Below are 113,558 nucleotides of genomic sequence, written 5' to 3'. Positions count from 1 at the left end.
GTCACATGCCTGCACCTGTCTTTCCAAAACAAAAGCAAGTGCTTCGGTTTCGCACAACGTTGCCCTTCAGAAGTACAGCTGTTCTGAGGATGTCCTGTTGGCACTTCTAATGTCACTCTGCTATTCTTCCTATGTCGATCCAGTTAAGCTTGACTCAGTGCCATGGCTTGTTGCATCGCTGTGGCGGTCTGTCCTAAACAAAGCGAGTGCTATGTTCTCACAGAAAGCTGCTTTCCTCTAGAGGCACAAATTCGCTTCATAGAATGTTCCTTTAGGTGTACGACTCCCTCCGTTGAACTGTGAGGAACAGAAGTTCTCAGGGGTGCAAGTTTTGTGAGAAATCTCTGTTTCTCCTCAGCTCAGGTGTGCAGAGTCTGATTACAGTCACTATTGCAAGGTGAAGTTTCACTGCATAACCAATTCTTTACCACGTATACTTTTCATGTCAATAGCATATCGCGCTTCGGCAGTTGTAAGGTATGAGATTGTGACAACTGGTTGAGTCACACATGCAGCAGTGCTGAAATTGTTGTTAAAGATGATTCGTGCATGCGTACCATGTCACTGCAGTTTAGACAAGCCTGACTGTTTTCAGTCTGGGAGAGTGGTCTGTGCCTTTTAGATTGCTTACTTCTGGGCAATTCTAACTGCAGTTAAGTTGGTGGCTTCTCTTATGAGAAGGAAGGAAAAAGACCATTGCAGACATATGCAATCTAAGCAACTCATACATCAAGGTCAGCAAAGATGTATAAGGTAGCTCTCACACTCTCTGAATGTAAAATAGTGCTCCTTGAGGGTGCAGAGGTCATGATGCCATACTCGTGGCCCTCTGAGAGGGCCTGCAATGATGGGCTGAAGCCCCCTAGATTTGGCAGGCCCAGGGATGCCGAAGTCGACGTTGATGACACACCGATGAGACGGTTGTCACACTTGAACATAAATGCTGAGGTGCTTGGTATGCTGCCCAAACTAAAATTGATCTTAGCCAAACTGCCGAGACGTAATACCCGCAAAATGTTTGTCACTCAGGCATTCTCCTTGCTGACCTGCAAACTAAAGCCAGTTAAATGTGACGCAAGAAAACAAAAAGTAGGTATTGCCGGCTAAGACGAATGTACAAAGAAGTTATTTTCGATTAGAGTGAGGTATACATAAGGTAACTTGTATTTTGTAATTCTTGATAATTATGTTTTAACGCACATTCTCAAGACTATGACACAGGTTGCATCACTGGCTGTTTTGATACCAAGCATGCTGCCGCACGCTGGCTTTCACCACACAAAAACGACCGCGAACTTCCCCTTAATAGCTTCACTGTAGAACTTGGCAAGCCTGGCAATTAGTAGTGCGTGTAAGTGTGCTAATACTTTACAAATACTGTGCAGGATATTGTTGTACACGAGATCATCCTCCAAATTTGTGTACAAATCTATCTGCATCCTTTAGCAAACAACGCGAATAACGGGACACAGAAAAGAGGCACTCGACAGAGGCACTGACTTCCAACAAGTATGTTTATCATGCAAGCACACAATATATTGGCGGAGAAGTAATAGCAAGAACATCCAGTAAAATAGTAAAACACTGTCTGGTAAAAACACTAGATGGTGTTTCACTAGTGTTTAAGCGTGGCTGTTTAAACACGGCTGGGTACAGGAACTTGTTCAGCGCACTGCTGAGTAACGTTGTCTGGACAATAGGCAGGCAGCTACTGCATTGCCTCGCTGAAAGTTGATCACGTTTGAAGAAGTTTGGGTATGCACATTTTTCCAAGGACACTTAATTCACAGAGGCAATTTTCTCATTTTATAGATAGCTGGAGGTTAAAGGACCGCCAAGTAGAAACACTTAATCATTTTAGACTCATTAGGTACTCCTTCATAACTCTTGTGTTTGTTAATCTCTTGGTAAGAGGTTGATCGCTAGAACAGACAATGAAGGCCAAAGTTCCTTTTACCGAATTTCTCACGAAAGCCCCAGGTTGGCATGTCACTGTGGCATTATAAATTTCAACATATCTCCTCGTACTTGAGCAAGTGCGACATAGTAAAACTTATCGAAATTTGCCAGGTTCTCTGTTTGGCTTCCATAGAATACATTGTACTAGTCCACAATTACCAATAAGGAACTAACAAGGCCAGTACAGATGCAGTCAAAATTCGTGATGTGACCCTACCACATGAGTTTAACCATGTGACCCGCAGAGTCCTGAATTTTTAAACATCCTCACAGAATGCATTATTGCAGTCACTGTCACTTGAATGTGACCTAATGTTTTACTTATTTCATGCCATTTGTCTTGAAATGGTTACTCTGTTTTGGTGTTAGTTGAGCTTTAAGATCTGTGAAATAGTGCACTGTAGTATGGGTATCATGCTTTATGCTGGCGGAACTCCACTGCTTTACTTTGGAAAAAAGGGCCTTTCTTCGAAGTTTAATGTTCATTTCAACTTATGGTGTATATATCATACGCATAAACATGTTTTGGGATGCTGTAATATTGTTTAAGGGTCCCAAACAAGAATAACAAGTTAAGTATACAATAAATGGTAGTAACACTAGGAGCAGTTCGCAACGTTACCAGTTCTAGTACAATATGGGGTTAATAAGTGGCTTCTCTAGATTTTTTTAACAAGTCTAAAGAAGGAAGATATGTAGTATTAGAACTTGGGTTATTCAAGCTTATGGTTTCATAAATCCCATGGTAAGTCGACCATAATTAGTGTGCATTTCTAGCAATAAAAAATGTTGCGTCCTATTTATTTCCATTCTGCTCTTCAAAGGTGCACCTGTCTCTTCTTTTATTAGGATCCCTTAAAAACTTCATCTCCTCTGACACTATTTGTGACAAATTGTCATTAAAGCACCTTACTGATGTTTATTTTTCATTTTTTTAACCACAGTGAATCTCATCGAGCTACTAGGTTGTAACAGACTACTGGTTCAACATCAGTTCTGAATACATGGTAATTACATGAGATAAGGCTTAATATTTTTATATTGTTGATCACCAGTATTGATCAATATATTTAGTCCCCCAGTAAAAGACACGTGAGCTGTGCTTATAAGTGCACTATATGTGCCCTGAAAGCACAAAACATTCATCGAAGCTGAGCGTATAAGTATGTGTACGTCTGTTGTACAAAGGGGTTACGAACATAAGCGCACAATTTTCCGTTTTCATGTACAATTTCAACTGTGTGAGAGGACCCTAATGCGCAAGGCGTGAGCTATGAACACACCTACCACTCAACAGTCTGTAAACCACAGTTCTGGTGGGAAAAAAAAAAACGCCATTTCCTTTGCTGTTTTTCCACACAACCTTCACTGTTAAGTGCAACTTGAATGAGAGTATGCAAATGCCTATGTGCTTGACTAGATATTAGCCTATGTACTTAGGTAGCATGAAAAATTGTTTTGTTGTTGGTAGTTTCTGTAAAATGGTGACACAATCCTATGGTGGAAATAATGCATCCCATAGCTTTGTTACGCCCATATAGCAGGTTAAGAATGCTTCCCACTGTCCATGAAAGGGTTCGCTTCTTCAAAAGGTCCTAACCTATATTAATCTGAACTACTTGTTTGCAAGTAGCTGTTCAAGGGCACTATACAAGCAACATCCCTCTAACTACTTTTGTTTTCTTTCACCATATTGAAAATTTGCAATAATAACTAAGCTGGAGGCATTTGAAGTGATGAGACATTGCTTTATGTGTTCTGCCGCATGCTTATTCTCATCTTTGCATGTGCCTATAGCTCATGCAGGCCTTTGGGAAGAAGCAAAATATGTGTCAAAGCTTGAGGGGTTAGCAGTGCTGTCTGGTCATTCTTTGTTGACAAAGGAACGCGGGCTTACACACCTTATTTCTTGCGATTATTTCGCATGCTCTTTGCCCACTTGTATCACAAGCTGTACTCGGGTCTCTTGCAACTGCCAAATCTCTTGTGACTACCAGGCCTCTTGTGACCAGCAGCGAATTAAGGTTCAGCTGTAACGTTGTCAAGCAGCCCTTGCGGAGGTTAGCACCAGACGCAGACTGAAGTACATGCAATTTTCGTACAGTTTTGGCTCTTAAAGATACTGTATTTGCTCGCACAATGATCGCACTCGCATAATGATTGCACCCTTGGATTTTGTCGTCAAAATTCGATTTTTTAACATTTCCCATGTAATGATCGCACCCCGAACTTGCCACAGCGATATGTCGAATGCTATGCAAACGACTCTTCAAGACAAACCAAGCAGTCTGCACGCACCAAACATTCTTAAGCAGATGCCCCATTTCATTCCTTTCATCACTTTCCGCACTTCCATGAGAAAAAGAGGTACAACCAAACTTGCCTTTATTATGTGTAGGATTTATAATGGTTCTGGTCAACAACTACAAAAAAGGCGCCTTTCGATTCTTCTCATCTGCACTCGTGGGCATGCAACAAATCGCGAGCGTCAATGATAGTAGCCACATTTGCACTGATACGTTAGAAGTGTACCCCATTCATACGCCGATGCTTGAAACACAGCTAAGATATTAGCTCACCCTTAGCGGAAACATGCCGTATTAGGATAGTAGTCAAGACAGATGACACAGTTTCTGCAGCATGCCGGCCATGTGTTTCTATGTCACTGGCAGCTAAGTGCGGCCATCTGTTTCTGTCCCCTCAAAGTGGACAAGGCTACGTTAATGCTGCAAGCTTGCCGATATTAACGATATTATTCATTACTGATACGGAAAAAACTGTTTCAGAGCACATAATGTACTCACAAGAAGAAAAAAAATCGCGTTCGGCACGTTTAGCTTGCTCCGCTGGCAGCCATTTTTGTTTTGGTGTACCGCACTACATACAGTGGCAGCCGCCTATTTGTTGATCTGTTGTCATCCCGCAGCAAACGCAGCATGAAAATGTTTTTTTTTTTTTCTTTTCACGAGAAATTTAATCCACGTAATGATCGCACCCTTGGATATGCGTCAATTCTTTTGACAAAAAAGTATGATCATTATACAAGTAAATACGGTATACTTATTCTAGATAATCACAACCAGGCACTCCTGTTACACTCAAGGCGTACCAAACGGTTTTAAAGGTCCTTTAGTCCCTTCCATGCCTTGGACAAGCTTGGATGAAATTCGTACACACGTTTCTGGTAAAAATGGCCAAGCACGAGTTCAGCTCGTCAGTGGTACCTTGCATTTTCTAGCAATGCCATGGACAGGCCAAGATTTGTCCCATTGCTGAGTCATGCTTTTGGTAGATGGCAGCACACAAGCCATAGGACAGTGCAAACAAAAGTGAGTTTATTTTTTCTGAGAAGGTACAACATGTTGAAAACTATCCTTTAAAATAATTTGGGCATTTGTGGGCAGAATTCAGGATAATAGCAGGACAAAGAAAGGGGTAAAGAAGTGCTGAGTGACATTATTAAGTTGTCATTTTCTGTTTTTGCAGAAGTTGAAGCTTAAGCCCTCTAAATCCAAGAAAAATACTAGGAAGCAGTAGAACACATTAAGAAGATTATTATAATACTTGCTTCTATAAACCAGTATTGGTATCAGTGCCCAGGAGATGCAGGTGCCCCGACATCAAATTTTGTTCTGTGTCATCTTAATACAATAATGTCAGTGATGCCAGGTTGGCATTTTTAGCCTGACTGTAGTATCAAATTAAAATGCTTCCAGTGTTCAAAGCCTTCACTTATGATAAGTGTCATCCTTTTACATGCGAGAAGTATATGGTATACTTTATAGCACATTGAAAACATTAATCAGTACTGCTTTAAGATGTGTCCACAACACCGGAAATGGTGAAATTCTGCTAACGACATCAGTATTGCTGTTCCCCTGTGTGTGGAAGCTTTGGTGGCTCCATCTGCCTGAAACGCACTTGTTGCCATTCTTTTGAGCCTTCACAGTCAAGCACAGGTAGACACAAGAATCACTGATACATGAAGGTTCATGTTGACAGCCATCTTGCACATTTGCAGAATGGCTAGTTCTTACAAATCTTGCTAGTTCCTTCTGATATGCTCAGAATGAGATATTTTATCGCTGTATTTGTCAGCAGTAGTCATTCTGATCTACAGCTTAATCCTGGATGGCAGGAGTTCGGCTGTTTTTTCTTCTTCCTAGTCATTTTTCTTTAGCCCTAATGTGTTCATTTTTGACAGATGAGTTTTATGGCAGATGTCTGAAGACCACTACAACATTTCCATTTGCGTGTTGTATTGATTGTATACGTGGTTCTTTAAGACATTCTTTTGCCTGTTACGATACTTTATATGTTGACTGGCATGTATTTATCACACTTATTGCTGTGCCGTGTATCAGTCTCAGAATCCCTTTTTCTTATACTGTGTGTGTTCGTCTTGTGCATTTTGCTGGAGGCTTTAAAGAGCCTATCAGTATGTCACTTTAAATATTTTGCACAGTGTTTTATCATGCACATTACCACTTTCATCATTTTGGTGCTTATTGTAGACATGCGCCTGTCATTAATTGCAGTGGCACAAAAGACTTTGTTATCTCCAAGCCATCTGTGGGCTTTACTTTACAGTTATACATTACCCTTGCATGTGTAAAACTTTGTACTTTACATGGTGGGAAAACAACCTGTAGAGATGCCTCAAGAATCCCAGGTGTATTGCGGAAAGTGTGATAAATGTAAATGCCACTTTAGGATTCATTTCAAAGGCACATAGAAATTGCATCATTGTTATCAAGGAAGCCATTGGCTAGAGTGGTGTTTGCCATTGCGATCTTGGTTACCAACAAATGTTTGTTGATGTACAGATGTTGGCAGGCAAGTGTCATGGTCAACTGACAACAGCACACGCTTACAGTGAACACAAACAAAAGACGTTCTTTACACATAGCGCTGGCGTGCAACTCATGCACATGCAAGTGCCTTTTGTTCATGCAGCGCCTTTCTCCGCATTGTTATTATTCGATCATGAATCACCAACTTGCACAAGCTTACATCTTCAAAGAAGCTTCGAATTCCTTACGCCATACTTGCTACCCTTTTTGGATCTTGGTCGAGAATCATAGAAAACGTATGTGTGGTGGCAACAAACTGGAGGCAGAGAAGCTTACCAATAAGCAGTTTGGGATGCCACTTTTAACTCAGATGAGATTAACACAGTGAACAGAAGTTAGAACAGCATGGATACTGCACTCACAACTGATTTATAAGGCACTAAATAAAAATTTCGAAAATCAACCGTGTGTGCAAACGGGCTAGTGGGTACAATTCCATGATTCTTGCTTTATTTAAGTGTACAATAACAGTGACATTAACACATTTGCTTGTTCAGCCTTGTTTTTTATAGTTCATGTCCCTGCCCTGAATTGTGTACTTATACTAACACATGAATCTTGAAATAAATAATGTATCCATAAAATAGTACGCTTGCATGCAAGTTCACGGCAGAGCACATGAACAAAGAAAGCAAATCTTGCTTTCAAATAAAGATACAGAAGTATCACTAATGCGCTCGCTGCCTTCTTTTTTACTCAATATGCAAGACCTCAAAAATATTTCACACTGATTGCATTCTCTACATCTGTCTTAGTTTCATTGCAATGGCTTCCCAAGGTATCAACTGTTTTGCCCAACAACAAATTCTTTTGAGTTTCCAAAAAAGCATAGACGCATCTGTGTGGCATTACAAAAAGAGAAGTTTGGGCCTCTCCTCAGCTTTTATGCTTCCTCCGTTATACTATTATGTGGCCGTGTCAGCATAGCGGACAAGCATAAAATTGTTATATATATTCGTGTAGCACTCATTTTTCAGCATACAGGAGCATTCCTTGATGTTGCACATAGTCAAGACACGGTTTATATCTTGTAATGCAAATATTTATCCTGGAATATTCTCACACCCAAACTTTCGATACACTGGTGTTCAGAAAAAAAAAGGCTGTATGCATACTTGTGACCAAGTGGGTGAATCATGAGCTGACAAAGTGAACCATGTTTCATAGAAGAAGAACTTGCTTTCCACCTGGCTGCAGCAAAATGTTGGAAAGCAAACAAGCTTTGTCCTTTAAAATGCAGGGCCTGCCTGTACTAGGAGAAGTATCCTGTTGTCTAAGAAGCTTACTTTTTTTAAAAAAGCATGGCAGTTTGTTGCAAAAGCAGTTTTACTGTATGCAGGCATACAGCGATGCACTCACATTGCAGTACTAATGGGAACTGCATTGTTGAATATGATATCTCGGATTGACATAGTGCGGTGAGTCGCCTGTGGCCATTGTTGTGGCCTCTAGATGCAAGTTTGCCTCGGCAACGAATGTAATTGCAACAATAATAATAATAACAGACTAGAGAGTGGAGGAAAGAGGCATTCTGCACTGTGTTTGCTTTGTTTTCAGCCATGTTAACTCACTCATTTTCTTCATTGTTCCCATATGACTGCACACATCGAGCATTGCGCATTCACACATTTTACCTTATGCAAGATTTACGTAATATATTTGAGCATTCAGGCTACTCTTAACAAATGCTCCAGTGATGGTACATTTCAGTACCATTGGTCGTACGGCAGAGGCGCTGCCTGTTGACTTTTCAGCTGTATTGTGTGTCTGTGGTGTTGCAATGTGTTTGCACGTGTGAAAAGGCTCAGCTGTGAAAGTTTGAGCTACGCTGGGCCTGTCATTCAGTTTAGCATGTGGAATGTTGTCAAAATGGTGTTTCAGGACTTCAGTTGGCCATTTCAGGTCACTTGTCAGCATCGGCTTTACCACACACTCACTGTAGCTCGAATTTGTTAGTTTGTTGGCTGTAAGTTTGTCTTAGAGCTGGCTTTTAGCTTATATTGTACAATATCTTTCTGCCCACTTATGCTGTGATTTCATGATCATAACAGCATGAAATGCAAAGAGCAGTGTAAAAGGCGCTCATGAAATAGTTAATTCAAGTACACTCTTTTAATAACCACTTACGAGTACTCAAGTAAACACAAACGCACAGCATAAATGGCAGACATAAAACATGCGTAGCTCAATAAATGATGATGAAAAACTTGGCAAACCTCTTGGCACCAGAAAGTTGGCTGGCATGACTTGTACTATTGGAGATAAGAACAGTATCTTGCATCTGGGATAAAAATGTGCTAGAATCAAACGTTCGTTTGGCTGTTCATGCCATAAATCTTGTCATGTAAGACACATACATGTCACTCTATGTTAATGTGCAGTCACAAACAAAGTGTTTGTTACAAGACTTTATGATGTTACTGGAAAGGGAATATATTTAGTTCTTTTGAAGGATCCAAAGCATGCAGATTGAATCGTGTCTTTTCTTTTGTTTACAATATTTTAGAAGGTGATGCGCGCTAACAAGCATTCGTGTATGCTCCGAATCACCAAACCGTACGCCGGTTCTGAGAATGCTGATGTGTTTAGAACTTGGGATGTTTGCCAACAAGCATTTGTGTATGCTTTGAGTGACCAAAGCATATGCTGGTTTTGAGAATGGTGGTATGTTTAGAACTTGGGATGTTCGGAACTTTTTGTTGTCCACAAGTTGACTCCTGTCTAATTTTGATGTCAGAGAGGCAATGTTATTTCACCGTCATGACTGGAGACTGTAACTCTGTAAGTGTAATCAGCTGATTTACTAGTAATTTAGGTACTGGTGATGGTGTTTTTTTTTTTTTTTTCAAAAAGTAAGTTTTAATGGCCTGTGTTTGTAGAGATGATGCACTCTTGAGCTTGTTTCACCAGCCTTCAATTGTCACTTACGTCATCAAAGGTTAATTGTGGTCTTAGCCACAAACCACCTTGTATCCAGTAAACCTTTTATGGAGAAGAGCTGGCAGGCACATTAAGTATGTGAATAAATACCATTCTGTATACCTTGTTTGCAGCAGTTCCTCAGTAGACACACATCACTATTGTCATTTTTGCTTCTCAAGCATGCATGATGTATCTTTTTGTACCTGTGTGAGATGCAACTTTCAATAAATAAAGAAAAAGCATTGTGCCAAGTGTCCTTATGAAGAATCTGTTATGGTACACACTCAGCTGCCATGGCATTCTGCTGCTGAACATGACGTTGGTTTGATTCCCAGCTTGGTAAGTGAATTTTGACGGCTAACTGCAAGAAAATTTTACTTTGGCGCTATAATATTATTATTATTAATATTGAATTAATGTTGACAAAGATGAAGGGCCAGTAAATTGTCTAATTTTCTTATTAACAGCCTTTAAATAACAGCTTGGCAAACAATGCATGCACCTAGTGGTTAGCAGATGCAACGCCGATCCCAGCACATTGCCTCCGAGATTTCCGACAAAGAGTGAGTAGAGTTACTGTATGTGCTTCCTACGAGAGTTTAAAATGTCTTTACAGTGTTTCACGCTCTGTTACACCAATAGTAGCTCTGTGTTTGGTTGGTCAATCTCTGTGCCAACAGGTGGCTTCATCGTGCAGGACGTAGCGTTTACGCTAAAGCCTCTTCACCGCAATGGTAGTAGTATCTGTAGGGGCTTTAGTTTATGCTTCCGCCCATCAGTCGAAATGCCCAGCTCGCGTGCGGTTACCGGAATACCTGACATGCTCGGCACTACAACAGATTGCTCGCAACGCATGGTGCAATGTAAATGTGCCTCGTAGCAAACCTTCCATAGAAACCTATACATTCAAAACATGGCGGCTCATGGACGATTCACGGGGCTTAGTTCCATCTGTGTGACAAGAGAACACTTCCTGTGTAAGAAAAAAAAAAATGCTGCCCGAGCACTCCGTACAGATGGTTAAAGGGCAACTCCGGCGATTTTGCGATGTCCACTGATCTTAATAAAATTTTGAATATCTATTAATTTTTGCGCTCCGATTATCTGTGCCAAATAATATATAGCTGTAAGTTATTTTGTTTTCCTGAAAATTAATTTTAAAGATTGGTTCCGTTTCCGACTCATGACTTTTTACTGGCCATCCTGTGTTTGTGACGTCAGTACACCGCCACTGTCACTGAAATCGCCGCTGTCTAGTTCGAAAGATCTGTAAAAGCCCATTGTATCGGCAGGAGACATCAGCTTTAGAGTTAGCACCACGTGTACTGCGTGTTTAGCATGCGTCCTCACGCGTTCTGCATGGTTAGATTATGGTGGTAGTGTAGGGTCTGACGTCATCAACTCATCTAGGCTAGGCTGCCGGATCCTCGGTGCGCAGTTGCTGCTTGTGCTAAGCTGTGACGGAGAGCAACGACGTCACTACTGGCGCAGCCAATCGCGTGCCTCTTTCTCTCTTTTATTTTTTCACGCATGCCCATGAGGTTGCCCCGGAGGAGTTTTAGGTGTACAGGCGACAGACGGATTGAAGAATCGGCTAGCCATGCACTGCTTCGGTGTAAAAATAATGTGACGCCATTTCTGTAAAAACAGCTGAAGCGGCACCATTTTGCTTGTCGAAGGCGCAAAAGTTGTTTTCCTGCCTGCCATTGGAGCTGTACATTCAAAATTCTCACAATGCACCTCGATGGGCGTTTCGAGCTTTTAGCGCAGAAACCGACGCTGTAAAACGTCAGCCGCACGGGTGTCAAAATCGCATCCATCCACAGAACATCATTTCATTGCAGGCCGAAGAAAGCTTTGGATGGCAAGTGCTGGTTGCATCGACGGAGGACAGGCTCGTGGGCTATGATACAGCTGCACGAAGGCAGCTAACAATTATCTTGCAGTCATAACTCACTAGTTTTGACTCAACATGTTGACCAATGATGAAACACACCTAATCAACACCGCGCCACTAGTTGTCAACCAGCGCAACGAGTGAGTGGGGCGAGTGATGTTCACGTGCGCTTCTTCGAGAGGTCTGTTGCACATTTGATAGCGGTGTGAACGGTCCCTTTTATAGCGGGTGCTGAAAAGGAAGCATTCATTGTAAATTACAATCTTACAACACCACACGTGTATAACATTGATCAGGCATTTTATTTTTATTGAATGAAATCAAACTGGCTCTTTTGAATTAAACAACGGTTTTTCTTTCTCAGTGTTTTGTGCTCTCATATTGGGGGGCGAGGACTTACGGAGTCGCCATCGGTCGGAAGCGCCTCCCTTGCCTAGTATGAGGGATCACGCGGCGCGCTCTTCATAGGTTTCGCTTACGGTGCTCAATACAAACACCACGCGGCAGCCCTCCCGGACATTTATGTAAGTACTCTTAGAACGAGGGAAGCTTTTGACTGTAGATATAATAGTCTTGGGCAAACTCAAAGCACAGAATCGTTTACAGACGCTATCTCTTCACCGAATACGTACTGTGCACGCCACTGCGCGCGGTTGCCGCGATGGAGTCTCCCGAACCGGCTTCTAGCGTGAGAGGTAGGCAAACGCTGAGAGCAAACTATGTGAAATATGTTCTTATAGTGGGCCGTCTGTATAACCAAATGGTGCATAACAGAATGAAGCCTCAGTGCAGCGACCGACTACGCGTGTGCATGCATGTCCGCGCACAATGTTTTGTTTTCGCACCGTGCCGTGAGCTTTAGGCCGCAGCATATGAGCATTTGACAGTACACTAGCAACCGTTGTTGCGTGGGCGTTATCAGAACTGTTCAAAAATAATTTCGCTACAGAGACTTCGACGCCTGTATACGGCGACTGTGATGTTCCGTCGCGACGATTCAATATTTTTTTGTCTTCTAAATTCTTAGAAATTTCAATACTATTTCTCAAGTTGCGTCGCACTGTATGTTTATCGGCCTTCTCAGCCTGCGATTTCCCTCTGCTTCTTTTTCATAATCTAGTGCATTAATTTACAACACAAACACGACCATATGCCATATGCCTTCTTACAATGTGCGTCTTAGCGCTCCATTTCCGTTCCAGTGAACTTGCCAGTGTCTAGCATCAAGAAATTCATCGACCAAACCGTCATGACATTAGCCGGGCAGCGTGCGAGCATCTCGGTGCGCGTTTTCAGCTACTCACCGAACATCGCAGTCCCGACGCCGTAGAAGAAATCTTCCTCGCGACTGTGCTTTCTGCATACCCGAGTTGTGGCCGATGGCTGCCTGCCGGTTCTAAGTTTCGCGAGCCAAGCTTCACGGAGCTCCTTGTACTGCGGCTATGTGTGAGTAAGGCTGACGCAGGCCGAGCAGTAGCTTACCATGCTGCACGCCTCCAAAGGTAGCCGCTATACCTATTACAGTGCTTTCAAATGTTGTCAAGCAGACACCCAAGGCGGAAAGCCTCGCCACTTAATCAGAAGCGTAGCGCAGCTGGCACTTTAAACTTTCGTTTTCTGCTCGCTTCGGCGTTTCCGACGCAGCCGACGCGGCCGCTGTTTCCACGTGATCCCTCATGCCACGTCACGCCGACGGTGGCGCCACCTTTTCCAGTGGTGGAGCTCGCCCCCAATAGTCACGCTTCGATCGCTGCTCCCATAACCGCCCTTGCTGATATTGGCCACAATTGGTTCTGGACCACTCTTCACCAGAAGCTTCACGACCCATTTTATCGACCTTGCATGCTGATTGGATAGCTCTCGCGGGGAATCCACGGCCAGGCGGCGAAGGGAGGTTGGAGAGGCTTCGTGCGCTGGCTCCATGACAACCGGTACACGAAGTCACGTCATGACGCAGAGCCAGTGAAGGCGTAGCGTACCCCTGATCACTCGGCGAACGAGATCAGCAGAGAATGCATGGCTGTGGAGGTGGGTAACTATTACCGAGCCCTCGCTCCGCCTATTTCCGTGCGTAATACGAGGCTCGTAGTTTGTTTGTCCGGTACCTTTGGCAAACTATAAATGAGGCCACGCATATAGGAAAAATTAGGAAATTGTACAGGAAAAATATGGGGCACGGTATGGGTAATGTGTAGGCAACGTCTAAATAGGTGGGTTAAATGCGTCTTTTTGCAATAGATTACGTATGCACATGGTGCGGAGCATTATTAGTGTTTTTTACGAGTGGTGTAACACTTAAATCGCTGCCCTGGCACAATTGTGACAACCGAGGTCAAATTTTGCGATCATAGGGGAACGCTGCACAAAGTTTTTGCGCGATGTTAAAGAGTATTAATCAACTACAGCTACAAAAAAAAAATTCGTTAGCAAGCGTTTTAAAAGGTCGCTTTGCCGTTATCAGCTATGTTTCCCGAATTCCTAGAGCGAAGTCTGCGTTTCAGAAACTTTAATCTTGGAAGAAATGTGGGCATCTTAAACGCTTCTTCATCCTAAATCCGAGAGTCCCGTTGTAGTCATTGACTTTTGGACCCTCGTCTACATACTATCTGTTACATAATCATTGTTATCAAAGGGATAATAAACTGAAACTTAATGCGTCGCGAAGAAGGAAAGGTTACAACGCACAATAGCAGGACGCCGCGTCTTGAAACGTCTTGGTTGTTCCGTATGCGGAGGACCAGCGCACTGATAGAAATTCGAACACAAATACAGGAAAATATGTACGTCTCGCCGATTCCCAAGCACAGCACACAAACTTCCACACCGGACGGCGACATGCCCGAGCGCAGGCGCTCGCAAGGAAGTATGAGAACCACCCCAATGTCTTGTACGTGGACGCGGCCAGCACCGCAAAAAGCACCGCATTCGTCACCAGCGTAGTCGACAATCACGGGACCGAAATAAATGCGTCGTCGGCTTCCAGAACGAGCGCAGTGCGGAGGCAGAAGAACTAGCGATAGCGTTAGCCATCACGACGAGACCGCACTGAAAGTGCGTAATAATTCTGACTTACTCTCAGATGGCACGCAGAATGTTTTGCAGGGCCAAGATTTCCAGGGCCGCGCATGGCATTCTGATTGGAGCACACCAGCTCCCACCGCACATGCAAATCGTGTGGACTCCGGGGCATGAGTCCCTGCGCCTAAACCCGAGCGCCTGCACACCGGGAGTTGCGAGGGGATCACGCCGAGCAGTTTTACGCCGAGCAGTTCCACCCCGAGCCCATACCGTTAACGTGCACGCACATACTACAACACTGTCGCCTTTCACGAAGAACACTACCGCAGCATCATAATGCTCTGACGCGAGAGGAAGCCGTAATTTGGCGAAAACTCCAGACGCATATCCACGCTTGATCGAGTCTCTACCACGCCACACACTCTGCGCCGTATTCCTATAAATGTCCACACGGCAATCAATGCGCACCGCTTTACCACATGGTACGGGCTTGCGCGAGCCCACCACAGCACACACGCTCATAACACACCCCAACCACGCGGCAATGAGAGGCAGCGCATGTGCAGCTTCCACTCGACGGACCAGCTCAACCTGGTCAACCGAGCGAGAAGGCCAGCTATAGGGCCGCTGGACTCCTGGGCTGATGGGACCATCCACTGCACCGCGGAAGAGCTATACCTACGCTCGTGGGCTCTTTTCTTTAAAGTTTACTCTCTCTTTTTCTGGCGAAGTTCTAAAGTTTCTGATTTAATTAGCAGAGTTGGGTAATTGGGGCTTTGTCAGCAAATTATGTATGCAAGTCTTTTAGAATGTTATCGGTGTGTCTGACGAGAAGGGCAGAATTTAGGCAGCTGCCCTGGAGGAGGAGGAAAGAAAGAGAGAAGGCAGGGATGTTGGCGTGGTCCTCTATGGGAGACCAATCGATTGTTTGAATTTATTGCTTGAAATTATATAAAATCACAAGATGGATGAAGGAACAAAAGGCGACGAGTGCGGAGGCAGAAGAACTAGCGATAGCGTTACGTCGAGTGGAAGCTGCACATGCGCTGCCTCTCATTGCCGCGTGGTTGGGGTGTGTTATGAGCGTGTGTGCTGTGGTGTGTGCTGAACCAGCGTAGTCGACAATCACGGGACCGAAATAAATGCGTCGTCGGCTTCCAGAACGAGCGCAGTGCGGAGGCAGAAGAACTAGCGATAGCATTAGCCATCACGAAAGCTGCCCATGCGCTGCCTCTCATTGCCGCGTGGTTGGGGTGTGTGTGACTGCGGTTCGCTATGAACACGAAGTAAGGTGTATGTTAATGTATCACTGATTTTTTAGAAAATTCTTAACAATGGCTCGAAAGCGTTACATGCGGGCTAGGTTTCAAACACAGCAGTTATATAGGAGCGATATTTAAGAGATGCGTTATAATTATTGGGAAGTGAAACTCATATTACAACGGCCCGAAAGAAACAGCTTCGCTGGAAACTGGGTTGTGATTCTGCAAGGTCGCGCGCATCTGCGGTCAATTCTTCTTTAGAATATTAGAAATGCTGATTGCACTTTGTTGTGTATAACCGCAACAGTACTTATGCCCTAATTAGCGATAAATTTGTGCTATAGACTTAAGTACTAAATACCGTTATTTGTTTAATTATTACAACTGTTTCAAATGTGCATGTTTATATGCGTTGTATTGCTGCTACTGTGCGGGTTCAGAGACCTCTGTTAGGCACTCGTCGCCTTTTGTTCCTTCATCCATCTTGTGATTTTATATAATTTCAAGCAATAAATTCAAACAATCGTTTGGTCTCCCATAGAGGACCACGTGTGATTGATAATCAGGTCTAAGTTTCTTAATTATAAAAATAACTGACACTATACATGTTCCTATTTCCGGAAAGTATACAAACAAATATATAACAGAACGAGAGAGAAATGGGAGGAAGGCACACGGTTTGCTATTTGCTCCCCCCCCCCCCCCCACACACACTCCATGAATGGTTGGTACGCCTCTGATTTTATGCTGCTCTTTACAGGAAAACACACCAAATTAAATGAATAAAGCACGCGTGTACGCCACTTCCGGCGCATATTTGCTGCTATCATACCAGAAACACTGGGGAGTCGTCGCTCGCGTTCCATGGGTTCAACTTGTAGGCGACGAGCGAACGCGAGCGCCATCTCCATTGCGTCGCTTGTCGCCGTCGCGCGCGAAATCACTTGCAAAGGGTTTATACTTTAGCGTGCACTCAATGCTCGGTACATGAGCGTTATTGCATTCAGCCTGCACAGGAATGCGGGCGATCAGGGCAATAAATAAACGCAGGCGAAAGCATGGCGAAAATTAATACACCAGGTGACTGGTGAATACAGGTGACCAGGGAATAATACAGCGAATGAATACAGGTGACTAGGCAATGTAAATCCGGTGTCACAAAATCAGTCTGTGTAATTCAGCCTTTCAACTAATGTCTTCTGGCTTTTTGGCACCATCAAAACTTTAACGTTTGATGGTGCCAAAAGCCGGTTTACGACGCATGAGCGCCCCGTGCGTCTTTCTGTACTGATAGAGCAATAAAAATGTTTATTTGTGAAAATGTGTTTAACTTACCTTGCTGACTCTTTAAGCAAAAGCTGCGGACAAGAATCGTTATGGAAAAAAAAAGAAGTTTTACCTTCCAAGTATTACTTAGCCTCATCGTTACTTCAGTTGTCTCATAAGTTTCGGCTCAATGCGTTGCTAGCAAATCACCCTGGACGATAGTACTTGCCGATTGCATGCCCAGATACCTAGGAAAGAAGAAAGGCATCGACTTTAACCAGAACCAAAAATAGCATTTGCTACCGTGCACTGGCTAATGGGGAAAAACAGCTTACTGTTGACCCTTCGTATCCGTGGTCCGTATTAAAAAATAACTTAATGTTATGGCATTTTATTGTGAGGAACAATTGTTCATTGTGTGCGCTCTATTTTTCGTGCGGTCAACCCTACCACGAAATGTCAGCTTTCCGCAAAAATTATTCACTTGTACATGACATTCCAGAAACCCTAACAGGTCAGGCAGGATCAGCAGGCCCTCATGTACGCACTTTTTATGTGTGGAGTGATCTGGAATATCGAGAGTGCGCGACGCCATACGACTATATATTAGAATAAAATTACGCTTCATTACAATGCCGGGAAATTGTAGCGATGAGGGGCTGCTCGAAATATATCACTGCATTACGCTGCCTTGTGATAGGCACTGTAGGGGCGAGGGTGGGAAGTTATAGCTTATAAATCAACGAACAGCATTGATGGAGCGCAACACTTTTGTGGTAGTGGGCTGGTATCGTTTTACACTTGGCGCAGTCGGGTATGTTTGAGGCACGCTTATCATGACGTCAAAGGGTAGGAGATGCTTTGTGTACTTCTGCGAATACCTGTACTTTTGAAGTTACATGCACAATACGTTTATTTTTTTAGTCTAGAGTTCAGTAACAATATTTTGTCATCTATTCATAGTAAAAGAAACAGTGATCACTAAAGCAAGCTCGCTGCGTGTCTAGTTTTGCAGTAAAGGAGTTGCATGGCACAAACACAATAGATAGATTCACTTGTTTACGGCGAGCATTTCTGATATATGCCTGCCGTAGCTTACGTAGCATAAAACTACGCCAAGTACAAATAATTTAAATGCTCATAGGCAAATGTTAGAAAAGCATACACTGCAATATCTTTGCAATCATATGAAACCAACGGACTACTTAAATAAACGAAGTACGAACCCATCAAATATGTTTTTCTGAGGTTACAGAAAGAAAGACATGACAGACAGCTGAAACCTGATAACGGCTTGCCAATAATCAAGTTTTTGACCTACATTTTATTGCCACGTTTGACAAAGTGGACACTTTTGAAGCAATTGTGAATTTTACCTAGATATCGCCGGGCCGGATCTAAGCTTTAGCTCGGGGCCTACTCAGACGCGGCCTATTCAAATACATGTAAAACACAAAAACAATTTTCTGAGATAACCCCTGCACCGATTTTAATGGAATTTGTTGCGTTTGAAAGAGAAAGTTAAATTCTAGCGAATGTTCGAAGCGGAATTTCGATATAGAGCTTGAATTTTGTTAAAAAGATTTTCAAATATTCGACAGCTTGAAAAAAAAAGAGAAGCACGAGGTTTACGAACTTATAACTCTGCATCAAGAAAAGGTATCGCGGTTCTGTAAACAGCATCCATTAGATCATTCAAAGCGGACAAATTCGATACGTCATTCTACATCTTACGTGAATTTGGTACGGTTTTTACAAGGGTTCTGCAAAACCTGTATTTCCGTACTACTAAATTATTTGATATTCATATGTAACATATCAATTTTGTCCGCTTTAGATGTACTATTAGATGCAATTCACAGAATTGTATTAAGCTTTTTCGTTGTTGAGTCACAGAGTTGTAAACTTGATAGTTTCGTTTTTCGAAAATTTTTGATGTTTGCCAATATTTAATAAAAAATTGACAATCTAACTCGAAAAGTAGAAACAAACAGTCACTAGATTTTAAGTTTTTCTTTTAAATGCAACAAACCTCGTCAAATTTGGTGCATTGGTTGCCGAGAAAAACTAATTCTTCTTTTGGATGTATTTAGATAGGAGCACCCGAGCTAAAGCTTCCTCTTATATGCTTCGCGGAAAGAAAAGGAATTGGCTTTTAATTCTTTACAGTCTAGCAACATTGCGCCGCTCGTGTACTGCGAAGCGCGAGCTTTGCGCGCGGAAAGTCAGCTTTTCCGAACAAAATCGAACGTTGCTGCAGCTGCTGTGTAACGAAATTGTTCGGATCGAGCGATACCACCAGATGCAGTCCACTCCGACCGAGACGCGGCCAGCGTGTGCCAGCGGTGGCCCGCCGTACTTCTTTTCGATCTGGCCCTACGAAGACCGCGCGTTCCTGCGCGGCCTGTACAAAAAGTTCGCCTGCACAAAGGTTCACCTCATGGTGCAGATCATGAAGGCGGTCCCTGGTCCCCCCTGGAACTGCAGCCACTGGCGCATGTGGCACAACATGGCCCGTCAGGTACGTTCCTCGCTGAAATGGCAAGTGACTCCCAAGAAAATGGAGGAGTTTTTCTGGGACGTGATCGCCGAGGGCACCGACCACTGCGACGTGACAGAAAGGCTGGACGCCCTGATATTTGGGGACGGCGTTTCGCCGGCCAGCGCGAACGAAGAGAGCAGCGCGCTTGCCATATCGATGGTGACTGAAGACGACAGTGCGTCGGCGGAAGAGAATTACGAAGGAGAGACCGACGATTCTTGTGAGGACGATGAGCAGGTTGTCGACGATGACGACGACGCAGACTACACGGTGAGACCTGTGAAGGTGGCTCGCGTTGTGTCGGGACGCGTTAAACGGGCCCGGAAGTGTGCTAAGCTGCACGCCGTTCCCGAAGACCAGCAACGACCAGCGCACCGGGCCCCGGACTCGGCTGGCGGTGAGAAGACGGTAGTAGGCAAAGTAGTGGCTGGCTCTGGTTCCGGCGTCGGTTTTATACGTCAGTCCGTACCGTCCGAAGTCTGCATTCTGAACCACGCAGGTGGTTATAACTGCGAGGGCAGCGCGTTTGTGCGGCGGCAATCGTACGCGTCCAACCAAGTTGCTGGCAGCGGAGGTTGCGGCCGTGAAGAGGGCGACGACACAGAGGTGTATGGGGAACAATTCCCTCACTGCTTGGCTCATCCGTGCGGCGCCGGCGATGGAACGAGCCCGGCGCTCGACTGCGATCGTCCGCCGCCCGTTGAGTCTGGGCGTCCGTCGTCGGTATGCGACAGCGCGAACGGCACCGCAGATGTGGCCACGTCCGGTTCACACCTGCATTGCATCTTTGGGAGGGTGAGGCAGGACGATGACGATCTTCCGCTGTGCTTTTATGCCAGTGGTCCAGGATTTTCTGTCTCGACGGCGCCCTGCGTCGGCGACGATGAGCCGAAGCCGATGCCCGACGATGATCTACCTAGGAGCGACGTCACCGCCGGAAGTGTTTCGCCCGGCTTATCAGTCCAGCTGCCGGACCCCGAAGTGAACTTTGCGACAGCAAAGTTTGTCGACAAGGAGGTGCTGTGTAAGCCGACGTGCGTTGACGCGGCGGTGCAGTGCGAAATGGATTCGAGGCGCGTAGCCGATATGATGCACAGGGAGCATCTGCTGCGCATGGAAGTCTTGCGGCAGCATAGGGATGTGCTCATGAAGAAGCTCGGTAACATGTAATCACATGACATGTAATCTGTGACCCTCATGTGTGCCTTGTTTGCGGAAAGCTGTCATCCTTGTAACGCCTCTGTTTAAAACGCGTGGTAGTGAAACTTTTTTTTTTTTTTTGTCAAGCTCGTTTGTGCGAGGTGGCCGCCTCCACACTGAAAGATATTGGACGCAGTCTAGTCTCACTCAATTAATACTGAAACATATTAGAGACGGTGGAGTCACTACCATAAGAGAGTTTCGTTTCGTCAGCCAATACTACGGTGCTGCGTGTTTGTTTTTGTGGAACAAAAGAAGTTGTGTTTGTCTAGTCTCGTTATGACGCTCATGTCAATTGTGTTAGATTTCGGTCAGGAACAGTTACGACTACACCAGGGAGCAAGATAATAAATATAATATATATGTATAAAAAAGCATTGTTATTAGACATGCTGCCGGAACTGCAGCTTAACCCCACTAGAACACCGCAGTGCATTTTCTGCACCTAGATCGCCATAGAAATAAGGATTTTCGCGACAGTCGATCGTAGTCGTCAAGCTTTCGTTCATGTTTGTACAATCACGAACGAATGAAACGCGAACAGGGGAACACGTGGCTTTCACTGGGCTTTAGGTACCCGCTGCGCAGCTAGGTTAAATTAGGAGTTTCGCGGCTTCGAGTCATGCTCACAGTTCTCGACGTCGCTCACCTTATCAGATATTCGTTATGCTGGCAGAGCGCTACAAGGCTCTGCTCGTTGCTGCCCGCCGGCAACAGTGTATGCGCTAAAAGGGGATTTTTTTTAAAATTTTCTTTTCGCGTAGAACAATGCTCTGAGCGACTGCCGAACAATGCAGGCAGGCAGACGCTTCCAGCGCTTGACGGCCTGATTTCTGAATGCTGATAAGATGAGTGACGGTCGATAACATGTGCGCAGGACGCGAACCCTGCCGCGTGCCGTAGCATGTGACACAGGGGAGGGGTGAGAGGAATAAGTGGAAGGGAGCCCTCCCGAGTCGAGGGGCAAGGCCGACCGTCCGAAATATGCTGCGGGACTGTTAGATGGTGATATGTACCGAAAGCCAGGCGTTCCGTTGTTCGCTTCTCATTGCGTTGTGACAGTGTATTGTTTCGGTCTGTAGTTTCCTCGCATCTGCTTTCCTTAAAAGAGTACACTTCATTGATTTTTTTTTGCACTTGTGTTGAAGTGCCCTTCCGCTGATGAAAACTGCACTGTCTAGTGGTATAGCTAACATAGTGTTTCACGTTTCGTTTTGTTTGGCTGAAAACGTTTAGTAGGAACCGTTCACGCAAAATCTCGCCTCCAAATCAATTGTACCAGGATGGTACCAATCAATCATCTATCGCTGCAGTTTTCCGTGCAATAAGTTATTCCACGATGTTTTGTTTTGGCTTGTTTCATGTGTGAGTGAAATAAAGTTTGTTGTCTGGGTTTCACGTATTGTTTTGTTTGGCTGAAAACGTTTCGTAGCAACCGTTCACGCAAAGGCTCGCCTCCAAATGAATTGTACCAGGATGGTACCAATCAATCATCTGTCGCTGCAGTTTTCCGTGCAATAAGTTATTCCACGCTGTTTTGTTTTTGCTTGTTTCATGTGTGAGTGAAATAAAGTTTGTTGTCTGGAATTTAAAGATAGCTATTTTGGCAGCAGTTGAGTATGCAGTCAATTTGTTTGCCTGATTTTAAGATGACGCTTCGTAGGTGGATGCAACGCTGACGTTACAATTAAACACCATACGTACACGTAAGGAAAATGACGCGGAATAACAATTACGCACCGCAGTATGACGTTGCGTTGGTTTAACGTAGCTTACTATACAGCCCGTGCCATGTGTGGCAGTTGCAGCATGACCCGTGCAAAGCTGGGCACTTGACGAGAGTTTATGAGGTTTAAAGCAGACCTTAATGGTATGACGACGATAATGGGATGACTTTACTGACGTGATGGCGAAGGTGAAATGAGTGTGAGGACGATGACTGTGGTGTGACGACGATGGCTCACGATGACAGCGCGACGAGTAGGATGACGAAGTAACAATGACGTTTGTCCCTAGGCGTACCTGCAGAAGTCGCTGGGCGTGGTAGTGCTGAAATGAGCGTCGCAAGTTGGCGGGTGGACGTAATTATATTTATTCAATCGTGTTTTTATCTAGTTGAAACAACGTGTCATTATTTCGCATTATTGGCGGCGCCTCCAGGACACTAAAGCGGCAACGGGGACACCAAAGCTAGAACCCCGACTGGTCCGTGGGTTGGGGCTCGCCAAGGCCTGGCGCCTGCAAGGGGTGTTGACGTTGACGTGGCGATGACAGCATGACGAGAGTGGGATGACGAAGCTGGTGTGACGACAACGGCATGACTGCAACGGTCTGACAATGGGTTCATAATAGCGACTGTCTGACGATGACCTCATGACAAGTGAGGCATAATTACGTTATGATGACAGTAAGATCATGAAAGAATGACGAAGAAATATTGACTTTGATGGAACGACGAAGTAAGGCAACGTGTTTTAACCAAGGCCATTGCATCGTCATCCGATTCTCATTGTCATCCCATTCTCATCATGCCGTCATTACGCCGTCATCGTCACGATGTCGCTTTATCATTGTTCTCACTTAACGTCATTCCATTGTCGCCATATCGCCAAATCGGCTGTCCGTGATAGCGGACAGCCAATCTCTTTTCGAACACCCCTTGGCACGCTTCGGCCTCCGCTGCCCCAATCCACGGGCCGCCCTGCTTCCTGCTTTGAGCCCTTCGCTACCCCTTGTGTGCCCTGGAGATCCTGCACCGCCTGCTTTATTATAACCTTAGGTGCTCTCCTGAAGCGTCCGTTTGTCGGTTACATGTGCCCTCCTGGAGCAGTGCTTGTAAAAAATCTAATCTATCGTCGCGACAAAAGCGACCCGTGACTTATTCAACACCAGTCAGAACCTTGCCCCTTCAGACACAGCGATCACCAAATGGGGTGTCCGTGCACACTGCCACATCTGGCACCGCGCGGGCAGCCAGTGTCGGAGCGTAAACAAACTCGACCGCACTCCGCAATGCCGGCATGTCTGGGGGACAAACGCATAGACAAACGCATGGACAAACGCACACCTCCTCCTTAGTGCATAGGTAGAGTCACATATTCAAGGAACAAAGGCCCCCAGATTTTCTCTCTCGCACCCGCTCTTACTCATGCCTGCGCAGAAACGTCAAACGCTGCGAGAAACGCCACGCCCCGCTGTACCTACTAGCAATTGTAAAAATACATCCGGCCTAACTTTTCCCACGAGTTTCCGCTTGTTGCAGGCTGTATCAGTGTGTCTGTTCCTTTCTACGTCCTCATTAAGTTGCAATGGATGGATGCAATGACCTACATGGATGCAATGACCACGACGACGTGGCGACCACGAAGCTAGTGCGCTAAGCAATTACACAACTTGCACCACTGGGTCGGAGTACGAGGCGTGACGACGGCAACATGATTAGAGTCAGATCACGAAGCTAGTATGACGATGATAGAACGACCATGAAGCAATAAAACATCCTTTACACTGAGATAACATCGAAGAAGCGAGAGCTTCAAACCCATAAGTGATTGGGCGAGCTCGAGATCGGGGGCGAGAACGCATATAGCGTACCCCACAGATAACGCTTAGATATCTGTGTTACACAGGCGTAACAGTCCTGTGAGTTTTTCGCACCAGGCAATCCAATAAAAACAGGCTTGACAATGATTTGCCAGTTTCGCTGCTGAACAAGCTCTGAACCCTCTGCCTGCTCGCCTGGCGGGACCATCCTTTGGTGGCCCCTGCCTTCACCTGGATTGGCCTGGATCAACTGGACCACGAGTCAAGGAGCCTCCATGGTGGTTGCCCTGGCGCCGTGGCCGTGCCTACCTGCCACCACGCTCCAGTCCAGGGATCCACCTGCAGTTTGGTGAGCCAGCGGTTTCTGCACCTCTCCCCTCCTGGCGGCTGGCTCGGCACCACCTGTTATCGGTAGTTCTGTTCGCTGGCAGCGAAGACCGGAAGCCTTCGCTGGACCGGCCCCCTCACTGGCGTCCTGGAGCGTCGGTGCAGCCCTCTGGCCGCATGACCACTCCTTCGCGATCGCAGCGGTCACTACGATGTACCAGGGCATCGAACAGTTCCCCTGCGTCAGGAGCCTCGGTTCTGTCACCGCTGGCGAGCTCGGAGGAGTCCCCGGTCACACCCAGCGCACCCGGTCCTGCTAGGCAGCATTCTCAGGAGGAACAGGTGCTTTACCTGTACTTCCCGTTCCCGAGCATCGTCAGATGCTACGAGACGGAATGCCTGGCCTCCTACGGTGGTGCATCGTGGACTTCTCGTCGGCAGTCCCTGATTCGCCACCTGGAGCAAGAACACGGGGTACGCATCACCACCAGGCACAACAAGTGCTCCCTCTGCGTGGAGCAGCTCCCGCAGAAACCTTCCGGCCACGCCTGCTTCGCTAACGGCAGCTTGGAGGCCCCTACCACACGGGCCCGCCACCAGTGCCCTCACTGTCCGGCATCGTTTCCTTCTGCTCGGAGCCTCGCGAACCACACCTTGTGGCATGCGTTGCAGCATGCCCTGGTACGCACGGCATCTCGGCGGGACCCTCGTGCTACTGCCCTGCCTACTACGTCCATCAGACACCCAGGCCTCCTCTTCTGCGGAGCAGCCAGAGGACCCCCCCTCCCCCCGGCTCCATGCCGCCCAGTATGTCTGGCGAGCATCTTTCCCCGCCGTCATCAGATACCCAACAGTCCCCACTGCCTGACACCCCGGGCTCTATACCTCGGGAGATCTGCCAGGACCACCTGACAGTGTGGCGACAGATCTCGAATAGCCTGTCCTTGACGCCATCGATCACGGCCCGCCGAGATCTGAAGTTCCTGACACTACCAGCCTGCTTCGAGACCAAGCCTCCACCCTACGGGCCCTCGCTAGGGAGCCTTCCCCTGAGGGTTGGGAGAGGGCTGTGCAGGTTTGGTGTGATGCCTTGTAAATCATGGCCACCACGGTCAAGTTGCCTCGATCCTTTGGTGACGGTTCCCCGCGCCCCATCAACCCTCACAACGCAAGGGACATCCAGAGGCTCTACAGGCGCAATAGAAGGTTCGACTAATTTTTGACGGCCCCTCCCAACTCTGTCCAATACCGCTCGCCACCCTGCAGGACCACTTCGAGACTACTTGGGCCCAGAGGTCTGCCAACACGTCCATCCTTCTCGCGCGGACACCTGCTGCAGATGAGATATACCTCAATTCATTCACAGCAGACGAGGTTGCTTGCCGGCTCAGGGAGGACCGCGCCCAGGGAGGGCCGCCTCACGTACTACCACTGGAAGGCGGCGGACCCCGAAGGGAGGTTCCTCTCGGCATTCAGCAACGTCTGTTTACAACACCACCGCACACCAGACAGCTGGAAGTCCTCCCTAACGATTCTCATCCACAAGAAGGGAGACGAGTCCGACCCCCGAGTCCTATCACACTTGGTAACACAGCCGGCAAGCTTTACGCAAAGTGCCTAGGAGGACGGTTGCAAGATTGGCTGGGAGAGCACAGCATCCTCTCCCCTTGCCAGAAGGGGATTCTCCCTCACGACAGTCTATGAGCATAACTTCGTCCTTCAGGAACGGCTGGACAAAGCCCGCAGCGGTGGTGGGGACGTCAGCGTTGCGTTCGTCGACTCCACCAACGCATACGGGTCCATTACCCATCAGACGTTACTGCATGCACTTCGGGGAGCCGGAGCAGGCACTCGATTCGTCGACCTCATCACCGACGTGTACACCGACAACCGTACGAGGATCGTCACTGACGATGGCAACACCGCGCCCATTCTCATCCTCGGCAGGATCCATCAGAACTGTCCTCTCAGCGGGCTCTTGTTTAACCTCGTAGTTGACGCCATCATCCAGGACATAGAGGATGGCGATAGTCCACATAACATGCTGGCGTGTGCCGACGATTTAACACCCTTGGCGGCCACTCCCGCGGCGTTGCAGGCCCGCATTGACCGCGTTGAAGCTCTTGCATCAGAGATTGGTCCCGCCCTCAATCCCGCCAAATGCCGCTTACTCCACCTGAGCGGAGTCTATCTGGTAGGGACCAGACCCTCGAGCCTGTAATAACGGATAAAACTTAGGAGGATCCGGGAAAAAGTCCAGCGTAGTGCTTAAGTTTCGTATGAACTGCCAGCAAAGCCGCTGACGGCGTCTGAAGCGATCAACCCATCAGCAGAACCAGAACGCTCGGAGACGCCAGTGGCGTTAGAAGAAGCTGTCCCTGCGATAGAATCGGTGACGCCGGAGGCGTGCGATTCCTTGGAGCCAGAACCAGAGGACGCAAACAATATGCCTTTGAAAATGCCTGGACTTCTTCGGACCAGGATCAAGGCGTGTCAGCGAGAATAACATTAGTGAGAAGCACGGTGCCAAAGCAAAATGAAATACTACCATGAAGAAGATATCTTATACCGTCCATTGAGAAACGTCACAAGTGTTCCTTGTGACCTGTGGATATCACGCCTGAAAGGTACGCATGATTGGCCGGAGAAGCGTTTTTTTCCTTTTTCAATATCGCTTACTTAAATATAGCAACATTTACTGCGTGAGCTTGGTCGCAGCAGGAGGAAGTAGTGATTTCTAGACGTGCTCTTCTGCGAAAATGTTGACATTACATTTATTCAGGGGATTAAACTTTTATCAAGCATGTAGTTGAAAGAGATGGATCACTTTTTCGCAACCATGACTCATTTTTCACCTGCTTGTGGATACAATGGACAGAGGGCAGCTTTGGTAAAGCAAAACTCAGTGGTACTAGCCAATCTTGAATATGACAAGGACCGAAAGGCCATATATGTATATAGTGTGGATTTGCTTTACCGGAATGAACTATACAATCTTATTTTGAGTCATGCTCTGAATGACGCACCGCTGCGAAAAGACCTGCGGCAGAATATTCCCTCAACGCACTGTACCACAACTGTGTTTTTACGTGCTTCCGAGTGTTCGAAAAAGCGATCTCCAGATACCAGCCTCGAAGAATTCCGAAAGCTTTTCGAGACTATGACAGGCAGGATGTGAGAACTTGCGCCAGCAGATAATGCCGGTTTTACACATTGGCGACTGTCACTCAAGGCTTGATGGGTTTTACGTGTCTAGCAGTATTTCATCGTAGACCGCGTGTCATAATGGGAAGCCCGCCGCATTCCAAGATTTCGCATTTGTTACAGCCATAGTTGAAGAAAATTAAATAAAAAGAAGGGTGCACGAGGAGTGGCAGTTGTGGAAGCTGAATGACACTCTGCTGGATCACAAGGAGATATGCCACAGCATTGGGAATCTAATCAAAGAAATAATGAACAGCGGAAACATAGCCGCGATATTGTGGGAATAGTTAAAAAAAAAATGTAAGGTGTTTCTGCTTACAAAAGGATTAGCTTCGCTTCGTGTTGTCGACAAATTCGACTTCGCCCTGCCATCTGCTAGCCGCCTGGTTAGCTCAGATGGTAGAGCGGCTGCCCCTGAAATGCGGTGGTCCCGAGTTCGAGTTCTGGACCAGGAGGAATTTTTCTTTAACTATAAAGCGTTTCTTTCGAGGAACCCGTATGGGTTTCATTTGTAGCAATTGCTACGTACGGGTGGATGTCTGATTTTCCCTGTATTCGTCACTTCTCTCCACCATGCCGGTTTCCGCAGAACTACTACGTCAAATACTCTATTCGGCTCGGCTGGAAGCAAGCTTCAGTCTGACGGTCTAAAGCGTTTTTCAAAATAATATGTAAAAACAGCGATTCAAGATTTTTCTGTTAAGTCAGATGTCGAAGTTTTACCCGCCATAACATGGCTAAGTAATAAGGTCTTTCTTTGTGTCGCAGTCGACAGACTGCGTGCTCTGCCCGTACATATATAGAATCGCTGCAGCACGTCTTTTTGTTTTGTACAAGCGCAGCAAGCTTTTGGCGCAACATACGAATCGGGCTTGATGTACAGGAATGCCCATATTTGGAAGACGTTGTGTTTCTCACAGTGGGACACCACAAAAGCAATAGCAGTGTTGAAAGCCTGATATTATTAGGTTTGTATGTAATTTGTAGATCACGAACCATTTCCTAGCTCTAGAAAACGCGAAACCGGAGTGGACCTACTTTTGTGATGCTTCTGCATATACACATTCGCTGCTTGACGGTGAAGATGAATTTAGGAAGAAAAAATTAAATTAAATTATGGGGTTTTGCTCGCCAAAACCACTTTCTGATTATGGGGCACACCGTAGTGGAGGACTCCGGAAATTTTGACCACCTGGGGTTCTTTAACTTGCACCTAAATCTAAGTACACGGGTGTTTTCGCATTTCGCCCCCATCGAAATGCGGCCGCCGTGGCCGGGATTTGATCCCGCGACCGCGTGCTCAGCAGCCCAACACCATAGCCAAATTTAGGAAGAGATATCAGGCGTAGTAGAAGAGCGTGCAGCAGAAAATGATCTTTATGTAGATATGTTTCTCGCTCTCTGAGTGAGGAAACTTGTGAACAACGCTTCAGTGCACGGTAGCTGCCATATTAGAATAAAAAGAATTTGAAGAATAATGATGTGCTCTCACCTGGGTCACTGCCACCTACAAGAGCGCCACTGAAATCTGTGACATATATGTTTGTCCTGGTTATAACAATAAAAAAATAAGACGTGATTAGAGAACATGGCTTTTGTGCACGACGGCAGAGGTTCGACTCCACCACCATCGTTCATATATTATTTACTTTTTATGAAAACCAGGCGAGGCAGGAACCTGCCTACTTGCAGCAGAGTGCCAAGAATGAGGCAGAGAAGGCTTCACATGAAATTACAGCACGCAGCGGACGCTCACCGCTTCCCGCGCGCTAACGGAGAGGGAGCAGCTCTCGGTTTTGCTACAGCAGCGCCACACCACGGCTGCTCACTGGAACCAAATGGAACCACCCCACGCGGAGAGCGTTGCTTTGGTCGCTCTACCAAAACATTACTGTAACACCGTACCCTGGCTTGCTTGCCCGTAGGCCTCCGCGTCCTCTCGTTCGTTAGTCACTTGCAATCTGCGGAACCGAAAGCTTTCGGCGGAGTTCTGCAGGTGCGCTGGTGCTCTGGGCGTAACAACGTGACCCGTCATTATGGAACACTGCGAGGTTGAAGCTCCCTGTGGCGTTATTGAACGGTACTTCTTCTCATCGTGGCCCTACGAGGACCGGCTCTTTCTGCGTGGACTGTACGATCGGTACGTGGCCACTTGGGTCTTTCTAATGCAGCAGAACCAAGCCACTCGTGGCAAGAAGGACGACTGCAGCCAATGGTCGCTGTGGGGCTCGCTAGCTCTCAAGCTGCGATCCTCGCGTAATCGGAGTGTGCCGGCGAAGCAAATTGAGGAATTCTTTAGAGAAGTAATCGGTGGTGGCGTGAGGCCGGACGAGGTGTCCGACAAGCTGGACTCTCTGCTGTTCCCGACGGAACTGCATTCGTCCACGTCGGACGAAACCGACGACACGGCTGAAAGAGGCCAAAACGAGAACTCTCCCAACGTTGGACGGGAAGTGATGGCAGTCGACGTAGACGCGGCTCACCCGCAGGCGTCGGGGACGAATGCGTCTGACTCCCAGGAACGCAAGAAACGGGCTGCAGACGCAAGCAGCGTCCATGGAACGACTGAGTGCCCTCCGCCGGAAGTGCCTCCTTTGTTGAAACGCTGCCGACACGCATTGTATGACCCGCTTGATGCAATGCCTGCGCGGATGCGTACCCTTTCCGACATGCTTGCCTCAGCAGGTCTGGTTGACGCGGTGCCCGTGCTCTCAGAAAATGACGCAGCCGAGATCGCTGAAAAGGTTATCGTGGATGTCCCATTCTCGGGCACTGACAGTACTGGCGACGGTGTCGTGTTAGCGCGGCGTGAAGTGCCGTCCCCCGACGCGCACTGTGAAGGTCGCGAGCGTGAAGTCGACACGGCCATTGCCAACTCGGAAGGTGCCGTTGGCTCGCTGCTTCTTCAGGTTGGCGCTGCGATAGAGCCAGCGCTTGGCGAATCTCCGCATGCCGACGCCGGAGGGATTGACGGGTCGTCCTGTGCGGTTTCAGGCTCAGCGACCGACCGCTGTGACGCGGAAGCCCAGTGCACACCAGACAGCGTCGAAAAGGAAATTCAGTGCAACATCTATTCGGAACTTTTGAGTGACTTGACGGACGTGGAAGACGAGGTCTATGTAAAAGTGATTCGAATGTACGGGCAAGTGCTCGACATGCAGGAGCCCGCTGATTAACGCGCTACATTCAGAATGGCAAGACTAAATCTGTTCTAGACTTTCCTCAAATGACTATGCAATCACTTCAGGGGCTCTGTGCTTTTACACTGTGAATAAAGTTAACCATCCGACTGGCCTGTCCTCAATCTGTTGCACTTTGTTGGACTCATTTTTCGAATGCAAGGCCAAATATTCAAATACAAACACATACGCACAAATGTATATGTACGTATGCATGGTCTCGCATACTTCGCTGCGTCTGTTCGAAAAAAAAAAGGTTTTGCACTCACCGCTGCACCGTTTTTGCTCGAATTTTGCTGAAAGATGGAATTTTGGACCCTACGTCGTTTAGTGTAACACTTACAATAGTTAATCACTCGTTTTAAGAAAATGGTGCGTATTTGTCTTCACTTATGTGGATGCGAGCTGCTGCAGTGACGGCGCTAGCATAAGCTTTTGTAGCCGCCTGCCGGCAGCTGCAGAAAGCAGCAGGTCAGTGAGATTTGTGTCCTAGGAGCGGGCAACACGCGGCACACCTCCCTGACTGGCTGCTTCGAATCCCACAGCTTGCCATCCACTGTTACTTCGGGGTTGAGGACGAAAGACGGATTCTTTCCGCTGACGAAGAAGAAACGAAAAGCTTTATACAATATTTACAGATAGTGGATAATAACGTGCATCTAGCTGCAAGAGCGCATCAGACCGACTGGGCGCCTGGAGGGGACTCTCTCTTTCAAAATGGCCGGTTCTCCCTTAAGTACCCTTTGGCGACTCCTCGTCGGCAGGAACCAGTCCGGCAGGTGATGACGTCACTCGCGTCGATTGTTGATTCGTCGCGGAGATGGCTGGGTGCTTCTCGAAGTCCCTCTCGTCGAATTCATGATTCGTCGCAGAGAAGTGGAAGCTCCCGTCGCCTCGACGATGGGCACGTGGTATGGCACAACCTCACACGGTTTCACTCATGCGGAACCTCAAGGCGACGGCGAGGGCAGTAATGCGCCTGCTGTGTCCATATAATTGCTATCGCAATAAGAAGGCATGGTATATGGTCATGTTTGTGTAGCACCAAACAACGAAATGTACGGGATCTAGAAAAAGAAATAGCAGGTAGATGCTCGCTGTAAAGACTGATAAACGTACAGTGCAAGACAACTTCAGAAATAATGACACTGAAACGTCCAAGACTTTAGGAGAAAAGAAAAAGAAATATTTAATCGTCGTGACTGCACATCATAAGTCGACCGTCATAGGCGTCGAGGTCCCTATACTCCGTTAGAAACATAGCAGTCAACGCTGTGAAAGCTACGCAAGATGTTCGGCCAAGTTATTCCGCGCGTTCCGTCCATGCTTGGCTGAGCGCCAAGAGCGTTCGCTCGCGCGAGCATGCACATGAGGCTCCTCGCGATGGGTTACAATTAAAAAACGAATAATGAACTAAATAGTAATAATAAAAACAAATAATAAACAGAAGTACTCGAGTGTTTTCCCTTCCCGTTCCCATCGAATTCTGCGACCCCGTTTGAATCCGTACGTGAGCTCGAGTTTAGTAGCGCAACGCCATATCCACTATATGTAGCTACTAATTAGGCTACCACGCCTTTTTTTTTTCGTTGTTAGCACAGACTGGACAAAAATTTTTAGCGGCTTATGGGCCACAAACTACATATATAATCGCTACTTACAACTGTTTTCGGCACCCGAGATAGGACTACAATAAAAGAACCCGTACCAATTACTCCGCGTTGTGTTACGCGAAGAAGACGGAAACATGAATGGAATGTTACGCTACAGCTTTTTTTTCTATAAGAATACTTTCCGTAAATCTGAGTACAGGGCGCCATATTGGGGCAGAGAGGGAGAGAGAGTGAACTTTAAGGAGAACGAGCAGTTTAGTCAGCTGGGCCTAGGCCTCCCACGATGGGACGTCGAGGTCTTGTCTCTTCGCCGCTTCGTAGGCCTGCTGGGTCGCCCACAGTTGGTCGTCGAGATGGAAGCTGCGCATGGCGGCGTGCCATCTCGACGAGAGGGTCACGGGATTAAGGTCTGGGTGCTGATGTTTGCACTGCCATAGCATGTGGGGGAGCATTGCTGATTGAGTTTTAAAGATCTTGCACGTCTGGCTCGGGTAGATGTCGGCGTATATGATGTGATAGCGTGTGAGGGAAGGGTATTTATTGGTCTGTAACAGGCGAAGAGTGGCTTCCTGCGCTCTGTCTAACTTGTGGTGAGGGGTGGGGAAGGTTCTTCTTGCGAGGTAAAATGACTTCACAACTTAGTTGAGCAAAACGTGAACCAGGTGAATGCAGGCTCCTGCATTCACCTTGTTCACGTTTTGCTCATCGTTTTGGATTTCCATCTCCCGCATTCCCCGTCTTTTCTCTGGATTCACAAGATAGTTGTATCTTGTAAGGCGGTCGCGTCCTGCGGGTGCACCTGCACCGTCTCCGGCACGGTTGACAAGTGCTCGAGCTACGGAGTGCGTAACCTCATTGAGGTTGGTGAGGTGCGGGTGGACAACGCCGGCGTGTGTTGGGATCCAGACGAGCGTGATTTGATTTTCAGACGAATGCGGGGCTTGTTATAAGATACGGAGTGATTGCTGAGAAATACGACCCTTGATGTAGTTGTTGATTGTTGCGCGAGAATCGCTTAGTATGGTGTGACAGGCTGGGTCAAGAGTGGCCAGGGCGATGGCCACTTCCTCGGTCGTCTCGGCATTTTGGGTAACGATGCTGACAGCATGTCGGAGCAAGCCGCCTGCTGTGGTAACCACCGCAAAGCGACGTCCGTATTGGTATGCAGCCGCGTCAACGAAGGGGACGCCCGCGATGTTGGCGTAAGCTTTGATGAGGGAGGTTGCTCGTGCCTTCCTACGTTCTTTGTTGTGGTCTGGGTGCATGTTTTTGGGAATAGGGTGGGCGTGTATCCATTGCTCAATATCGCGTGGTATTAAGTGTTTGTCTCTATATTAGCGGCGGTAGGTGATATAAAGCTTAGTTCGAATGCTGCGGCCCGTTTCCGTGAGGGTAAGCCGCTCCAGTTGGGATCGATGTTGCGCTTCGATAAACTCGTCTAGCGTGTTGTGGATACCTAATTGCAGTAGAAGTTCCGTGCTGATGTGGTTGGGTAGTCCTAAGGCCTGCTTATAGGCTCCTCTGATGATGATGTCCAGTTTAGTCTTTTCAGCTTTGTACCAGCTGAGAAAGGGCGCAACGTAAGTAATATAACAGATGATAAAAGATTGGACAAGGCGGACGAGGCTTTCTACCTTCATACCCCCTCGTTGGTTGGTCAGTCGTTTCAGCAGTCTGGATGTATCAGCGGTCTGTTGAAGGATCTTGGAGATAGCCCTAGAGTTAGCTCCTTTGCCTTCTATGGTCATACCAAGAACGCGGATGCTAGGGACCACGAGTATAGGTCTGCCATCCCTCAGGTCAAGCTCTATTTCCTCGTATTGGCGTTTATTCATGGAGCCCCGTGGAGGGCGTCCACGGAGTGTGGGGCGGTATAGGAGAAGCTCCGACTGTTCAGGGGAACAGCGGAGTCCCGTGTCTTGAAGATAATTTTCTACGACGTCAATGGCGTCTTGTAGGGCAGTTTCGATTTGGCCTTCACTGCCCTTTGGAGCTCAGATTGTAATGTCCTCGGTGTATATGGTGTGTTCAGTGCCGTCGAGTTCTTGTGGTTCTTGTGCTAATCAGAGCATAACCAGATCAAACAGTATTGGGGAAATGACAGAGCCTTGCGGTACGCCGGTGCTGCCGAGGGAGAGTTCCTCCGATTGAATGTCTCCAACCGACAGGAAGGCCTTCCGATTGGATAAGAAGTCTCTTACTTAGTTGTAAGTGCGTTCTCCAAGGTTGAGCAAGGAGATGCGTTCGAAGATGGTGGAGTGCCTGATGTTATTGAAGGCGCGCTGGAGGTCGAGGCCGATATGTTTTATTTGTTTGAAACGGCAAGCAAGAATTTTACATATGTTTTCCCGTCTGCGTTTTGCAAGACCTACTATAGGAAAACTATATGCGCAAAAATACGCACGAAAGATACGTGGTGCTTGAAGATCAATAAAAATATTCATTATCCAAAGGGAACCGTATAATAGCGTTGTAGAATGAAAGCCGACATTGCGGCCGCAATGCACGCGCAATCACTGAGCGGCATTAAAAAAACAAAACAAAAACAAAACGAAATAAAGAAGAGAAAGAAAGGCATCTATTCCTAAGACATAAATACTTGTCATATATCAATTATAAATACTGTTTGAGCGGCCCGAGCGCATACAGAAGTGGTACGACTGACCCTTCCGAGAAGTATCACCAACAGTTTCCAACGGCGCGACCTTGATACGGTCCAATCCACTTCGATCGCAGCGCCGCCATGGTATTTTTCGTCGTCGCTCGCGTCACTGAAAAGCATGATCCGCACCAGCCATAGAGTTAATATAACTAATTCTAGAGGAAAAGCTGGACCGAAAAGGGGGAACCGCTAGGGCACCACCCTGTTGCTACTTGTCAATGTGGCCAGCGCAATTGCTTTTGAAGGGGCTGAAAACAGTTACAGATCGCCTTACGCTTCATCGTTAAAAAACGCAAGCCTCATCGCTTCATGAAGGTGATGTGGGAATATTAAGTTCACCGAAAGCGCTTGCTAAGTGCGTAATTTATGTAAATCACATGTACGCATTCGTTCAATGGTGTGGTATGGTGCGAATTTGGGTTTCGAATCTGTGTTTTTGGCTGCGTAGTAGTTTCGTACAGTTTAGGTTTGACATGTGATCGCGCGACGACTTCGGACGCTGTGGCACATTCGTACCTTTTGTGCCAAACAAGCCCTGAAGTGCTCCGGCATATACCTTCACATGCAAGTAAACGAATATCTTCTTGTTCAGAACACCAGGCGAGTAGGCAGCTCTTGTGATGCATCACAATCGTTTGTGAAGCGTCACAGTACAGCATTTTTTACATGCGGAGCGGTGTTTTTATTTTCAGGTTTCCCTTCTGTAGGGAATTGCTGGACAGGTGGATCAGCGCACCGGAATTGTACTGGGGAATCTATAGGCAAGTCATACAACCTGTTTAATGGTTGCACTTTGAAAAATCATGTTTAAGGCCACAGCAGAAAAACAGCCTGATTCTGAGTATTCATGTGCCAAGAAGCAATCAACAGGCGAGTGCCTAATACGGACGAAATCGAGTGCATAAATCCGCATATTAATAGCGCAGGCGTTTTATTAACTGTGCAATATTTTCAACACTTCCTTACATGCCATTTCAGTGGCATATCCTTTCTGGTCACACATGTGTGCAGCGAATCTATTTGCATGATCGGCTCCCGACCTGTGGGACCGTTCACTTGTACTTGATGCTGAGTCTTTTACATATATCCATAAACTGCACATGCACATCAGATCCGTGCGAGAATTTTCAAAATTCAATTATTTGAGACGACACGCACATATGGAATACTGGCATAATCTGAAATACCACTAAGCAGCTGGGACACATTTTTGTTGAGTATATTCGTGGGTAAAATAAGTAGTTCATGTGAACAGCTCCAGCTCATTTTCCTTAGATCAGTGTGTACAAGGGTTATGCAAAAATAATTTTTTTCTTCCGCATCGATTATTTTACTGTATAATTATACAGGCTAGAAGGTTTTCCTAGTGTCACGACCGAGCCGGCGCAGCTGAAATAACTTGCTATGCGCAAGGCAGATGGCGCTACCGCCCGCTGGCGCGCGGGCAGGCGCAAGAAGCCCTCATGGGGGTAGTGCTGTCTGGTTCAGTCGGTTGATCGTGTGTGTGCTGCTGTCACTGCTTTGACGAGGCGTTAAAGTGCTAAAGACAGTGCAAACTCTGGCATAGGTTCTCTTGTCATTTAGATTCGACACGGACTAGCTGTAACGCCGAGAGCGTGCCGTGGCAGGAGCAAATGCAAGCGTCACATCGGGCCCGACCTACTGCGCCGTAAAGAAGCGCAAGAACACATCTTGTACATGATACCGAAACGAGAAAATGAAGCGGGACAAATTGCAGGGCGGAATATCTTTATTAAACAAGGTTCCATGGCAACAATATACTAATGCCTTTCCTTGTGGGAAGTGCCCTGTGCGAGGCTACCGGCAGCGCCTCATTTTCAGCAGCTTTTTCTTTTATCGCTGCGCTCTTTGTTTACTGACTTTACAAGAAAATGCATCCTAGTCAAGGCGTAAAACTTCATCACTTCTGTCGTAATTCGACGTCCATGCTCCTCGCAGCTCACACCTTGAAGCTCACGTCCCTGAAGAAAATGCAGAAAGCTGACCATGCTATCTGCGTGTAGCTTATTGCGACTGAAAAACACCGTAAATGCGTCCTCAAGCATTGCTATGAGCTGTTCAATTGGTCTTGATGGATAAACTAAGCCTCCATGGTCAAAATTTCGAGTAAGCGAGGCATTGTTGTTTGACTCGGCTTGCAAAGACAAAGTGCTGAAACAAGTTGCACATTGAGGGCAAGGAAATCTTTTAAGGATTTTTTTTACAACATACCCAGCTACATAAAAAAATTAGTCTGCTGACACTTTTTTTTTTGTCTACACAGCCCTGAGGATCGCTCAGGCTGCTGTGCTCCTCGAGCAGCTCTGTATGCAGCAGAAGCCAAGTTTCCGCCATCCCGTAAATTATCGACAAGTTCAGTTATTCGCGCATTTTTTCCTTTGGGGACATGAGATGGTTGCAAGAGGGCAGCCACTACTTCTGCAGGTACTTTTGCTCCTTTTGGAGGCTTTGCGAGGCTGTAGAAAGCCAGGTTGCTGATAATTATCAAAAACTGCCCCACTATTGGATGATCATTGCAACCGAAGCACTGGCACGCTATACCAAATACATTCTCCATCCTGTCTTGGCTTAGCTTTGCGGTCGACAAGTACTTGTATTGCAGGGACGTGGTTAGGTATTTTACAAGCGGCAGTGTGCTTTGCAGCGTTACACGCAGCCCAAGGGCAGTTCCTGGACTTAAAAAGCCGCCACCATGCTGTGCAGCATATTCTTCCCATTCATTGAGAAAAACAATAAACTCATTCAAAAACTGTGCACTTCTTGAATCAGCACGAAGGCCTTTTGATGGGATTCTAGACGACATTATAAAAATTAGTCTTTCCATTAGTTTTACAAACCGTTCTGTTGTGTCGATGTTTCAGACGTTGTCCCTTTGCAAATGCGGATCAGGAGCTGTGGGCTCCTCATCCGCATGAAGATACATTCCAACACCCACAGCTGATTGAACCGCATGCCTCGGGTTGACTTTCTGGAAGCTGCCTCGAAACATGCCTTCACACCAAGGCGCTGCTTTGGAGGAAGGCCTCCGATTTTCTCCTCCAGCACAATAGTTGGGATGGACTGCGCGAGTGCCCGGAGGTCTTTGACGGTCTTGCTGAAAGTTTTTTTTTTTTGGGGGGGGGGCGGGGCGGAATAAGTCAAGGGATTTTCGCTTCCTTGCATTTATTTGTTTCAAAGTCGTTAGTCGTTTCTTATGCTGCCAGCTGAACTGGTTCAAGATAAGCTTTCTTGAGTATTTGCATCGTAGGCAAGTATTGCATATCGGACGTCGTCACAGTGCAGGGTTTCGAGAAGTACGCGTTTCCATACTGTGTATGTTGGCCTGGTGAGAGAGACTCAATCTAACAGCCGGGACAAAGTAGCAATTTATCTCGTGCTTTGAACGTAGCGTTCGTTGAAATGCCTTGAGCACACGACACAGGTTTCGTCGAGAGCCTTGTCATCTCGCGTTATGTTTCGAGCCCATTCCTGCGACCGATGAGGGTCGGACGGGGCGCGGAACGACACTTTTTTTTTCGAGGACTTGTAGCCACCTTTGCAGAGCGGCACGAAACACGTGCGACCTTTTTTGTCGGCATTATTACACGTGCATCTAGAGGCACAAACAAATCACGCACAAATCCCAGCCCGCGCGCACTTGCCAACTGGCTGGGCGAACGGCGTGCCTAGAACAGCGCGGCCGAAGCTCGCCTGGTAGCTGCAGCGCCACCTACACAGTGCATCCAAAGTGGTTTCACAGGGGCCCCTTGAAATGACGGCCGTTCACAACACTAGGAAAACCTTCTAGCCTCTGTAGTATAAGCAAGAGAACCCACCACATTAGTGTAACATATGTTGTACACCACACTAATACGTGCTTTCATTTACCAAGGCAGATGAGTTACTTATATGGCTCATTCAGTCAAATAACACTACAAGCTGCGTTCATCAAACTTCTATTGGAATTTGCAAATGTTCAATGAAACATGTTTCTCTGTTACACAGATATGCAATGACAAGCGCTTTTCTGTGTTCCATAGGTAAGATTTAAGCTCTAAATTAAAAACAACATTTCTAGTCAGAAACAACAAGCAAAAATGGTGAATGCATAGTATCAGAAGCCCAAGGTATAGAAATTATGAGAAGGGTCGAATGATTTTAAGGAAACAATGGTATTTGAAAATGCGAGACTTTAGTGGAGGTCAAGCAAGTCAATATAGGTAGAATACTCTGCAAAATTCTGCGAGTGATGGGATGGCAAACATTGGGTTAGCAAACAATGGCGCTTCGGCGGTGTGTCTGACGAATGACGCATGCATCTGGCTCGTGATTCGCCGATTCGCCTGTCGCTAGGCGACGGAAGTAAGCTGCAAAGTTTAGTTTAATTTATACGCAGATATTTTTACTTTTGCCGGGAAAGAACAAAAAATAAATAAATTTCTGTTAATTTCATTTCACATTCTTTTTTTTTATGCTAGCGGCAGGAAACGGTCCGCGTTAATAGAAAGTTTTAGAATAGGGGCCCCAATAGTTTGGGGCCTCAGAGAGCTTTGCGGGTGTTAGCGTTGGGGCACGTAGGAGTGAAGAGCTGTAGAATAGGGTTTTACGTTACGGATAGCGTCTTGCGCTGACAGCGCCACTACGGCGTCAAAGAAAAGCTATTAGAAATAATTAAATAAAATATACCATTTTATGATAGGAATAATAATCTTGACTTGCGTGTATTCGCATTTAATTACAATTTAGAGGTTATTCTGTAAGCAGCAACAATCGCGCTTAGTTTTGAGTAAACCATCTTCACTCGCCTTCACCAGCCAAGCTCAGCCGTATTAGGCCTACGAGCCATAGAATCCACAATCGAATTCAAGATCAGCGGCGTCTAATGAGTCAATCTTCATAACACACGCTAGTTGAGAGAAAGCGATAACCGCAGTCACTTCTCCTAGCTTGCGAAGTTCATGCGTTACCGCGAATCGAACCCAGTTTTGTGCTAGGGTAGAGCCGTCGCTTCGATGGGTGCCGCCATGTTTGCCGACGCAAAGCTTTTGGGACCGCTATTTGGGCTCCCGCTAAATCGGTGAAATAGCGTTCCCAACGCAAAACCCAAACGCAGTTTGCGTCTCGCGCGTGCACAGTGTCTTCGACGCTATCTTTTAATAGGGGCCCAAAACGTTTTGGGCCCCTATTCTAAAACTCTCTAATACTATAACGTGACGTATTTCCTGTTGCCACGGTTCGCCGAATGTCCCCTATTGTTATATTGCTTTCTCTATGCTTGTGTAATCTGATTTGATCGCGCGACGCTAATGCTGTAGAACTTTCTGGAAGGCACGCGGGTCCCAGCGATTACTGTGGAACCTTCGATGACTGATCTGTAAAAGCCGACGCGCTAGACCCGCTGATCAGATTTTCGATGATCGTCGACGGCGCTCGCCGCTATCGCTGTTGTTTGAGTGTAGCCTGCTTTTGAGGGCACAAGGTCGCCCAACAAAATGCTAGTTTCGTTAATTACAGTTTTGCTGCTTTCATTACCGTTACTACTACGTGACGATATATAGGAGATGCCAGGCAACGATCCTCCAGACTTCGTCCACCTCTTCTTGCTGCACTTTTTTCTGTTAAAGAATTTCATGCATGACATTCAGCTACGCCCGTTGGTCCGCCGGTCAGGGCGAAGCAACGCCGTTTGCCCTTTGCGCCATATACGGCAACGTCAGCCCTCAGCTTAAATTATGGGGTTTTACGTGCCAAAACCACTTTCTGATTATGAGGTACGCCGTAGTGGAGGGCTCCGGAAATTTCGACCACCTGGGGTTCTTTAACGTGCACCTAAATCTAAGTACACGGGTGTTTTCGCATTTCGCCCCCATCGAAATGCGGCCGCCATGGCCGGGATTCAATCCCGCGACCTTGTGCTCAGCAGCCTAACACCATAGCCACTGAGCAACCACGGCGGGTAAGCCCTGAGCTTCAACGCCTGGAGACCACGTTCGTAACACATGAAGACTTGTGCCGTTTGATACCTGCCTTGATTCCCTGATTTCATGGGGTCGCACGAAACGGGATCGTGATGAGAACTTGCGAGAAGTGCTTAAGCGCGTAAGCGACTCAGGCATGAAGTTCCACGAAAAGATGCATGAGATCCAACAAGTTGGAATCTATATGCCGCGATGCTTTGTGTTAAGGTATAAAAAAGTGGAACATGAGCATATGCACGCCAGCGCGCACACACACACGCGCACACACGCACACACACACACACACACAAACACACACACACACACGCACACACACACACACACACGCACGCACGCACGCACGCAAGCACGCACGCACGCGCACGCACACGCACACACAAATATGTATTGCACATTTATAACGGAAATCAACATTTTGGGGTATATATATGTGCCATCATTACAAGGTTAACACGGAAACTGCCTCATCACCTTCGGCTTAAACGCTGGTTTATGCAAACACTGAACTTCAAGATTGGTGTAGAGAAACTTCATGTTTCAAGGTACCTCGAAAAGATCACGCTACTGACTCGTTAAGCAGATAGGTACTTGGGTGTTGTCTCCCTGAATGATGGGAAAGGAAAAATATGTCAGTTTTCCCCGCCTTATCGAAATTTATTACACTGACCACAAGGTAACTTCGCCACGATAACGTACAAAAGCGGAAATAAGCATGACGCACCAAATTTGTCTAAATTGTATACGAAAAGTAATATTTTGACCCGTCTATAGAACAGAAACATTGCACAAACCTTTGATCCAAGCAATTGCGAACATATTGTTCCATAGTTTTGCTTTAAATAAATCGGGCCTACTTACACATGTGGAGGCTGAGACTGCGCAAGTCTCTCCATATGTATTTCTAATTCCGCAAAAAGAAATTAGTATGCCATACAGAAAGGAAGTCATGTACATCACAAAAGATAATTTAGCACCACTAGACTTGCCATTCACAGCATACCTATCTGCCAGTTTGTAATGAATGTGAGACAATTGAACCGTTTTTTGATGCGATTAACATATTTGGGTAACATCGCGGCAACTTTAGGGTACTATCTTCCTGCCTATCTATTGGTCGGGCATGGCGCTAACCATGCCCGCCAGATCGGATTACAAAGTAATTCATGGTGAAATGTAAAAACCACTGGGCTGCTGTGCTGAGAGAACCCGGTGCGAAACCAACCATCGGGTCCAACGATCGGGTATTTGGGTCACTGGGTACGTGCTGCTCGATGTGTTCCGCTCTTCTGTGAAACATTTTAACGCCAACTGGGGTCTCTGGTGCTGGGCGGAATCCCAGGTGCTGCGAATACCCAAACCGGCGTTACATATATTCAATCTTGTGTGAATCAACATCCACACACGTGCCACACACGAATTTGGCACAGCGTGTCCAGACGCAAGCGCGTGAGCAGCCCGGCTGCATAACCGCCTTATACATGACGCGGCTCTGTGCCGGCATTCGCTATGCCGACACATCGATTTAATGTCCGCATGTACTCACACTAATAGCACCGTCTTCCCTCGCTCTCCCTTCTTTTATGCCCTTAAACTCCTTCCCCTGTGTAGGCTAGTAAACCGGACGTGCGTCTGGTCCGACCTGCCTACCTTTCCTTCCTTCCTTTTCATCCTCCTTCTTGATTCGATGCTAATAGCATTAACGTGGACAATCATCATAAGATGAGTTCTGCCGCAAATTTTATTCTGTCATCGATTCTCGATACGAATGCTTTTCTTAACTTCCCCAATTATTCTTTCTTTTGGGGTCTCGGCTCTTGGCTTCAACCGCAGTGAAGTTTCCCCCGGAACGTGTCATTTTATTTGAAACACTAATAAATGGCCCCAATACTGTTACATTACCTTTTTGTTCTTTTTTGGAAATCTTGGAGCAATTATGCATGATATCGCTTCTGTTTCTCTTCTGCATGGCTTTTATTACCTATTGTGTATTTGTGTTTTTTTTAACGTACCAACAGTTTCTTGAGCAATCCCCTTGTTGTGGACACGTGCCACAATGCGAGAGCCATCTTCATCGTCAAAACCACGCGCCGCGCGGCACGCTTCTGCGTTCCGAGCTCGTGCCAGACGAAAGAGAAGCGCACCAGAACCGAGGGCCTCACGACAATGAAACCCTGGGTCTACAAGGACACCACGATCACCACCACGAGCCAGACAGGAGCCTTCTACAGCACGGGGAGCGGCACTACGTATACGGCAGAGGACATCCCGAGCACCAGCTTCGCCCGAGCCGCCTTCACCTCTGTGCCTGCGCAAGACGTGTCCCTGGCACAGCTCACGTACAGCGTCGAGTCTGGCCAGACGATCGCTGGCCCGGGCAAAACTTATTCGTGCGAGAGTAGCGAGTGGCAGCGTTCACCGTTGACCAATCGTCGTGCTTGCAAGTCCGAGGGACAGCTAAGGGCATCGCCTCCTCTGCTAGCGTCTCGGCGACAGCCTGCTGCCCCGACTGCACTCGAGGCCGAGCAGCATGGACTCCCGTGCAGCCACAGGCCTCGGATGAAGTCGCAGCAGGTCCCCGGACTCGTGAACGTGGCACAAAGAGGACCAACCGTAAGCAGAGGCATAGAACCCTACTCGAGTAGCGAGGCCCAAAGGCCGGTGTTAACATGGTATATTCCCTACAGCTGCTGTGTATTTTAAACCACATTGTTGACCCTCTTTCCGAGTAACCGCAGGTGTTAGCATGAGCATCGTAGTGTTCAAAAATTTATATTTTTATGATACTAGTATATCAACTTCATATCATTATGCTATTTTTTGTCAAAAGTATGACTGCTTGCAGCCTACTTACAATATAATAATTATTAAACAGTAAATGTAATTTGGCAGAATAGCGCTCAAATTGACGCGAATAATTATACTGCAGTATACTTTAAGTCCGCGCACTAAATAATGAGAACATGATTCTTCTCCGCATTTGAGGTTGGTGAAATAACAGGCAAAAAGCCGATAAATTGTTTCCTTGGGCTAATTGATTTTTAGATGAAAAAGCCGCTTTGTTAACCAGTACAACTCGCGAAAAAGAAATTGGCGGATTCAGTCAATAACCACCTGCCAGGTACTCAGCATAATCGCTTTTTCTTTTCTTCATTTGGCGTCTTGCTTCGCGGGCCTCCTTTGTGGCCTGCTGTCCTTTCAGCCTTCGCGGTGCCGGCACTACACGGCTGCAGCGCCGGCAGAGGGCAGCGCCACAGGGGAGCCTGGCTGCAGTAAGCGCCTGATACGTGACGCGGTTTCGCCTATTGGCATAATTGGCTAATCAGTGTAGATTAGTTCTGCCCGAATTTTTGGCTGCGTAGGACGGACGTTGATATTCCACCTAATGTTGTAAAAATTGGGCGCGGCTCGTTCGGAGCATGTTCAGCAGCACAAGCCTACATACTGCTGAAAGGTAATAAGGGGGCCGTGCCACGTCGGGACGTAAATATCGAAAAACTCCCACGTGTTTTGGTAGAAAGACCTCGTGCCCACAAAAATGGGCCGCTGATTCGTGCTCAGAAAACACGCGGCATTTCAAAGAGTGCAAAAAAAAAGATGAAGTGTTTCTGAAAATTTGGCTACCTTGTTCCGATTCCTCAACGCTAAAACTTGTACGTCGCGTAATTCATCACCGGGATGTAGCGCCTCAAACTTCTTTTGCATGGCGACCACGGCACTAGTGCCTAAGGGTTAATTTCCGTAATCCGATTGCCATTATATACCGAAAATTGCCTAAAATCGTCAATTTGCCCCTTATCCAATCGCTCCTTATGTAATACACAAGGAGTCTTTAAGGTAATAAAATGAAGAAAAAAAAGAGAAATTAAATTTGCCTTTAATGAGGTATAGTCGTTTTGAAAATTATATCACCAAGGAAAAATATTGCAAATATATTGCACTGTAGGTGCAACGATTCGTGATGATGCTGCATTTGCTGAGACACTTATTGCTTTCGTGCATTTAGGAATGAAATAATCTTTGGAAATCTAGAGAGATAAAACTTGACAAAAAAGTCGCAGTTTTGCCCGAAAGGCGAAGCATCAATTGGGATAGTAAATTATTAGACTGCTATAAGAAATAAGGATAGTAGATTTATCTGCTGTATAAACTTGTAAAGTTTACTGACTGAGTTAACAAGCATGGTGACACGCGCGCATACGCAACCATGAACACATCTGACTTGATGACCGCGGACACTTGCTGTCAGAATGCTGGCGTGAGGAAGCGTGGCAGCCGCAGCTAGCGAATTGACCTTAACGCTCCGCCTCGCTTCAACGCGAACTAAGCGGCGAGAATATAGCGTACACGAGATTAGATTAGATTATGGGGTTTTACGTGCCAAAACCACTTTCTGATTATGAGGCACGCCGTAGTGGAGGACTCCGGAAATTTCGACCACCTGGGGTTCTTTAACGTGCACCTAAATCTAAGTACACGGGTGTTTTCGCATTTCGCCCCCATCGAAATGCTGCCGCCGTGGCCGGGATTCGATCCCGCGACCTCGTGCTCAGCAGCCTAACACCATAGCCACTCAGCAACCGCGGCGGGTTTAGCGTACACGAAGCTATCAGGCCTTGGCGCACCTAGACTCTGTCCCCATCGCAGACTGTTATCAAGGTAGGGGCCATGTGGTTGGACTAAGTCAACGCCTCCTAGATAGGAGGCCTGTGCCCTCTGGTTTATGACTTCACGCAACTTGGACGGAAATTTTCATCGCGAAGTCGGGCATGATGAAAACGGTGACGTAAAATGACAGCGGCTTACTCGGGGGCGTCCACATTACGTTCTATGGCAGTCGAGCAAGGTAGCATGGCGTCACATATTGAAGTGCACCGGCCTTGTGCTAGCTAGTAGGCGTTGCCTACTAGGTAGCACAAGCCGCGGTGTATGCAGCTGCCTTCAGAGTAGAACCCTTCCCCTCCCTTCCCGGTGCCTCCGCCGCGATGAAAGACATCGCGCTTCCTCCCCACTTTCCCCTGCGCGCGCGAGATCAAGCCACCGTACTTGGCTCACTCTCGCGCGCTTTCACTCGTACACTCAGCATACAGCGCGTGGTAACGATATTATCACACTTGAACTTTATATGGAACATCACGGCGACGCCGACACCGACAACGTTGGCGGAAATGCGCCTGGAATGTCCAGATAGTTGCTAGGGCAATGATCTCACGCGAACGTCTGTAACCACAAGCACGAACATTAGGCAAGGTTATGTGCTGCTCGCAGTTGTCATGTGTACTGAACAATTCTAGTGCCACCCGCTGTGGTGGCGTAGTGCTTCTGACGTTGCACTGCTAAGCCCGAGGGTGCTGGATTGAATTCCAGCCTCGGCGGCTTGATTTCGATGGAGGCAAATGCAAAAACGCCCGCGTAGCGTCGTCCATCGGGTACCCGTTAAAGCGCAACAGGTGGTTAAAATTAATCCGGAGTACCCCCACTATGATATGCTTAATAATCATATCGTTGTTTCGGGACGTGAAAACGCAGAATTCTTTATAAGTGGGTGTTTTAGCGAACAATTTCAAAAGTATTTAAAAGTTGCCTTTGCGGGATAGTACAATTCTAGTCCATAAGTGGGTCTACTCGAAGAGGCGGACATTACTTGCACAAAAACTGAAATGCAGAATCGACCAATCAAAGAAATCAGTGATTAAGCGCTAACTAGTTACCTTATGGCAGATTACCTTATGACAAACTTGTCGTCTTCCTGCAGTTTCTCATCAGAATTCATTAGCCTAACATTAGATTATAATCTGTTCCAGATCATTAAAGAACCTACCCGTGGCTCTAAGGTCCTAGATCTCATACTAACGCATCTGAAACTACAGAACAAGTAACATGCTCGGATGGTTTCAGTGACCACAGATTACTGAATGTATTAATCAGTATCCCATTACCATTTACAGATGTCTCCAGAAAGACACTTCGTGACTACAAGCGAAATTATGAAGTGATCAACATTAAGCTAGAATCAGTTCTTGAACATCAATTTCTACCTTCGTTCCACACCAGATCTGTTCATGTTAACTGGGTCATGCGCAGAGATAAGTTATGTGCATTGATTGAGCAGAACATTCCTTTAATCATCATCATCGTCATCATCACATCATCATCATTATCATCATCCTGGTTACACCCACTGCATTCCACAACCACGGTCCTAATTGTGTCCATGTCGTCCCTACAAACTTCTTAATCTCATCCGCCCACGTAACTTTCTGCCGCCCCCTGCTACGCTTCCCTTCCCTTGGAATCCAGTCCGTAACCCTTAATGACCATCGGTTATCTTCCTTCCTCATTACATGTCCTGCCCATGCCCATTGCTTTTTCTTGATTTCAACTAAGATGTCATTAACTCGCGCTTGTTCCCTCACCCAATCTGCTCTTTTCTTATCCCTTAACGTTGCACCCATCATTCTTCTTTTCATAGCTCATTGCGTCGTCCAGGTTTCTGCCCCGTAGGTGAGTACTGGTAAGACACAGTTATTATACACTTTTCTCTTGAGGGATAATGGCAACCTGCTGTTCATGATCTGAGAATGCCTGCCAAACGCACCCCAGCCCACTCTTATTCTTCTGATTATTTCTGTCTCATGATCCGGATCCGCCGTCACTACCTGCCCTAAGTAGATGTATTCCCTTACCACTTCCAGTGCCTGGCTACCTATTGTAAATTGCTGTTCTCTTCCGAGACTGTTAAACTTTGCTTTAGTTTTCTGCAGATCAATTTTCAGACCCACCCTTTTGCTTTGCCTCTCCAGGTCAGTGAGCATGCATTGCAATTGGTCCCCTGAATTACTAAGTAAGGCAATATCAACAGCGAATTGTAAGTTACTAAGGTATTCTCCATTAACTTTGATCCCCAATTCTTCCCAATCCAGGTGTCTGAATAGCTCCTGTAAACACGCTGTGGATAGCATTGGAGAGATCGCATCTCCCTGCCTGACGCCTTTCTTTATTGGGATTTTGTTGTTTCCTTTATGGAGGGCTACGGTGGCTGTGGAGCCGCTATAGATATATTTCAGCATTTTTACATACGGCTCGTCTACACCCTGATTCCGTAATGCCTCCATGACTGGTCAGGTTTTGACAGAATCAAATGCTTTCTCGTGATAAATGAAAGCTATATGTAAGGGTTGGTTATATTCCGCACATTTCTCTATCACCTGATTGATAGTGTGAATATTGTCTATTGTTGAGTAGCCTTTACGGAATCCTGCCTGGTCCTTTGCTTGACAGAATTCTAAGGTGTTCCTGATTCTATTTACGATTACCTTAGTAAATAGTTTGTAGGCAACTTACAGTAAGCTGATCGGCCTCTAATTTTTCAAGTCTTTCAATTCTATTTCAAGTCTATTCAATCAGAATAACTGAAGGCAAAAATAAACCGTGGTTCACAAAGTCCCTTCACCTACTCAGAAACAAAAAGAAACGTTCATACAGAACTGCAAAACGAACCGGCACCCCGTCAGCGTGGGAAAGGTACCTGAAGTGTTTAAATTGGTACGGCTCCGCTCTCAGTGTAGCCAAAAATAATATTTTCCCCAGGACCTTCCTTCACTACTCAAATCTAATCCCAGAATGTTCTGGCAAATTTTATCTCCTGAACGCAATACTAATGACATCACGTTACACAATAACAAAAGCAACATTCCTATTCCTAACAGTGAGTGCGCTCAAGTTTTTAATAAATTTTTCTCATCCGTATTCACGAAAGAAAGTCTTACTAATTTGCCCATTGTTGCAGACCTAGATTACCGGTACATGGGACCTATTGACATTACTATTGATGGTATTGTTCAACTTATTAATAACTGGAAAGTTTTGTCTTCAGCAGGTATTGACAATATTTATTCTAAATTACTAAAAATACAGTTTCAGTATCTAGCAAGTTTTCATTTCACATTTTTCATCAATATTTAATTGCAGGTCAGATACCCAAGATTGGAAAACAGCCAAAGTCATACCCATCCTCAAAGACGCTGACAAAAACTTGGCTCCACAACCACGGTCCTAATTGTGTCCATGTCGTCCCTACAAACTTCTTAATCTCATCCGCCCACGTAACTTTCTGCCGCCCCCTGCTACGCTTCCCTTCCCTTGGAATCCAGTCCGTAACCCTTAATGACCATCGGTTATCTTCCTTCCTCATTACATGTCCTGCCCATGCCCATTGCTTTTTCTTGATTTCAACTAAGATGTCATTAACTCGCGCTTGTTCCCTCACCCAATCTGCTCTTTTCTTATCCCTTAACGTTGCACCCATCATTCTTCTTTTCATAGCTCATTGCGTCGTCCAGGTTTCTGCCCCGTAGGTGAGTACTGGTAAGACACAGTTATTATACACTTTTCTCTTGAGGGATAATGGCAACCTGCTGTTCATGATCTGAGAATGCCTGCCAAACGCACCCCAGCCCACTCTTATTCTTCTGATTATTTCTGTGTCATGATCCGGATCCGCCGTCACTACCTGCCCTAAGTAGATGTATTCCCTTACCACTTCCAGTGCCTGGCTACCTATTGTAAATTGCTGTTCTCTTCCGAGACTGTTAAACTTTGCTTTAGTTTTCTGCAGATCAATTTTCAGACCCACCCTTTTGCTTTGCCTCTCCAGGTCAGTGAGCATGCATTGCAATTGGTCCCCTGAATTACTAAGTAAGGCAATATCAACAGCGAATTGTAAGTTACTAAGGTATTCTCCATTAACTTTGATCCCCAATTCTTCCCAATCCAGGTGTCTGAATAGCTCCTGTAAACACGCTGTGGATAGCATTGGAGAGATCGCATCTCCCTGCCTGACGCCTTTCTTTATTGGGATTTTGTTGTTTCCTTTATGGAGGGCTACGGTGGCTGTGGAGCCGCTATAGATATATTTCAGCATTTTTACATACGGCTCGTCTACACCCTGATTCCGTAATGCCTCCATGACTGGTCAGGTTTTGACAGAATCAAATGCTTTCTCGTGATAAATGAAAGCTATATGTAAGGGTTGGTTATATTCCGCACATTTCTCTATCACCTGATTGATAGTGTGAATATTGTCTATTGTTGAGTAGCCTTTACGGAATCCTGCCTGGTCCTTTGCTTGACAGAATTCTAAGGTGTTCCTGATTCTATTTACGATTACCTTAGTAAATAGTTTGTAGGCAACTTACAGTAAGCTGATCGGCCTCTAATTTTTCAAGTCTTTCAATTCTATTTCAAGTCTATTCAATCAGAATAACTGAAGGCAAAAATAAACCGTGGTTCACAAAGTCCCTTCACCTACTCAGAAACAAAAAGAAACGTTCATACAGAACTGCAAAACGAACCGGCACCCCGTCAGCGTGGGAAAGGTACCTGAAGTGTTTAAATTGGTACGGCTCCGCTCTCAGTGTAGCCAAAAATAATATTTTCCCCAGGACCTTCCTTCACTACTCAAATCTAATCCCAGAATGTTCTGGCAAATTTTATCTCCTGAACGCAATACTAATGACATCACGTTACACAATAACAAAAGCAACATTCCTATTCCTAACAGTGAGTGCGCTCAAGTTTTTAATAAATTTTTCTCATCCGTATTCACGAAAGAAAGTCTTACTAATTTGCCCATTGTTGCAGACCTAGATTACCGGTACATGGGACCTATTGACATTACTATTGATGGTATTGTTCAACTTATTAATAACTGGAAAGTTTTGTCTTCAGCAGGTATTGACAATATTTATTCTAAATTACTAAAAATACAGTTTCAGTATCTAGCAAGTTTTCATTTCACATTTTTCATCAATATTTAATTGCAGGTCAGATACCCAAGATTGGAAAACAGCCAAAGTCATACCCATCCTCAAAGACGCTGACAAAAACTTGGCTCCACAACCACGGTCCTAATTGTGTCCATGTCGTCCCTACAAACTTCTTAATCTCATCCGCCCACGTAACTTTCTGCCGCCCCCTGCTACGCTTCCCTTCCCTTGGAATCCAGTCCGTAACCCTTAATGACCATCGGTTATCTTCCTTCCTCATTACATGTCCTGCCCATGCCCATTGCTTTTTCTTGATTTCAACTAAGATGTCATTAACTCGCGCTTGTTCCCTCACCCAATCTGCTCTTTTCTTATCCCTTAACGTTGCACCCATCATTCTTCTTTTCATAGCTCATTGCGTCGTCCAGGTTTCTGCCCCGTAGGTGAATACTGGTAAGACACAGTTATTATACACTTTTCTCTTGAGGGATAATGGCAACCTGCTGTTCATGATCTGAGAATGCCTGCCAAACGCACCCCAGCCCACTCTTATTCTTCTGATTATTTCTGTCTCATGATCCGGATCCGCCGTCACTACCTGCCCTAAGTAGATGTATTCCCTTACCACTTCCAGTGCCTGGCTGCCTATTGTAAATTGCTGTTCTCTTCCGAGACTGTTAAACTTTGCTTTAGTTTTCTGCAGATCAATTTTCAGACCCACCCTTTTGCTTTGCCTCTCCAGGTCAGTGAGCATGCATTGCAATTGGTCCCCTGAATTACTAAGTAAGGCAATATCAACAGCGAATTGTAAGTTACTAAGGTATTCTCCATTAACTTTGATCCCCAATTCTTCCCAATCCAGGTGTCTGAATAGCTCCTGTAAACACGCTGTGGATAGCATTGGAGAGATCGCATCTCCCTGCCTGACGCCTTTCTTTATTGGGATTTTGTTGTTTCCTTTATGGAGGGCTACGGTGGCTGTGGAGCCGCTATAGATATATTTCAGCATTTTTACATACGGCTCGTCTACACCCTGATTCCGTAATGCCTCCATGACTGGTCAGGTTTTGACAGAATCAAATGCTTTCTCGTGATAAATGAAAGCTATATGTAAGGGTTGGTTATATTCCGCACATTTCTCTATCACCTGATTGATAGTGTGAATATTGTCTATTGTTGAGTAGCCTTTACGGAATCCTGCCTGGTCCTTTGCTTGACAGAATTCTAAGGTGTTCCTGATTCTATTTACGATTACCTTAGTAAATAGTTTGTAGGCAACTTACAGTAAGCTGATCGGCCTCTAATTTTTCAAGTCTTTCAATTCTATTTCAAGTCTATTCAATCAGAATAACTGAAGGCAAAAATAAACCGTGGTTCACAAAGTCCCTTCACCTACTCAGAAACAAAAAGAAACGTTCATACAGAACTGCAAAACGAACCGGCACCCCGTCAGCGTGGGAAAGGTACCTGAAGTGTTTAAATTGGTACGGCTCCGCTCTCAGTGTAGCCAAAAATAATATTTTCCCCAGGACCTTCCTTCACTACTCAAATCTAATCCCAGAATGTTCTGGCAAATTTTATCTCCTGAACGCAATACTAATGACATCACGTTACACAATAACAAAAGCAACATTCCTATTCCTAACAGTGAGTGCGCTCAAGTTTTTAATAAATTTTTCTCATCCGTATTCACGAAAGAAAGTCTTACTAATTTGCCCATTGTTGCAGACCTAGATTACCGGTACATGGGACCTATTGACATTACTATTGATGGTATTGTTCAACTTATTAATAACTGGAAAGTTTTGTCTTCAGCAGGTATTGACAATATTTATTCTAAATTACTAAAAATACAGTTTCAGTATCTAGCAAGTTTTCATTTCACATTTTTCATCAATATTTAATTGCAGGTCAGATACCCAAGATTGGAAAACAGCCAAAGTCATACCCATCCTCAAAGACGCTGACAAAAACTTGGCTGAGAACTACCGACGGATATCACTAACGTGCATATCCTGTAAAATGATGGAACATATTATTGCATCTCACGTTTACCATTATCTAGAATCAAACAACTTTTTTTTCATAATCAACATGGTTCCAGGAGAGGTTTGTCGTGCGAAACGCAACTGCTTGAATTTACGATAGATTTACGTTTTAACACGGACTCAAACCTTCAAACTGACAGCATCTTTCTGGATTTTTCTAAATCTTTTGACCGCGTAGCTCGTTGTCGCCTGTTTTTGAAGTTATCATCATTAAAACGTGATTCACTAACTCTATCCTGGCTTCGAAATTTTCTTTCTAACAGACAGCAGTTTACTTTCGCTAACAGCTTCTCCTCACCCCTTTCAGATGTTTCATCCGGTGTTCCGCAAAGAAGCGGTCTTGGTCCCTTAGTCTTTCTGATATACATTAATGACATACCCAATAACTTATCATCATGCATGCGCATTTTCGCTGACGACTGCATTATCTATCATGCTATTAGCACCTCTGATGACCACCTGACCCTCCAAAATTACCTTAGCCAAATTATTAATTGGTGTGACACCTGGCTAATGACATTAAATTCATCAAAATGTAGTGAAGTCCTTCACCCGCAAACGCATTAACTTGGACTATTCTTACTGTAATAAAAATGTCCCATTATCTCAGACCTCGCCATTTAAATATATAGGCGTAAATCTTTCAACAAACCTCTCATGGACTTCTCACACTACTACCATCTGTGCCAGTGCTTCTCAATCACTGGGTTACCTGCGACGTAACCTTGGGAACTCACCTCCACTTATCCGCAAACTGGCATTTCAAACATTTGTTCGCCCTCGACTTGAGTTCGCCGCTCCACTCCGGTCTTCCCACCGAAATTAACATGTTGGAATCAATCCAAAATAGAGCCGCACATTTCATTTCCCTGAATTATGATTACCGTTCTAGCGTAACTCAAATAAAGATTCACTTTTCACTTCAGCTGCTAAGTAATCGTCGCGACATAGCCCTTTTGTCATCATTTGATAAATACGCCCACCACATTAACAAACGTTCCCTGCACCTAGAAACGTCATCGCACACGCCGCACAGATTACACAATCATCATAGTTTCATGCGCATCTATGGTAAAACCGAAGCATTTACTTCGTCTGCAATCCCACTTGCCATTCGGCTCTGGAACAACCACCCCGACAACATAGTTGCGGAAACTGACCGTGAAAAATTCAAGCACTCATTCAACTCGCTTAACCCTTGTTAACCATTAATATCACACTCACTGTTCTGTGTTATTTTTTTCTACCTTTTTCTTGCACTGCTATACGTTTGTTACAAACTTATAGAGTTCCCTTTAATTGCACTCATACGCAGCTTTATGTATCTAATAGGTTTCTCTGACTTTTAGGCTGTGCACTTCGCTGGTGTTTTATTATCTTTATTGCTAGATTGTATTTGCTTGATTCAACGCCCCCCCCCCCCCTTACTCACTCTCCATGTAGGTGCCATGTAAGGTATTTTACAAATAAAAATAAAAATAAATAAATATGGTAATTGGCAAATTCCAGCAGGGGAGTTCGCAAGACATTCGCTTGGAACGAATTCACAGCATGACACCAGTTTCGACTTATTAATTTGCGAACGTTGCGAAGAAAGGCATTGGCGTTCCAGTTTTGTGCTTCAATGTATAGCATTTTGATGTGACATTTTGTTAAGAAAGTAAGTGGAACGACAGTGCATTTTTACCGCAAGTTTGACGGCACATATTTCGCAAATGGCGTCATCCACCCAATATATGCAGTGCAGTCACACCCGGTATAATTTGTAAACTGCAATATGTGCCTCATGGTAATTAGTTAATAATTTCATTTGTGAGATTTGCTAAATATTATATTATTCGTTTCAGTTATTTGTGCACGTAACGTCCGCTTCTTCGACCTGACCAACTCATTGACTAAAATTGTACTATCAGCCATCGGCAATTAAAAAAATTATATATTCGCTGAAACACCCTGTATATACAGATGTAGTGCTACAAAGTTGTCTCTGATAAATTTGTAGGAAACTATATGGGCTTGTTTACTGCATATTCCAATGGCTAGGATAAGATTGTAACAGAGCCATTATTATGTAACAATTTCATAAGTATTGTCTAAAACATCGCGGCTATGACGCATTTCCGGCTCCTACAATCGCTTGCGGCTTCTACAACCCGCAAGAGCAAAACCTTTGAGATTCGTTTAGTTAATATCGAGGAAGCGGTCGCTGGTGGGCGTGAACGTCTCCTATACCAATACTATTCTGTTTCGCGCTTGGTCAGTAGTCTGAGCGGCACTCTTCTTTGCTGTTACAGGAATCAGCCAGCCGCGAAGGGTGTATGTAACGAATGTATAGTATCAAGCCAAAGGGATCGTTACATCACAGCGGCCCAGACCACGAGAATGTGATTGATCCATGGGATACAGCCTCTTTAAAAGATGCACCTCCATGAGAAAACGGGAACGTTCGGCATTCTGTTCTTTCACTTACGCAGCATACCACGGAGACAACGCTGTGGACTGCCGGGTCGTCATCGACGTTCCCCTTTATAGCCTCCCCGTCAGGCCCGTGGCGGTGCTGCCGACACTCAGCCTTCCTGTACACCGCGGGCAGCGACTTGAGCAGCACCGTCGACAGTTCCGCCACTACCAGCAGCAGCGCCAGCAGTGGCACAAGTACCAGCAGCGCAAGCAGCGGTGACAGCGCCCGAGTGTGGTACGTTAGGGGCCCTCTTATTTGGGGGTTCATCAGAGGTCGATTGACGGGCAAAGACTTTATTTTTTATTATTTTTTTAAAGCTGGGTGTAATAATTTCCCGCAGGCGCACGAGTGGTTCGACCAGTGACATGGTAGATGAACACAGGGAGCGTGTTTGAATTGCATGATAACGAGCCTTATCGGTTTTAGTTTTACGCTGACTGTTTACTTTGACTGTGACACTGCATGGTGAAGTGTTTCTTTTCACATGTAGCAATGCTCGCAAAAAAAAACACTGAAAAGGAGCTTTTTTTATAATATGCCTCATCATGTAACCAAACCACTGGCGTACTCTATCATTTTTCTGCATCTCGATAATACCACTACACTATACATTTTCTTTCGTAGTATACTAGTCGAGCACCTCTTTTCAATTCTGCGAGCTTGCAGTAAAAGCGAGTTTTTGGAGTTGAAATCGGACTTACTGTTGGCACATTAATTCAGTATCATGAAAAATCAGACTCACGATCTTCATCATAGGAAGCCAGAAAGGCGCCAATATTCAAGTCGTACATTAGTAACCTTGTGTAGAGTCCATATGTTTCTATAGTGAGTAAGCTATCATCCGAGCCTATCATCCGATCTCCTCGGATCCCACGGACACTTTCATGGACAATAGATGTCATAATTTTAGATGTGTGCTGAATGGACGAAAAGGCTGCTTTATATTTCCCCCGAGGCCTAACAATTTTGTTGCCACCGATTTAGGGTTAGCAAGAGATCGCAACCTCATATTATAGCTTCACATGCGGCGACACGTAAACAACCGCTCGTCATTGAAAATGAGCTGCTGTACGTTGGTCCACCTTATGTCTGCGGATGCGGAAACACGCTCGCTCACGCGTGATCCAAATTGGCCATCCCCATCCTAATTACCCAGTGGAACTGTCGAGGTTTCAAGGCCCACGCTAAGCGGGCCAACCTACGATTTTTCCTCACAACATTCGAGCACCTTCCTACTGTGGTAGCCCTCCAGGAGCCAGGGAGTGGCGCCACACTTACAAATTACACCACGTTTCAGCAGGACCCCCTCTCCTGTATCTGCGTGCATAAAAATTACACGGCCAACTTCGTTGACCTTGACCTCAAAACAGAATTCTCGTACGTGATGGTGACCCTCCTTCCGCTACGAAAACAGGACCCACCACTACACGTTCTCAACATTTATTGTTCCCCTAAGTTAGCCAACATCACTTTCGCAGACCTTTTTAGCCGCGCCTTAAAGGCTGCGGGCAGGGATCCCCTAGTGATCGTGGGCGATTTCAACGCCCCCAGCACACTTTGGGGATACGCGCGTGAAGAGAAACGTGGACGTAAGCTGGCGGAACTTATGTCCACGCTGGGCCTTACTCTCCACACCGACCCTGCCCACCCAACTCGCGTGGGTAACTCCGTGACACGGGACACGTGTCCGGACCTAACCCTCACCAAAAACATTCAATATGTAGACTGGGTCAACACCGAAGAGACCCTCGGTAGCGACCACTGCATACTCAATACAACTATTCGCACCCATCCATTGGCAAGACCTTTCGCACAGGCAAAATTGCCCGATTGGACCAAATTCCGACAAACATACACCAACTCGACCCCCATTCAGGAGCAAGGGTACCGCGTCTGGTCCCAGCAATTGGTTTCCACCCTTCGCTCCACGGAAACTCAAATTCAACTCTCAGAGGCGACCCCGGAGGTGGACAACCACCTCCTTCACCTCTGGGAGGCCCGGCACAGCCTTGTCCGCCGATGGCGCCGGCAAAAACACAATCGGAAACTCAAAATTCGCATCGCTGAGCTCACCCAACGAGCGGCAGAGTACGCGGCCCAACTCGCTGACTCTAACTGGGTGGACCGGTGCAACACGGCCGCGCGACAAATGTCCAGCCGGAGTACGTGGCGCCTCTTCCGCGCCCTAATCGACCCCACCCAAACTCGAGCAGAAACACAAAAACGTCTCCAACGAGCCATTCACTGCTTCGATGGAGACACTTCAAAATTGGCATGCAAACTCCGAGATCAATACCTCTGTACTCAGCAGGACCCCCGAGGGCCCGCGTACTCGTATGCAGGTTCCGAGAACGCGGAGATGGACCAACCATTCCAGCTGCACGACCTGAAGGCGGGCCTAGCAAAAATGAAGCGAGGAACGGCACCGGGACGGGATAAAATTACAGTCAAATTACTTGCCAACCTTCCCGACTCTGCCTACTCCACACTCCTCGCTTACATGAACTCCATTTGGATCGGGGAAACACCCCTCCCAATTGATTGGAAGACCGCTCTGGTCACCTTCATTCCCAAAGCTGGTAAAGCCATCAACACAGACAACCTCCGCCCCATCTCCCTTACTTCTTGTGTGGGAAAATTAATGGAGACGATGGTGCGCGACAGGCTGTCTGAGTTTCTGGAGAACAAAAATGTTTTCGCAGACACCATGTTCGGATTCCGCCCACACCGGTCCGCACAGGATGTCTTGCTTCAACTTGACCGAGAAATTCTCGACCCGATCGAATATCCCCTAAGTGACAAAGTAGTACTCGCTTTGGATTTGAAGGGGGCCTTCGACAACGTGACCCACGAAATTATTCTAACACATCTTTCCCAAACAGATTGCGGCCGAAACACCTTTAACCACATTAGGCAATTTCTCACTGACCGACAATCATTCATTCGGATTCAAGACAGCGAACACGGCCCATACCAATTAGGCACGCGAGGGACCCCGCAGGGAGCGGTCCTCTCGCCCCTCCTATTCAATTTGGCGATGATGAAACTTCCCGCTCAGCTGGCGAGGGTCGACGGCATCCAGCACGCGCTGTATGCCGACGACATCACCATCTGGGCTAAACACGGCTCGGTAGGAGAAATCGAGGCCAACCTGCAGCAAGCCGCGGACATCGTAGACAACTATGCCCGTCGATGCGGCCTTCAGTGCATCCCGTCCAAATCTGAATTTGTGCACATACGCCCCTCACCAAAGTGCACTACCCAAATCGACCTCTCCCTTAACAGTGGACCCATACCCGAACACGACGAGATCCGAGTACTGGGGCTCTTTATTCACAAAAATCGAAAAGCTGACACAACATTGGCCAAATTGCGTAAGGTGGGGGACCAGGTGGGCCGGATGGTCCGCCGGGTTTCGAACAAGCGCGGGGGGTTACGATGCAAAGACGCCTTGCGGCTGGCGCATGCATTTGTAACCAGTCGAGTCCTTTACTCGGCTCCATACCTCCACCTACGCAAAGTTGACGAGAATGCACTCGAAGTCATTCTCCGTAAAATCTACAAGCGTGCCCTCGACCTCCCGGTCAGCACCTCCAACCTGCGCCTCCTGGGCCTGGGGATGGTGAACACCTTTAAAGAGCTGCGAGAGGCACACTTGATGAACCAATACACGAGACTCTCTAAAACGCCGTCGGGTCGCCGCCTCCTTGCCCGACTACACATCCATCATTCAATACATACGGAAGAGCACGTACATATCCCATCACAGTGGAGGTATGCCCTGCACGTGCGCCCTCTTCCGGTCAACATGACACGAGAGGACCATAGCGGCAGACGCCTCGCGCGGGCGGAAGCCTTGGCTCGCCACTACGGACACAAACACGGAGTCTTCTACGTGGACGCCTCCGGCCCGTACCATGGGGGTTGGTACACGGCCGCAGTCGTCCACCAAAACACAGCAGTAAATGGACTCACTTTCCGTGCACACAACATTACACACGCGGAGGTGGTTGCCATCGCGCTAGCCGCCGCAGATCAACACTCAAGGGTCATCATCACCGACTCGAGGGGTGCTTGCCGCAATATTGAGCAGGGGCACATACCGTACCTTGCCTACAAAATTTTGCAAAACAACGACTATCTCGGTGCCCCCTCGCACCGTACGATTATCTGGACTACCGCTCACACGGGCCTCGAAGGAAACGACACGGCCGATGCCGTCGCCCGCGCGCTCACTTTCCGGGCATCACCTTCGTCCCCCACCGATCCGGACCCCGAACCCAATCCCGCCTATACTTTCAAAGAGATCGTTCAGCTCTACCAATCTGGCCATGCCATCTATCCCAAGCCCTGTAAGGGCCTCACAAAGGCGGAGGGGCGCATTGTCCTTCGCCTTTATACCAAAACTCTGCTGTGCCCGGCAGCCTTAAAATACTTTGACCCCGCTTGCACGGGGGAGTGCCCGCACTGTGGGGAAAAGTCCTCAGACATTTTCCACATGGTATGGGCATGTCAAAAAACCCCAAATCTAACCCCCCTACCCAACCCTTCCCGGGTGGACTGGAGGCAGCCCTGCTCGGCTGCTCTGACCTGACGGCCCAACGGGCCTTGGTCGAGCGGGCCCGGGCGGCGGCCGACGCCAATGGGCTCACGTAAGGGGGAGCCCACCTAGTGTTGATGCAAAACTTATCTGAATAAATATTTTTCAGACAGACAGACAGAGCTCACGCGTGGTCGCAGGCCTCCGCGCGCAGTGCGCGTCAGCAGCAGGGCGGCCCTGGCCCCGAACACCCGTAGCTGCGCTGTCGACTGCACGCGACGCGACGTGGCCACGGCGACGGACCTGCCGCCGGGCGTGCGCACCGAGAACCTCTCGGGCGGCTGGATGGGAGGCCGGCTGCCTCTGGCGGTCGGCGCTGCACTCCTGTCCGCACTGCTGGTCGTCTCTGCGCTGGCCACCACTGTCGGCATCGTGAACCACCGACAGTCGACCACGGCGCCTGGAGGTGCCGACGAACACCGCCTACGTGACGCCGTCGCTGGTGAGCTGCTGCCGCGTGCGACGGACAGCGGACACTTGTGTCCTCACCGCAGGCATGGAAGCGGCTTGCTTTGGGCATTGATAATCTTCGTGGTACTGTTTGAGAGCCGACACGTCATTAACGGTGGCTCGAGGCAGCACGTTAACGCACGGCGTTATACGAGCGCTTCTATAAGCTAATGTTAAAGCACGGCGGCATTGTTCCCGCAAATTTGATCCCACAAAATTTTCATTTCATAACCCGAGAAATATAGCCAGTTCATCAAATAAGAAACCCAGCGGTCATCATTATTTAAGGTAGTGTAACGTACGCTGCACCTAAATGTGAAAACATGCTTATCATAGAGGCCACTGTCCATGAAGAACAGCATTACTCTATCTCTGGCATCCATGTCGTTCTTCTATCCACTTTCCGCCTCAATTTCAGTTCAGTCTTTGCCAGTGTGTTGATACCGGTGAAGCAAGAGCAGAAACTGAACGCAGTAGCTTATGGCATTCACTGTCCGACCTGTTATAAATAAATCAGTTTTTACGCCCGCGTCAATATGATGCGCCCATATCAATTCAGCCACATCTCTGCCGCGATGTTATTTCAAATGAACACGTGAAGGAAATCGCCATTTACGGATCTTTCAAATGTTTAATCTGCTTTTTACACATTTACCGTTGGTAGCCTTTAATGAAAGAACCGAAGGATTTTCGGCCTTTCACTCACTGCCACAAAAACTGGGTACATTTCTTCTGCTGTACAGGGAATCTAAGCGTAACGATGGTTACAACTCTATATTTTGTATAATATTATATCGAGTTGTCGACAATTTCCTCTCGTGAAACTTCGTGTACCTTGCTAATTTCCACCGAACTTAATATATTCGACAAAACATTGCGTATGAGTAAAGAGAGAGCGAGAGAGAGAGAGAGAGATAGAGATTTTATTTCCATTAAAGGGGGGCAGATGGGTCGACCTCAGCAGCTGCGCTGTAGTCCTCTATGCTGCACTGAGCTATAGTGGAAACATCGGCTGTATAGTAGGCGCGCCCTCTAATGTAGATATGCATATGAGCGAACTTCTATAGCCTTAAATGGACAGTAAAGAGAATGATTAGTGGAACCTTATTAGTAAATTAGGCTTATAAGAATTGTGAAAGAGGGAGACGAAACTCGATAAGCAAATAGCAAAAAAAAAACCCGCTAGAATGAAAGACAGGGGGCAACGCCAACTCAGAGTTCCCGCAACAGCTTGTCGTGACATCACAGATTTTCACGGCGTCTGGCTAGGTCTAGATAACTGTTTATCAATAATGAGGACTATTTTTGTATTATATAGTGCCCAAAGAGTGAACTTGTTAGGCTTGGGGGATTGTTACTGGGCCACAGTGCCGTAAATGCCAGAAAATGCACTGATATTTGTAACGTCACGCTGACGTTCTGGCGGTGTAGTTGTGTCGCGCATTGGAAAAAAAAAAGAAAACTTGGACTTGCTTTATTCTACTAACAAACCTCTGTTCGAGGAATGAAGAACAGTGTTTTCGAGGAATATTTTATCCGTCTAAACAAAGTTAGTGTTTCGCTTTACTGTCCCTTCGAGTACACCTTCTAAACCGCCAGTTCCGTAATGGCTAACGAATTTCCTGCAAAGTATCTCTTCGAGCAGCTGGTGGTCCGCTTTCGGGAACTATTTCGACAACTTGGCCTCGTGTACCACGTGACTCGATCCCTCTTGGCACCCCCTCTCGCTGCAGGATTGGCAGCCACCAGACCGCTGCTGCCTGGAGTGCCGTATACGGAGTACCCACTATGGCATGATGCTGGCGTCCCAGCTGGCGAGGCGGTCACTGACGCCGCCTGGAAGTGGCCGTCGACTGCGAGCGAACCAGTCGACGGGGATTCGACCGTTGAGCAGCCGGCTGTCGGATACGGCAACGCAAGCGCTAGCTCCGTGACTGCCGAGAATCCACTGGAACAACCGTTCCGGAGATCCGTAAGTGTAAACATGACGAGCAATGAATGAGAGGGTGCTGTTCTTGGCGCTTTGGAAAACCAGCCCGATCGCGGCACGTTGATCTAGTTCAGGTTTCTTCTCGTGGCGCGTGCATAGTAAATTGTTTCGCTTTTAGAACGTTTACGTGTTGACTACATAATTTTCGAAACTTCGGAAGAGTTGGGCCTGTGGTGGGTAACGTCAGTAATCTGCAGGTCTTCTGGCTTGGAGACGTGATACCCGATGCACCCGTAAACGCACCCACATCACGGACCCAATTGATGGGTAATGCTCATAAAGTGACTTATATTTGTAAAGTGGTGTCCTGTGATGTAATCTCGGGAGCCTTTTTCGTATTAAGTAAGCCTGATGTTAGAGAGCCCCATGCTCGCGAGTGCAATAACGCGCTGTTAACTCCAGTCATTGACCAAATATGTAGATTAACGGTCTAATGGCACAACTGAACAGACCACGTGTGAGGTCTGTTAACGTATGGACTTATATGGGCAGATACAATGGCGGTAAGCACTTAGTATATAAATGTCCATATGCTTCCCAGTGCTCTATTCGTGCGTTCTTAGTAATACATATAAATGTGATTATAACGAACTAGAGTATAGCGGATTTTACTTCATACGTTATCCAAAAAGCAAAATTCATTTAACGACATTCATACAAAGTAAATGCTTGAAATTCAATTCAATTCAATTATCGGGGTTTACACGCCAAAATAATTTTCTGATTTTGAGGCACGCCGTAGTGGAGGACGCCGGAAATTTCGATCACCTGAGGTTCTTTAACGTGCACCTAAATCTAAGTAATAGGGGTTTTCGCATTTCGCCCCCATCGAAATGCGGCCGCCGTGGCCGGGATCTGATCCGTAAATGCTTGAAAACGAAGAAGAGAATGGGATGTGTATATTTAACCTAGAGCGCCTACTATTGGCGCCATAAAACCACCAGCACTGGCATATACACTGTTTACCGCATGCTTTTATTACGATAGCAATTATTTGGACACTCCAGGCGCATTCCTGCCGTCATCGTCCCAGTCAGAGTGGCCGTGATGTTGCGCGCAAAGTCCAAGGGCGATAGCATCGTCGCCGCGTGCCGTATGCTGTATGTGCGAGTGAAAGCGTGCGAGTGTGAGCCGACGATGGTAGCTCAGTCTTGGGCGCGCAAGGAAGGAAAGCGGCCAGGAAGCACGCCGTATTGTGTCGTGCGCAAGGCAACGAGGGGAGGGGAGGGAGGGGGAGGAGGCGTTCTACTACGGCGGCCGCTGCGTATGGCTTGGCCGCGCAGGCCCCATCTTTGAATCCGACCTGCGATGGTGACAGTGCTCTGACTGCTTGTAGCTTTCTGTGTGGTGTGCGCGCTCGCCGCTTAGTTTGCGTTGACGCGAGAGGCAACATGGAGATCATGATGTTCGCTCACTGCTGCTGCCGCGCTTCCTCCCTCCATCGTTTTGACAACGAGTGTGCTTCACAATACGCTCGAACCTAATAGCGTATGGTGCCATGCGAAGCATAACCTGATAGACTACCGGGTGTCTGTGTTTGCTACCATGTGTTGCTGCGAGTCGGGTCGCCATGGTGAGCTTCAACACAGTCGCGCAGCTTTGCTCTGTATCCTCTATAACGAACTCGTCATAAAGTTTGTATAGATCGTTATACCTTAGTATTTATTTATTTATTTATTTCAACATACTGCAACCCAAAAGGGCTATTGCAGGGGTGGGGATATACAATACAAGCACTGAACATCAACGATTAGTAATATACAATAGAAATTCATCAATATATCCAATTACCTGATATATCGAAATGAAGAAAGGAGACAATGAAGCGACAAAAAGCACACGGGTAATTATTTTTCTTTTTTAAATTCGATATGTAAAAATAATAAGAAAAAGGGGGAATGGAAGGGGACGAAAATGCAATTAACGCAGATGAGAGCGGAACGCGAACGTTTCGCATGAGGCGCACGGTGCAATACCAGTTCAGCTACCGCGGTGGCCATTTCTCCGACCGTATTTCTCTATCAGTTCTATAATTCAATTAAAGAAAACAAGTAATTTCCGATAAGCTGCCAATTTTCTTTGTATCGCTGTAACTAAGCAACAGTCACGGCCATCCATTTTCCCATATGTTTATCGACCATCTACATATTGAGCTATTTCTAGCGCAAGAGCCACTTCGTTATAACCGGAGTTTCGACTGCATGCGGGAGGCTCACGTACACTGCACGTTGTTCCAGACGAGGCCCGAATGCGGCGTCGTCTTCTACACGTACTGCCGGGAGCCGCGTCGCGAGTTCGTCTACCGGGCCTCGATCAACGCCTGCCTGGCGACCGGCGACGACCACCCGGCGCAGCTGTGCAACCGCGGCCCCAACCGGTTCGCCTCGTGGCGCGAATGCGAGAGGAGCTGCGTGCTCGTCCAGCCGCCGCACGAGGCCTGCCTCGACAAGACGCTTCTGCTTGGCTGCAGGAGGTACGGAACCTTTCTCGTGCTCGCATAGCTGCGGGCTGGCCGTCATTGTGACGCCATCGGAAACGGCGCGTTAAGCTTATAGTGAGAAATAACAAATAAGGTAATGCCGTAGAGTTCTGCCAGTAAAGGACCCTCCCGGTTTGCATTGCTATCGTGAAAACTAGAGGCACAAACTCTGTGCATTAACTACGAATTTAAAGTATGCGATAAAATTCAACGAATAAAACAGAAATTAACGTTATCCTACAGTAGCCACCGGCCGAAGGCACACGTGAACCGACGTACTTACACAACGCCCCACGGGGCACTTGCGGGATGTTCCAGAGTACGGTCGATGCAAGTGTCAACTGACTGAGAGTTCAAAGGAGGAATATTCCCATAATTCTGCAATGTTTATTTGCTATTTTAGCTTGAGGAACATATAGTGAAACACAATGAGGTCATGCTACGTCGTCAGTCTTAGACGCCGTAATTCATTTGTTGTTAACCCTTAAGGGGAATCTTTAGTTCGGGACGAATTTGAATGCCGGCAGAAATGATTTTTGAGACAAGCCCCTTTTAATGCAACTGATCGAATTTAAGGCACAAAGTTAAGTTCTAGTCACTTAGGAAACGGGATTTTGATTTAGGGCCCCGAAATTCCGATGAAAATTGCAAGAAATTGGTAAGTCTTAGAAAAATAGAAGCACACAGTTTACACGATGTAACTCTGCACTAAAATTAGCCATCACAATCCTGTAAATAGCACTTGCTGGAGCATATGAAGAGGACCAACTTGTTGCAAATTTGCCCCTTGCGTAAAGCTGTTACAACGTTTACGATGGTTTTGTGAAAGACCTGCTCAAAAGTTAGAGGTCTAATTGGGACGGTAAAAAATAGAGCAGTTTTGTGTGTTTTACATACGTTATTAGCTGCAGTTGCAGCATTGGTATTGTTTTTATTGGTGAGAGAGAGAGAATTGTAAACTTCATTGTTTGATTTCTGAAATATTGTGATTTCCAACATCTTTTATTAAAACATCGACGGCCTAAATTAAAGACCTGTTTCCTAAAGTCCCTATTGGAAGCATAGTGGAGTGCCATATTGTCCTTAATAAAATCGAACTAAACAAGCAAAAAGAGCCTAGCCATTTTCCTTGCTAGCAAACTTTGGTTCACCCCTGCGCCGGATCCTTCCACTGGTTATGGCGTTCATGTGCTGAACTCCTGGAATTGAACTATATTCCTGGCCGCGGCTGCTGCCTTCCTATAAGGTCAAATGTAGAAGCCCTCCTGTTTAGATGAACGCTTAATAATCTAACGTCCCCGAAACTAATCCGAAGCCATAAACTACTGCTTGTCTCGAAGGCTTAGGGGTTCTCGGCGACATTTAATGCCGTGAATGAAACAAATGTGATCAGCAGTGGAAGAAAAAAAGAACTTTCAGCCGCTTGTTCGGCCACGGCCTATCCCGTCAAGTCTTCCTGCGTGACTTTTACCTTGTAAGAATCTTACAAGCCTCTTTTATAAAGCGATAAGATGTAATTATCTCCAGAAGAAAAGCACCGCTAAAGAGCATATTGAATTCCTTCGGCCCATATACACGCTGTTTCTTTTTTAGCCACACCAAATTTTAACAGAATTGCCTGTGGCAGACAGCACAATTCTAATCCTTGATATAACTTTCTCGATCAGGTGGCCATTACTTCTGCAAGAAATCTAAATAATTGTTTATATGTTTTGCATAATTGCGTTAATCAACTTTTTAATTATTAACATTACGGTGACTATATCAATCTACGAATTATAGCCGGGGATGTCTCAAGGCATGTTCTCTTGGAACGAATTTTCAGGACTGCACCAGTTTCGAGATATGAATTCTCAATGTGTCACACGAAAAGCATTGGTGTTCTAGTTAATTTTTTGCTTCATTGAGTAACGCAGCGTGTTCAAGAGTAACTGGAACACAAATGCATTTCGTCGGACACTTTGCAAATTGATATCTCGAAACTGGCGCAGTCCTGAGAATTCGTTCCAAGTGAATACGACTCGCGAACTCACCGGCTATAATTCGTAGATAGAAATTGTGCGGTAATGTTAATAAATAAAATGTTAATTAACGTAATTACGCTAAACATTTAAATTAATATTTTGATTTCTCGTATAAGTAATGACCACCTGCTCCAGTAATTTAGATAAAGGATTGCAATTGCGCAATATTAGGCAATGTAAAAAAATTTGGTGCGGCTAAAGAAACACACACTGTATGCTTAGATAAGGCCATCGTAACCCCAGTTTTATTACATCGTACATACTGTGAGTATCGATGATCTCAACATTACAAACGCTACAATCTGTTGCTGAATATTGAATTTAATAAAATGGTTACGACGACATTCCGCAATATATCCTTAAAATATAGTCAGAATCATGTAGCAGATAGTATATTTTGCCAAAGACCTCTTGCATCCTCTAAGCTACCATGCGACGAGGTAAATAAGAAACATAGCAATAGATAAATCGGAAGGTATAAGATATTATGCCATATTTGATGCCTGTATCCTTCACTAGACATTCTGTAAGCTGCTTGAGGGTATCTTTTTTAACTACCTTGCTCTTAGTTTCATTAAGCGTGGCCAAATCGTGTGATTATACTGGAGTGATAAAATTTGATTTTGTATGGCCGTAATTATTTAGTCGCGCAAGTTGAAGTCGTTCAATGAAACGGATCCCTCTCATGCTGAAATAAAGGTACGTTAAATCGTTCACAAGTGATACCAGAAGCAAGCTTCTGTTTTGCTGAACCAAGGTCGTAAAGTTCAGGCATTGGTCTGCTATTTATGTGGGCGTCTCGCTATATTACAACAACAGTCGTTAAAGTCAGGCGAAGAATCTGGTAGCACACATACGGCGGCTGCTTGCAGTGAGCGTGCAGAGTAAAGCACATCGTTCATTTTGATGTTTTCACTCCGGTGTTATAAGCGCTCCGAAATTCTTGAGATTTACTGGTCCGAGGGCTGGTACCATATTCCGTGGCGCCAAGCCATTTATCGAGCACTTTTTATAGCTTTGCTGATTACTTTTGCTTCTCTTCATGAAACACACCGTAAGGCCCATAGGCATTAAGCACGTACTGTAATAACTTTATGGGCGTGCGGCAAGTCCAGCAGAGCATTGCGGGCTGCGTGGTTGAGTCACTCATTGTACGAGACGAATATTTGGCCGCGAAGCTGCACCGATGTGACACGCCGACTACATATTCTTCGAAAGCGCGAGTGCCATGTCGGCAATACTGTTTATATTTCTTCATTCCTTACGGAACCGCCACTTCCATAACCAAGCGCCTTGGTGACGCCCTCATCACATAAAAGGTGGCGTGGCAGCGCTAGCTAGATTTGAGGCGAGAGGATATTTCTCTCCTCGTTTTTTTTCATATACGGCAATGTAGTGCTGCCACGACGCGAACCTTTTCTGACCAGCCCATTCTTCTATGCTGACGCGCGGTTCACCGCGTCGCTGACCCGCCTGTCGAATTGCTCTGCCCTTCCGCAGGCAGGACGTCCGCACCAGCTGGTGGTGGTTCGATGGCCGGGCGTGCGTAGCCTGGAACTTCCCCTGGGGTGGATGCCCTGCCAACGGTAGTGCCGTGTTCCCCACGGTCGGCCAGTGCACGGCCCACTGCACCAACCCGCGCTACCCGCCCTGCACCGCTCCACGGAGCGCGCCCTGCGGCAGCGCGCAACTGAAGTTCCCCTTCTTCGCGGCAGAGGCGCCTTCGTCGGCGGTGCAGGTAGGACATTAGACAGTATAATAGCAAGAGCTTGGTGGCGCAACCCACCGCCCCGTTCCAAAGGGGACGCTCATAACATCCATCCATCCATCCAGGTCGAGAGGCGCTGCTTCAGGTTGACGCGGCGCGTGCTGGAATCGCACCGGTGCCTGACCGGCGCCAACCGGTTCCTCACGAAGACGGCCTGCGAACTGACGTGCAAGAAGCCGCCGGCGCGGCCCTAGTGACAGTGGCGCGACCTCAGGGCTGGCGACAAGGAGACATAACAATGGCATGGCAAAGCTTTATCCACCCGCTGGTGTATTTTATTGGAGTTAGCGTTTATGGGTTCGTTAGAGGACGTTTACTGTGACGTAACTAAAATAATAAAGACTATTGCTTTTGTGATACTTGTGGGGAGAATGCCTGCTGTGGAGCGGGTAACCGGTGGCACACATACCCTATTGAGAAACTGGTATCCTTTGCATGAAAAAATATTTGTTCAATGTTACGTGCTATTTAATTAAGTGGTACATGTGCGCTTTAAAGCGAGATGAGATATTATACACAACGTATGAGATATTATACACAACGGTTTTCATTTGCGATTTATTGTTTCAATACGCAGACTACTAGTGCACTCTCTGACACTATGCTTTGTCAGTTTGCATTGAAGCATATACATAACTAGTTTATTCGGCAACAAATGCTAAGTACCCCAAACCGGGGGATAAGGCACAGGAAGCTTCACTCTAGTGCCCTTACTGCAACAAGTACAGTGTAACGCGCATTATCTTATTTAGGCGAATATTTCTTTGCCTAACTCGCCCGAGGTCACAATGGCTACTGGGTTGGTTTCTCCCCAAGGAAACTGAACCAGTCACGGAAATGGTGTAAGGAAATCTCGGCGGATCCTGCGGCGGCTTTGCTCGCACATCGGTCGCGTGTCAGGATTTCCGTGGTCACGTTGGCGCAAGGATGTGGGGAGTTCTGGTTAAGCTGAACATATAACCCCCCCCCCCCCCCCCACACACACACACACAAACGCGAATGTGTATTGTACATTTATAGCGGAAATCAACATTTTTGGGGTATTTATATGTGCCATCGTTACAAAGTTCACACGGAAACTGCGTCATCGCCTTCGGCTAAAACGCCGATTTATGCAAACACTGAACTTCAAGATTGGTGTAGAGAAACTTCATGTTTCAAGGTACCCCGAAAAGATCATGCTACTGACTCGTTAAGCAGATAGGTACTTGGGTGTTGTCTCCCTGAATGATGGGAAAGGAAAATATGTCAGTTTTCGCCACCTTACCGAAATTTATTACACTGACCACAAGGTAACTTCGCCACGATAACGTACAACATACGCGGAAATAAACATGACGCACCAAATTTGTCTGAATTATATACGAAAAGTAATATTTTGGTCCGTCTATAGAACAGAAACATTGCACAAACCTTTGAACCAAGCAGCTGCGAATATAATGTTCCATAAATTTGCTTTAATTAAATCGGACCTACTTACACATGTGGAGGCTGAGACTGCGCAAGTCTCTCCGTATGTATTTCTAATTCCCCCAAAAGAAATTAGTATGTCATACAGAAAGGAAGTCATGTACATCATAAAAGATAATTTAGCACCACTAGACTGCTGCCATTCACAACATACCTATCTGCCAGTTTGTAATGAATGTGAGACAATTGAACCTTTTTTGATGCGATTAACATATTTGGGTAACATCGCGGCAACTTTAGGGTACTATCTTTCTGCCTATCTATTGGTCGGATTACTAGGTAATTCATGGCGAAATGTAAAAACCACTGGGCTGCTGTGCTGAGAGAAGCCGGTGCGAAACCAACCATCGGGTCCAACGATCGGGTATTTGTGTCACTGGGTACGTGCTGCTGGATGTGTTCCGCTCTTATGTGAAACTTTTTAACGCCAACTGGGGTCTCTGGTGCTGGGCGGAATCCCCGCTGCTGCGACTAATCAAACCGGCGTTATATATATATTCAATCTCGTGTGAATCAACATCGACAAACGTGCCACACACGTGCCAAACACGAATTTGGCACAGCGTGTCCAGACGCAAGCGCGTGAGCAGCCCGGCTGCACAACCGCCTTATACATGACATGGCTTTGTGTCGGCATACGCTATGCCTACACATTGATTTAATGTCTGCATGTACTCACACTAATAGCACCTTCTTCCCTCGCTCTCCTTTCTTTTCTTCCCTTAAGCCCCTTCCCCTGTGTAGGCTAGCAAACCGGACGTGCGTCTGGTCCGACCTGCCTACCTTTCCTTCCTTCGTTGTCATCCTCCTCCTTAATTCGACGCTAATAGCAATAACGTGGACAATCGTCATTAGATGAGTTCTGCCGCAAATTTTATTCTGTCATCGATTCTCGATACGAATGCTTCTCTTAACTTCCCCAATTATTCTTTCCTTTGGGGTCTAGGCTCTTGGCTTTTACCGCAGTGAAATTTCCTCCGGAACGTGTAATTTTATTTGAAACACCAATAAATGGCTCCAATATTGTGACATTACCGTTTTGTTCTTTTTGGAAATCTTGGAGCAATTATGCATGATATCGATTGTTTCTCTTCTGCATGACTTTCGTTACCTATTATGTATTTGTTTTTCTTTAAACGTACCAACAGTTTCTTGAGCAATCCCCTTGTTGTGGACACGTGCCACAATGTGAGAGCCATCTTCATTATCAAAACCACGCGCCACGCGGCACGCTTCTGCGTTCCGAGCTCGTGCCAGACGAAAAAGAAGCGCAGCAGAACCGAGGGCCTCACGACAATGAAACCCTGGATCTCCAAGGACACCAGGACCAGGACCACGAGCCAGGCAGGATCCTTCTACAGCACGGGGAGCGGCTCTACGTACACGACAGAGGACACTCCGAGCACCAGCTTCGCCCGAGCCGCCGTCACCACCGTGCCCGCGCAAGACGTGTCCCTGGCACAGCTCACGTACAGCGTCGAGTCTGGCCAGACGATCGCTGGGCCGGGCAAAACTTCTTCGTTCGAGAGCAGCGAGTGGCAGCGTTCACCGTTGACCAATCGTCGTGCTTGCAAGTCCGAGGGACAGCTAAGGGCATGGCCTCCTCTGCTAGCGTCTCGGCGACAGCCTGCTGCCCCGACTGCATTCGAGGCCGAGCAGCATGGACTCCCGTGCAGCCACAGGCCTCGGACGAAGTCGGAGCAGGTCGCCGGACTCGTGAACGTGGCACAAAGAGGACCAACCGTAAGCAGAGGCATCGAACCCTTCTCGAGTAGCGAGGCCTAAAGGCCGGTAACATGGTATATTCCCTACAGCTGCTGTGTATTTTAAAGCACACTGTTCACCCTCTTTCCGAGTAACCGCAGGCGTTAGCATGAGCATAATATGGTATCGTGGTGTGCAGAAATTTTTTATTTTTACGATACTAATATATGAACCTAATATCATTATGCTATTTGTTGTCAAATGTTTTACTGCTTGTAGCCTAGTTACAATATAATAATTATTATGCAGTAAATGTAATTTGTCAGAATAGCGCTTAAATTGACGCGGATAATTATACTGCAGTATATTTTAAGTCCGCGCATTCAATAATGAGAACATGATTATTCTCCGCATTTGAGGTTGGTGAAATAACAGGCAAAATGCTGATAAATTGTTTCCTTAGGCTAATTGATTTTTAGATGAAAAAGCCGCTTTGTTAACCAGTAGAACTCGCGAAAAAGAAATTGACGGACTCAGTCAATAAGCACCTGCCAGGTACTCAGCATAATCACTTTTTCTGTTCTTCATTTGGCGTCTTGCTTCGCGGGCCTCCTTTGTGGCCTGCTGTGCTTTCAGCCTTCGCGGTGCCGGCACTACACGGCTGCAGCGCCGGCAGAGGGCAGCGCCACAGGGGAGCCTGGCTGCAGTAAGCGCCTGATACGTGACGCGGTTTCACCTACTGGCATAACTGGATAATCACTGTTGGTTAGTTCTGCCCGAATTTTTGGCTGTTTAGGACGAACGTTGATATTCCATCTAATGTTGTAAAAATTGGGCGCAGCTCGTTCGGAGCATGTTCAGCAGCACAGGCCTACATACTGCTGAGAGGTAATAAGGGGGCCGTGCCACGTCGGGACGTGAATATTGAAAAATCTCACTCGTTTTGGTAGAAAGATCTCGTGCCCACAAAAATGGGCTGGTGATTCGTGCTCAGAAAACACGCGGCATTTCAAAGAGTGCGAAAAAAGAAAAAAGATCTTGTGTTTCTGAAAGTTTGGCTACCCTATTCCGATTCCTCAACGCTAAAACTTGTACGTCGCGAAATCCACCACCGGGATGTAGCGCGTCAAACTTCTTTTGCATGGCGACCACGGCACTAGTACGTAAGGGTTAATTTCCGTAATCCGATTGCCATTATATACCGAAAATTTCCTAAAATCGTCGATTTGCCCCGTATCCAATCGTCCCTTATGTAATACCCCGCAAGAGGTCTTTAAGGTAATGAAATGAAAAAGAAATGAAATTTGCCTTTATTGAGGTATAGTCGCTTTGAAAATTATACCACCAAGGAAAAATATTGGAAATATATTGCGTTGTAGGTGCAGCAATTCGTAATGATCCTGCATTTGCTAAGACACTTATTGCTTTCGTGCATTTAGAAATAAAATCATCTTTGGAAATCTAGGGAGATAAAACTTGACAAAAAAGTCCCAATTTTGCCCGAAAGGCGAAGTATCAATTGTGATAGTGAATTATTAGACTGCTATAAGAAATAAGGATAGTAGATTTATGTGCTGTATAAACTTGTAAGGTTTACTAACTAAATTAACAAGCATGGTGACACGCGCGCACACACAAGCATGAACACATCTGACTTGATGACCGCGGACACTTGCTGTCAGAATGCTGGCGTGAGGAAGCGTGGCCGCTGCAGCTAGCGAATTGACCTTAACGCTCCGTCTCGCTTCAACGTGAACTAAGCGGCGAGAATGTAGTGTACGCGAATCTATCAGCCCTTGGCGCACCTAGACTCTGTCCCCATCGCAGATTGCTATCAAGATAGGGGCCACGTGGTCGGACTCAGTCAACACCTCCTGGATAGGAGGCCTGTGCCCTCTGGTTTATGACTTCACGCTACTTGGACCGAAGTTTTCATTGCCAAGTCGGGCATGATGAAAACGGTGACGTTAAAATCACAGCGGCTTACTCCGGGGGCGTCCACATTAGATTCTTTGGCAGTCGGGCAAGGTAGCATGGCGTCACAGATTGAAGTGCACCGGCCTTGTGCTAGCTAGTAGGCGTTGCCTACTAGGTTGCCTATTATGGCAGATTACCTTATGGCAAACTTGTCGTCATGTTGCAGTTTTTCATCAGAATTCATTAGCCTAACATTAGATTATAATCGGTTCCACATCATTAAAGAACCTACCCGTGGCTCTAACGTCCTAGATCTTATACTAACGCCCCGGAAACTACAGAACAAGGGACATGCTCGGATGGTTTCAGTGACCACAGATTACTGAATGTATCCATCAGTATCCCATTACCATTTACAGATGTCTCAAGAAAGACAGATCGTGACTACAACAAGGGAAATTATGAAGTAATCAACACTGAGCTAGAATCAGTTCTTGAACATTAATTTCTATTTTCGTTCCACAACAGGTCTGTTCATGATAACTGGGTCCTGTTCAGAGATAAGTTATGCGCATTGGTTGAGCAGAACATTTCTTTAATAAGAATAACTGAAGACAAAAATTAACCGTGGTTCACAAAGTCCCTTCACCTACTGAGAAACAAAAAGAAACGTTCATACAGAACTGCAAAACGAACCGGCACCCCGTCAGCTTGGGAAAGGTACCTTAACTGTTTAAGCTCTTACTGCTCCGCTATCAGTGTAGTCAAAAATAAATATTAAATAAATAAACAAAATAAATAATAAATAATTAAACACCTGTTATAATTTGTAAACTGCAATATGTGCCTCATGATAATTAGTTAATAATTTCATGTGTGAGATTTGCTAAATATTCTATTATTCGTTTCAGTTATTTGTGCACGTAACGTCCGCCTCTTCGAGCTGACCAGCTCATTGACTAAAATTGTGCTATCCGCCATCGGCAATTAAAAAAAATATATTTTCGCTGAAACACCCTGTATATATACAGATATAGTGCTACAAAGTTGTCTCTAATAAATTTGTAGGAAACTATATGGGCTTGTTTACTGCATATTCCAATGGCTAGGATAGGATTGTAACAGAGCCGTTATTATGTAACTATTCCATAAGTATTGTCTAAAACATCGCGGCTATGACGTATTTCCTTCTCCTACAATCGCTTGCGGCTTCTGCAACCCGCAAGAGCAAAACCTTTGAGATTCGTTTCATTCACTACCAGGAAGCGGTCGCTGGTGGGCATGAACGTCTCCTATACCAATACTATTCTGTTTCGCGCTTGGTCAGTAGTCTGAGCGGCACTCTTCTTTGCTGTTACAGGAATCAGCCGGCCGCGAAGGGTGTATGATAACGAATGTATAGAATCAAGCCAAAGGGATCGTTACATCACAGCGGCCCAGACCACGAGAATGTGATTGATCCATGGGATACAGCCTCTTTAAAAGATGCACCTCCATGAGAAAACGGGAACGTTCGGCACTCTGTTCTTTCACTTACGCAGCATACCACGGAGACAACGCTGTGGACTGCCGGGTCGTCGTCGACGTTCCCCTTTATCGCCTCCCCGTCAGGCCCGTGGCGGTGCTCCCGGCACTCGGCCGTCCTGTACACCGCAGGCAGCGACTTGAGCAGCACCGTCGACAGTTCCGCCACTACCAGCAGCAGCGCCAGCAGTGGCACAAGTACCAGCAGCGCAAGCAGCGGTGACAGCGCCCGAGTGTGGTACGTTAGGGGCCCCCTTATTTGGGGGCTGATCAGGGGTCGATTGATGGGCACAGACTTTATATTTTTTTAAAGCTGGGTTTAATAATTTCCCACAGGCGCACGAGTGGTTCGACCAGTGACACGGTAGATGAACACAGGGAGCGTGTTCGAATTGCATGATAACGCCTTATCGGTTTTAGTTTTACTCTGACTGTTTACTTTGACTCTGACACTGCGTTGTGAAGTTTTTCTTTTGACATGTAGCAATGCTCGCAAAAAACACTGAAAAGAAGCTCTTTCATAATTTGCCTCATCATGTAACCAAACCACTGGCGTACTTTATGATTTTTCTGCATCTCCATAATACCACAACAATATACATTTTCTTTCGTAGTATACTAGTCGAACACCTGTTTTCAATTCTGCGAGCTTGCAGTAAAAGCGAGTTTTTGAGTTGAAATCGGACTTACTCTTGGCACATTAATTCATTGTCATGAAAAATCAGACTCACGATCTTCATCATAGGAAGCCAGAAAGGCGCCAATATTGAAGTCGGAGATTAGTAACCTCGTGTAGAGTCCATACGTTTCTATGAGAGTAAACCATCATCCAAACGGTTCTCGCAGAAAACATAGGATTTATTTTCATCAGATCTCCTCGGATCCCACGGACGCTTTCATGGACAATAGATATCATAATTTTAGATGTGTACTGAACGGACGAAAAGGCTGCTTTAAATTTCCCCCGAGAACTAAAAATTTTGTTGCCACCGATTTAGGGTTAGCAATAGATCGCAACCTCATGTATAGCTTCAGATGCGGCGACGCGTAAACAACCGCTCGTCATTGAAAAGGAGCTGCTGTACGTTGGTCCACCTTATGTCTGCGGATGCGGGAACACGATCGCTCACGCGTGGTCGCAGGCCTCGCCGCGCAGTGCGCGTCAGCAGCAGGGCGGCCCTGGCACCGAACACCCGTAGCTGCGCCGTCGACTGCACGCGACGCGACGTGGCCACGGCGACGGACCTGCCGCCGGGCGGGCGCAACGGGAACCTCTCGGGCGGCTGGATGGGAGGCCGGCTGCCTCTGACGGTCGGCGCTGCGCTCCTGTTCGCACTGCTGGTCGTCTCTGCGCTGGCCACCACTGCCGGCATCATGAACCGCCAGTCGACCACGGCGCCTGGAGGTGCCGACGAACACCGCCTACGCGATGCCGTCGCTGGTGAGCTGCTGCCGCGTGCCACGGGCAGCGGACACTTGGGTACTCACCGCGGGCAGGGAAGCGGCTGGCTTTGGGCATTGATAATCTTCGTAGTACTGTTTGACAGCCGACACGTCATTAACGGTGGCTCGAGGTAGCACGTTAACGCACGGCGTTATACGAGCGCTTCTATAAGCTAATGTTAAAGCACGGCGGCATTGTTCCGGCAAATTTATTCCCACAAAATTTTCATTTCATAATCCGAGAAATATAGCCAGTTCACCAAAAAACAAACCCAGCGGTCACCATTATTTAAGGTAGTGTAACGTGCGCTGCACCTAAATGTGAAAACATGCTTATCATAGAGGCCACTGTCCATGAAGGACAGCATTACTCTATCTCTGCCATCCATGTCGTTCTTCTATCCACTTCCCGCCTCAATTTCAGTTCAGTCTTTCACAGTGTGTTGATACCGGTGAAGCAAGAGCAGAAACTGCAGCTCGAAGCAGTAACAGAATGCAGTAGCTTATGGCATTCACTGTCCGACCTGTTATAAATAAATCAGTTTTTACGCCCGTGTCAATATGATCCGCCCATATCAATTCAGCCATATCTTTGCCGCGATGGTATTTCAAATGAACACGTGAAGGAGATCGCCAGTTACGGATCTTTCAAATGTTTAATCTGCTTTTTACACATTTACAGCTGGTAGCCTTTATTGAAACAACCCAAGGATTTTCAGCCTTTCGCTCACTGCCACAAAAGCTGGGTACATTTGTTCTCCTGTACAGGGAATCTGAGCGTAACGATAGTTACAACTCTATATTTTGTATAATATTATATCGAGTTGTCGACAATTTCCTCTCGTTAAACTTCGTGTACCTTGCTAATTTCCACCGAACTTAATATATTCGACAAAAGATTGCGTGTGAGTAAAAAGAAAGAGAGAGGGAGAGAAAGAGAGAGAGAGAGAGATTTTACGTACATTAAAGGGGGGCAGATGGGTCGACCTGAGCAGCTGCGCTATAGTCCGCTATGCTGCACTGACCTCTAGTGGAAACAGCGGCTCTGATGGTCGGCGCTGCGCTCTTGTCCGCACTGCTGGTCGTCTCTGCGCTGGCCACCACTGTCGGCATCATGAACCATACACATACATACATACAACATACAACATACATACATACAACATACATACATACATACATGCATACATACATACATACATACATACATACATGCATACATACAACATACATAGGCTCGCCCTCTAGTGTAGATATGCGTATGAGTGAACTTCTATAGCCTTAAATGGACAGTAAAGAGAATGATAAGTGGAACCCTATTAGTATATTATGCTTATAAAAATTGTAAAAGAGGGATACGAGGCTTGATAAGCAAACAGCAAAAAAAAACCCCGCTAGAATGAAAGACGGGTGGGATCGCCGACTGAGAGTTCGCGCAACAACTTGTCGTGACATCACAGATTTCCACGGCGTCTGGCTTCGTCTAGATAACTGTTTATCAATAATGAGCACTATTTTTGTATTATATAGTGCCCAAAGATTGAACTTGTTAAGCTTGGAGGATTGTTACTGGGCCACAGCGTCGTAAATGCCAGAAAATGCACTGATATTTGTAACGTCACGCTGACGTTCTGGCGGTGTAGTTGTGTCGCGCATTGGAAAAAAAAAAGGAAAACTTGAACTTGCTTTATTCTAATAACAAACCTCTTTTCGAGGAATGAAGAACAGTGTTTTCGAGGAATATTTTATCCGTCTAAACAAAGTTAGTGTTTCGCTTTACTGTCCCTTCAAGTAGACCTTCTAAACCGCCAGTTCCGTAATGGCTAACGAATTTCCTGCAAAGTATCTCTTCGAGCAGCTGGTGGTCCGCTTTTGGGAACTATTTCGACAACTTGGCCTCGTGTGCCACGTGACTCGATCCCTCTTGGCAACCCCTCTCGCTGCAGGATTGGCAGCCATCAGACCGCTGCTGCCTGGAGTGCCGTATACGGAGTACCCACTATGGCATGATGCTGGCGTCCCAGCTGACGAGGCGGTCACTGACGCCGCCTGGAAGTGGCCGTCGACTGCGAGCGAACCAGGAGACGGGGACTCGACCGTTGAGCAGCCGGCTGTCGGATACGGCAACGCAAGCGCCAGCTTCGTGACTGCCGAGAATCCACTGGAGCAACCGTTCCGGAGATCCGTAAGTGTAAACATGACGAGCGATGAATGAGAGGGTGCTGTTTCTGGCGCTTTGGAAAACCAGCCCGTTCGCGGCACGTTGATCTAGTTCAGGTTTCTTCTCGCGACGCTTGCATAGTAAATTGTTTCGTCTTTAGAACGTTTACGTGTTGACTACATAATGCAATTATTTTTTCACGAAACTTCGGAAGAGTTAGGCCTGTGGTGGGTAACGTCAGTAATCTGCAGGTCTTTTGGCTTGGCGACGTGATACCCTATGCACCCGTAAACGCAGCCACATAACTGACTCAATTAATGGGTAACGCTCATAAAGTGACATATTTGTAAAGTGGTGTCCTGTGATGTAATCTCGGGAGCCTTTTTCGTTTTAAGTAAGCCTGATGTTAGAGAGCGCCATGCTTGCAAGTGCATTAACGCACCGTTAACTCCAGCCATTGAGCAAATATGTAGATTAACGGTCTAATGGCACAAGTGAACAGACCATGTGTGAGGTCTGTTAACGTATGGACTTATATGGGCAGATACATTGGCTGTAAGCACTTAGTATATAAATGTCTATATGCTTCCCAGTGCTCTATCCGTGCGTTCTTAGTAATACATATAAATCTGATTATAACGAACCAGAGTATAGCGGATTTTACTTCATACGTTATCCAACAAGCGAAATTCATTTAACGACATTCATACAAACTAAATGCTTGAAATTCAATTCCATTCAATTGTGGGGTTTTACATACCAAAACCATTTTCTGATTATGAGGCACGCCGTAGGGGAGGACGCCGGAAATTTCGATCACCTGAGGTTCTTTAACGTGCGCCTAAATCTAAGTACATGGGGGTTTTCGCATTTCGCCGCCATCGAAATGCGGCCGCCGTGGCCGGGATTTGATCCGTAAATGCTTGAAAACGAACGAGAGAATGGGATGTGTATATTTGACCTAGAGCGCCTACAATTGGCGCCATAAAACCACCTGCAGTGGCATATACACTGTTTACCGCATGGTTTTATTGCGATAGCAATTATTTGAACACTCGAGGCGCATTCCTGCCGTCATCGTCACAGTCGGCGTCGCTGTGATGTTCGGCGCAACATCCAAGGGCGATAGCATCGTCGCCGCGCGCCATATGCTGTATGTGCGAGTGAAAGCGTGCGAGTGTGAGGCGACGATGGTAGCTCAATCTTGGGCGCGCAGGGAAGGAAAGCGGGAAGGAAGCATGCCGTGTTCCGTCGTGCGCAAGGCACCGAGGGGAGGGGAGGGAGGGGGAGGAGGCGTTCTACTACGGCGGCTGCTGCCTATGGCTTGGCCGCGCAGGCCTCATTTTGAATACGACCTGCGATGGTGACAGTGCTCTGACTGCTTGTAGCTTTGTGTGTGGTGTGCGCTCGCCGCTTAGTTTGCGTTGACGCGAGAGACAACATGGAGATCATGATGTTCGCTCACTGCTGCTGCCGCGCTTCCTCCCTCCATCGTTTTGACAGCGAGTGTGCTTCACAATACGCTCGAACCTAATGGCGTATGGTGCCATGCGAAGCATAACCTGATAGACTACCGGGTGTCTGTGTTTGCTACCATGTGTTGCTGCGAGTCGGGTCGCCATGGTGAGCTTCAACACAGTCGCGCAGCTTTGCTCTATATCCTCTATAACGAACTCATCATAAAGTGTGTATAGATCGTTACACCTTAGTATTTATTTGTTTATTTGTTTCAACATACTGTAGCCCAAAACGGCTGTCGCATGAGTGGGGAAATACAATATATGGAAAAGCATAAATATAGCACTGAACATCAATGATTAGTAATATAGAATAGAAATTCATCGATATATCCAATTACCTGATATATCGAAATGAAGAAACCGGACAGTGAAGCGAGAAAAAGCACACGGGTAATCATTTGTTTTCTTTTTCAGATTCGAAATGTAAAACTACTAAGAAAAAGGGGGAATGGAAGGGGACGAAAATACAATTTAACGCAGATGAGAGCGGAACGCGAACCTCCCGCATCAGGCGCGCGGTGCAAAACCAGTTCAGCTACCGCGGTGGCCATTTCTCCGACCGTATTTCTCGATAAGTTCTATAATTCGATTAAAGAAAACAAGTAATTTCCGATGAGCTGCCAATTTTCTTTGTATCGCTGTAACTAAACAACAGTAACGCCCATCCATTTTCCCATATGTTTATAGACCATCTACATATTGAGCTATTTCTAGCGCAAGAACCACTTCGTTATAACCGGAGCTTCGACTCCAATGCACGTTGTTCCAGACGAGGCCCGAATGCGGCGTCGTCTTCTACACGTACTGCCGGGAGCCGCGTCGCGAGTTCGTCTACCGGGCCTCGATCAACGCCTGCGTGGCGACCGGCGACGACCACCCGGCGCAGCTGTGCAACCGCGGCCCCAACCGGTTCTCCTCGTGGCGCGAATGCGAGAGGAGCTGCGTGCTCGTCCAGCCGCCGCACGAGGCCTGCCTCGACAAGACGCTTCTGCTTGGCTGCAGGAGGTACGGAACCTTTCTCGTGATCGCGTAGCCTCGGGCTGGCCGTCAGCGTCACGCCATCGGAAATGGCGCGTTAAACTTATAGCGGCAAAGAAGAAATTAGGTAACGCCGCAGAGTTATGCCAGTAGCGGACTCTGCCGGTTTGCACTACTATCGTGGAAACTAGGGACACAAACTCTGTGGTTTAACTGTGAATTCAAATTACGCGCCACGTTTGAATGAATAAAACAAATATTAACCTTATCCTACAGCAGCCACCGGCCGAAGGCACACGTGAACGGAAGTACTTGTACAGCGCACCACGGGGCATTTGCGTGATGTTCAAGAGTACGGACGGCGCAAGTACCAACTGACCGAGAGTTCAAGGAGGAATGTGCCGATAATTCTACAATGTTTACTTGTTACTTTAGCTTGGGGAACATGTAATGGAATACAATGATGTCATACTACGTCTACAGTCTTGGACGCCGTAATTCATTTCTTGCTAACCTTTAAGAGGAACGTTTAGTTTGGGACGAACTCCAATTCCGACATAGATGCATTTTGAGACACACCCTTGGCCGATTTGAATACACCTTACTCAATTTGAGGGAGAAAGTTAAGGTCTAGGCACTTAGCAAACGAGATTCTTATTGAGGGCCCCAAAATTTGAATGGATTAATGGACGAAAATTGATAAGTCCTAAAATATAGACGCACAAAGCTTACAAATCGGTAACCCTGCACCAAAATTAGCTATCGAAGTCCTGTCAACAGAATTTCTTCGAGCATATGAAGAGGACAAATTTGTTATGAATTGGCCGCTTGCGTAAAACTGTGGTGTCGTTTACGAGGGTTTTGTAAAAGTTCTGCTAACAAGTTAGAGGTCTAACATGGATGGTGAAAAATTAGATGAATTTTGTGTGCTTTACATGTGTTATTAGGTGCAGTTTATAGAACTGATATTGTTTTTATTGGCGCGCGAGAGAGAGAGTTGTAAACTTCGTTGTTAGATTTCTGAAATATTGTTATTTTCAACATTTTTTAATTGAATATTGACGTCTGAAGTTATAGACCTGCTTCCTAAAGTCCCTATTGGAAGCAAACTGGAGTGTCTCAGAAACAGTAGAACTAAACCAGCAAAAGACCCGTGTCATTTTTCTTACTAACAAGCTTCGATTCACACCTGCGGCGGATCCTTTCACTGGTTATGGCGTTCGTGTACTGAGCACGTGGAATTGAATTAAATTCCCGGCCGCGGTTGCTGCCTTCCGATAAGGTCAAATGTAGAAGTCCTCGTATTTAGACGAATGCCCAATAATCTTACGTCCCCGAAAATAACCCGGTTCGATAAACTGCTGCGTGTCTCGAAAGCTCAGTGGTCCTAGGTAATGCCATGAATAAAACAAATGTGACCAGCAGTGGCCGAAAAAAAAAAAAACCTTCGGCCTCTTGTTCGGCCACGGTCTATACCATCGAGCATCCTGTGCGACATTTACCTTGTAAGAATCTTCCAAGCCTCTTGTATAAAGCAATGAGATCCAACTGTCTGCAGTGGAAAATCACAGCCACAGAACATATTGGATTCCTTCCGCCCATATACAGGGTTTTTTTTTAGCTGCACCAAACTAAAAAAAAAAACTGCATTTGGCAGATTGCACAGTTATAATTCTTTACCTAAATTACTCGATCAGGCGACTATTACTTCTGCGAGAAATCAAAACAAAAACATGATTAGCATACTTGCTTTAATGAACTTTTTGATTATTAACATTACGACCTCTATTTCAATCTACGAATTATAGTCGGCGAGTTTGCATGGCGTATTCACTTAGAACGAATCCTCAGGACTGCACCAGTTTCGAAATTTCAATTTTCAAAGTGTCCGACGAATGCATTGGCGTACCAGTTACTTTTTTAAAGAACACGCTGTTTTATTCATAGAAGCACAAAAGTAACTGGAACACCAATGCCTTCCGTCGGACACTTTGAAAAGTTATACCTCGAAACTGGTGCAGTTCTGAGAATTCGTTCCAAGTGAATATGCCTTGCCAACTCACCAACTATAATTTGTAATAGAGATGTTGGCCGTAATGTTAATGATGAAAACGTTCATTTACGTAATTATGATAATCACTTAATTAATTATTTTGATTTTTCTTACAAGTAATGGCCACTTGATCGAGCAATTTAGATAAAGAATTAGAACTGTGCTATCTGCCATGGGCATTTAAAAAATATTGATGGAACTAAAAAAAAAACACACTCTATGCTGTAGATAACGGCATTGCACCCACAGTTTTAACACATCATGCGTACTGGGAATATCGATGATCTCAATATTACAAACGCTACAATCTGTTGCTTAATATTGAATTCAATAAAATGGTTACAATGACATTCCGCAATGTATCCTTCAAACGCACACAGAATTCTGTAGCAAATAGTTCAGTTTATTTCGCCAAATACCGCTTGCATCCTGTAAGTTAACGTGAGACCGGGTAAATGTAAGAAACATAGCAATACATAAATTAGAATTTAAGATATTCTGACAAATTTGATGCCTGTATCCCTATCTAAGAAATGTTGCAAGCTGCTTGAGGATATTTTCTTTTTAACTACCTTGCTCTTAGTTTCAATAAGCGTGGCCAAACCAATGTGGTTATACTAGAATGAAAAAAAAATTCATTTTGTGGCCGTAATAATTTAGTCGCGCAAGTTGAAGTCGCTTAATGAAACGGATCACTCTAACGCTGAAATAAAGATATGTTAAATCATTCGCAAGTGATACCAGAAGCAAGTTTCTGCTTCACTGAACCATGGTCGTAAAGTTGAAACGTTGCATGGTCTGCTATATATGTGGGCGTATCATTATGTTACGACAACCGTCGTTAAAGTGAGGGGAAGAATCTGATTGCATACATCATAGAGTGGCTGCTTGCGATGAGCGTGGAGAGAAAAGCACAGCGTTCGCTTCGATGTTTTCACTCCGGCATTGTAAGCACTGCAAAATTCTCAATGACGTGCTGGTCCAAGGGCTGGTACCAGATTGCGTGGCGCAAGCCATTTATAGAGCCCTTTTTATAGCTTTGCTGATTACTTTTGCTTCTCTTAATGAAACATGTAGTAAGGCACATAGACATTAGGCAGGTAGTGTAAGAACTTGATGGGCATGCGGAAAGTCTAGCATAGCATTGCAGGTGGCGTGGTACAGTCACTCGTATTGTACGACACGAATATTTGACTGTAAAGCTGCACCACTGTCACATGCTAACTGTGCGTATACTTCGAAGGCGCGTGGGCTACAGCGGCATTACTGTTTATATTTCTTCATTCCTTTCGGAACCGCCGCTTCCATACACAAGCATCCGGGTGACGCCTTCCCTACATAAATAGTGGCGTGGCTGCGCTACCTAGATTTGAGGCGAGAGGATACAGGACGAGGTACGCCCTCTATTTCTTTCCGCGTTTTTTAATCTATGGCTATGTAGTGCTGCCACGACACAAACCTTTTCTGACCAGCCCATTCTTCTATGCTGACGCGCGGTTCACCGCGTCGCTGACCCGCCCGTCGAATTGCCCTCCCCATCCGCAGGCAGGACGTCCGCACCAGCTGGTGGTGGTTCGATGGCCGGGCGTGCGTAGCCTGGAACTTCCCCTGGGGTGGATGCCCTGCCAACGGCAGTGCCGTGTTCCCCACGGTCGGCCAGTGCACGGCCCACTGCACCAACCCGCGCTACCCGCCCTGCACCGCTCCACGGAGCGCGCCCTGCGGCAGCGCGCAACTGAAGTTCCCCTTCTTCGCGGCAGAGGCGCCTTCGTCGGCGGTGCAGGTAGGACATTGGACAGTATAATAGCAAGAGCTTGGTGGCGCAACCCACCGCCCCGTTCCAAAGGGGACGCTCATAACATCCATCCATCCATCCAGGTCGAGAGGCGCTGCTTCAGGTTGACGCGGCGCGTGCTGGAATCGCACCGGTGCCTGACCGGCGCCAACCGGTTCCTCACGAAAACGGCCTGTGAACTGACGTGCAAGAAGCCGCCGGCGCGGCCACAATGACAGTCGCGCGACCTCAGGGCTGGCGACAAATAGATATAACAATAGAATGGCAAAGCTTTACTCACCCGTTGGTGTAATTTATTGGCGTTAGTGCTGACGGGCTTGTGGAAGGACGTTTACCGTGACGTAACTGACATAATAAAAACAATTGCATTTGTGATACTTGTGGGGAGAATGCCCGCTGTGGAGCGGGTAACCGGTGGCACACATACCCCATTGAGAAACTGGTAGCCTTTGTATGAAAAACTATCTGTTCAATGTTACGTGCTATTTCATTAAGAGGTACATGTGCGCTTTAAAGCCATCCTTATGAGATATTACACACAACGGTTTTCAGTTGCGATTTATTGTTTCATTACGTAGACTACTAGTGGACTCTGACACTATACTTCGTCGGTTTGCATTGAAGCGTATACATAACTAGTTTATTCGGCGACAAATGCTAAGTACCCCAAACCGGGGGATTAGGCGCAGGAAGCTTCACTCTAGTGCCCTTCCTGCAACAAGTACCGTTTAACGCGCATTATTTTTTTTATTTAGGCGAATATTTCTTTGCCTACCTCACCCGAGGTCACAATGGCTGCTGGGTTGGTTTCTCCCCAAGTAAACTGAGCCAGTCACGGAAATGGTGTAAGGAAATCTAGGCGGATCCTGCGGTGGCTTTGCTCGCACATCGGTCGCGTGTCGGGATTTTCGTGTTCACGTTGGCGCTAGGATGTGGGGAGTTGTGGTTAGGCTGAGCATATAAAACCCCACATTGTGACTGCGTGTGGCATTTGCACCCAAGTTTTGGGGCCGGTGCGCACTCCCAAAGCAGGGTAGGTTATAGTGAAGTGTAAAATAAGTGAAAATTTAATAATAGGCAAGCTATAGATTATTGAAAGATAAAGATTGTAGTGCTTGCACAATTTTATGAAACTATAGATTCTACCATGACCATAAAATTAATTTCAGTTCACTTTTGGTGGAAGAAGAGGCGGCTAAAAAGTTAGTTTAAATCTCCTTGATCCTGAAAGAAAATTTTGGATGGCAGCGTTAACGTTCCTGTCGCTATACACAAGTGTAGAGGCACCGAAAGAAAGCGCATATGGAACAGTTAAAGCTAATCCAAGAAGGCAAAGTGCTATTTCTAGGGTTCATTTTCGTAAGCTAATAAATCGTCCACAAGAAATTTAAAAAAAAACATTTCTGTGGTTTCATCTTCCCTACACACATGACAAATCGCTGAGGGTGTCAGACGAGCCTTCTATAAATAAAAATTTAAGGAAGGTATGCGACAGGGAAGCCTACCAATAATTACTTCAATTTTTCTAGATTGGCAAATAGTGCTCTTACAGGGGTACAATGAGTGCTTAAAATCCGAGGAATTTGTTATAGATGGCACAGAGAATTCTCGCGTAATCATTTGCCTCCTAAACCTTGCCGCTATGATCAAGGCTAATGCAGGGAGAACTTGAATGGCTGGGCCAGCTAGTGTCTCTTTCGCCAATGAATCAGCTGTTTTATTTAGAACTAGGCCTGTATGCCCAGGTACCAAGACTAAATGGATATTAAGTGTTGAGGTACTAAGGATTTACACACTCGCAGAACCTGAGATTCATTAGGTGTTGTCAGTTAAGTACACAAGGACAAAGAATCGGTAACAGTGATTACATAATCTATTGTTGGGCTTAATTTACGAAGGGCCCGTACTTCTGCAAAAAATTCTGCAAGAAATATTCGTACTAAGTCTGGAAGCCGCAAAGAAAATGACCAGCTGAGAATAGGGCTGAATATACTGATGCCACATTTTTCTTGAATCTGCCTGGCATCAGTCACTATAATTACATTTGTTTGTGATGTTATTAAATAATCCTGTAAAATAGCCCTTAACGTTCGGTAAGGTAGGTGTTTTTCGTTGCTTGGAAAAATATCGTCAAATTCAAGAATTTTCCCTGTCACAAATGAGCTTTACCTTCCTTATCCTAACGTTCAACGGACCGAGAAGAGCTTGCACAAAATTAACTCGAGGATTATAGAATAGAGACCAATGGGCATCGAAAAACATACTAGGCTGAGAAATGAACATTGTTTGACACCGTCTTATTGGTAATTCGTATGCCCTTAAAATGTTTGGACCATGAGCACTCGGAACCGAGTTACAAGAGAAGGAATTCGTGCTTCTAGATACAAAACAGTATGAGCTACAAATTTGGGCAGCCCTAAACATAGCCTTAATCCTTGCTTTTCTGGAAGTACAAGGAGGCGAAACAGATGCAGCGCCCCCCCCCCCCCCCATAATATAGTACACAGCCGAATTCCATGACACGACGTACATACATACGGTAGATTGATGACAAGGTTGGCCTGCTCATCCCTGATTGACTGTTGCAACAAATACACCACTCGAATGCCCTTAGCTGCAATATAACGTATGTGCGAACGCAATGAAAGAGAGCCGTCATATGTAACACCAAGGTACTTAATAGCATCTCCTTGTGGAATGAAATCAAGCTGGTATGAGAGATATACATACAGGGTCCCTCAGAGGAATTTTGAACAATGAGCACTTGTTCACGTTTAGAACCAGGTGAATGGAATTTAGCCAAGCTTGTAGAACAGATAAATACCGTTGCAGCTTTTGGTAAAGTGTTTGGATATCCTTTGAGATGAAAAGAGTGCAATGTCATCCGCGTACACGTAAGTGTACACGTCCTCTTTGGATGGAATGGAGTTCAGTAAAATATTGAATAAAACCGGAGATAGCACTGAGCCCTATATAACTCATTTTGCCTGTCTAAATGTCCTCTATAAGGAGCAGTTCTGGAACCAATAAAACTTTGTCACTTATAAATGGCGTAATCCATGCTTGCAAATATTAGGGGAACTTAAGTTCTCGCAGCCGGCTTACCAATATCCCGTGCTTGACCCTATCGTGTGCCTTGGTGGTATCAAGCATAACCAATGCCGCATAGTGACCTTGGTGCCGTGGAAGTTGTATACGACTTTCCAGGTCAATATACGCCTGCCATATGTATCACCCCGGCCGGAATCCAATTTGACATGGACTAAGATGCTTTCTTTATTAATAATATTATAAGGCGTACATTTAGGGCTCTCTCTATCGACTTCACAAGATTTAATGTAAAGGCGATTGCTCTAACGTTGTCTGCTCTAACGGCATAATCTTTGCGATCTTCCATACTGGCGGGAACCAAGCTCCTCTGACTGAATAATTTATGCTGTTTAGTAGATCGTCTTGTGATTCCTTATGTAACATTTTTAACATTGCCGAGGTAACTCTACCAGGGCCTGGAGTCGCAGTTGGAATATTCTGCAAGACAGAACGCAATTCATTCACAGATATCTCCGTGAAATCCTCATCAATATGTGCGTGCACACACAGTGTTCGCTTTCTCCCACTTTCCTCTTTCTGTTCCCCCTTTTCCTTTCCCCCAGTGTAGAGTAGCACACCGGACGCTCGTCTGGTTAACCTCCCTGTCTTTCCTTTTTTTGCTACCTCTCTCCCTCATCAATACGGGAAATCAATGTAGGGGGAGCAACATTAGAAGAAAAGCGATGTTCCAGCCCTTTAGCTAGAACTTCTAATGAATATCATGTCATCTGGGAATTAAACTGTAGATTCGACGTTTACCCGTAACAGAATCGTTTCCTTGCATCTAAGGAAACCGAATGGCGTTTGTTTGTTATTGGATTCGGCAGGAAAATCAAATTGCTTTATGTCGTGTTCACCTTTTGCGTTCGATACCATACGCTTAAATGTAGCTGAAACAAATAGTCTGAGTAATTTTTCGGGAATTGGCTATGTAACAATTTCTTTCAGGCGGCTTTTCTTCTATGATTCTGCGAGTAATCATGATTCCACCAGCGCTCAGAGTATTTGACTGAGTGAACCTCAAATTCAGCTTTTCTACAGAAGTCCTTTAAGATTGCACAAATGCTTATTGCTCTTTGTTTAGAATTCCCTTCAGATAGGATAGCCAATGATGATCGCGAATTACTTTGCAATTTATTATAATTTATGTATGTTCGCACATGAGGCACTGAGAATGTCACCGGGCACATAATATTGAAAACCACCAAAGTGGGGTCACTATTTCTGACATAGACAACAGTCGACCAGGAGGATGCGCAAGGACCTGAACCTGAGAAAGTCAGATCTAGAGCAGAGGTAGCTAAACCTCTAACAAAAGTAGGATGATCTCAATTTTGACACAAGTGATTATTGCCCTGAGACCAATGCCATAGTCGAGTATAGCACACATCTGTTTTTTCAAGCCCCATGTGAGATGATGGGAGTTGAAATCACCCGCAAATATGACGTCATTTCCGCTCATAAAATTTACACTATCCAGAGGCCGTGTGTCATGAACCCCTGAATGATATCACACATTGGCGATGAAAAATGACCGACATAAAGGTATAGTTAGGGTCATTACTAGAATTTCGAATTCAGGGGACAGAAGTTTCAGTACCATTTTTGTGTGAAATTCTGGATGAAACTAATGTGTGTAATCCACCACCTCGTGTAGTACGATCTAAACGAAAATAGCGATAATTTCTGCGATGAAAATTTTTTATTTGGACCTAGCCAAGTTTCTTGTAAAATGATTATATCAGGATCTAATTGAACAATTGAGACACGATAATCCGGGGAAGCTGCAAAAATGGAACGATAGTTTCTTTACAATACTTTTAAGGAACATACGGTGGAGATAGTATTGCACTAGCAAACCTTCTCCAAAATACCCTCCTTGAGGACCTTATTAGGCGGATACTTTTTGTTGTTATTTCGGGGAAGAGCCGTGCTTCTTCCTTGCTTCGAGTTATTGACAAATTCGACTTCATGCTGCCATCTGCTAGCCGCCTGGTTAACTCAGATGGTAGTGCGGTTGCCCAGGAAGGGTGGTGGTCCTGGGTTTGAGGCCCGGACCAGGACAAATTTTTCTTCAACTGCGAGGCTCCTCTTTCGAGGAACCCGTATGGGTTTCCTTTGTAGCAGTTGTTATTTTCGGGAGGACGTCTCATTTTCCCCTAAAAAATTACTGCTCTGCACGTTGTGTGTTTCCGCAGAATTGCGTCTAATTTCTCATGATGCTGAGTGACCATGAAAAGGAGCGATGTTTGAGCCACGTAATATGGAAACATGCGTTGGCAAATTATTACGCATTAGCACCGCTGGTGTTAGTCCATAGCATATTGCCCGGCTGCCGTGAATCACAGAGGCTTACGCATGCCGTCAGGATTAGCGAAAAGTGGAGAGGATTCTCTCGGCGACTCGCTGGAAAGCCCTCGTAGCTGTAAAACACGTAGTTTATGAATTATTCAGCTGTTAGGTTTATTTATTTCTATCGCAAGTCCTGTTTTTCCTCATACAAACCAAGCTCAAACAAAAATGAAAGCAAAACCAAATTCTAAAGGCCATAACATATGTCCAGTAAGCCATTCACTTGTGATAAAGTACGACACAAACTGAATCCCTTGATATGATTCAAAAGCACTTATTTCATGATCAACATCGTAATAATTCTATTCGTTGACAACGGTATTTGGGAACTCGTCGATTGCCTACATCGTGTCGCGTTGTGCACGTTCGGAGGATTTTGCCATCGTTCCATCTGTAAGAGTTGATGTATGGTTAATATTCCTTCGAGATACTTATTGGTCAGCGAGACAACGAAAAGAAAAGGGGACAAGCTTTATTAAAGCGAATACAGAACAGTGAGTGTCCTAAAGGGCGCAAAACCAGGCATCAGACAATGTCCTCCAACAACAGTGTTGCTAAAAAAGCCCACCTGCAAACACTGGCAAGATGCCTGGCTCCGTTGGTCTACGATATTCGCAGGCAGATGTCCTTCGGGACGGGAACTTCCACGCACGTCTTGCGGCAGTCGGCCCGGTTCGCGAACAGGGCACGCGACACGAGGCAGTGGTGAGTGGAGAGAAGCTGGACTGACGCACGGAAGCAGCCGAACTTGCCGGAAGAATAACTGGCAAAGTAGGGATACCTGCGGGTGCGCATAGTGATCCTATAACTGGGTTGTGTAAAGAAACACGATACTCACCGTAAGAGGCACTGACAAAGCCACATGATTCGGATCGGCGACCGCAATCATTAGCGAAGGTCTTGAATCCACAGCCTTCAGAAACGTTTCAATACATTGCCTGCACGCTCAATAGTACAAGTTTTGGAAGAATAACAAATATATAAAAAAAAGCTTTATAATACAATACTTCTCACGTCGTTCTACTTTGGTGCTCTAGGACGGCCTCATGCGCAGCTGCCTAAGAATATTCACATTTCGTGGAGATTTGTAGTTTGTGCATGTGTATTTTAAATACGATGCTGCTGTATTTTTTTTAGCCGTTGTTTCTGAAGCGACCATCCATTTGAGCACAGTTATGTCAGAAAAGAGGAATAGCCGGCACCACCTGAAGGCGCCAACTTCTCCTTACATAGAGTTAAGAAAAAAAAAAGTTGGTGATAGAAGAACTTATTTACAATGTATGCAGCACCGAAACGTAAAAACGTAGTATGTTTAGAGGGAAGTACAATAAATAGAGTGGCACAAACTCATGACCATACCTCACCGAACACTTTCAGTGAGAGTTGAGGGTCCCTTTTGCCTTGACATTAGGAACCGCTCAAGACACGCCAAATATGTTGTAAAATTGGAACACTAAGCTTGTTGATTTTGGTAGAGGCGCCGTTGTGCGTAAATACAGCACAATCCAGCAAAACGCGTGTGACGCGCATTGATTGTTGACGTGCACGTGAGAACGCCTCCTGTATTTTTCGATGCTTCGCAGCTGCTTCGGGCATGCGTCGTAAATAGTTATGACGACTAAAATCCGCGGGTGGCACAGAACCGATAAAAATGCGTTTCAACAAATAATGGGAAATTAAATGTTACTTATATGTGAGGTGCGCTAAATATCCATTGCTCGCCAACAACAGTGGGAGCAATTCTGTATGTACACAGGTTCAAAAAAAAAAGAAGGACACATCCATTGTTGTGCGATTTTTTCTCTTTGCGGAGAACAAACTCCAGCTTTATTACAAAAGAAACACCTGTGCAACGTCTTACATCTGACAGCAACAACACCGGTAACAGGTAAGCGAGCAAGTACCCTGAACAGTTGTCGCTTCTAGAATTGATAGAAAAAAGAAGAATATGTGCTCTAAACATTGTGATGTGTCCGTGTCGCCCCTGTTTTAAAAGAAATGTTCAGTAAGAACACCTTTAAGGGTCAATAAATAATCGAATTCTGTCACGAAAATAGCTGTGTGGTCGGAACAAGCGGTGCATATTCACGTTTTGCCACATGTTTTACAATATGAGTCTTTGTGAATTTTTTTTTCTGTGTGGATGTCCGGTAGACTCCTGTTCACTGGTGACCTACCGTAAAGTAGTCTAGCGGGTTCACATCTTGCATGCGAGGAGGCCAGGCTGAGTGTGAATACTTTGTAGAAGTTCGCCGCTAGCCGCTCTTAGGTTGGACAGGCTGTATGGCAAGGTTGAAAACTATAAGGTAAAAAGGGTACTTCATGTATACGTGTACAGAAATCCTGAGTATTGGCTCTGCCACATGAACTTTCTTGGCAACGACCGCCAGTGATCTTCCCGAGTTGTCACTTCCAGTGACCTGCATCCGCCGGGCAAATTCAACCTCCCGGCGACGTGAGACCACTGTCAGTGCTTTATTTTTGACATAATTTACACGACATATTTAGGTATTAGCTATTTTATGAAGTTATAAACGTAGGACCATGTCACATTCTGACAAGTGTCAATCTATAAGGTGCTGTGCCCATAGACTAGGACTATTCAAGCGGCATACTTTTTCATGTCCTGTGTTAGAATGGAAGCTGTTGTGCTACGTAGGTGGCAGATGTGTTTTTGATGACGGCGTGTTAACTTCTATGGTGGTCTGAAGCATATATTTTAATACCTCGATGTGTAGATTGTTGAGCGTTTAGCTTTGTAGACAAGCAGAACAATAGGTGCGAAGTGATTAGGTTGGAAACAGAAAATCGAATACGCCGGCTACAGGGAAGTGAAAAAAATCGGCCTGAAAAATACCGGAGTCTGGTGAAAGAAGTAAAGTTACCAGAATGTGACCAAAATGCACACTGAGCGAAAATTATTTAGCTACATACACCTAAATTGAGGACATTTGAGTACACATCAAAGAAAGTTTCACTAATAACTGATTCCTACATACAGGGTGATCAAATTTAACTTTTATGGATTTTTTAAAAATAGCCTGTGGCAGGCAACATATTTGTAGCCCTTGAGCTGGGTTATACAGAGAGGCGCACATTATTTGTATGCGACATCAAAACACACTGTCAGCTAACTAACAGATATTCACTAAATAACATCCTAATTAATGTATTTACCGCACACTTGACAATTTACGAGTTGTAACTGGTGAGATGGCAAGGCGAATACCCTTTGAATTAATTTCCAGAACGGCGCAAGTTTGGAAATATGCGCCATCAATCCGCCGCGATATGCAGTGTTCATCTACTTGCTTTCCTGAAAAAGCGCTCTTTTAGGCATTGAAGCACAAAAGTAACTCGAACGCCCATGTATCTCGCTCCACATTTTGGGAAATAATATCTCGAAATTGGTGTAATCTGAGAATTCATTCCAAGTGGATACGTCTTCCAAGTTCAGCGGCTACAATTTGCAAATCGCAATATGTATGGCAAATTAATTGATTAAGAAGTTAGTTATTAAGTTACCTTTAACTTGTTCAATAAATGTTTCAATCTTTCGTGCTATTGATGTAGGCCTCTTCAGATACTACAGCTCAAGAACGCGAATTATGCGATCATTCCGCAGGCAATTATTAGGAATTTTGTAAAACGTAAAAAAAATGATGACCCCTATGTGTACAACCCACCTATGCTCATTTTTTTCCCTTCTACGCCGATAACGAAACCTCACCTTAGCACGTTGGCGGTGCAAGTCACTGCGCGACCCATCCCGGAGCTACATGGTTTCGGCGACCCGTCCGACATATTTCGGGGAGGCTTGCAACGGCGGTCACACTTGCGATGGTCGGTGAACACCCGCTCATTGTTGGGCGCCGGGCAGAGTCCCTCGGGAAAAGGCCATCGCTTGCACCTCGTGCCGTCAAAAAAGCTCCACTTGGGTTTCACGTCACGCCTGCATTGAAAAGCGCCGGTAAGCGTCACACGATGAAGTGCGCGGTTTAGCGGAGCATTACCAGGCGGTAGGGTGACGCTTGGCCATTGTTAAGCGGGCGCTGGCGTGATGTGAAGCATGTCAACTTTAGTGGACATTGATTTGGGCGTCGCCTTGCTATCGTCAAAATAACCAGTCCGACACATTTCTTGAGAGAGCGTAAGCGTAAAAGCGTGGTAGCGTCGCGGCACTTTGCGCCGCTGACATTGGCGCGCCTGGAGGTCGCTGAAAGGCTTACGCGTTAACAATATAAGCTGCGCTGCGGAGAAACCACTAAGTGTTGAATAGCTAGAATTCTAAAAACGTTCGCACTTTGGATCATTGTACCGGCTTGCGCAGTTGAACTCGCTTTTTTCTAAATTGAATTCTGCAGTCTTCAACACCTTATACGAACCCCCTCACGGTGAAGAGTCTCTTCTTTCGTAGCATATATATACGACCTAATATACAGGGTGTCCCAACTATCATGCACCAAGATTTGAAATATGCAAATGCCCCAGAACTGGACAAAACCGAAGCAATGTTGTTTGCCTTCGCTTGGAGATACTCGGATTACGTTTTGCATTCTGCCTGATTCATAATTGTTGTATAGTGACCATTCAACTTCTCAAACATTGTATTTAGATGAAAAGCGTCAATGAGAAAATTTAAAGCAACATGGAAAAATCCCGATACATCCTTCTGTTGCTCAGTACGTGCTACAATAAAAGAGGTTTTCCGAGTGCGAAAGAAGCCCAGGGTAGTAACGACCCGTGCAAGTGTGACCATGCCACCACTCTTACTACCTTTATTACGGCTAGTATGGACGTATTTCATGGGAATGCTCTATGCTGTCTCGCCCTTCTCCGTTTTAATTGTCCAACGCCTCCAAGACCGAACAGATCACGCCACCTCGAACACTGGACTCTCTTGGACAGCTCGCATCGAGCCACGAACCCTCCTCCTCCTCCCACCCTGGCATGCTCACCCTGGCACCCGCGGTATATCACGTGGTCTACCCTAAACGGCGCAGTGGCCGCGCAATCGCCATCGCAACCCGAGCAGCACGGTATCGGGGACGGCGACGCAGCGAACGGGCATCGAATTTCAGTATAATTGTTATTGCGATGTGTTATCGCAATAAAAATAAATTGCGGAATTTACCTTCCTGAAACTACGCAGTGAGTTTCGACGCACGCTGTAGTGGATTTCTCCGGAATGATTGTGACCGTTCGGGGCCAACTGACGTGCGTCCAAAGCACGGTACATGAGCTCTTTTGCGTATCCCGCCACCGTAACAATGCTGCCGCAGCGGTCGATAATCAAACGCGCGGCCTTGTGATCGGCAGCGCAACGCCATGTGACCCACCAGGACGGTTTAGTTAAAGACGTCGACGACGACTATGGCGCGAAGAGGAAACCAACGATGGCTCACTATGCTGCGAACATCGCGCGCACTTGAGTCACTCGTTTCGGCGAAGCAATCAGTCACGCTGGTTGAAGAAACGAAATTGCGCGCGCCAAGCGCCCTACCAAGTGCACTCCGAGAACAGCGGCCCGCTGTGGCACACCTCCGGCCTTCTGCGCGAGTGCAAACAGGTGCGGCGGCATTCGGCCATCGTGGCGAAGCGGTCGGGGCTCCGGTTGCACATCTGAGCCGGGTCCTCTTGTGTGGACATGCACGTGTTGGTGCTCGGGCGGTAGTGGTACAGGCGGAAGAACTGGTGGCAGAAGGTGTACACCGACGTGGTGCAGTTGTCGGGTGTCTGCGAAAGGGAAAAAAACAAGAAATGCAAGAGGGATCTTGGAAATTGATTGGGATCTTACTATATCCCCCGCAACTTCGCATATACACGAGCATGATCGAGAAGATCAAGAAAGTGCAAATGTAAAAAAAAAGTGGCAACTGTGGTAAATTAGCACAGTGGAAGCCTGAAAAAAAGGAGGCAGGATCCACGAAAACGAAAATAGCCATACACCTAACTGGAGCGCGAAGGTATGAAGGAATCCTTTAAGACTGCCGCTTTACTTTGCGAGATTCCTCAGGACTGACTTTCCATATTGTGTGCGCCTGTGTTACGATTTGTTAGTTAATTGTGCCATGCAGTGCAATCTTGCAAGCCACCAGGTTAGCTCAGTTGTTGGAGCTAGCGCTCGGGGAAAAAAACGGCCTTGGTCCCAGGTTGGATACCCAGGACCAAGACGAACATTTCTTCGTCATCTGTGAATTTTTCCTTCTGAGAAAACCATACTGGTTTCTTTTGTAGCTTAGCCGGCTGCAGGCAGGGAAGTGACAATTGTCTCTTTCATGAAAGGAAAGGCACAGTCGATACGGGATAGATTCATACAAAAAAGAAAACAGTGCAGGTAAGGGCAACGCGAACTCTCCGTGAGGGATTACTCGCAACGGTGTTCAACTACTAAGCGCAATATCAAGGGTCGGATTCCCGGTCGCGACTGCCATCTCCTCATAGGAGGGGATATGGGGAAACGCTTGTGCACCTGTGGATTGAAGTTCACCTCTGAGAACACTAACGTGGCCGAAATATTATCTGGATCCCGCTGCTATGGCGTTTCTCATACCCGGCACTGTCAAATCGTTCCACATCCGGTCGAATAATCCGTGTTTTGCGTAATTCTGAACAAAACGGCTCTCCAAGGACTTGGACAGTCGGCAAACGTGGTCATTTGTCACTGCGCCGAGAGGCAAAGCGCAAGCGAGCCGAGAGATTCGGCATGACTGCCTTCTTTGCCGTTTCCTTAAATCTAAGTCTGGATGAAAAGTGCGGGGCTGCCCACTTCTGTTCGAAGCGCGCACGCTTGGCAAATATCTTTAAGAATGTACCGCATACTACACGCTTTCATCACCGCTCTTCGCAAGGTGCCGACGACACTTCGGGATACGAGCACTCACCAGTCCGTCCATCGAAAATTCAGGTGTGTCGCCTTCGCTAAAGCCGCGCTCCTTCTGCGGCGCAGTGCCCTTGTTGCAGCTGATTTTGATGACCATTGTAAGGTTGGCGATTTTCCACCAGGGTCGAGTTTTGTTGACCTGCTCGTTGACAGCGGTAACGTTGCCGATCTCCTTAATCTCGAGGTTTGCGTCAGCCGAGGCAGGTGAGTTCCCGACGCCGGAGTAGTACGCAGTCAGCGCCGACATTGCGGGTTTTGGGTTCTGCGACGCACGATAAGTGCAAGTGAAGCGGTTTACAATTAACAGAAGCTTAAAGAGTTCGCAGAGTGGAATGAAACCTCGAGAAATAGAACGCTACATGTACCATGAATAGCCATAAGGGGGAGGTTACACACTAATAATTAGAAAATAAAAAAAAGCGTACCCAAAGTTTCCAAGAATACGAACAAGAAAAATGAGTTTCTACATATTTTCAGTGCGCCATTTACCAGGCGTCGGCTCATGCATTTAATGCTGCATGCTGACCACAATCTTGTAGTGGTGACGTGGAACATCCGGTCTACATGGCTGGAGGAAGTTTTTCTGGTGATACGGAGCAAGATAAAAAAGCGAAGACTCTTAGCCTTGTATACGTGGTTGAAAGACGTCTGTATTTTTTTTCAGTTCCCTCCAAAGTAACAACAAATAATTAGTGCTGTTCATTTACTATGTGCTTAACGGCTATCTCTATTGAGACTGCAAGCGCCAGGTTATTACATCATATATGAAAGAAGGAACGGTCAGTCCAGCTGCCTGCGACTTCTCTTTGCTAAAATTTGACATGGTTTAATGCGTTAGCGTAAGGAGCGTCAAAGTGAAACAAAAAGTGTATGTAGAGTGTGAGAAGCCGGACACTGAGCAGTCGTAGAGAGGATGACAGAGCTAGAGCTTGCCATCCTTTATATATATATATATATATATATATATATATATATATATATATATATATATATATATATATAAATCGTAAGAAGCCAGCAAAGGGACCAAGGACAACATAGGGGAACTTACTTGCACTTACCAAGTGAATTACAAACGATAAATTAATCGAACTGAAAGTGGATTCAAAAACAACTTGCCACAGGGAGGGAACAATCCTACGTCTTCGCATTACGCGTACGATGCGCTTACCAACTGAGTTTCTGCGGCGCCGTTTTCCTATCTACACTTTGGGGTATTTATGTTTTGTGTCTAACCTGGAATGGAACGTACTAAACTGGATAAATATACACACACACACACACACACACACACACACACACACACATACATATATATATATATATATATATATATATATATATATATATATATATATATATATATATATATATATATATATATATATATATATATAGTAGTAGTAGTATAAAACTTTTATTTAAAAAAAAGAAAAAAAATCACATTCAGGTCCAGTGGGTGGGTCCCTCAGTCCAGGGCCCCACTGGCGATCGCGGCACGCCGGGCTTGGTCGAGAAGGGCCAATTGGTCCTCCCGCACCGTGCTGGCTAGCCACGCCTCCCACTGCCTACTGTTGGAGCTTTGTCCCATAAGGGGTGATTGGATTTCTTGTGGCCGACTCTGGCGCGACCATGTGATATGGTCAAGAGATGGTCGCCCTCCGCACCAAGGGCAAGTGTTGGGATACCGGGTGGGGTGTATGTGGTGTAGTAGGAGTAGGTGTGGGTATGTACGGGTTTGTAGTCGGCGCCAGTCCCGCATTTGCGCTGAGTCCAAGGATGTGTCTGGAAAGCTATATTGTTGCCTTCCTCGTCTCTGTGCCTCTAAGATATCTTTTGCTGTGATCGGGGATTCTACGAGAGTGCGTTCCGTCGCTCGGATGCTATATTCTCGAGCGAGGCGGTCCGCCCTCTCGTTACCCGTCACTCCGGCGTGCGCCGGACACCACGTAATAGCGTGGTGTTCCGTGAGATTTCTTCCTAGGATTTTGATGGTGAGTTTGGGCAGGGTGCCTGCCATGAAAAGGCGACATGCCGACTGCGAGTCGGTTAGTATTACCGCAGAACGTGCTCTATTTTCAGCGTCACGTATAGCCAGAGCCACCGCAGTAGCCTCTGCTGTGGCCACCGACCCTGTTCTGACTGTTGCGGAAATAGTAGTTTGTGCGTTTGTGGCTACCACAGTGAAAGTTTTGCTATCCTGTTTGCACGCGTCCGTGCGTGTAATAAACCTCCGGATTTCTACCGAACCTGCGTTCGAGTGTCCTGGCCCGTGCAAGGCGCCGTTGTCTGTGGTATTTCTCGCTCATGTTTTTAGGGATTGGGGACACAGAGATCTGGGCTCGTATGTTCGGTGGGAGGAGTTCTGTTTGGTCGTTGCAATGTGCCGGTCTGAGGGGATACCCTAATCGACAAAGAAGTGTTCGACCTTGCTTCGTGGAATTGAGCCTTTCTCGTTGTGCAATCAGTGTTGCAGCCACGAGTTCTTCAAATGTGTTGTTAATACCCATTGCATTAAAAAGGGTCGTGCTAGTGCAAAGCGGTAGACCAAGCGCCGCCTTATAAGCTGAGCGTATAAGGGTGTTTATTTTAGTTACCTCTGAGTTTGATACTTTTTGGAAAGGAAGGCCAAAGGTTACACGGCTTATGATAAATGCCTGTACGAGCCTTATCGTCTCTTCCTCCTTGAAGCCTTTTCTGTTTCTTGCTACTCTATTTATCATCCTAGACACGCTGTTAACCGTTTTCCGGAGATTTGCGATCGTGTGCCCTGCTGCTCCATTTTCCTGTATCCATAGTCCGAGTATTCGAGCTTTAGATACCTCCTGTATTATTTGACCTCCCAGAGCAAGCTTTATCGGAAGTCTATCGTCCTTTCGTGTATAAGGCGCTCTTACTCGGATTAGTTCGGACTTCTCCGGGGCGCAATTCATGCCAGCTTTTGTTACATGATCCTCAACAATGCTAATTGCCTTCTGGAGGGTTTCCTGACGTTCCCCTAAAGATCCCTTTGCGGTCCAGAGAGTTACGTCGTCCGCGTAAATCGCATGTCCTAAGTTTGGGATCCGTTGTAGTTTCACCGCTAGTCCTTTCATCCCTATATTGAAGAGCAGCGGTGAAAGAATTGAACCTTGCGGCGTTCCTCTTTTGGGGGTCTGTAGAACATCTGAGCGGGTGGATCCTAGCCCTATCGTGGCGGTGCGGTTGTCTAGAAAGGATTTTATGTATTCATAAGTGCGCTGTCCGCAGTTCATGTTCGATAGTTCCGTTAAAATGCTTTCGTGCGAGATGGTATCGAAAGCTTTTTTGATATCTAATGCCACTATGAATCTGTCTGCATTTCCTCTCTCTGTGTTTAATACTTCTTCTTTCAGTAGGAGAAACACGTCCTGTACCGACATATGCTGTCTAAAGCCGAACATAGTTTCCGGGAAAAGGTTGCTGTTTTCTATGTACCTAGTGAGTCTCATCTGTATAACCTTCTCAAAGAGTTTACCCAGACATGAGGTAAGGGATATGGGTCGGAGGTTTTTTATGTCCCTAGGTTTCCCTGGCTTCGGTATTAGAATTATCTCTGCATGCTTCCATGCCTGTGGGATTTGACCTCCTTCAGTCCATACATCTTTGTTAAAAAGATCTGTTAGCCCTGTTAAAGCATTGAGGCTAAGATTGCGAATCATGGCGTTTGTTATTTTGTCCGGTCCAGGTGCCGTATTTTTCTTGAAAGTTTGCGCTGCCGCAAAAACCTCTGCCACCGATATAGAGGCATCTAGTTCCTCATTGTTCTCTCCTAAATATGTGGGAGTATCATGGTTTTGCATGGAAATTGCTCCTATATACATGTCTTCTAGTGTGTCTAGGAGATGGGTGTCAGCGTCTTGAAATTCGCATTCAAGTAATCGCAGATCTCGGTTCGTCGCTATTTTTGTACTTGAAGGATCTATCATGCTTCTCAAAATGGCCCATGTATTTTTTGTGTGTAAGGTTCCTTGTAGAGATTCACAAAATTGGCGCCAATTATTGTTTTCTATAGTGTTTGTGCATAAGCATTAGCCTCCTGTGTTAGTTGAGCTATACGTATTTTGAGCTTTCTATTTAATCTTTGTCTTTTCCATCGTCTCGTCAGGCTTCTGCGTGCTTCCCATAAGTGTATGAGGCGGCTGTCTACCGCTGTTATATCCGATGTTGTAGCAATCTCCCTCGTTGCGCTTTCGTGCGTTTCGCGTATTTGCTCCACCCAGGTTTCAATATCTTCTGTGAAAATGAGCTGCTGTTGTTTATCTCGATATACAGTCCAGTCTGTAATGCAAGCCCTCCCTATGGAGCGACGGATTTTGGGGGAATTGATACCTATCGAGACAATATTATGGTCACTGCCCAAATTTTCCTCCAAATTTGTCCACCGCGTCTCCCCTGGATGGCTCGAGAAAGCTAGATCTGGGGTTGTATCCGCCGCTACACTATTGCCTAAACGTGTGTAACACCCCGGTATTGTAATGAGTTCTAACCCGTATCGATCTGTCGTCTCAACTAGTGATTTCCCCTTCACTGAGTCTTTGTTGTAACCCCAGGCGGAGTGTGGTGCATTGAAGTCACCAACCACTAGCAGCTTGTCTTTTCGCTCCATGTCTGATATTGCATGACTTAGTAGGGTATCGAAGCATGGTGCTCGCTCTCGAGGAGGACTGTATATATTTACGATTACAGTCTTGGCTTTATTCCTCTTGCATGGCCACACCGTTAGTATTTGATGCTGTGTGTCGTGCTGTGGCATATACGTGACGCTGAGGGCCAGGTCTTTTCTCGCAAAGCTGGCGACCCTAGGATAATCAGGATTGGAATACGTCTCGTATCCTTTTAGTTTTTGTGTAATTTGCCCAATTTCTTGTAGGCATATAATGTCGGGTAGGACTGGCGCTGACTGTATATATTGTGCAAGGGCAGCATGTTTGTTACGTAATGTACGGCAATTCCATTGCCATACCTCAAGGTTTTCAATGTTTCTGTGTGTCGTGTCAGCCATGAATGGTACTATCGCTATCCGTCGTCTCTATCACTTTAGGACGACGGGTAGGAGCTCCTGGGCTATCATTAAGGCGTTTTCGTGCGGTTACTTTGATGCAGCTTAGGGAGTCGTCTACGTGTCTCTTAAGAGCACGTAGTTCTGCGAACATCATCTGTACTTGATGTGTGATTGTTTCCAGCTGCTTTCCTATGGGCTCTTCTGGTGTTGGTGTGGGTTTACTAACCTGTGTTGTAGACGCATCGTTTGTTTTGTTTGCGAGGTCGTGCATTGTTTGCTTAAGGGCAGCCATCTCTTTCTTCAGTTCTGCCAGACTAGCTTCTGGTGATCTATTTTCTTCTATAAGTTTCTGATCCGCGACCGATTTGTGATTCGTATGATGTTGTGCAGTGGGAGCTGCAACTTGCGCCCAGCTTACCTTTGGTGCCGCCATTTGTGGTTGGCCAATGGTTTCCCTGGACTGAGGGTGTTGAGGTGTTGCCTTCTTCATCTTGGACTTCTCTGGTCCCCGCCCGGTTTCTTGACGATGTACTTCCGGGAAATTTTCCTGGTCGAAGGGAATAGATCCTTCCGTGGTATATCCGTGCTCTTCTTCCTCCGACTCGAACCACCTTTGTTTACGCTTGAGGCTGCATTCCTTTGATGGCTTCCATTGTTGGCGTCCTGACGACGGTTCTGGTCGGCGAACCTGTTTTAGACGCTTTCTGCAGCTTCGGTCCCCCGTTAGGTGGGCTTCACCGCACGAGGCACACTTCGGGTTACATTCGTGTCCGTCTGCAGGATCTTCCGTTCCACAAATCCTACACACACACAGTTCCGGTTGTGGGCACACATCAGTTCTGTGACCCACCCTTTGACATGTTTTGCAGACTGGCACTGTATTTCGATACGGATAGCAGGCCATTTCGCCTCCCTCGTAGTACACATATCTTGGTACTACGTTTCCGAAGAATACAATGACGGCACTCTTAGTGTCCCCCAGCATTCGTGCGTGAGCGACTTCCACGTTTAGCGTGCGCACCCTGATTTTCGATTTAAGGACGTCTGAGGGCGTATGTGGGGTGAGTCCGTGGATTACCCCCCGAACTGCTCCGTCCCCCAGAGCTACATACGCTTTCACCGCATGGGGTTTTCCATTTATCTTGAGTGATGTAATCTGGCGCAATGTGTTTGCGACTTCCTTTTCTGGGGTTGAAACAATTACAATGTTCGATCCAGGCTTAATACGTAGCAGAAACTGCTCACCTTGGATCTTTTCATTGCAAGCCTCTATGATAGCACGGGCCATCACGGGAGTTGTAATTGCTCGAAGCGGGAGTCCTTGATGCGGTCTCACAATGACCTTGAAATCGTCCTTTGGTAAGGGTGGTAGTTTCTTCCCGTTGCGTCGCGGGCGAAATCTTGGCTTGTCTGCGTTCTTTGGAGATTCGTTCTTCCGGTGCTCCTGCGCACGTTCTCTCCGTTGCATTTTTCTTTCCCTGACGGACACAACTGTGGTCCATCCCTCTTGGGCGTCTTGAATGCGTTTGTCGGTCGTATTCTCACCGCTGTTGACGGTGGACGGTGATGGGCTTATCTCTGCGTCGGTGGTCATCGCCTGGTGCGGTCGGATGTCCGTGCAATCCATGTGCTCTTCGGTGTTGGAATCATGGCTGGTCGAGGCTCTTCCCGCTGAACCGCTTTTCGCACAACGCGCTGGAGTTTGAGACGCCATCAGCGTCGGCGTCGCGGCGGAGTCGCAGCCGGCGTCGCGGCTGCCGCCGCTCGCTACTCGTCGGTAGGCTTACAATGGCTCACTTGTGGAGGTAGCAATCCCTTCGTGGTATTTCCGTGAAAAATGGTCCAAGGGCCAAAATTCTGGCCTCCCTGGCTGCCGCTTGACTTCCCGGAAACGATGAGGTGCACTTTTCGTAGGTTCGAAGAACTGGACCACACGAAAAACATGGAAATTGCGGAGCGTGATGCGAGTGCGTCCACACTCCTCGATGCCTTGGACGCGTCCCCTATATATATATATATATATATATATATATATATATATATATATATATATATATATAGATGTATATATGTGTGTGCATATTTATCCAGTTTATCATTATCATTATTATCCGTATATTCATCCAGTTTTATTATTATATATGTATATAATACGAGATATACGCCTTATATATCAGACGTAATCCCAACGCATTATTACCTAAGAACTATTTTTCCTCTAATGTAATGATCGCGGCTCAAGGTGAGTGAAGGTCTGTTCGTTTAAGTTCTAAGTTTTGGGGTCTAGTATGCACTTGTGCGCCTCGTCTTGGGCTTTAATTTTTTATCTGACACGTTATTATTCTTGTGAAAGTCTGGGGAAACGAAAACAAAGGACACCAATGTAGTATCTTACACAAACGACACATGAAAGTCAATCAGTGAAAGGTGAACCATAAAATGGTTCCTTTCTAATAAGGGTAGTGGACAAGCGTCGTGTATCTGTAGGTAAAGTAGAATAATAATTGGTTTATAATACTTCGAATATCTCTGGTGCGATAAGATTGCATTAGGGCGGAGTAATCGCGATGTGCTCGAGCACATATTAATTTGCAGATGTACTACACAGTATGTATAGGCAGAGTTTACTACATTACTTGTCTCACGTCGAGAGACATTTTTAAATCTTTCGTATCTCTTATCACGTTTTTTTCTTGAAAAACGTTCGAGTAACATATATCTTCTCCCGCATTTTTTTTTTTGCGACTGAAAACGTACCAACTCGGTTGCTGACTTGGAGTGTTGCGCATCCACGATCTCACTGGGAAGCTTACTGCTTGCGGCGCTCAAGGTGTGAACCGCAGCACTCTGCGCCACGCCGGCTTCCTCGTTGTGTGTTAAAGTTGTTGGCATGCCCGTGCCCAGATCAGCATTTTCATTGTCCAGCAGGACCGCCGCCTCACAGTACACAAGCGGTAACATCAGCACCAACATTTTGAATCCCAGGCCCACAATATTAGTGCCAGAGGCCTGCGACTGCATATAAAGCATGAGGAGAAACACTGTCGCCGGCTTCTTGGCCGACTCCCCGTAGTGGTTAGGCGCTATATATAGGAAGCAAGCAAGGAAGCAGAAAAGCGTATTAAAAATAATGGAGACCCCATGCAATATGACAATCTGTGTTATGCTAAACATTCTGGAATGCAACACATGTGATAAGGAAACGTTTGAACGTTGCCCTCCATATGTAATTCACTTATTTGAGCACGTGTTTGCTTGTGCCGAGATCTGTATTTACGGCACTTACATCAATTTAGAGCGCCACGTTGCAGCGCCATGCACATTTCTTTTTTTAACTGTCAGACTTGAAATGCATAACGCGTTGCTCCAACTCTGTAGTTGGCGAAGCATTGCGGGCATTCAGCCAAGCTCATTCTACTTCTAAGGCGCGCTGAAGCAACGTTTGGCAGCAGCTCGACAACGCTTTTGACGCTTCTTCAGCCGCTGCTGCTGGCTTGGAGCCCAAAGAATCAGAATGACGGAGACCTCGTGAGGGTGCGGCTTATACAGGAAAAGTAGAGGGAACCCCAAAGTAGGCGCTGAACGCGAGATACTTGTTCAAGTAGCTTTAAGAACACTGAAATAGATGTCCAGCTGGTGCATACGAAAGGAGAGAGCGTATGGCGCTCTGCCAAAACGCGTGCTCGGGCTTTAGTACAAATGGCTACGGTGGGGAGGCTACCTGAGGACTGACGACTATGCAAGAAAAAACCGATGAGACAACTAAACAATGCCTTTGCATTGATTTATCAGACGATGAAGGACTAGACTGATAGACGTGTGAATTTTTAGAATTCCCACTCTCAGTCTAGTGATAGATATCTTGATATGCAGTGCTCGGCAAACGTCTTCGTGGCCGAGAAAGGGGCCTTCTATTGCAATGGAACTACTCCGCAGCCTTCGCGTGCGCCCTGCTGATTGCGTCTGCCGGCCTAACTGTACGAGATTTCTTGAATCGGCGCAACAGTGTTGAGCGCGTTGCAGTTGAAAAAAGAACGGAAATTAACATTTCTGCGTTGTGAAATATGCTTGTAACTTCTGGCTGTCGTTACGGAGTGTATTCTGGATAGTTAATCAATGTTGAACTATATTGTGAAAGTGGCACGAGAGTGACAGAGAAGATGATTACCAACAAGACGAGAGGGACGATATAGTACAGCCTGAAAATTGATAATCACGATTAGTATTCATTTATTATAATTTCCGAATCACAAAATTCTGTTTAGCTTTTCTTCCCTTCTTACCTACTGCCACGCAATTTATGGTCGATCCTCAGTAGTGGGTTGAGCCATATCCGCAGGCACCAAAAGAAACTAAAGTGGGGCGACCTTAACGTTTCATCATGCTGGCTTCGTCGTTGTCTGTTAAAGTTTTTTGGCATGTCCGTGCTCAGATCAGCATTGTCATTGTCGAGCAAGACTGCCGCCGCATAGTCAAAAATTTATTATTAATAATTTTCGAACATTTCGTTTAGATCGCCCAGGTAGAAGTGGTGGGCTGTTAGCGTTAATCTCATCAAAAATTCACCATAAAGCAAACGTCACTTTTGAACATGTGCATTCAAACTACGAAATTTTAGGATTAGATTTTTAATGCCTGGTGTCGCTGCGTTTACAGCGGCTACTGCGCGTTTTCCGAACGGAGTCAAGTGCACTGATCATCTGCACTCACTGTGCCGAAACTGGCCATATGCAACACTCCTGGCAGGAGACTTTAATTCTCATCATACTATCATACTTCCGGGGACTTAAAACGCATGTTTGTGGAAAGAGGTTGTGGAATTGGATTTATGACAGCAATTTTCAATGTTATAAGGCCGGTTGGTTATAAGGTGGGCGATTCTCTTCTGTATCAGACTTGAGTTTCTGTTCTGCTCATATCTCTATTTCATCTTGGAATACTTTTGACAATAGAACTAGTAGCGATCACTTACCCATTACTTTTGTAATTTTTCTTTCACGTCAAGCTCCTATTGTATGGCAAATACGGCTCATTAATTATAAAACCTATAAATATCGTCTAAATTGAGGTTTTCCAGCGTTGATGAGCAGCGGAGAGCTGACTATGTTGTATCGATTTTAAGTTGTGCTATTCAGCACGCTCAGTTTGCGGTTATGTCTGGCAGCTCGCCATCAATCTCATGTTGGTGGAATGAAGCTTGCATACGGGATTATAGGCGAAGACATGCAGCGTGGAAAAGTCTCCAACATAATCATTCATCAAAAATTTGGACGGACTATAATTTCTATGCTGCTGCATTTAAAAGAAATGTAGCAATAACTAAAAACGAACCATAACAATGTGCTACATTCAACTTTGTCGAAACCAGAAAGAAGATCGGCACCTCTAGGTTTTTACGAAACCAAAAATCTGTTGAACAGTCCGTATGGTCCCGTTCTGCTGTTCTATTTCCCAAAGAAACCGCGGATTCACTAAATGAGATCGCGAAAGGGCCTGAAGCACGCTTTTCTTCGCCGTGTCCCATACCTAGGAGGTTTAAACATTCGACATCTGAGTTTGTGAGAGCTTACATGTCAGAGCTACATGTCAACGTTATCTAGTGAGGCGAGTCTAGCAGTGCTATTGGAGGAATTAGAGGGCACCAAATGGGATATAATAGGGCTCAGTGAAGTTAGGAGGCCAAAAGAAGCATATACAGTGCTGAAAAGCGGGCATGTACTATGTTACCGGGGCTTAGCGGAGAAAAGAGAACTAGGAGTCGGATTCCTGATTAATAAGAATATAGCTGGTAACATACAGGAATTCTATAGCATTAACGAGAGGGTGGCAAGTCTTGTTGTGAAACTTAATAAGAGGTACAAAATGAAGATTATACAAGTCTACGCCCCTACATCCAGTCATGATGACCAGGAAGTCGAAAGCTTATATGAAGACGTGGAATCGGCGATGGGTAGAGTGAAAACTAAATACACTATACTAATGGGCGACTTTAATGCCAAGGTAGGCAAGAAGCAGGCTGGAGACAAGGCAGTGGGGGATTATGGCATAGGCGCTAGGAATAGCAGGGGAGAGTTATTAGTAGAGTTTGCGGAGCAGAATAATATGAGGATAATGAATACCTTCTTCCGCAAGCGGGATAACCGAAAGTGGACGTGGAGGAGCCCGAACGGCGAGATTAGAAATGAAATAGACTTCATACTCTGCGCTAACCCTGGCATCATACAAGATGTGGACGTGCTCGGCAAAGTGCGCTGCAGTGACCACAGGATGGTAAGAACTCGAATTAGCCTAGACCTGAGGAGGGAACGGAAGAAACTAGTACATAAGAAGCCGATTAATGAGTTGGCGATAAGAGGGAAAATAGAAGAATTCCAGATCAAGCTACAGAACAGGTATTCAGCTTTAACTCAGGAAGAGGACCTTAGTGTTGAAACAATGAACGACAATCTTGTGGGCATCATTAAGGAGTGTGCAATGGAAGTCGGTGGTAACTCCATTAGGCAGGGTACCAGCAAACTATCGCAGGAGACGAAAGATCTGATCAAGAAACGCCAATGTATGAAAGCCTCAAACCCTACAGCTAGAATAGAACTGGCAGAACTTTCGAAGTTAATCAACAAGCGTAAGACAGCTGGCATAAGGAAGTATAATATGAATAGAATTGAACATGCTCTCAGGAACGGAGGAAGCCTAAAAACAGTGAAGAAGAAACTAGGAATCGGCAAGAATCAGATGCATGCGTTAAGAGACAAAGCCGGCAATATCATTACTAATATGGATGAGATAGTTCAAGTGGCTGAGGAGTTCTATAGAGATTTATACAGTACCAGTGGCACCCACGATGATAATGGAAGGGAAAATAGTATAGAGTAATTCGAAGTCCCAAAGGTAACGCCGGAAGAAGTAAAGAAAGCTTTGGGAGATATGCAAAGGGGGAAGGCAGCTGGGGAGGATCAGGTAACAGCAGATTTGTTGAAGGATGGTGGACAGATTGTTCTAGAGAAACTGGCCACCCTGTATACGCAATGCCTCATGACTTCGAGCGTACCGGAATCTTAGAAAAAGGCTAACATAATCCTAATTCATAAGAAAGGAGACGCCAAAGACTTGAAAAATTATAGACCGATCAGCTTACTGTCCGTTGCCTACAAACTATTTACTAAGGTAATCGCAAATAGAATCAGGAACACCTTAGACTTCTGTCAAGCAAAGGACCAGGCAGGATTCCGTAAAGGCTACTCAACAACAGATCATATTCACACTATCCATCAGGTAATAGAGAAATGTGCGGAATATAACCAACCCTTATATATAGCTTTCATTGATTACGAGAAAGCGTTTGATTCGGTCGAAACCTCAGCAGACATGGAGGCATTACGGAATCAGGGTGTAGACGAGCCATATGTAAAAATACTGAAAGATATCTATAGCGGCTCCACAGCCACCATAGTCCTCCATAAAGCAAGCAACAAAATCCCAATAAAGAAAGGCGTCAGGCAGGGAGATACGATCTCTCCAATGCTATTCACAGCATGTTTAGAGGAGGTATTCAGAGACCTGGATTGGGAAGAATTGGGGATAAAAGTTAATGGAGAGTACCTTAGTAACTTGCGATTCGCTGATGATATTGCCTTGCTTAGTAACTCAGGGGACCAATTGCAATGCATGCTCACTGACCTGGAGAGGCAAAGCAGAAGAGTGGGTCTAAAAATTATTCTGCAGAAAACTAAAGTAATGTTTAACAGTCTCGGAAGACAACAGCAGTTTACAATAGGCAGCGAGGCACTGGAAGTCGTAAGGGAATACACCTACTTGGGGCAGGTAGTGACGGCGGATCCGGATCATGAGACGGAAATAATTAGGAGAATAAGAATGGGCTGGGGTGCGTTTGGCAGGCATTCTCAGATAATGAACAGCAGGTTGCCATTATCCATCAAGAGAAAAGTATATAACAGCTGTGTCTTACCAGTACTCACCTACGGGGCAGAAACCTGGAGGCTTACGAAAAGAGTTTTACTCAAATTGAGGACGACGCAACGAGCTATGGAAAGAGGAATGATGGGTGCAACGTTAAGGGATAAGAAAAGAGCAGATTGGGTCAGGGAACAAACGCGAGTTAATGACATCTTAGTTGAAATCAAGAAAAAGAAATGGGCATGGGCAGGACATGCAATGAGGAGGGAAGATAACCGATGGTCATTAAGGGTTACGGACTGGATCCCAAGGGAAGGGAAGCGTAGCAGGGGGTGGCAGGAAGTTAGGTGGGCGGATGAGATTAAGAAGTTTGCAGGGACGGCGTGGCCACAATTAGTACATGACCGGGGTTGTTCGAGAAATATGGGAGAGGCCTTTGCCCTGCAGTGGGCGTAACCAGGCTGATGATGATGATGACATGTCAGAATTATTCGATGCCATCTTAGCTACACATCAATCGGCTCCTGGACCAGAGTATATCACAACTGCTATGATTAAATTATTGTTTAACTCTTTCTTGAATATAGTTAACTGTTCACTACAATATTCTCACGTACGTGTTGGTGCCGCTCTCGTCAAAAGGACGTTGTGAGGTGAAGAGGAGGATGAAGTGTCTCGACGATCGGTAGATGGTGTTATCCTGACTACAGAGCCACAAACTCGTAACTGTATATATTGTAAACAAAATTATTTCTCCCCGTAACATTTTGGTGGACGTGCGAGTTACTCTCGCCGCAAGCCGGCCCTGGATCTTCGTAGTGGGCGTCACATTGGTTACGCTGTTATGGCTACTGACGCGACCTCCGCCGCTTAGACACCAGCGGAAGTAGTGCTAACTCAGCTACGTCACCCGGGAATCTTCTTCACTGGCAAGGTTGGCATCGAAGACTGGCTGACGTCGTATGAACACGTCGGTAAGCAAAAGTGGGATGCCACACTTTTGCTCGCCAATGTGATCTATTACTTGGGAGGAACGGCGAAGGTATTCTTACATTGCGTCTTAACGCAATGTGAGAATCCGATGCAAACGGAACTCGCAGCTTTTTAAAGAAGTGCCTCATGTACATTACAACCACAGAGGCTTCAAAGCTACAGTAGGCTTCTAAGCTACAGTATCGTCGGGACTGACGTCATAAAGGATACTATGTAACGGCCTTCAGAATCACCATTGACATTTTCTACATATGAATACCTAAATTTCTTTGCGCTGCCAACATTAGCAGTGACTGGGTGCGATATGACAAAGAGGGAATACTTGCGCTTGCACGGAAAGACGTAGGACTATATGTGCCGTCTCCTCTGCGCCAACGTCCTCGGCCCTGCGAGCCTGCAGGACCCGACAAACCTGGGAAAGCGTGATTAAGATGTTGGTGGACAGAACAAGCGACTATCATTTGCACACTCCTTCAATTTAACAAACGTTCATTCACGAGTTCTGAAAGCAGCCACGAAACTGTTGCGAAGGAAATGCTGGACGTTATGTCAAAAGAGCCTGGGACGAGAGCCCGTATGAACAGCTTAACCTTTTCAACTGGCTGAGTATATGTGAAGCTTCGGCATTTTCGCTCGGGCACCAGTTCCTATTGTAAGCCAGCAAAAAGAAGGCAACAAGAAGTGAAAATAACAGCTCTAGAACGATATCAACAGATGGTCGTATTCACACGTACGTGGGACATCCGTTACTTGGACACGCTTTCGAAGTGGCTCGTCTTCGCAGGGTGAAAACAGCGATGATTTCAACTAGAGGCCTTCATCACCGCTTGCTTGCGGCTTCTTAAAACTTCTCACGACCATCGAGGCTCAGACAAACGACTCGCAAAAGTAGAGAATCCCACGTAAACTGCAGGGTTTTGCGCCAGGGAAACTATAATAATAGTCGAAGATTTGTTAGTTAAAAAGCAAGTGGACGAAAGGCAGGATGCGTTTTTTTACCTAACGCTTTTGCTTTCGATGAAGCTTGAATTCACTAAGCGGTGGTTCTCAGCAACAAGTAGTTATTGTGGACATCTTTCACAGTATTTTTTACAAGGTCGCGCTTCAAAAGCAATGACTTTTCACACCATCTGGCATCATGAGTGTCCCGGCACCTCATCGTTGTGTACCTCGAGTATGGCTGCGCTCCGAAGATGCCCTCTTTACGCGATCACATAGACACGTTTCTGCAGAGAGGTCGCTGTCGTGCGCTCTCGCACTCGGCTTGTCAACCCACTTAGCGATTTGCTACACAGGATATTATTTGTGAAGTGAGATGTACCATAGAGCGCAAGTACAAAGAAGTATTTGGCTGTATAGTCGCTATATCGTTTACGATGATTATGACAGCGGGCCTTTGCCCGCATGCTCAGGAGTACCGGTGTTGAGAAATTTCATGTCCATCAAATCACTGTCGTTCCGTGGAGGACAGCTTTTTAATGTCTGTTTGTCTACCTGTGGATTCAGTGCAAACATTAATTGACGCAAGTGAAGCACATCTAAATTTAACTCGTGATTTGATTTCTTTCGTTTCGGTCTTCTGCACTGAGGAGCCATTCATGGCTCCTCAAAGACTTGCGTGCAGCGATTATACTACTTGGTAGACATGGCGATTATAGTGTGTGCTTCGCAGGCTCAGTATAGTATCGATCGTGGAAGTATTCCGGCCAGATGTTGCCGAGATTGGTGC

At 46.1% G+C, this 113,558-nt stretch overlaps 3 protein-coding genes across 5 annotated transcripts; 2 read left to right on the top strand and 1 right to left on the bottom strand.

Moving 5' to 3' along the window:
• The first annotated feature begins 43,444 nt into the window (after nt 1-43,444).
• Nucleotides 43,445-69,888, top strand: LOC139059896 (uncharacterized). The gene is made up of 7 exons (XM_070538446.1): nt 43,445-44,035; nt 55,712-55,932; nt 60,439-60,740; nt 62,482-62,720; nt 64,976-65,211; nt 68,742-68,979; nt 69,075-69,888. Exons 1-7 carry the CDS (start codon nt 43,589-43,591, stop codon nt 69,201-69,203), a joined length of 1,812 nt encoding a protein of 603 aa, XP_070394547.1. The 5' UTR covers nt 43,445-43,588; the 3' UTR covers nt 69,204-69,888.
• Nucleotides 69,889-71,245: 1,357 nt separating this feature from the next.
• LOC139059895 (uncharacterized) lies at nt 71,246-85,949 on the top strand. The gene is made up of 7 exons (XM_070538445.1): nt 71,246-72,222; nt 75,642-75,862; nt 76,767-77,065; nt 79,014-79,252; nt 81,518-81,753; nt 85,325-85,562; nt 85,658-85,949. Exons 1-7 carry the CDS (start codon nt 71,596-71,598, stop codon nt 85,787-85,789), a joined length of 1,992 nt encoding a protein of 663 aa, XP_070394546.1. The 5' UTR covers nt 71,246-71,595; the 3' UTR covers nt 85,790-85,949.
• A 5,523-nt stretch (nt 85,950-91,472) lies between these two features.
• LOC139060485 (uncharacterized) lies at nt 91,473-112,263 on the bottom strand. Of its 3 annotated transcripts, none has more exons than XM_070539627.1 (6): nt 112,156-112,263; nt 105,680-106,005; nt 97,901-98,161; nt 96,520-96,752; nt 94,747-94,968; nt 91,473-91,797 (listed from the first exon to the last, which is right to left on the bottom strand). In XM_070539627.1, the coding sequence occupies exons 2-6, from the start codon at nt 105,950-105,952 to the stop codon at nt 91,620-91,622; spliced, it is 1,167 nt and encodes a 388-aa protein (XP_070395728.1). In that variant the 5' UTR covers nt 105,953-106,005; nt 112,156-112,263; the 3' UTR covers nt 91,473-91,619. The 3 variants fall into 3 exon arrangements, with proteins under 3 accessions (XP_070395728.1, XP_070395729.1, XP_070395727.1); XM_070539628.1 differs by having other exon boundaries at nt 105,680-105,937; nt 112,089-112,170; XM_070539626.1 differs by having other exon boundaries at nt 112,089-112,165.
• Between the last annotated feature and the right edge of the window lie 1,295 nt (nt 112,264-113,558).

Source organism: Dermacentor albipictus, chromosome 5 (assembly GCF_038994185.2).
Source record: "Dermacentor albipictus isolate Rhodes 1998 colony chromosome 5, USDA_Dalb.pri_finalv2, whole genome shotgun sequence".
NCBI lineage: Eukaryota > Metazoa > Arthropoda > Arachnida > Ixodida > Ixodidae > Dermacentor > Dermacentor albipictus.
Note: the sequence above shows the minus strand (reverse complement) of the source record. Positions and strands in the feature narration are given on the sequence as shown.

Bases quoted from the DNA above. Each gene is read 5' to 3' on its own strand.
- LOC139059895 (XM_070538445.1), top strand. From the start codon at position 71,596: ATGTATTTGTTTTTCTTTAAACGTACCAACAGTTTCTTGAGCAATCCC. The intron at 81,754-85,324 runs GTACGGAACCTT...CCCCATCCGCAG, and splicing joins CTTCTGCTTGGCTGCAGGAG to GCAGGACGTCCGCACCAGCT. The intron at 85,563-85,657 runs GTAGGACATTGG...CCATCCATCCAG, and splicing joins CGCCTTCGTCGGCGGTGCAG to GTCGAGAGGCGCTGCTTCAG.
- LOC139059896 (XM_070538446.1), top strand. From the start codon at position 43,589: ATGAAACCCTGGGTCTACAAGGACACCACGATCACCACCACGAGCCAG. The intron at 65,212-68,741 runs GTACGGAACCTT...GCCCTTCCGCAG, and splicing joins CTTCTGCTTGGCTGCAGGAG to GCAGGACGTCCGCACCAGCT. The intron at 68,980-69,074 runs GTAGGACATTAG...CCATCCATCCAG, and splicing joins CGCCTTCGTCGGCGGTGCAG to GTCGAGAGGCGCTGCTTCAG.
- LOC139060485 (XM_070539626.1), bottom strand. From the start codon at position 112,113: ATGTTGGCAGCGCAAAGAAATTTAG. The intron at 96,753-97,900 runs GTGAGTGCTCGT...TCCCTTTCGCAG, and splicing joins AATTTTCGATGGACGGACTG to ACACCCGACAACTGCACCAC. The intron at 94,969-96,519 runs GTAGGGCGCTTG...TTTTCAATGCAG, and splicing joins CTGTTCTCGGAGTGCACTTG to GCGTGACGTGAAACCCAAGT.